Source organism: Cryptomeria japonica, chromosome 9, assembly GCF_030272615.1.
Source record: "Cryptomeria japonica chromosome 9, Sugi_1.0, whole genome shotgun sequence".
NCBI lineage: Eukaryota > Viridiplantae > Streptophyta > Pinopsida > Cupressales > Cupressaceae > Cryptomeria > Cryptomeria japonica.
The window spans coordinates 253,823,922-253,968,100 of record NC_081413.1 but is presented as its reverse complement, the minus strand read 5'-3'; the positions used below and the strand labels follow the sequence as shown (position 1 = coordinate 253,968,100).

The following is a 144,179-nucleotide window of genomic DNA, read 5'->3' as shown; positions in this document are numbered from 1 at the left end:
CACCTAGACTATCAACAGATACTCTGATCAAGTATCTTCGGGTCTCAACAGGTAATCGATCATGGTAATCCTAGACTACATCAGGCATTTATCATAATGACCTAGTCTCAACGGGGCTGCTATGATTCCCCACAACCATCCATCACACGCACATACTATCAATTGATCAACCAATCAAACACAATCCAATGGACAATTACATCAATTGTCTAAGTCTCAACGAGTATTTTGCTTCATATACCTTGACTTCATCGGGCAATTACATCAATTGTCTAAGTCACATCAGGTCACTTTGATTCACTTACTCAGACTTTATCATGTCCAAGCGACCAACTGACATCAACTGTCACGCTTTGACTTGACCAGGGCAATTAAACCGATTGCACCAGATTGTCCAAACAATTTTGATCAATTGTATAGCATCAATCCGAACCCCACACTACATCTGCTATGTATCTCTTGCATGACCTCAGGGTACTCGTTGGCTTGTTGTTTCTTCATATTCACTCCATTTTCTCCCATTCTTTCATCATTAGTTCTAATTTCTTCTATTCTACCTCCCCTCCGCTTTTCATTCTTTTTCGAGAGATCGCCCGATTTTTTCAAAAAAATTCGGCCCATCCCTCGAGGGGGCATACCACCCATTAAATTTACATTTTATGGGGCATTTCTTCACACCTATTTTTCTTTCTTTGAAACGACGCGATAAACCGCACCGTCTCAAAGAGGGGCAAATGTAGTCACATAAATCTGTCCACTTAATTAAATGAATACTTAGTATTTATTTGATTATTTAACCATCAATTAATAATTAATTAAATTAATATTTAATTAATTCATCTTAACCCTATTCTCCTATTAATTAAATAAATTATTCAATTTATTTGATTTAATTCACTTAACCAAATTCAGACCATTAATTAAATAAATAAATCATATTTATTTAATTAAATCTTCTCTCACATTTAAATAAATTAACATTTATTTAAATCACCTTTATCCTCTACCCACTTGCATTTTCCTACAAATGCAAGTTGCACAATTATTTTAAATAAATAATTTATTTAAATCACCTTTATCCTCCACCCACTTGTATTTTCCTACAAAAGCAAGTTGCACAACTATTTTAAATAAATTATTTATTTAAAATCCTATTTATCCTCACCCACTTGAAACCTTTAATGGTTTCCCTTAAAGTATTCAAACTTGATGGCTTTAAAGTCTTCAAACTTGATGGCTTCCTTCTATAATCTTCTTAAGACTTTAATGGTTTTCCTTAAAGTCTTCAAGCCTTTAATGGTTTCCCTCAAAGTCTTCAAGCATTTTAATGCTTTATCTTCATTTTTCTCATTTAAATAAATTAATATTTATTTGAATATTTATCCAAATGCAAATTACACCATTTAATTGAAATAAATGATTTTATTTTAATTGAAAATACCAAAATTTCTCCCACTTGCATTTTCCTACAAAATCCACTTGTATGCCTAAACCCCTTCTAGATTCTTCTAAACCCTTCCTAATTAGCCTAATCCATCCCCTAAATATTGTCACATTCCTAAGCAAATTGGAGTCACTTCTCAAAGACTCCAAAGTCTTTGAAAAGCAATTAATGCTTTGTGTGTTCAACAAATTAACCCTCAAAGTCTTGGATAACCTTTGAAAGCTTTCAACCTTCAACCACTTAATCCCCAAAGTCTCCAATAACCATTAATGGTTAATTCAACCCTCCCACATGGTTAAAACATTTGTTTTGACTCAACCTCTACCCAACCCAAAGGTCTCATCAAGCCTTTAATGCTTTGACCATGATTATCTCTTAAACATTTGCACAAAGGTTTATCCTTGCATTAACTCCTAATCCAGTGGGTAATCCTAATTTAGACTTGACCCTTACCTTCTAGATAACCATGAGGTCTTCTCAGGCCTTTAATGCCTCCAACCTCTTCTCTCAACCCAATCCTATGTTGACACTTGTCACCATTTTATTGGTGCCAATTGTGCACATGGATCCCCAACTTTCAAACTTGGCCCTTGATTAAACCATTCAATCTTAACCCTTCATTTCCCTATTTCTTCTATAAATAGAACCCTTCTCCTCAAGCAAAGGAGAAGCATTTTAGAGTATTGTTGTTATACTGGCATTAGCATAGAGCTTTTTCATAGCATCACTATCTACTCTTGCATAGTATTTGCTTATCATATTCAATCATCTTGAATCTCCATATGGCATCCATGGCTAGTGCTAAAAGCTGAGAGCTACACTCATTTGGGACTTGGAGAGGAGAGGAACAAGGGAGGAGCAACTATGAGCATCTTGATTAGCTATTTCATTCTATGTTTATATGCTTTCTATTTCATGCTTAATATCTCTCTTGATATGCCTGTTTAGGATAATCTTTTGTTGCTAACACTAACGTTTGTTTCTTGTGCTCTTGTGTGTGTTGCCATCAAACAGATTTTCTAATCCTTTTTGCAGAGCATCAGATGCTACTTCATATCACCATCTCAAATGGGAGAAAAATGTAAAGACCTTGACACATTGTCATTTTAGCTAATCACCTAACCATTTCCTCTTTAATTGAATAAAAAGATATCCATTTACTCTATCAATTATCTATTGGCAAATTGGAGGAATTGATTATGTGTTGCATTGATGTTTTTTCATTGATGGCAACACCGATTGTTTTGGTTGTTTACGGATTTCTGGTAGGTTCCGATAGAGCAGTTGGATTATGATATTGATCTGGTATGCTCTGGTATGCTTTGGTTTGTGGAATTGGTTTGTATCTGCCATTCATGTTATTCTAATGTGTATCATGATCAGCTAGTTCAGGATTTGATGTCTCAAAAGCTATCATTTGTTCTAGTAAGCCTTTTGGTCACCGGTAAGGGTTTTATCGGCAGAGCTTTGTTGAATATATTTTGATGCACTTGATAAGTGGTGTCGGTGTGGCTTCTAGATGGATTTTGAGATGTTGTTGGTTATCTTGTTCATGTTCCTATTGATCGGTTGTGTTGCATTTAGGATCAGACCTAATGCTATCTTATTCTACTAGGTTATGGATCACTTTATGTAACGTGTTGGTGGATGATCCCGATGCGTTACCAATTGGATTTATTGATTGGATTATTTTTTTTTGGTCTTTGGGTGACTCGGTTGATCATTGGATTGTGGGTTTATATTATGAATTTATTGTACTAGATTTTAGGAGGCCGACCTAATTGTTTAGGTCTCGAGTTGGTATAAATATGATGTAAGATCTCTTTGTAGATCATGGGTTTATGGTTTTACAGGTTATGCAATTATCTGTGTGCGAATAAGGTTGTAATCATATGCAAAGGTTTTGGTCGATCATAGGTGATCTAACTGGGTGGGTGAAAGAGGTTTAAGACCTCCGATATTGAGCTTAACCGGAACTGTACTCAGGCATAGGAGATGTTATTATTGCAATTCACTCTTCTTTCCAGATTGTAGTTTGGATTTATTTTGTAGTTAGTGAGGCTCCTTTTGTGATGAGCAGTGCACTCTAGGTTGTTGGCATTCCTACATGTGCAGGCCTCTCTTTTTGTAATCACATACTTACTGCAGAAGCATTAACTGACTGTGGGTAGGCTTCCCACCGTGGTTTTTCCCTTTACCGGGTTTTCCACATACAAATCTTGGTGTTATCTTTTGTGGATGGTTGGTAAATGTTATGTGGCTTATATTTGTGCTTAATTGTTATATCTACTATTTTGGTAGTTGGTTTATGTATTTTGGTAATAAGTTTTTAATGCTTAAAGTTATATAATCTGTTGACAACTAATTCACCCCCCTCTTAGTTGTCCATCAGTTGTCTAAGTTGTCTAACAATTGGTATCAGATCCTAGTCCTCTCTACAAAAGCTTAACCGCTTGAGGAAGATCCTATGGCATCTAATAGTTCAATTTCATCAAGTTCATTTGCAGTTGTTTTCTAGAGAGAAATTCTAAGGCTTGATGGAACAAATTACAGAGTATGGAAGATTCAAATGGAGACTCATCTAAGATGTCTTGGTAAGGAGATTCGAGAGATCACTGAGAAAGGATATACACCTCATAATCTGGCATCTAGAAATCCTCCTCCGGAAGGCTTGGATAAGGACATTGAAAATGATTGCAGAGCTAGAGAAGCCCTTTTGTGTGAACTTTTTGATCAACAAGTTATGGGATTAACTGACAAATCAACTGCAAAGGCTATATGGGATAAATTGGAGACTCTGAATGAAGCTGACCCTACTATTAAAATTGCTAAACTTGATGGTTACTAGGTGAGGTATGAGAACCCGAAGATGGAAGAAGATGAAAGGATTACTGATTTTATGGAGAGAGTTAATGAAATTATTTTGGGAATTCAGTGTTGTGGTGGATCTCTAAGTGAAGATGAAATAGTTTTTAAAGTATTGAGAGATTTGCCATCGTCTTACAAGATGAAGGCTACTGCAATTAATGAGTCGAGAACAATGGAAAACACCTTTGTTAATAGGGATACCCTGGTTGGGAAGTTATCTGCTTTTGAGCTTGAGGAATTTGGTCCTTCTGGAGTTACAAAATCTGAACCTGCTTTTCATGCATCTACATCATCTAACGGCAAGAGTAATTGGAAATCCTTATATGCTAAGGAACTAGAGGAAATGAAGAAAGAAGATGAAGAGTTTGAGAAACTTGAAGCCCTATTTGCTAAAAGAGTACCTAAAGGTCCGACAGGAAATAAGTATGAAGGAAAATCACCTTTTAAATGTTTCGCATGTAATAAGATAGGTCATTTTGCATCTAGATGTCCCGAATGGAATTCAATATTTGAGGAAAGAGCTAGAAAATATTTTAGGCCTGACCATGATCATCAAAACAAGCATAAGTACAGGAGGAACAAAGAAAAATCATGCTACTATGCGGATGAGGAAGGTGTGACTAATTCTGATGATGAATCACCACAAGATTTAGCTAGTGGGTCCAAAAATGGAAAGGAAAGGGTATTCTTGGCTATCAAGGAAGATGATCTGGTGCCTAAAGAAAATGCCCTTGCTGCTAAAGTTGAAGGCAAGGATGAATGGGTGATAGACAATGAATGTTCACACATATGACTGGAGATAAAAAGAAGTTTCTATCTTTGCAAGAATTTGATGGCGATCTGGTTAGATTTGGAGATGACAAAGCATGCATGATCAAGGGAAGAGGAACTATATCATTGGATGGTAAGCATAATACTGATAATGTTTATTATGTTGAAGGTTTAAGGCATAATATTTTGAGTGTCAGACAGTTGGCGGATAAGGGATTTCAGTTACAGTTCAAGGATGGAAAATCCAAGATTATCGACAGATCTGGATTGGAGATTGCAACCAGTACTCAAACTAAAGGTAACATCTTTCATTTGAACTCTAGTGAGAAGACATGTCTGATTGCACAAATTGATGAGACTTGGCTATGGCATAAGAGGCTTTGTCATGTGAATTTTGATTGCATTGTAAATATCAGTTCTACTAAGGTAGTTAGAGATATACCTAAGATTGTGTAGCCCTATAATCTTGTATGTAAGGAATGTTAAATGGGAAAGCAAGTCAGGACTTATTTTAAGAGTATACAAGACAAATCTAATTATGTTCTTGATCTTATTCATATTGATTTGTGTGGTCCTACTAGAATCAAACGTTTTGAGGGTGATAGATATTTTATGCTAATCATTTATGACTATTCTAGAATGATGTGGGTTACTTTTCTAAGGGAGAAATCTGAAGCATTTGAAAATTTTAAAATCTTCAAAGCTAAAGTTGAGACAGAGACAGGATTGAAGATTAAATGCTTAAGGTCAGATCAGAGTGGAGAATTCACATCTAGTAAACTTAACAGTTATTGTGAAAAGAATGGGATAAGGAGATAGTTATCTGCACCCTGGACACCTCAGCAAAATGGAGTTGTGGAAAGGAAGATCAAAACTATCTTGGATAAGGATAGAACTATGATGATGGAAGCTAATCTGCCTTATATCTACTGGAGAGAAGCTATGAGCACGAAGGTATATGCATTCAACAGAGTTCATATCAAAGAAGACACCGGTCATACACCTTATGAGTTATGGTTTGGTCATACACCTACAGTTAAGTATTTCAAAATATTTGGTAGTAAATTTTATATCAAAAGAGATGAATCCATTGGAAAGTTTGATCCTAGATGTGATGAAGGGATATTTCTTGGTTATTGTAATGAAAGCAAAGCATACAAATGTTATAACAAAATATTGTAGAGAATTGTGGAGAGCACTAATGTCAAAGAGGATGAGTTGAACAGAAGTCAAATCAGAACTTATGAGAGAGAACCGGCAGTGGAAATGATCATAAATGAACCGATAGCGCCTACATCAGAACAAAATGTTGAACCAGTTACTTTGGCAATATCAAAAAATTCAACAGTAACTGAAGATCGGAGCAAAGGAATATAAAATCAGAAGACTCCTAAGTATAATACGTTAAATCATTCAGAAGATCAAATCATTGGAGACAAGAATAAAGGAGTGATGACAAGAAGAAAGTTGTTTGCTAATGAGGTATGTTTAATTTCTCAAATTGAACCAGCATCAATAATTGAAGCATGTAAAGATGAATGTTGGATGAAAGCTATGGAAGAGGAATTAGATCAGATAGAAAAGAATAATGCATGGACTTTAATTCTCTGGCCTAAAAATAAGAATGTTACTATACACAAGTTCTATGGATGAAGCAAATGTTGAAGGATATAAGGGTGGATTGTAATGAACCGATAGTTATTCACTGTGATAACTCTGCTGCTATTGACATATCAAAGAATCTAGTATTTAATTCTAAGACAAAGCACATATCTATCAAGTACAACTTTTTCAAGGAGAAGGTGGAAGCAAATGAAGTCAAAATGGTTTATGTGAACACTAAAGAGTAGATTGCATATATCTTCACTAAACCTTTGCCTAAGGAATCATTTAAGTACTTCAGAGACATATTGGGGGTTTCTGCCCCTTCGGTAGAGACCTGAGTGATTTTGATTGGCATAAGTCTAGTATGCATTTACAGAGGTACTATTCATTTTGGATTGATGTGTTGGTGCTACTACTTAGGGGGAGTAGTCAGTTATGTGGTTCAGTGGATTTATGAGTTTTCTTTGATGTTTATGTCAGATTTTTGGCATTGATGTCAAAGGGGGAGAGATATATGTGAAAAACGGAGCTTAATAGAATATCAGTCAAAGGGGAGAGATCGGAGCTTAATAGGGATATCATTCACTAGGGGAGTTTGTTAACTTTATTGTAATATCACTTTATGAGAGATTGTTGGTTGTCTTCTTTTGGGGGAGACTTGTTTGGCATTTCTTAGCACTTGGATGTTTTTCACATCTAGTGTTGTCATCAATGCCAAAGGGGGAGATTGTTGGCAAATTGGAGGAATTGATTATGTGTTGCATTGATGTTTTGTTATTGATGGCAACACCGGTTGTTTTGGTTGTTTACCAATTTTCGTTACAGCGGTTGGATTATGATATTGATCTGGTATGCTCCAGTATGCTTTGTTTTGTGGAATTGGTTTGGATTTGTCATTCATGCTATTCAGATGCATATCACGATTAGTTGATTTAGGATTTGATGTCTTAGGAGCTATCATTTGTTCTAGTAAGCCTTTTGGTCACCGGTAAGGGTTTTACGAGTAGAGATTTGTTAAAGATCTTTTGATGCACTTGATTAGTGGTGTTGGTGTGACTTCTAGATGGCTTTCAAGATGTTGCTTGTTATCTTGTTCATGTTCCTATTAATCGGTGGTGTTGCATTTAGGACCGGACCTAATGTTATCTTATTCTGCTAGGTTATGGACTGGTTTATGTAACGTGTTGGTGGACGATCCCGATGAATTACCGGATGGATTTATTGATTGGATTATGTTTTTTCGATCTTTGGACGACTTGGTTGATCATTGGATTGAGAGTTTATGTTATGAATTTATTTTATTATCTTTTAGGAGGCCGACCTAATTGTTTAGGTCCCGGGTTGGTATAAATATGATGTAAGATCTCTTTGTAGATCATGGGTTTATGGTTTTAGGGGTTATGCAATTATTTTTGTGTGAATAAGGTTGTAATCATATGCAGAGGTCTTGGTTGATCATAGGAGATCGAATCGGGTTGGTGAAATAGGTTTAAGACCTCTGGTACTAAGCTTAATAGGAACTGTACTCAAGCAAACAAGATGTTATTCTTGCAGTTCACTCTTCTTTCTGGATTGTACTCTGGATTTATTTTGTAGTCAATGAGGCTCCTTTTGTGATGAGCAGTGTGCTCTAGGTTGTTGTCCTTCCTGCATGTGTAGGCCCTTCTTTTTGAAATCACATACTTACTGCAGAAGTATTATCTGACTATGGGTAGGCTTCCCACCATGGTTTTTCCCTTTACCAGGTTTTCCACATACAAATCTTGGTGTTATCTTTTGTGGATGGTTGGTCAATTTTCTATGGCTTATATTTGTGCTTAATTGTTATAACTATTATTCTGGTATTTGGTTTATGTATTCCGGCAATAAGGTTTTAATGCTTAAATTTCTATAATTTGTTGACAATTGATTCACCCCCCCCTCTCAATTGTCCACTTGTTATCTGAGTTGTCTAACATTATCTACTTTTCATCATATTATTAATTAAATACTAGTTATTATTTTATCAATATAATCATTTTTCATCTTGTTGGATACTAGAGTTGTTGGGATATGTTGTTGACATTGATGTCAACATATTCCTATCTTGCAAAGAACTGGTGTATTGTAGAGATTTATTTTGGTGACTTGTTGCAGATGTGTTGATGCGGTTTATTGGGTTTTGAGATACTTATCTCTAGTTGATTCAATATGAATTTCATGATGCTATAACTTGATTTGGTTGAGTTATGAGGTCTGGTATGTGGACTTTTTTATGGTATTTGATCCATATTGCTCCGAAATGATTATATCTTGTGTTGCGGATTTTGGAGAGTGTTAGGGACGCTCATGTGTGTCCTCTGATTGGGTGGTTCATGATTTGGAACTTTGCAAGCGTATCTTTCAGTTTGTCAGTTAGTGTTCTTGAGCTTTGGTGATGGTGTAAATGATGAATCTTGTTATCTGAGTTGTTGTGGTGACTGCGGTGGAATTCATGTTGCTTGTTGATGTTCTATGATCGTGAGCTATGCATTTTAGTGGTCCACGTTGATCATGGTGCGCGTTAATGAATATTTTATTGGTTTGGTGGTATTCTTCGTGCTATGCAACATAATCGATGGTGTAGCGTGTTGTGGATGATCTTAGTGAATTAATTGATGGTGTAGCATGTTCGATGATTTGGTTTGGGTCCATGTTATGTCCTTGCCAACATTGTATTGGTACAGTTATAGATTTATGTATCGTGTGATGTAATTTTGTAATTAAGTCTTATGTATTGAGCCAACCTTAAGGTTAAGGTTGATGAATTTTATAAATAAGCATTGTAATCATGTTAGTTGTATGTTTGTAATTGTGTTTATGATCTGAGAGTATATTGTAGGTGTGAACAAGCGAATCTATCATTTGAAAGTGTGAAATAGAATAGAAGAGTTGTTGTGTCGACAGTGTGCTTAACCGAAACTGTAATCAGGCATTTGGAGATGTTATTGTTTCAGTTCATGTAATCCGGATTATTGTTCAATCTTTGTAAGGAAGTGAGCCTTCCTCGGGGTTGTAGCCCTTCTTGTTTTTGAGCAGTGAGCTCTAGGCAGTGTGCCTGAATGCATGTGATGTCCCCATTGTAATATTTACACATACTACTGTAGAGTATCATCTTATTGTGGGTAGGTTCCCACCTTGGTTTTTCCCTTAACCGGGTTTTCCACGTCAAAAAAATTTGTGTTATGTGTGTTGTTGATGTGGTGATTATTTATGTTATTGTTATTCTTAATCAGATCTAAAGTTAAGCTTAATTTGGTTGAGTTTGGTGAAAATTGATTCAGCCCCCCCCCCTCTCAGTTTTCCTACATTGTTGTTGCCCTGCTATCAATAATTGGTATCACAGCTAGATCCTCTAGAAGGAGTTTGATCGCTTGGGGAGATCCGCGATGGCAGTTGTTGTTTTCAAGAAGGAGAGTGTGAGATCTTATGGAACTAATTACTCTATATGGAAGCACCAAATGGAAGTTCACTTGAACTTTCTTGGAGAAGACTATTGTAAGATTACAAAGAATGCATACATTGTTCCTGCGAATGGTCCTATTACTGTTGATGAGATCAAGCCTGTTGAACATAACATAAGACCTAAAGAAGCATTGTTGAGTGCCTTGACTAATGCAGGGATGACTAATGTGATGGGATTGTAAACTGTACATGAGATTGGGTGTAGCTTGGAACCCTGTATGAAGGAGATAAACATGTGAAAGTTGTTAAATTGCAAAGCTTGAAAGTAAAATATGAGATATTGAAGATGGGAGAAGATGAGAATATTACATCCTTTATGGCTAAAGTGAATGATCTTGTGTTGAACATCAGATGTGTCGATGGAGTCCCTGAAGAAGATGAGATTGTGGATAAAGTGTTGAGTTCATTGCCTCTTGCTTATAAATATAAATTTGTTGCTATTGATGAGATCCAGACTATGACAACTATGACAAGAGATATGTTGGTTGGTAAGCTTGCTTCTTTTCAATTCAGTGAACTTGGTGAATCACATGGTAAAACTGAGACATCATTTAAAGCTATTGTTTCCGGGGAAGCAAAAGTATGATACGGGAGAAAGTTCAACTACGGTGTCCAGATATGAAAGAGAAAGATAGTTAGAAGAGCTTGAAGCACTTATTGCTAGAAGATTGCCTAAGGGAGCTGGTAAGTATGAAGGGAAGTTACCTTTGAAATTTTTTTCATGCAATAAGATTGGTCATTTTGCTTCTAGATGTCCTAAAAGAGTAGAAAAAGTGTCTAAGTATGATAAGCCTTACAAGCCTAACCAGAAGTATAGATATCTGAAGAAATATTATTATGTTGATGATGAAGGTGTGACTGATGAAGAGTCTAAGAAACGGAATTCTGAAGATGAATTTGTGTTCATTTCTATCAAGGAAGATGATCTAGTATCTGTTGATTCTACAAGCTGTATTGTTGAAGAGAAAGCTTTGGCTACTAAGATTGATGAGAAAGATGAATGGGTAATTGACAGTGGTTGTTCACATCATATGACAAGTGATAAGGTAAATTTGTGAATATGGAGAAGTATGATGGCAGTGTAGTAAGATTTGGAGACAACAAAGCTTGTGTAATCCATGATAAAGGATCTATTTCTCTTGATGGTAAGCATAATACTAATGATGTTTTATATGTTGAAGGTTTGAACTATAATCTTTTGAGTGTTGGACATATGGTTCTGATTGATTGAAAAATAGGTTTTAAGGACCCGAAACCAGTACATCATTGAAAGATAGAAAGCAATGAAAGGAATAAAATTCCACATACAAAACGACTGGCCAAAAGACCAGTGAACAGAAAGAACAGCAAACCAACAAAACACAGCAAAGAGACCAAGGAAACACTACATAGCAATTTTCTTTAGCAGATCCTCTGCCTTTATCACCAGCTCATCATAGGTCGCCCCAACTGCTTTCAGCTCCTCTAGATCCTTATTCACTTTCTTTTCCTTCCTCTTGCCTCTGGTGCAGGTTCTGGGACCTTGGGCTTCCCCTGTTCCTTCAGCGTCTAGGTCAATTTCCTGGATTTCCTTGTCGTCATCAAGCTTGTTGATGAGGGTATGGGTATTGTTGGCCGAGATTTTCAGAATGCTGAGGCTTTGCTCCGCAATATTCTTAAGGCACTCCTCAGTCTTTTCCACGTTGATGACTATGTCCGAGAGCGTTTTTTCACTAGTTTCTGCTAGGGTTTTTCTATCCAGCATCTCCTTTTCAATCTTCTCAAACCTGGGGTTAAAAGCATATCTGATGTCTTCCGCTTTAGAAATAGTGTTTTTCAGATCCTCGATATAATCGGCCATTGTATTCCCCTCACCAATGTTAATGGTCTCCAGAATCAGGACTCTGTTGCAAAGTTTTTTATACTCATCTGCTGCTTTCTTATACCCATCAATAAGCCATTCAATAGTTTTCATAAAACCATTCAAGGCCTCGGGAGGAGGGCCAGAGGAGGGAGTCACTTTTCCAAGGGTTACCTGTTCATTTTTAGGAATATGGAGGGCGGAAATAGTGTCAGCGGCCCTGAGAGTCTCCTCCATTGTCTCTATTTCCAAGTTGTGCTCGGCTTCCAGGGTCCTAGTTTGGTTGTCATCTTCCGGTTCCTCTCCAGTCTCCTCTGTTTTCTTATGCTTTTTCTAGGTCTGGGCTTGGTTTTTATTTTTCTTCTTCAACAACCCCTTAGGGTTCTTCTTCTCTTCAGAGAAATCAGAGTACTCTTCTTTCGAAGAGATACTGATCAAGGGTTTGCTTTGATATTTTTTGCTCTTATAAGAAGAGGGTCTTGATTTCCTCTTCTTACTACTCTCATACTCTGAATCATCAGAGCTATCCTCATTATCAGTCGAGGAATCATTGTCTGATTCCTCCTCCTCTGAAAAATCAGAATCAGACATATCTTCCTCAGAGTCCACAGAGAGCTGCTTTCGGTTGATTTGACTGGCCTTTAAATGGTCATAAATGAGGACCATAAGACCTTGGTGCATTGCGGTATCGCCCCGAGGATTTTCTTTGTAGGATTTTAGGGAGGCATTCATTGAGCAGAGCAAGAAGTAAGGAAAATTTACCTTATCATTATGCCTAAAATGGTTTAACAGAACAAAGTGATACCCATAGACTTTCGTAAACCTACCATTTAGAGTTATATACTGCATTAAAACAAAGAGAATTTATCGCCAGGGTTTTGCAAAAGCCCTAGGCGGGTAATAGGTTTTGCTCAACTTTACCAGTTTTTTTTCTCTTTCTCTGTAACCGGGTACCTTTCGATGGCTTCCCTGCTAACCATCCTGTATCTATAGAAGTTGCAGCCCTCCCTATTGAGGCCCGTAGCTTTAGCTATTAATTCTTCATCAATTTCCACCATTTAGTCACCCATTTTTAGCATGCCCTTCTTCCAATTTTTGTAGAAGAGGCTAGTTACCTTTCCATCACAACCGTGGAGTCTCTCTATGAAGCTCGAAAGACCACCCTTCTGCAAAATTTCCCACACCTCTTCTTTCTGTTTCCACTCCTTGCAACTACTTGGCTCATATCGTCTCCTATTTCCGCCCATGGTGTCGTTTCTCACAGCCAAATTTTGAAGTTTACAGAACTGGTAAAACAGAGAGCTTTTCGAAACTAAAACAAAAACCCAGAAAGCGTGTGTAGCCTTAATGATCTGATAGATTATAAAACATGTTTTGCTGGCTTTGATGTTATAATGAGTGATTTTCTCATTATAGAAGTAACTTGAGGTGCTTACATCAGTACTTTTCATAATTACCCTGTCAATCAAGAGTCTTTGGGGTACTTCGATATCTTTCATCAATTATGATTTGTCTGACATCTTCGGGGAGACCGCTCTCACCCATCCACATGGTAATAGTCTCATTCTTAACCGCCACATTTGCAGCCCAATCAGCAAAACAGTTGGCCTCCCGATAGATATGGGATATATGGCATTTTTTAAAGGTTCTAATGATGTCAATAGCAGAAGTAATTATATTGTGAATCGACCAAGAGGGCTTTGAAGTCCCATTGAGGAACTTTATTATATTATTAGAGTCCCCTTCTATCCAAAGATAGGGGCAGTTCCATTTTTTGGCTAGGATAATACCTTGAAGGGTTGCCATAGCTTCCGCTTTATGATTGGTTTGAGTACCCATAGGGATAGCAATCATACCTTTGCAAATGCCTCTGTAATCTCTGAGAATCGCTCCACGGCCTGAAGGACCTGGGTTTCCTTTGGCTGCACCATCGAAATTGATTTTGAGCCAGCCTTGGGGAGGGGTTTGCCATTTAGCTTCAAGCCTTTTATTGTAGCTGAGATTAGGACCATCAGTAATCTTCATATTCCACGCTCTTAAGATATTTGACTCTAGGGATTTATTTGAGTAACAAGAGACCTCCATGATTCCCATATTTTCCTGGATAGCCCTTTGAATTTTTTGAAAAACAATGTCTTGTTTTAGGGACACATCCCTGAATATTTGGTTGTTTCTTTCTTTCCAAAGACCCCACAAAATGTGAGGGAGAGAGAGTTGCCACATACATCTCAGAAAAGAGTTAGTCCATTGAATTTGCCAGGAGGAGAACAAATCTCTGATGTTACTGGGAAACGCCCAAGCTAAACTAAAGCTCTTGAGGAAACTTTCCCAAACAGAGGCTGAGAAGGAACAGTGGAGGGCAAGATGGTCCACTAACTCTTCCTCTTGAAAGTACAACACACACCTGTTTGGAAGGGCAAAACCTCTGCATTTTAGGTTGTCAACAGTAAGGATCTTATTTTAGAGGATAGTCTAGAAGAAAAAATTGATTTTGGGAGTGAGACCTTTTAACCAAGCTTTAGACCAGAAAGGATTTATAGGAGGGGGGGGGATAGGATACAATACATCGAAGACACAGTTAAAATGCCTTTGGGATCATGTTTCCAAATCAGGGAGTCCTCTTCCTTATTCAACCAAATAGCAGACGGTTGGGTTTTGAGCTAGAAAGGCTAGGGTGAATACTATCAATGTTCTGCCAATTGTTCCCATTCCAGTAATTTGCCACCAAGGAACCAAAAGAGCCAATACAGGAAAGGGCATGGGAGGCCCACTCATGGGAATCCAAAAGGGGTTTATCAAAAAGCCAGGGATCCTCCCAGAATCTAACTTTTCTGCCATTTCCAAGTTTCCATATCACTCCTTTAGCAATCACATCTTTACATTTGGAAACATGGTTCCAAATATGGGATCCATTTATGCTGAAATCCGAATTAAGAAAAGAAGAGAGAGAAGAAGACAGAAGAGAATACTTACTTCTCCAAATTTTGCACCATTCAGAATCAGAGTGAAACCATCTCCAAGCTTGTTTGGACAAGAGAGCTTCATTTAAAGTGTGAATCCTCCTGAGCCCCAGACCACCTTTGCTTTTCAGCCTACAGACCTGATCCCATGCCACCAGGGACATTCTTTGCTTTTCCTCAACCCCAGACCATAGGAATCTTCTTTGAATTTTCTCAATAGCTTCAGCATACTTAACTGGAATTCTGAATAGGTTAAGAGCATAAATAGGGATACTTTGAAGAGTAGCCTTAAGGAGAAGGAGCTTACCAGCTTGACTTAAGAGGGCCCTTTTCCAACCTGCAAGTTTTTTGTAAAATTTATCAACTAGAGAACTCCAAAAGGAGTCAGGAGGGGCAATCCCCATTGGGAGTCCAAGTTAGGTAGCAGGAAGGTCAGCAATCTTACACTCCAGAATTCTGCTAATCCTCTGTTGTCTTCTCTTAGGAATATTAATGAAAAAGACATCACTTTTGGCCCAGTTAATAAGCTGCCCCGTTGCAGATGCAAATTTGCACAAGGTACTCTTCAGTACTTTAACTTCTGAGATGCTTGATTCCCTCATAATTATTGTATCATCAACAAATTGCTAGTGTGAACAAATAAGGTCAGCAGAAGAAGGTTGGAGGCCCTTAAAGGATCCGTGTTGCACCAAATTTTCCGTGGTCTGACCAAAGCATTATGCCATAATAATGAAAAGGATTGGGGAGATAGGATCTCCTTGCCTAAGACCTCTCGATGCTTGGAAAAAAGTTGAAGGAGAACCATTGACAAGGACAGCAAAGGACGCAGATGTGATAAGTTGGGAGAAAAGATCCACAACTCTAGGGGTAAACCCAAAAGAAGTAAGAACTTTCTGAAGAAGAGACCAGTCAACCCTATCATAGGCTTTGTTGAGGTCAAGCTTAAGGATGAGACCCTGCTTCTTCGCTCTCACAAGAGAGTGAATATTCTCGTGAACTGTAATAATGGAATCAAGAATTTGTCTTCCAGGAACAAACCCATTCTACTGGTGTTTAATTAAGGCAGGGAGGATAGACAAAAGTTTGGAAGTTAGGACCTTAGATATGATCTTGTAAAAGGAGTTGCAGAGGCTAATAGGTCTAAACTTGTCCAAAGAGTCAGCACCTTGAATCTTGGGGATGAGGGCAATAAAAGTACCATTGATTTCTTTCAAGAGTTTTCTAGCCCCAAAGAATTCCTTAACCCCATTAGCTACACCAATCCCAATAATGTCCTAAAACTCTTGAAAAAGAGCATAGGGAAACCATCAGGTCCAGGTGCTTTGTTTCCATCAAAGGAGAAAACAGCATTTTTAATTTCTAAGAAAGATGGAATGGAAGAGAGGAAGGCATTATTTTGGGCATTAATGAGACAAGGGATGTTCTAAAGAAAAGAGGACTGAGCTTCAGCATCCAGAATGTGATCCCTCTTTAGGAGGTCTGAGAAATACCTCTTAGCTTCATTCCTTATTTCATCCTCCTTGACCAGCTCCCCACTTTCCACAACTAACTTGTTAATCATGTTGGCTGATTTATGCTTGATAGTCGACATATGGAAGAATCTTGTATTCCTATCCCCTTCCTTGAGCCAAATGCATCTTGATCTCTGCTTACAGAACATTTCCTCTTTAGCAATAATGTCATGGTATTTCTTAAGGATCTCGTTTTCATCAGTAATAGACACAGTACTGAAACCATCCTTTTGGATCTGGTCCTGTATTTCTTTAAGGTTTTCCTGAATTTTACTCTTAGCCTCAAATATATTCCCAAAGTTGTTCTTATTCCAGAGTTGAATGTTGTCCTTCACACTTTTGAGCTTCTTAACAACTTTGAACATTGTCGTTCCCTCAACTTGGATACTCCACCATTTTTGAATATTTTTTTTAATGTCTGGGTGAAGGGTCCACATTTTTTCAAATCTAAAGGGATAGTTTCTCCTTCTATTGATCGAATCAACATTGAAGGTGATTGGAAAGTGATCGGAACCAACCCGAATATGTGCAGACAAAGAACAGAAGTACTGACTATAACAGTCATCAGAAATGAGAGTTCGGTCAAGACACACTTGAATAAGGTCATTACCATTTCTCCTATCTGTCCAAGTGAAATTGCAACCATGTATCTCCAAGTCATTAAGAGCTTGGGAATTAATAAAATCCATGAGGGCCATCCTACTTTCCAGTTGAGAAGGACTGCCTCCAAATTTTTCCTCCTCTTTCAAAGGCGTATTGAAATCCCCCATAACCATCCAACTAAGATTTTTGAAGCTGTCCCTAGCCTGTCTGATCTTTTTCCAAAAAGAGTTTCTAGCCTTTAAGGTATTAGGAGCATAAATGTTTGTGAGAACCCATGAAGAACCATCTTTAAGATGCTTGAATTTGATACAAGAAAAATTACTTTCCTGAATAATGACCTAGCCTTTAACAGTGCTAAGATTCCAGATGGTAGCAATGCCTCCAGAAGCACCCTCAGAACTACCCCCACTAACATTGCCATTTTTGAAGAACTTCAAAGATTCAACTTTTTCTCTACTCATTTTGGTTTGTTGAATAAGAAAAATGTCAGGATTGTTGTCTCTTATCATATTCCTAATAATATCATGTTTATGGGGATTATTTAGTCCCCTTATGTTCCAAGAAATTATCTTCATAGCTACTTACCAATTCCCAACTCCTTGAGAGTTTTTTGAGTTCCATCTGCTATGTTCTTGATGGCCTCCATGTCTGTTACTTTGTGGTTAGAGGGCCGTCTTGGGGAAGAAGAGATGTATCCCACATCAACTTGAGCTATTCTGTTGGATTTCCTTATCAGAGATATCGAGGGAGTTGTTGCTTTCTTGTTCCTATGTTTAGGCTGCTTCCATTCTGTTTCTGTCATAGGAGCCACTTCTGGATTGATGAGGATTTTGGAAATTTCTTCTTCATTACCCCATTTAAGAGCTCTGGAATCAGTTGAAACATTGTTTGTTGTTCTTGAATTATGATTCGAATCCGAAAGATTCATACCCAAAATTACACAATTTTGGGCTTCTTGAATTTCAAAACTAGGTATGGCTACAGAAGAGTCAATCCTTTCAACTTGGGGATCAGGGATCTCTCATTCCTCAGGTTGGTAATCTCTTGCTTCCACTGCCTTGTTTTCGTATGTGTCATCAACCACTTTAGCTATCGCATTTGGAGGATCGCTTTGATCGTTCAATTCCTTTTTTTGAGTTGTTCTTATGGGACTGGCTTTGGTCGTTTCATTTCTCTCTGCTTCCTGAGTAGTGGGACTGAAGATAGAGTTTGAGGCTTCCTTCTGTTCCCCCAAAGGAGAAAAGCGATTGAAATTTTCTTCCTTATTTTCTATATTTTTAACTTGCCACACCATTTCTCTGGCATATTCTGACTTTCAGTCTGAGGTTTGAGCTGCTTGGGCTCCGCCTTTTTCTTTTTTGGGCAGGATTTTGCCCAATGACCAACTTTTTTACAGTGGAAGCACACGAAAGGAATAGTTTCATATTCTATATGTTGCTTCTAGGTTCCCAGTTTTGAAACTAGGTCTATCTGTTCCAGCATATCTACCTCAGGGGCTACTCCAACACAGAACCTTGCATGGGTTAATCTTCTTTTTGAAGCAGTGACTGGGTCTATAGAGAGCAGCTCGCCAAAAGAACTTGCTATTCTAGAGAAGATACTTTCTGCCCAATATTCAAGAGGCAATCCTAGAAGCTTTATCCAAACTGGAACTTGGGCCAGAAGAGAGTCATTCATGTTAAGTTTCGGATGCCATTTTCTTAGAACTAGAATTGTCTTTCCTACCATCCAGGGACTCCCGCACAAGATCTTAACCTTATCTTCTTCACACGAAAAGGAAAAAGACAGAAGACCCTTGGGTAGTGCAGAGACCTCAACGTTTCCTTTAAGAGCCCATTTTCGCTTGACAAAGGCCCTAACAACTTCAATGTTGGGGCGCGAACCCATAAATTTCCCTACCAAGGAGTTCGACATACTATTGATATTATGGTCCAGAACCTGGTCAGGGATGGAGATAGCAAACTTACCACCAAAAGGGTCATAAATGTTCTTAATAGGAGGAAGAGAGGATTTACCAGTTGGTCTAGTTCCAAAAAGGGAAGACCATTTTTTTCCCTCCCTCCCGCTATCCACGGGGTCATCTCGTGGAATGGGCCCCCCATTGGACCCTTCCCCCAAATGCCCAAATGAATCCGTTGTCACTGCAAACAGAGTACCATCAGACTGTGAGTCAGCAACAGCAACTGGGAAGTCTGGGGGCTTGTCCTTATCGCCAATAGGACCAACACCATTGATCTGGCCGATCTCACCATTGGAACCAGGGTTCCCGCCTTGCTGAGAATTTGAAATTTGAGCTCCCACTCCCACTCCCGCCTCTGCCATTATCACCCTGCCCTCTCAGTTGTTTTTCGGTATTTGGACATATGGTTGATAAGGGATATGATTTACAATTTAAGAATGGGAAATGTAAGATCTCGAATAGCTCTAGTATAGAGATTGCATCAAGTACTAAGACTAAAGGTAATATCTTTCATCTAAATGTTGGTGAGAAAATTTCCTTGATTGATCAGATTGATGAAAGTTGGTTGTTGCATAGGAGAATGTGTCATGTTAACTTTGACTACATGATTGAGATTAGTTCTACTCAAGCTGTTAGAAATCTACCTAAGATTGTGAAGCCTACTAATCCGCTATGTAAAGAATGTCAATTGGGAAAGCAAAGAAGAATTTCATATAAGAGAAAACTATATACATCTAACGGGTTCTTAGATCTTGTGCATACTGATTTATGTGGTCCATCTAGAGTGAGAAGCTTGCCGGGAGACAGATATTTTATGTTGTTGATTGATGACTATTCTAGGTTGATGTGGGTTACTTTTCTAAGGGAAAAATCTGAAGCATTGGAGAAGTTTAAAATATTCAAACCTAAAGTGGAGATAGAGACAGGATTGAAGATGAAGTGTCTGAGGTCTGACAGCGGTGGAGAATTCACCTCCAGTGAGTATAATTCCTTTTGTGAAGAGCATGGAATCAAAAGATAGTTATCTGCTCTAAGAACCCCTCAATAGAATGGAGTTGTTGAAAGAAAGAACAAAACAGTTTTGGATGCTGCTAGAACTATGTTGATTGAAGGGAATGTTTTGCATATTTACTAGAGAGAAGTTGTTATCACTACTGTATACACATTCAACAGGGTGCATATAAAAGGAGATTCTGGTAAGACCCCTTATAAGTTATGGTTTGGTCATATTCCTACAGTTAGATATTCCAAAATCTTTGGAAGCAAATATTATATCAAAAGAGATGAGGATATAGGAAAATTTGATGCAAGATGTGATGAAGGAATATTTTTAGGATATTCTACTAAGAGAAAAGTCTACCGGTGTTACAACAAGTGACTGAGAAAGATAGTAGAGAGTGCAAATGTGAAGGTAGATGAGAATCATGAGAAGCAATTCAGAGCATGTGGATATCAGTCTGATGATAAGGATATTACTGCAAAGCAAGCTCAGACTGAGAGCATGAACCAGAGTGATCCGATAGAGATAGAGATAGTGAATGCAGATGTTGTTATCGGTGAAGAAGTTCAAGAGCCTGAGAATCAGAATAATCAAAAGACCCCGAGGTATGTAAGATTAAATCATTCAGAAAATTAGATTATTGGTGATTAAAATAAAGGTGTGATGACTAGAAGAAGGATTGTTGCTAAAGAGACATGTTTTATTTCTAAAATTGAGCCTAAAGATGTTGTTGAAGCATGTAAAGATGAAAATTGGGTAAAAGCTATGGAAGAAAAGTTAGAACAGATTGAAAAGAACAAAACATGGAAACTTGTTCTGAGAACTAAGGACAAGAATGTGATTGGTACTAAATTGGGTGTTCCAAAATAAGTTGAATGAAGATGGACAAGTTGTTAGAAACAAAGCAAGACGGGTATGTAAGGGATATTCACAAATGGAAGGTATTGATTTTGAGGAGACTTTTGCTCTGGTAGCTAGAATTGAAGTTGTTAGACTATTTCTTGCATATGTTGCTCATAAGAAATTAAAGGTATATCAAATGGATGTAAAGTCGGCCTTTTTGAATGGTGAATTGGAAGAGGAAGTCTACATTGAGCAACTAGATGGATTTTCATTGATAGATGAGGAAGACATGGTATGCAGATTGAAGAAAGCATTGCATGGTCTTAAACAAGCCCCTAGAGCCTGGTATGTTAGATTGGACAGGTATTTGATGAAGTTGGGATTTTGTAAAGGTACTGCTGACAGTAATTTGTACTTCAAGATTGATAATGATAATATTTTGGTTGTTGAAGTTTTTTTCGATGACATTACTTTTGCAGGAGATGAGGATTTGAGTAAGAAATGTGTTGATGATATACAAAATGAATTTGAGATGTCTATGATAGGTGAGATGAAGTTCTTTCTAGGATTGCAAATTTCACAGATTGACAAAGGCATTTTCATATCTCAATCTAAGTATGTGAAGGAATTGTTGAAGAAGTTTGGGTTAGATGATTCCAAACCTGTTGGAACTCCTATGTTGACCAAATGTAAGATGACAAAAGATGATGAATCTTTGAAAGCTAACCAGACCTTGTATAGATCTATGATTGGTGGACTACTTTATTTGACTAAGACTAGTCCTAACATTATGAGTGTTGTATGCCTTGTTGCAAGATTTCAAGCTGATCCTAAGGAAATTCATGTTACTGTTGTGAAGAGGATATTCAGATATTTGAAGGGAATAGTTAATTATGGTATGTTGTAGCCAAAGAATGATGATTTCACTTTAAATGCTTATACTGATGTTGATTGGGTAGGTGATGTTGATGATTGGAAGAGCACTACCGGTGGAGCATTCTTTTTGGGAAAGAAGTTGGTTGCTTGGACAAGTAAGAAACAAGATGTTATTTCTTCATCTACTACATAAGTTGAATACACTGTTCTTGCTAGCAACTGGACTCAGGTTGTTTGGATGAAGCAGATGTTGAAGGATATTAGAGTTGTTTATAATGAGCCTATTGTTATCTACTATGATAATTCTAGTTCTATCAATATTTCTAAGAATCGAGTATTGCATTCCAAGACAAAGCATATATCAATTAAGTTTCATTATCTGAGAGAGAAAGTCAGTGATAAGGAAGTCAGATTGGAGTATGTATCTACAAAGAAATAGATTGCAGATATTTTCACTAAGCCTTTGCTTGCAGAGACATTCGTATATCTGGGAGAGAAGTTAGAGGTGATTTCCCCTCCTTCTATGATCTAGATGCATTGAGTTGCATCAATCCAGTGGAATTCATTGTCTTATCCTTTTATCCGGATTGATGAGTTGGTGTTGTTGCTTCGGGGGAGTAGTCAGTGTGTGTTTCAGTTGATTAGATTGGTGAGTTTATCCTAAGGGGGAGAGATTTTCCTTCTTAGAGGGAGAGATGCATGATCTGTATGTGTCTTTTACATTGATTTCAAAGGGGGAGAAGAGCATGTGAAAAAACTTGAAGTATTTCTGAGTTGTTTGTCAAAGGGGGAGTTGATCCTTATGATCTCAAGGGGAGATTGTTGGTTGTTGATTTCTTTCTTTGCATTGATTGTTTTTCACATTCATATATTATCATCAATGCCAAAGGGGGAGATTGTTGGATATTAGAGTTGTTGGGATATGTTGTTGTCATTGATGTCAACATATTCCTGTGTTGCAGAGAACTAGTGTATTGCAAAGAGTTGTTTTGGTGATTTGTTGCAGATGTGCTAATGCGCTTTATTGGGTTTTGAGATACTTATCTCTAGTTGATCCAGTATGAGTTTCATGATGCTATAAGTTGACTTGGTTGAGTTATGAGGTCCAGTATGTCGACTGTTTTTTCAGTATTTTGTGTTGCAGAGTTATGGTATTTGATCTGTTGGAACCTTAATTTCTAACAAGATTTAGTGCTCCTCAAATGATAAGTTAGTTTCCCTGGTTTTGTCATCACCAAGATTTTGTATTTAACTAGAAAAAGAAATTCCCCTCTAGAGTTTTACTCAGTCCTTTTCAAGTTGTCTACAAACATTGGCTTGGGAAGATTGGTTTATTTGATCATTATTGTTACAAGCTCATTAATGAAAGACATGAATGGCAAAAAGTTGGATACATATCAATTATAGAACATGTTTGTTGCATAAAAATGAATGTTATATGTGGGGATAAATGTGGCTCTCATAAGTATTGAGCCCAGCATATGGTTCCAAAAGAAGACAAAATCCATGACCTTATTTCAGAAAGCCCAAGGAAAGCGCATTATGCTTCTCCTTGTGTGAAATGCTCAATATTGACAAAGACACATAATTTTACAACAACAATAATAATAATGTTTCGGAGTAGCTAACAATACCGGCACAACAGATATGACTTTTTTCGAAAGGGATACTTATACTGAAAAGGAAAAAACAAAGTGTCGGCAAACCTTAATGTTATCTTACCGAAAGCTTGTTTTTGGTGTAATTATATCACTCAACAAGAGTTGTAAGCACTACACTAAAGTTACATCCTCCACCGAAACATAAATATCGAAGAAACCATGTAGACATTTTGTCGAAATATTAAGGTTTCGGTGTAATGATTCAGATCTACAGAGCTATGAAGTAGCACACTATGCTTTATCTACATAGGTCTTGCCGAAAAAGATCATTTTTGGTATAACTAAACATATTGGTAAAGGAGTATGAGCACTAAGTCGAAGCTAATATCTACGTCGAAATGTCGAAGAAAAAGAAGGGTGCTACACCAACAATATTATGTAATTCGACAAAGGTAAAGATGACGAAGAAGGAAAAAAGGGATTTGTCGATAAGAACACATACACCGAAAAACCTAAGTGACAGGACAACGAAGCTCATAATTCCTCGACATTAATATGTGCCAAGATGATAGCTTGTAACACAAATTTGAATTTAAAGTGATAAGTGATCGTTTTGCAACTGTATTTTGAAGTGATAATTTGTACAATTAAAGAATGGATTTTGCACTCATCATATCCTTGAGGAGAAATTTGGGAGGCAAAAGCTAGAGTAGTCAAACCAAGGAACTAAGAGAAATCAGTTTTAGTGACTTCATTACAAGTAAGTGCCTGGTCTCATAAAAAAAAATTAGTTTCAATTATCCAGTACTAATTGAAATAGAAGGCACATCCAAGAAACCTAGGGCTAAGAAACAGAAAGAAAAGTCTACCGAGACAGAGAACCCTTTTGAACTGAAACCTAAAAAACAGAGGAAGGAGGGACAACATTTAAACCAAGACTTAATGGACCAATTTCCCGATTCTGGTCCAAAATCTAGGAGATCTTCCCAATTGAAATTATTAGGAGACAAACATGAAGACCTAGGCGATGTCTGGACACCCATGAGAGGTTATAAGTTGTTTTTGTATCATTACCGAAAGAGGAATAGGCCAGCGCCAATATGCAACCCATGGGCATTCAACATAGGGAAATTGGTTGTGCCAAATGTCTTTGAGAGTGTGGATTTGATGATAGCATTGGAAAAGAATTGTAGGCCTAAAGACAAAACAATATATGATGTCGTTGGATAGCCATTATTGCCGATAACTAGGGATTATATGTCGAGAGTGTTTGACCTAGATATAACCCTTGATGAGCATATCGACCAAACCCTCAAGTAGCCAATGAGTACACCAGACTCAAGGAGATATACGAACGATGGATGTTGCCAATACATAGGCCAAAAGATGGAAACAATCTCAAAGTATTCGAAGGAAATGAGGAACCTCCATATGATGTTGATTTATTTCAAGAGTATTTCAAATTCACTTATTATTCAGCATGTCAAACTATGGGAATCGAGGCAGGTGTCTTGATGGAGATAGCACCAATGGTATTGATCGGTGATGTACAAACACATGATGCTCGACTGTTTGATTATGTGACCTTAATGGTGGACCAAATCAACCATGGCTTGGAGAGGGTGAAAAATGATTCCAATGAGATCCATTTCAAACACTATTTTGTGCTAATGCATATGTTGTTGTATGTTGGTCAAATGATGGATATGTGGAGTGACGGTATAAAAGTGAATGAATATGATAGGGAGGGTATGAGGAAACCAGTACAAATGTGGATAGTGATATGGGATCAAAGGTGCCAGGGGTCCTAGTATTTGTGCTTGAAGAACATTTTGTTAAACCTCTGTGTCAACTCCTTGGCTACCCCTGTAGTTACACTTTAACTTCGGAGATACAAAAGTTCCTTAGGCCAAAAGATTATGATGATTGACAATTAGTCAACCATAATTGGGGAGACTGGTATGCTCTGAAGAGCTACACCAAGATCAGAATATATGGGTTCGAGGGGGCTCCCTTGCTACTTCCTAAAACGATACCAAATACAATTGTGTACTTAGAAGTCATGAGGCAGTTGGCGGAAGCAAATAACTTGGATTTGGAGAAGTATGGGAAGTAGTCCCTACTGCCTGGATATTTGTGTTTTGAAAGTTTTACCATTTCTTCTACAAAAGGATATGAGTGCATTAAAGATAAACTGGCCTATTATGGCCTAAGCCAAGATGTACCAAGGGTCAATTTTGATCCTAAAGGTTTTATTAATTCTACAAAACAATCACAGAAACTATGCCCATATGAACATGTGCCGCTTGAGGATGAAGACTTTTGATTTGAAACCTGGATGAAGCACAGGCTACTGAGAAGCTAGAGGCTTATGAGAAAATCATTAGGGTCGAGGAATGGAGAAAGGGCCAAAATTTTCCAACGTCATATGCATATTCAGAAATTCAAGATCCCATTGCCTGTGCAAACGTGAAGATTATTCATTTAAATGAATTGATTGAAGGTGTCCCACTAAGCATTATAAGCAGAGAGACGAGAAGGCCTATAGGAAGAGGCATACAGATTATGATGCCTCTTGCTCATTTGTCCTCCCAACCTACCCCTATGATACTCAGTGATACAGAGGATAACCAAGAATATGACTTGCATCAGGAAGTTTGACTTGATGATAAGGACACAAGGTTACTTGCAAGTGAGAAGTTCATCTTTGATGATGAGTTTATTCATTCACAGGAGTTTAAAGCATTCTTGTACAAATATCGAGGGAAATTGAACAGGCAACAAGCCAGTAATGTGACTTGTGAGAATGAAAACATGTTACTTGAAAAATTGGAAAAGGATATTAACAGTGAAATTGCCATGATGACTCCAGTAAAAGGAAAAAAACTCTTACAAGAAGTCGGTATACTCATTGTACTTGAATGGGATATAAATTATGCTCTCCTTTTTGATATCTTTGTAAAGAATTACACTTCTCAGATGAAGATACCACCACAAGAGATTGATAGAATATACTCAGGCTCTAGATTTGATCCAGACAATAAAGTGTTACTCCAATGGGCTTTTTACCCCAGAAATAAAGTGCCTACTCTAGTTGATACCGACTAAATGTTCGGACATCTTATGGTTCAAAAGGTGGGAGAAATTGATCCCTTGGAGATGGCTGATCTTAATGTTAATGTGGCATAGTTTACAAAAGCACAGATGAGACATGTCGTGAAAGAGAAATACCTACAAGTCAAAGTATGAGACAGGCAAAGAATGATTTCAACAGTTAGAGTAACAATTAAGATCAATGCCTAACAGAGAGGAATTCTCATATGAACATGAATAGCACTCCAGGATACCAATTACTGGAGACATCAGGTTGAGAAATTGAAAAAGAAATTGAAAAAGAAAGAAGAACAGGGGAAGAGAGTTGTTTATGATATGATGGGGAGACTAGTTACCTACAAGTTTGGTGAAATGATGCAACATACCAATAATTATTGGAACACTTATGTAGGAACTTTCAGGGCATTGCATGAGCATACTAGACTGACAGAACGGGTGAAGGAGATAATTGATAAAGTGCAGGACCCTGAATCTTCCAAGCTACCGAAAAATGTTAGAAAAGTATGGTCTAAACAAATGGAATGCAAGGAAGAATTTGAAGATGATATGAGATGGTTAGATACAGAGGACAATGAGAGTCTCCTATCTCTACTAAGTGACCACAATGGAATGCCAATGCCTCGACAATAATGGAAGGAATTATTGTCGCAGGAGCACTGGCAGACATTGTAAGCAATCAACAATGAGGATCATATTCAAGAAAATGTAAAGATCGTCTTGGACAAGCTCTACAAGAAGGAATATGTGATGAAAGACTTCATTTCAAATATTACCATCTACAAGGAGCAGGAATACATAGACCACCTAAGGGATGTCAATTTATTTCTTTTGAATCATTAAGTTCTTGTTTGAATCAGTTACATTATGTAACTAATTGGTGTGTTGTTACAAAAAGACATGTTATTTTATATGTACTAGATCTATCCTTATAAGAGGAAGATCATTTTCAATAAAAAAAGAGAGGTAGAGAGAGATCATAAAAAGACTTTCAGTTTGAAACATTAAGTATTTTACTACTACCTATATATAATTTTGATGCAAGTAATATAAAATCAATTATCTTTTTGCTTATATGATGAATTCAGATTATTGTGGAGTACTTTCAAATCTCTTGCTATTTTGATACTGTGAAGATTGAAGGCTGCATAAAAGTTATTTCTATATATTGTTGTTGTCTTGTTATTTTCATTGTGTGAACAAGAAGGTACACATTCTTGGATAAGTTACTGTGTGAGCTAGATCAAATTCGACATATAGCGCCCGTCATAACAAGATTAATTGGTGTAGGAAGATCAGCAATGGATAGTCAAGTAAAATTGTCTAGTAAGGAGACAAAAAGAAAGGAAGCTTCATAAGACTGTGCCCAATTAAGAGAAAGACATTGGTCCGTATTGCATGTCCAACATTGCATTCTAAAATATAATTTTATTAAAATTTCACAAAGTATAAATTAAGATTTCATTTCAATTCCAATTTTGCAAAGGAGTAGAAGATATAAGGGCAAGTCATTCTTATTTTCATGCCATTTGAGACTGACTCTAGATAAGAATATTGTAATAGAATTTGCCTATGTATTACCAACTAAGTGTAGTACATAGAAGGGAAAGTTCATAATAAGGTACACCCGCCTTGGTTTGGCAGAGCCAAAAGTGAAGGGAAGATGGACCAAATTGATCATTCCACTAGTTGGCCAAGATCAGTTGCTGATCTTGATTATAGGGATTGGCATACCTTTAGGGATCATCAAAACAGTGATTTTGAGCTCCAACATGATCCATATTGCTTCGAAATGATTATATCTTGAGTTGCGGATTTTGGAGAGTGTTTGGGAGAGTGTCCTTTGATTGGGTGGTTCATGATTTTGAACTTCGCAAGCATATCTTTCAGTTTGTCAGTTAGTGTTCTTGAGCTCCGATGATGGTATAAATGATAAATCTTGTTATCTGAGTTGTTCCAGTGATTGCGGTGGAATTCACGTTGCTCGTTGATGTTCTCTAATCGTGAGCTATGTGTTTTGGTGGTTCACATTGATTATGGTGCGCATTAATGAAGATCTTATTGGTCTGGTTGTATTCTTCGTGTTATGAGACATATTCGGTGGTGTAGCGTGTTGCAGATGATCTTGACGAATTATTTGATGGTGTAGCATGTTCAAGGATTTGATTTGGGTCCATGTTATGTCCTTGCCAACATTGTATTGGTCTAGTTATAGATTTATGTATCGAGTGATGTAATTTTGTAATTAAGTCTTATGTGTTGAGTCGACCTTAAGGTTAAGGTTGATGAATTGTATAAATAAGCATTTTAATCATGTTTGTTGTATGTTTGTGATTGCATTTATGATCTGGGAATATATTGTATGTGCAAACAAACGAATCTATCATTTGAAAATGTGAAAGAGCATAGAAGAGTTGTTGTGCAAACAGTGTGCTTAATCGAAACTGTAATCAAGCATTTGGAGACGTTATTCTTTTAGTTCATGTAATCCGGATTGTTGTCCGATCTTTGTAAGGCAATGAGCCTTCCTCAGGGTTGTAGCCCTTGTTTTTCCCTTAACCGGGTTTTCCATGTCAAAAATCCTTGTGTTATGTGTTGTTGATGTAATGATTATTTCTATTATTGTTGATCCTAATCATATCTAAAGTTAAAGTTAATTTGGTTGAGTTTGTTGAAAATTGATTCACCCCCGTTCTATTATTTCTACATGAACTAAAAGAATCATATCTACAACCTTGAGATGTATTCTTTCAGTTCATGTAGTCCGGATTGTTGTCCGATCTTTGTAAGGCAGTGAGCCTTCCTCAAGGTTGTAGCCCTTGTTTTTCCCTTAACCGGGTTTTCCATGTCAAAAATCCTTGTGTTATGTGTTGTTGATGTGATGATTATTTCTATTATTGTTGTTCCTAATCATATCTAAAGTTAAAGTTAATTTGGTTGAGTTTGTTGAAAATTGATTCACAATCCAATATTATGCATTTATTCTACATATGATAATCGGTCGTAGACAACAGCATATCCTAATCATATCCTAATCAGTAATGAGCGGATACAAATCATTTTCATCATGCTACGTGTAAAGAACTCATACCAAACCACAAGTATGTTCGAACTGCTGTACATTTAATTATTAATATTAAACCTGGTCTCTCTGAATCGATGCCTCCTTGGATGGTGAATGTTATTCTTCTTATACCCCTCCATCAGCGTAGAGGGTAATGTCTTTCCCTTACGTGGTAACCGTTGAATGGGTGGTATCCCTTTTCAACCGTTAACTCTTCATGCTTAACCCGCTCTCTTAATGCTTTATTCTTTATTTCTAAACAAATCTTTCATCCTGTTTAGAGGAGATCGCTATTGCGAGATGGAGAGAGAGCCATCATATGTTAAGTTTCATTAACTCTATTCTGTAATATACGCCGATTGCTGTAGCATGTTCGATTTCTGAAACTGTGAAGTCTTACTTCGTAAGACAGTTTCATCTTTGCGATTTACTGTTTCACTTAGTACTGGGTCGAGTCATGACACCCCTCTCCTTATTTTGTTTCTTCAAACCCAAAATTACTCATCGATTTACCTATTTGGCCATTCCTCGACATTTTGTGCAAAACTAACTCACTATAGCCACCCTTATTACCTTTGCTCCCATACTGCCAACATGGAATACATCAACAGTTATTCGCTAATACATAAAACCTTTTGATGGTCCATTAGTAATAAACACAATAATCATATAGTTTCCACTAAATGTAAATTTGACGGTACGCGTACATTTCACATTAATTCAATAGTCTTTCCATAATAAAATCCTGATATTTTATTGGTCAAATTGTTCTCTGAATTGTATATATCTCGATATCCTGTTACTTGCGGAGCTTTTACATTATCATTGTATATTAAGTACTAAAAGATAAGACATACGTGTACTCCATTCTAAAGAATAATTCGATCTCAAACATTTAAGAGCGGAACTACCAACTAAAATACATTGCAAGACTATCACTGATAGAAATTGCGGTATGTGTCACTTACTATGCAAATTGTGGAGGTACAAATTTTAGTAAGAAATATAACTTTCTGTAAGATAAAATAGAAAGCAAATGCAAACTTTACATAATAACAGCATTAATTTTCACCAAGATTACAATGTAAACCTTCATCGCATTGCAGCATTACTCTTAACCAAGATGACATTGTAAAACTGTCATCACCTTAGAATTAACAACCTTAACCAAGATTACGACTAATCACCTAAAGTAGGAGTGGTCCAAGCATAAGAAATATGTCAAGAGAAAATACAAAATATTACAAGTTCAAAAATAAGCTGTGTATTTATTAAATAATTGAATGAAAGAGATGGAAGCCTCACATAAATAAGAATGTTCTCCCTATGATTTTTCAAAGCTGGCAAATGGGGCCAGGTGTCTGAATGAGAAAGGCCAGATCCGGATCTTTCGCACAAATAAGAATGATTTTATTTTTGAGTTTATAGGGCAGGCAAAAGTATCCCGTGGAATCAGAGCCAAAAATCTCCAGCCTGTAGTCTCCAATCCAGGGACCAGTATCACTGACTTACGCACCCATCTAATATTGGCATCAAAAATAGTACGAACGGTATTTAAGCTCATAAGTACCTATAACAGCCAGGCAATATAAGCTGGGATATCAGGAATACTGCAAGCTAGTAATGCAACAAATTCTGATCAAAATATTTTGCAATAAATAGATGTATCAGCATCAAACCGCAAGAGCTTCTCAGGTTTACATTAAGCTACTCCAAGATGACTCACTAATCATTTCTTTTAGACTGCAGGTATCGACTGAGCCCCTTATAACCTGCAGTGTGCCAGGTAAACCTTTTAACATGACCGGCAACACTGCACAACATGCAATCCGGTACCACGCAGAAGTGAATAGTCATATGTTGATAAATTTAAACAGCATAAGAAATTAGTATTAGTCAGAGGTGGGCAAATAATGTGATATAACTCCTGCAATACTGTCTGCTCTTATTTATAACAACCTTTGATTATCGTCTAACAACAACGCTAAAAGAGTTTGAAAGGCCTAGATAACAAAAAATTTCAAACTATTCTAATAAATGAAGTCCGCTAATCTCCACTTGAAACCACCTTGAAGCCATTATTTTAGGGAAATGTATGTTCCTCATCATCCAGTAGAATATTAGATTCTCCAAATATATCTTTATATGCATGAAATGCAAAATCAATGTTACAACATTGTTTACAAGGGAATCAAGATAAGAGCATAAGGCTGCCCAAAGAAGGTTCTCATTCATACTTAACCCCATTCAAGCTCAACTGCTTTATTCACGTTCTAAGCTTTACAGACTACCATGGTATTTTGCTTGACAGTATATATATTTTAACATCATATGCCCTTCAAAATAACATGCAAAACTAATGTTACTGCCTTCGTTAGTGGGATTATGGATGATTTGTAATTCTTATCAGGAACACCAAAGGTGCATTTTACAGAGAAATCAGCCAAGTCAACAACCAACCCCAGAATATGATAAGGTTGTCCGGGCTAAATCCAGTTCACAAGCTTCCTCTATCTGTTCAGAATAATTTATGTTAGGATAATGGAAAATGCGTTAATACCTCCAAATTGTATAACTCACAGCATACTCAACTGCAAACCTAAATCAGGGATTCTGAAACAACCCAAGGCCCAAGGATACAAAGAATAGATACAATTTGCACGAGGAATCCAAAAAAAAAATTATAGACTAAAATTGCCATCAAAATACTTTTTATACAGGTTCTGAAGCATGATACAGGTCCTACTCCAATCTTGTCCTCATCTTCTTCTCAGGAGCTTCAACAACTACATTCACACCATCATCATTATTATCTAATTTTCTCTTATTTCCTGCGGTGGCAACTGTGTCAACTGTGTCATCTATGACTAACTGAATCTTCTTATTTTCTTTTTCACCCATGTTTTCATCAAGAAATGTCACATCATTCAAATTTCTCTTCGATGCTACAGCAGCAGTGAAGCCAGCAGCAACTACTTCAACATCATCTGAAACATCTCCAGCTTCTATGCTTGCACCTGTTCGCTCTTCTCCACATTCTTCAGCATTATGATCATTTCCACTAACCCAGGCAGGAATCTTTCCAGATAGAACCATGCCGTCTGTCTCCTCCTCATTAAATTCATCCCTGCAAAAAGTAATTTGGGTTGGACAGTTGCAATTGAAAATATGCTGGAGAAAACATGTACTTCTTGTAATAAAGTTGAACTTTGAGAAACTGATACAAATGCATCTTCCTTGTAACTGTACTTCAACCTTAAATAACAGGATCCAAAACTTCCAGTCAATATTCATCTTAAATTCTTTACAAAACAGAGAACAAAAACTGGATACTATTACTTATTTATCCAAATTAAACGTTTTAAACTTTTAAGTACTAGATTCTGCCAAACAAAAGAACCATGACACTTGAGGAGAAAAAAGGAAGACTCTAAAACTCCCACCAAAGCTTACATAAATATAAATGGTGACAGAAATCAAGATGGGTTGGTTGTAGGGTTAAACAAGGAAGTGGTTCAACAGATCACAGTCAACTGAGCTGGGAACAATCTGGAGGAGTTGTGAATTCAAGGTAGAGTCTTGCAAATAGGAAGGACGAAATACCTTCCAAGCCCACAAGATTTGGAAGGATGAAAATCCTTTCATGCTCTTACCAAGTTTGGATGAAAACCCAAATCTTGGTCAAGGAGGACAAATGCCTCAAAGATGGGCTAAGAGTTGGAAGGACGAAAACCCTTTCATTCTCTTTGGCAAGCTAAGGTAAAAAACCCTTGATATTGTCACTATTGAGTTAGGGAAGAAAACCTCTAATTCAGCAGATTTGTAGCATTTCCAGAGACGTGATTTGATTAATTTTGAGTATTGTGCTATGATTTATTGATCTCGATATTATCATAAATTCTTTATCTTTGATAAAACCATTATCAATTTTGAGCGAAAATTATTGCTTTAAGGCAAAAATCAGGAATATCCCGAAGAGGAACATTACATTTTTAACTTGTGTTCACCGCCCTAATTCTTGTCAAAACAGTAGTGATATGGTCCCTTGTTTTTGGGGCTATGTTTAGTTCCTTTCTGTTTTGTTTTCAGACATGTAATGAACCTTTGTTGTACCTGCCTTGCCTTTCTGATAATTAGGGCCTGATCTATCCACTGAATGTTGGATTTAGGGCCACAAAAGGAAATTACGGTTTCCTGCAACATTTAGATATTTTATTTTATGTCAGCAGTAATATTAGATCGGTGGCATAATTATTGCAGCACAAACTACATACACGACCCATTCTAGATTTTGAGGATTTTCCAGGTTGGCTGGGTTACCCATCCAAACCCATCCCGTCTCTTAGGGCTAATAGGGCCACCTGAGGATGGGCCCAACATACCCCTGGCTTGCACTCATTATCTTGAATGTACTAACAAACAGAGAATATCAAGAAGATAACAAATTCATACATAAAACATAGATTCATGACTATATTACTTGGTTAACATTTATCCATTATATATAAATTTGTAGGGACTAATTCATTATATTTGTGCCTAGTTGCAAAAACAAGACTATCACTAATTAGTATTCCTTTTCTCTACATATTAGTTGTGTCTGAGAATGAATGAATTATTTTTATTCTTTTGTCTATCACTAAAGTGTATTTTAATGCAGCATTCTAAACCTGATATTGCAGGTTACCTATCTAGCGTGAAGATTAAGTTCATTTTTCCCTTTTGTACATTATAGATGTGCTTAGTTCATTTGGTAAGACATTTTTAGGCATGGAACCGATTTAGCAATTAATCTGGGTCACTAGTTAAATTATATTAATTACTGTTATATGAGGAATGAAAACAGATTTAATACAACTAGCACAAAACATACTTCAACATTTCGACATTTACGCGGATTGGCCTGGGGACGTACCAGCCTACTGGTGATGGGAAGGAATGCTTACTAGGCGCTAGTTCTTCATCACTGGGAAGAACCAGTGACTAGCCCTTTTACATCGTCTGCTGACTGATGCATTCCCCGGGCAATCCTCATGGTTGTCTAGGCATCATAAATTATGAAAACTGAAATAAATATTATTATTGAGTAACGAAGTTACCTGTTGGATGCTTCTCCTTGTCCTTCTCTCCTTGTCACTCCCTCTCTTGTGTTTCCTTGGGGTGCGGTTTTATACCTCTTTGAAACCGCGCAATTCCCTTTGAAACGTGGTGTCTATTCCGGAGGTGGCTTGGGAATGGACGCATCCTTTCATTACTAGTTAAGATAAAATATATTTTAAGTGGTAAAAATAATTTATGTATTGAATATATATATATATTTATGTACATGTATTGTTTAATGTTTCTAATCATTGGCTGCTGTCTACATGGGAATATGACAAGACATAAAAGGTAATGCCACTTGAGTGCCAGTGTAGTCCAACTGTGTTTCGGTGAGGTAAAAAGCTCAATCTTTCTATGGGGTTTGGTCGGTTTGACTAGATTTTCTTGATCAAAATGTAAATGAAATGCAAAGAATCAAAGTAGGGGAAAACAACGGCAGAAGCTATGATAGCAACTTGATTTGAATATTCAAAGGAAGAATCTTGACTCTGGAGGGAAGGCCCCATTCGCAAATCTGAAACAAGATGCAAGATGTCGAGGAAGCCAAACAGTAAAAGGCACCAAATAAAGAAAAAATAGATTTGCTTATTGATGATCGAATTCAAATGTTTTTAATGCTTTGAATAGTTAGCTGTAGTTTCAGATGACACGAAGGTATTTTGTAAACAGAAATTCAAGATCTGATTGAAAATAAGTTTTTAAGGCTCTGTCAAAAACAAAAAAAAAAGAAGCTGATTACAGGGGAATAATGACACAAACAAGACCAAATATGTAAGATGGGTATCAGACCATGCAATTGGAACTGGATATCAACAGGTAGAAGATCAAGACAGGCAAAAAAGCTCAAGACTGGGGTTGACAACATGATGGTTTTAGACTTTGGATGCCATATATTATCTGCAGATTGTTCTCATAAAAGAAAAAACTGTTCAAAGGTAAAGGTCTGTACTAGGAGATTTCTTATATTTCTCTGGACAGAGAAACAGAGAATATGGAGGATTGCTTCCAATTTTGTAAGGAAGCTGATAGCTATAGGAAGCATCTTGCTCACATACCTACTTTATACACATCTGGGTTTTGAAACTATTGTACTGCTATTATTTTGTTGAAGGAAAATAATATAAATAAACTATAAAATGACTCATAACTCCATGTAGGATATAAAATCTATTGATAATTAATCATTAACCAGCAACTAGAATTAAAAAATTTAGAAGGTTGACTAAAACTTACAAATGGCATAAAAGAATTTATATATTTCTGATAATTCAAAATTTGCCCTTCAACTGTTGTCATTTGTTCTGGAAATACACACTTGACCTGTTTTAATTTTTTAACTATAAGCATCTTCTCAAATATTGCTTCCTCTAATTCAGGTCTATGTCCTTTCATGTGCCTCTTATGCTGAAATAATGCCACTCAAGGCAATTTCTCGTGGATGGATATGAATTATCTCCAGCACGCTCACAGACATCTAACACCTCAGGCTTTGCTGATGTCTTTCTTTTTGCTAAGGTCAACTATTTTGGTAGTTTGGAAATACCTGTCAGATTGCCTTCTTTTGAATGCCAAACTACTGAATGGATTCTCTTTAGCTTATGAATGTCTCTTATCTTCGTAAGCTAATAGTGCTAATCTTTCTCAAAATATGACTAGTTTGACTGAGTAAATTTATCCAGTGTTGTCAATGATGTGCAAATCTGCTGAAATTTAAATAGAAACATATCTTCAAGTTGCTTAACTAATAGACCATGACCTGACTCCTTTGCTGATGCATACAATTTGCGCACCTCATTTTATGGCCAACATATTTGCTGTTTAAATGACATGTTATACATACTTTCAACAGTAATGCACACCATAGATGTTTAGAGTTGATTTCCAGAAACTTTTTCTCAATTTATCAATTATCACAAATTGTGGATGCTCACATTTGAGGACATTTGACAATCTCTTGTAGTTTGGGTTTTTGGCCAACAGAAAGTACCAAGTAATAAGTGCGCAGAATATCATACAACTCACCTGATGTATTATATCATGTTATGCAGTAACCAACATGTCACATGCATGACCCTTTGTTAGATATACAGGTTTAATGGGTAGCTTGGGTAGCCAATATATCAATCAAACATTGGATTAAGGGTTCATCCTATGATTCTTTGCAAAAGGAAAAATTCAAGGGCACTCCAGAACACTTTTTAGTAAAAATTGTAAGCATATAAATATAAACAAGAATATCGCTAGCATCAACAAACATCTTCAAATGTACTGTAGACTATTGTTAAAAATGACATGAGATATGTACTACTACCAAAACTGAATTGAACCCTACAATCAGTAGAAATAATAAGTGGGTAGCATGCAAAACTACTATTGCATTTTCTTCAATTTTAGTACTTTCTTGTTTAACTATACAAAACAGCAGAGAAAAATCATACCGTGTATAATGAAAATAGCAACTTTTGCAATAAAAAAAATGGAAAGATCAACTTAAGTGCAAAGTAAGACCTGTGCTTAATGTGGATAATGCATGAGAACTCTTGCTGGAGATCCTCAATTGTAATAATAGACCCGTTTGTGATTGGAATTGGGAATTCTGCCAATGTCTGAAAACAATAATTGAAGTTCAGTGTAAATCATTTGCAACTTCTAGAAAATGAAATAAACAATTGAAGTATGCATAGTATTCACAAAAAATAAACACACATATAAGCCTATCCACAAAATTAGTTTTGAGATATCTCTCAAGGTTCAAGGAATTAAAATTTTAACTTGTGATATGTTCTCCCAGTTTAACACATTAAGTTTTTTATAGCACACATCCAGCAAGGGAAAGAAAGATTTTGTGCATACCTTCTCTAAGTTTTTCTCATAATGTTTAGCAATATCTTCCTCGAGGTCATCACCAGTCTCATACAAAAGTGTTGGGCCATGCATTATCAATGGCAAGTTGACACCAAGTTTGTTCTTAACAACTTTTTCTATCATATCTTTCAGTCTTGTCTTCTGTGTATTCACCTCTAGTGACATAGGTGTCTATTTGATCAGATTAATCAAATCATCAAATTAGAAGATAATAAATAACCGTGTACTTGATAAAAAAATATCATCAAACCAAAAAAATTCAACCGACCAAAGAAAGATCCTCAACAATGATAAACCTTACCTTTGAGCATACAAAACAAGATTTGTTTGGTTCAAATGGTTCTACAGGCATCAGAAGCATCTTCCTCGATGGATGTTCTAAGCAGTATGTCATCCTGCAAATACATGCACATTACTCATCCAAGTTTTTCAAATTTCTACTGTACCATTCTTAACAACTTTCAAGATTTAAAAAACAGATAAAGCTACAGATTAATGGTCCTATACACTTCCACATAACTCACCTTACTTTCCCAGAGCATCTTTTAAAAGTAAAACATCTTTTTAAGTCCTAAAAGAGGCATTCTAGACTACAGGGTGCTCATGCGTAAGCCCAAAGAATGAGATAACAGAGACTATAGAAATTAAATCAACATTAATAGGTGACCAAAATAAGTCCAGAGACACAAGGGAATGAATCTCTTTTTGGATTAATGAATGTTCCAAGGCCTTGATGCCAGAGATATAAATTATCATATGCAATATACTTTTTAAGGTCAAGAAATGCACCTCACATTATTATTGAACGAAAATAATTATGAGTCCAACAGCTAAATGGTCTTTTGGATTATTATTTAAGAGAATGTAGAGGGAGGACTGTTTCTTAACCATATGAATTCATTTTTTGCTGATAAAAGAAATGCGGGGAAGGTGGAGGTTCTCTCAATGCAACAGCAAATCTCTGCAACAATGACTGCCCAGTTCGCTGGGTAGAGTGATTTTAGGTAACCCAAAATTAGACCTAGTGTTACACTGTTTTCTGCTTTCCCTGTATATGCTCAATGTAGTTAAAACCATAGTTTGAAAGCTCATACTCGGCAGACCTAAAATTTGACTCAGAAAACAGACTTGGGAAGAATTTTGCTATAATTCCAAACATAAGTGACCAAAGAAGTCAAACGATGTGGGGGAATGCTTAAAGAATGCCAAACATAGTTCAACAACAGCCACATCATATCATGAAATGTAAGATCTAAATAATCTCTTGCTTGATTAATGAATGTTTCAAGACCTTGATGCAAGACATATAAATTATCATCATATGCAACATAATTTATTGTCAAGAGTTATACCTCACATTATGATTGAAAGAAAATAATTACGAGTCCAACTGCCAAGAGGCCTTTTGGATTGTTATTTAAGAGGGAGAAGAAAGAGGACTGTTTCTAAAACATATGAATTCATTTTTGGCTGCTAAAAGAAATGTGTTAAAAGGTGGAAGTACTCCCAATGCAACAGCAACAGCTGGCCACTTTGCTGGGTAGAGTGGTTTTAGGTAACCCAAAATTAGACCTAGTGTTAACACTGTTTTCTGCTTTCCCTGTATATGTTCAATGTAATTACAACCATTGTTTGAAAACTCAGACTCAGCGGGCCTAAAATTTGACTCAGACTCCAGACTTGGGAAGAACCCAGCAAAAATTGTGGACATTAAAAAACACATAAAATTGTATAATCCTTAAAAACATGAATAAAACTGATTTTACAGAAGCAGTTTTTCCTTCATTTATAGATCAAAAAACAAATTCAATGTACATCATATTGGCGTGTGATTATAAATTTCAAATCCATATTTATCTTTTATAAATTTCATCCACAAGAAAAAATTGGCCCAAAACAATTTTTATTTTTTGCATTTAAAACCAAAGCAGGGCAGCCTCCAGTGAGGTCGAGACCACACAGAGCTTCATGATGCATGCCAGTTTTCATGGTTTTACTACTTTTAAGTACTAACCATTGATAGATTGATACAATATTGTAAAAAAAACAAATGCATAAATGAGAATGAAAATTTTTAAAGAGGATCTTGAATATTTTCTTCCTGTTCCCTGTTTTTTTTCCACTGGAGAGCAAGTTTCTCCACAAACTCACCACCAAGTTTTGACTTGTGAGCTGGCAGGTAATTTGCCAAGTTTTTGATCTATGGTAACTATCTCACTCATCAGATCATTAGATATTGTATTTGCTCTTTCACCGTGGTTTGATGACAGAGAGATCAGTAAACTTGAGGCTATGATGATCAATTCAACCCTACCCATGCTCCCAGTTACCACTGTAATCAACACAAATGCCCTCCCTCACCGTACCAGTTCCAGATATGCCCCCGATACGCTCACCCAGAAACATTTTGGAAGCGCCATTTACATTTCCAGGCAGCGCCCAGCATTTCTAGTTCATACTGGGCAAACCCAGGCTGTAGCATGCTAAAAGCCTGTTCAACTTAAAGATAAAATAAGGAAATTTTAGACAGGAGAGGCATCAAAGAGCTAGTGGAAGTGGCACTGCTACTAGTCCATCTGCATCTAGTTCTAAAGAACCAATTGATGATTCAGATGCTCTTGGAATGATTTCTCTATGTACTTCATGAGTTTGACTATGACCATTCACATTTACATATTTTACTGTTATGAAGAAATAATATAAACCTCCGTGACATCATCTTATATTTTGAATTATCAATTATCAAGGTATTTTCTAAATGCATTGTTTATTTTATGCAAGAATACTGTTACTATGGTTACTTCATAATATTTTTATCCTTTCTTTGGGTACAGACATATCCAACACTTACCGAATCTGGGGTCCCAAAAACATAGAGAAAATCCCACAACCAAACCTGTTTAAACAAGTAACTTGGAACGCTTCATGTCAACCTTGATTTGATCATATTATAAATTATAGATAATGTAGGAATTAAACCCCAAGCCTTGAAATCAAAAGTGGAAGAAAAATCACAAAGGCAACAGTATCTTTAATACTTAGATAAGATAATAGAACAAACCATCTTAGCATTGCTAGATTTTAACAGTGTTTCAAGTAGACTATGATGCAAGCGGGAAAGCTATTGGAGGAGTCTTGTTCAAGAATTTTATACCATTATACAAGCACTTTAGAATTGGAGGTCCTATTTGCTGCCAAAAGAATTTGTCCTATTCAGGGATCATATATTATTGTTGTACATAGACAACCAAGGTAAACTCGATCAAAAAGACATAAAATGAGTTGAATTCCTTCAATTTTTTTCATTTGTTTTGAAGCATAGAAGTGGTAGATGAAACCAGGTATCTAATGCATTAAATAGAAGACGTTCATTGTTAGCTTTGACCATATGAAGTTGTATTAAAATGATTCAGATTTCAAGGAGGCATGGGCTGTATGCAAGAGCCCAATTAAAAAAATGGGGCACCATAATTAAATTACTTCATTCAATAAAAATTGTTGTTCAAAGGAAAGTGTTTGTGTATACCTCAAACATCTATAAGAGAAAATCTAATAAGGGAGAAACACTTTGGAATGGACAAAATCATTGACCTAAGTGAGTTATTACTGGCTAAAGATAGGAACAGATGTAAAGAACATGGTGCAGAACTACAAATTCTGTCACTATGTAAAGGATATGAGCCAAAATACCAAAATATATCAGCCATTAAATGTTCCAAAGAGTCCATGGAAGTATGTGAGTATTGATTTCATTCTTGAGTTGCCAAGGACCCAAAAAGTAATGATTCTATTTTTTTTTTTAAATGTGGCAGTAGATAGATTTTTTTAAATGACACATTTAATACCATATTACAAGACAAATGATCTCACATATGTTGCCGCATTATTCTTTAAGGACATAATGAAACTTCATGGATTACCAAAAAGTATAGTCTTGAATAAAGAAATGAGGTTTTGGGAGCACAATAAGCTTCAAAATTGTGTTTTGAAGCTCGTGGCTTTAGAACTCGCATTTTGAAGCTTGTCGTGTCTCCAAACACCCATTTTTATGCTTCAAAACTGGGGTTTTGGAAGTACAAGCACTTTTGACACAATTTGTGGAAGAAATTAGACACCAAGTTGAATTTCAACTCACCCTATCAACTACAACCCAATAGGCAACAAGAAGTTGTCAATATGAGTCTCAATAACCTGTTGAGAACCTTGAGATGTTTGGTTGGAAAGATGCCCTCTCAATGGGATTTGACCTTGGCACAAATAGAATTTGCTTATAATAACTTAGTTAATAGGAGCACAACCAAAAGCTTTTTCCATATCATGTATGGGTGTAGCCCAAGAAGAGTAAATGACTTGAGAATTACCGCTAATTTGGGTAGGAAAAGTGTCATAGTCTAGTTAAGAAGAATTTGAAGAAAAATACAATGAAATAAAAGTAGCATGCACATCTCGAGAGGAGGGAACATGAATTTCAAGTTGGAGACTTGGCATTGTTGGTGTTGGAAATAAGCCACACCCGGACCGACGATGGACTGGTCCAAGAGACGATGGACTAGTCCAAGAGGGGCCAGTAGCTCAGTGGTAAAGCACTCCAGCAACGTATGGAAGGTCCTAGGTTCGAGTCCTAGCTGGTCCATTTCTCAACATGGTATCAGAGCCAGGTCCAGGCTAGGAGCCCCAAGCACACGAGAGGTGTGGCTTAAGGGGGGGTGTTGGTGTTGGAAATAAGCCACACCCGGACCGACGATGGACTGGTCCAAGAGGGGCCAGTAGCTCAGTGGTAGAGCACTCCAGTAGCATATGGAAGGTCCTAGGTTCGAGTCCTAGCTGGTCCATGTCTCAACAGGCATTAGCTCATTTGCAAGAAGAAAAATTTCCCTCAAAGACCTATAATAAGCTTAAAGGGAAGAAGATTGTACCATGTAGGAACTTAAAAAAATTTACATCCAACACGTGAGATAGAGTTTCCTAAAGAATATAGAGATTTTCACCTCTTTTCAATGTTCATATTTGTACCACTATTTTGAAGAGAAGTGTAATAAAGAGGGAGTAAATCTAAATTGTCAAAACAACGAATGGGTACAACGATTGCCTAAAAACTAAGTTACCGGTACCTCCAACTTTTCCCGCGAATCCGGGTACGGTATGTGTCTGATTCGGATTCGACTTGGAATCCCCATGGAATCAAACAGGGTTCCTCTTTTTTGCTCTTGAAACGCATCCCCATTTTGACCCACGAATCCAAACGCATCTGAGGTCGACGTGGTGATTCCATGGAGTTTTTGGATGAATCCGCGTCACGCACAATTATCAGGGGGGTTTTCATTAAATTTGCGGAATGAAATCAGGTCGTTTAAAGCTTAAACCCTTAAACAAAAAGATAAAACGCAATTCGCTTGTCTTCGGCAGAGAAAAGGGCACAACGCACAGAGGAAAAGGCAGAGAAAACCAGTGACAGCACAAAGGTAGACGAGCACAGAGGTAAACGACAGAGAAAACCAGCAAGGGCACGACGGCATATGGCACACGGCACACAACACACAACACACGGCACAAAGGTAGACCAGCGACGACCAGCAGCGACGAAACTAAAATCAAAATTTTTTAATTTGTTTCTATCTTGTTTGTATTTTAATCTTCATCGATTTATTTTGTTTATGTTTATTTTCTATAGTTTTGTTTATGTAGTCTTTGTATTTTTATTTGTATTTTGTATTTTAGACAAAATAAATCGAGTCTTGATATAAATTTATTAATTACTGATTTATATATTAAATTTTACAAATAATAAATATTAAATATTTAAATTTTATTTAATGTGAAAATAAAATATTAATTACATATTTAATTTTGATTTGTACTATTATTATTTTTAATGTGAATTTTTTAACTATTTTGTGATTAATATTTTATTTTCACATTAAATAAAATTTAAATATTTAATTATAGGTTACTTTCATAATTATATTTAATTATAGGTTACTTTCATAATTAGAAGTTTGTAAATATTTAAATATTGTTATAGGTTACTTTCATAATCATAATAATTTCACTTTCACTTTAAATTAAATTTAAATATTTAATATCTATAATTTATTGTTTAATATTAAATGTTAATAATTATTTTTTAATTTGTTGTAGATAGCATAATGGCAACGACTACTAGCTCTATTCCTCAACGGACTTTCAAAACCGATCCAAATTCACCCATATATGTATATATTTATGAATTTTATATCGTTTTGTACGGACGTACCCAAACCCCCCAAAAAAAATTGTCGTACCAGCGTACCGTACCCATGTGCCCATACCCGTACCGGCAACTTAGCCTAAAAAGGACTGAAAGGCAGTTAAGATAGTAGTAGATTCCCAAGTAGTCAAGAAAACAAGGCAGAAGGAATCCAAGGATACTTGATGAAATGGAAGAACAAGAAAGCAAATAAAGAAACCTAGATGAATGCATCTGAGGTTATCAAGCATGCAGTTTTGGTTCCAAACTTCACAAATTGTTTCTGGGCCATAAGCTCTTCCAATATTTTTCACTTACCTGACATGTCTACTATAAGAGAATCTAGGTCCACAAGGAATCTGCATCACCAATAAAATAGTAACCATTCAATTTTTGTTTTTTTTTGCTTTAACTCTGTGTGTGTTTTCAAGTTGTTACTCGTCTTTTTGAGAATGTTACTTCAGTTGGCATTGCCCATCATTCTTCCAATTCACGTGGCAGCTAGTTATTCATTTCTAGATTCAAGCTTATTGATTTTCATAATTTCCTTGATGTGGCCCATATGTTGACTTGGCCATTTGAATTCATATGTGGGTTCAATCTTCACAATTGCATTTGTTTGCATTGTTTATGCCTAGGACCCACATCCTTCTTTAAAGCAACTGTCTTTTGTTCTGAACATTGTTGTCTTGCCTCGGGTCCACCTCTACGGATGTGGCATTTTCTTTGGCACTTCCTAACATATCCCTGAGGCTTATGTGATGCATCTTTTGCTCCCTCCAAGTGAGAACTATGTCTATCTCATCCATCCATGTGGCAAAATTCAAACATTTCTGAATTATTAGCTGGGGCCTGCATGCCTAACATTTCTTCTTTCCATGCTAGATGATTTCAAGTAGATTCATGGATATCATTAACTGCAATTTCTGATGAGCAGTTACCAATGTGAGACATTTCCTTCATTCACCATCCCTCGAAGGATTGTGTGCAGAGCCTCTTGTAGATAGTACTGGTTTACCTTTTTCTGGGAAGATATCACCAATTAAAAACAAATATATGAAGATCAAGGGAAAACATTTTTGTTGGCCTTCATGGTACTGTGAAGACAAGGCAAAGACTTGGAGAGACTAAAGAGTTATTTGCAAATTCTTTAGCTGGCCTGTGTGTTTATAAGCAAGTTGTAATCTAAACTTTGATAAATTGCTTATTAGTTATTTACTATTTCCATAATGCATTTGTGAACCGGAACTATGTGAATCTGCTAGGATTATCTACCTTCCACTAGGCTGCTGATCCTTGTGTACATCATCGCTCCAACACACTTTCTTTTTATAACATCAAAACCAAAAACATAAAAGATCTGATGAAGTAAAACTATTCAAACCGATGATACTTACCATGCAATAATTAGATTCAGTCCTTGGAAGGAAGCATAGAAGCAAATATCTTCAATTTATCATAATACATCATTTATCACCCAGGCCACCAAGAAATTCATCAAAATATTAAGATATCCTGAAAATACTGGTCAACAATAAATTGAACAAGAAACTTCCGATCTTGGTAGTACTTTTTATTTTGCTATATATGCCTTCTAAGTTCTACCCTTTAATGTTTTACTGATTTTGATTTTTTTGTTTTTGAACCTGCAAGAAACAGTGTCACAATAATAGCATAAGATTCACAATTCTTGCTTCTTTTTGAGTCTGCCTTGGTTCCTAATCATTTATTAAGCTATGATAATTTAAAACTAATTGTGAATTCTTAGTTTGCTTATTTGGATACGCATCTTCAATTTCATTATATTTTAGCTTAGCGCCTTCAACTAGTTGGTTGCAATCCCCTCCCTACAAGCATATGCTTAGACAAGTTCTTTGTGTATTATAACCTTTTTAATTTATTTAACTTCTATATATATATATATATATATATATATATATTAAAAAATGAGTTTCTTTTTAAGCACAGATGATTAAAATCTCTGATTCTAAAGTAATATGCCCGTATTTATTCATTCCTAACATATTAGATTGCTTGTTTTACACTGTATATTGACATTCTATGTAATTTTATGTCAATCAGAAAAGAAAATTTATTCGTCAAATTGAGGAATAGTAATCAGGAAACAATGTCTTGTGAGATGGACTTTTCATTTCAGCTACAACTTCTATCACTATTAAGATGACTGTCATTCTCGTGTACAACACCTCTTTTTTCATTTCAGCTACAACTTCTATCACTATTAAGATGACTGTCATTCTCGTGTACAACACCTCTTTGCTCATGCAAGCTTCATTGTTCAAACCTAAGTCACCGCGTTCGAATTTGAAATCAAGTTCGGCAACCATAAAATTCGGATGAAGTTCGGTAAGGGTAAAAAATTCGACATCAAATTCACCTTATATAAAAAAATTATTTAAACATAAGTAATATATCTCATAAACTATTGAAATAGTTTAAGATTGCAAAATAGATTTGAAATCATTATAAATAGATTAAAAATAAATTAAAATAATTCAATTAAATATTAAGTCACCAGGTTCGAGTTTGGATGAAATGCCAGAGGAGACAAAAAATAGAAAAAAAATCCATTATTAAATTCGCTTTATATAACTTCGCTTTTTTAGAAAATATAAATAATATATCTACAAAATTATCAGAATTAATTATATTAAATTTGTGTAATTTAATTTAAATATTTAATTTAAATTTATTAAATTTTATAAGTTAATAATTAAAAAATTTAAAATTAAATATTCTAAAATATTAAATTTTGAATATATTAAATTTTCAATATATTAAAAATATTAAAATAAAATTATATTTGTACTAAATATATAATGTATTTATTAATGTCCTCTTGCTAAGTTTGAAGAGTTTATTTGAGGGCAACGAATAAAATTTGTTTTCCACGAGTAAAGGCTACTACAATTTATTTTTCGAAAAGCAGCAGCAGCAGCCTTTCCCGACGCGGCTGTCCACAAACCCTACCGGCGGCAGCCTTTCCAGCATCCGGCAGAAGCCATTCCAGCATCATGTTTGCCTGCAGCCCCAAAGACTTCAGCGGCAGCCCTCATAACTCCAGACGGCACCTGTCAAGAGGTCATTCATCAATGAAAAAAAACCTTTGCCCATTCTCCTCCGAATTTAAGGCGAGAAATTCAACGAATTTCATACGCTTTTTAAAAGTTCGACGTATTTCGAATCTCAAGCCGAAAATTTGGCGAATGCGGTCACATAGGTTCAAACCACAGTACAAAACTCACAAGTTGAAAGTTTGAAACTGCTCGTGACTTACTTGTTCATGACCACATTACTCAAAATAACTCACTGCCAAGTAACTCAGAAGAACTCACCATTGACTCACCACTTGCTTGTCGATTACTTGGCAGAACATGTAACTATTGAAGAAATACTCACCTGAAATTTCACGATTTTGTCTGCCCAAGAAAAAGTTCCCATCCAGCTTATTTCAATTGTGTTTACTTGTGTTTTTTTACTTCTAGGTTCATCTAGATTTTGTAGGAGGGCAGCTAGTTAAAAAGCGGATTTTCAGCAATTGTAGCCTGTTGGATTTTTTTCTGTTTTACTTTATTGTTTAATTTTCAAGACATTTTCAGGTTATTTTGTTTTATTTTTAATTCATTATTAGGACTTTTTTTTTAATATGTTAATTGTATATTGAGGATCCACTCCCTTAAATTTAAAATAAAAAATATTAATAGCAGTCTCTAAGCATCAACCGTTGAACAAGAGTGCTTTGAAAATTACAACTTCAACCAAAAACCATCACTGTCAAAATCTGTACAAATTGCTTCTACATATCAGGAACTTCAGATATGATTGTAACTCACTTGTTGCACAACAAATGAAACTAGTAGCTCATTGCAACTAACTTGTTGTGCAGAAGCAGAAAACTTGTTACACAGCAATTGAGGGCTGTACTTGAGTAATTAGTTTACCGTTAAGTTTTTCTTAGCAATTTATTTATCGATCCACTGTTATGTTTCATTGAAACTATAATCTGTATTTTCTTTTCATATTAAAGATAACTTGAAGTTGATATGTATTGAGCTTGGTTTTTGGTCTATGATGTACACTGAACTCTAATTTTGATCTATATATATAAAGGAAATTAACACTATGTTCCCTGAATTCAGTAGTGTTGTGCCCTGCACACATGCCCCATTCAAAACAGATTTGGTTAAGTCCTCTCCAAGATTAAATAAAGTTTTTGAAAATCCAGTAGAAAAGGCTAATAATCAAGAAATTGTGCTAAAGTTAGGAGAATCTAAAAGTTAGGGTGAAAATCCTAAGTTTCCAAAAGTTAGGAAAATCCATGAACTCATAGAATTCCCTAACAAGGTGAGAATCCTGAAGTTTTCAAAAGTTAATGAAATCCATGGACTCGTGGAATTCCCAAAATCCAAAAGTTAGGGAACCATGGAATTCCCGAAATTCCTTGACAAGGTGAAAATCCCTAAGTTTCCAAATGGAAATCCATGGACTCATGGAATTCCAGAAATTCCTTCACAAGGTCAAAATCCCTAATCTTCCAAACGAGCCCAAATTCCCTAAATTCCATGAGTTGCCCAAATTCCCTAAACTCCTTGACAAGGTGAAATTTCCCAAAACATGTCGAAATTCTGAAAATCAAAAGATTTCAATCTTTTTAAAATGTGTGACAAAGCTTATTAGATTTAAGCAAATTGAGGGGGATTTTAAACATGTGATTTAATGATAATTTGCTCATGATGTGGACATAAATTTTGCAATTCTTTTAGAATTTTGAAATTAAAATTCTTTATATTGTGAATTCTAGAAGGATTTGTTCATCTTTTCCACTATTTTCTTTAGAAGTAATTTGGATTATTTCTTCTTTTCAGATCAGATGTAGCTTTTCAAGACTGGAAATTTATCAAGGATTGGTAAGATCAAATATGATTTTAAGGGATTTCTTCCTTCATCAAGGATTTTATCATATTGGAAAAAGCATTGAAGACACTAATCTTGAACAGAATTTTTAAGAAATCTACAGTTGAGTTGGTGCTTGATTAAGCGCCAGATTGATGACACCAAAGGAGATATTTGGCTATTACAGGAAACTAAATGGAGCAAAGCTGAGATTGAGGCCAAAATGAGAATTTGGAAACAGTGGAATGGGTTTTTTAGGCAATCGGATGGAGCTTCCGGTGGCTTGGGAATTATTTGGAACCCCTTGAATGTTAAGATCTCACTTGTGGGAGAAGATAAGTATTGGCAACATTGCTTGGTCACTATTCTTGGACGAAATGAGAACTTCAATCTCTTCAATGTGTACGGACCTTCTTCTGCTGGTGATAAGCGGGCTCTCTGGGTTCTCCTATCCTTTAAGCTAAACAATATTACCGATGGTAGTTGTGTGGTAGCTGGGGATTTTAAAGCGATCCTTTCTGACACTGATAAAAGTGGGGGTATTCAGAGGACTGGTATGTCCCAAAAAGACTTCTTGGACTTTGTTGAGAAGAATCACCTCTTAGACATTGTTCCGAAAAATGGAATTTTCACATGGACGAACCGGAGATTGGGCTTCTCTAATATTGTTGAACGGCTTGACTGGTTCTTTGTTTCTGGCGATTGGCTAGGCCAAAATCTAGCCTTAGAATCTTCGATTCTATCACTCACCGAATCAGATCACTACCCGATCTGTCTGGAGGTCGCCTTGGCTCAAGCGAAGGGAGGTACTCCGTTCCGGTTTGAGAAAATGTGGCTCAGAGTGGCTGAACTACATGATCTAATAGCGGCTTGGTGGAATGAGCCAGTATTTAGGAATCATTCAAGACTTCTCATTCTCAATAAAAAACTCAAGTATATTAAGGTTAAGATAAAGGAATGGAATAATAACCACTTCAAGAATATTCATATGGAGAAATTAAGAACTATGGCAGAACTGGCAGATTTAACCAACTCTGTTACGTCTTCAAGAATGACTGAGGAGCTATTCATCAAAGAAAATTCTCTCAAATCTGACTTAAATGAAATCCTTAGATGTGAAGAAATCCACTGGCGGCAAAAATCAAGGGAGTTATGGTTAAAGGAAGGAGATTAAAACACCAAATTCTTCCACCGATTGGCCATTGCCAATCGTAATAGAAACAGAATATCGGAGATTATGAGATCGAATGGTGTCACTGTCAGGAATTACGAGGACATTGCGCAGGAAGCTGTAAGTTTCTTTGACTCTCTGTTGAATGGTGACCGTCAGGTCGATCATGAAGCAAGAGCCAGAATTCTGAACTCAATCCCATCCATCATTTATGCTAATCAAAATACAACTCTCTGTACGCCCATTTCTATTGATGAAGTAAGGAAAACCACCTTCCAATTGAAACCGGATAAGACTCCTGGCCCGAATGGCTTCCCTGTCGCGTTCTTCCATCATTACTGGGATATCATTGCTCAAGATTTGCACCTTGTTGTAGAAGAATCAAGAAAGATGACTATGTTAGGGGCCATCAATCACACCTTTTTGACTCTAATCCCGAAGAAGCAGAACCCACAACAGATGAGTGACTTCAGGCCTATCGCTCTATGCAATATTGTATATAAGATTGTAACAAAGATCATAGCTAATAGATTGAAGCCCCTCCTGACGCACATCATATCAGAGGAACAAAGCGGGTTTGCCCCTAGAAGATCCATTGTAGAAGGTATCATTGTTGCTCATGAAACACTCCACATAGCCAGGAAAACCAAGAACTCATGTATGATTTTAAAACTGGACATCTCGAAAGCTTATGACATGGTGGACAGGGATTTCTTATTTGATGTTCTCAATAAATTTGGTTTCTGCAAGGAATGGCTCACTTGGGTCACGAGTTGTCTCTCTTCCCCCAAATTCTCAATTCTGGTCAATGGTTCATCCCACGGTTTCTTCTCTTTGACAAGAGGTATTAGACAAGGTGATCCATTATCACCCTTTCTGTTTATCATGATGGCTGAAGCCTTAGGTCGATCCATAAGAGCCCTCCAGCAAAATGGTCGTTGGGTAGGAGTTAATGTGGCAACAGGGGTTGAAAAAACGACTCATCTTCAGTTTGCTGATGACACCATTCTATTTGGATCAGCCTGTAGGCGGGAAGCCAGATCAATCAAAACTTGCCTTGATGACTATTGTTTGGCTTTTGGACAGAAAATCAACTAGCACAAATCTGAAGTGTTTTTCGTCAACACTCCGCTCAACTTGCAAACGGTATTATCAAGGATTCTCAATCTCAGAGTTGCTAATTTCCCTGGGAAATTTCTTGGTACCCCACTCTTCATTGGTAGTAACAGAGCTCACTATTGGAAGCACCTCATTGATAAGTGCAAATCCAAGCTTGCAACTTGGAAAGGCAAGTGGTTATCTTCTGCTGGGAAACTCACTATGATAAAGTCGGTCCTCAACGCTACCGGCTTTTTCTATGGCTTGCCTACAATTACCGGTGGCAGTTGAAGAAGAATTGATTTCTCTAATGAGAAATTTCCTTTGGAATGGGTCGGATGATAAAGGTAAATTTCCCCTGATAGCTTGGAAAAAGATCTGTCAACCAAAAATGGCAGGTGGTGCCGGTATTCGCCAAATATCAATTATGAATTTAGCAATGGGTGCTAAACTGGTTTGGGAAATCTGTAGCGGCAAGAAGCAAAAATGGGCAAGGCTCCTGAAACATAAATATCTGGACTCCCTAGAACCTAAGCGGATTTTGACTATCAACAACCCTCCTAGGGGCTCGGCTATCTGGAATTTCATTTTGGATAGCAGGGATATCATAAGCGATCAAGTTACCTGGGAGGTCAGGAATGGCAGGGATGCTTCCTTTTGGTTTGATTCTTGGTCGGGTGAAGCTGCTCTATGTCACATCCCCTCTCTACATCCTGTTATGGACGTAACCTGTCGCCTCTGGGGGCATAATATCTGTGATTATGGTTATCCAATCCTAGAAAATGGTATTTCTAAATGGAAATGGAACTCCTTGGACGAGCTGGACTTGGATCAGTTTCAAAAGGACTTATTTACTGACATTCTCAACAAAAGGACTATTTTCCCTTCCCCTGATAAGGATATTATTAGGTGGTGCGGCTCCTCTGATGGAAAATACAAGGTATGCTTTGGCTACAAGCTAAAAGAAGCAGCTATAGACAAAAAAAGACTGGCCTGTTAATCTATTTTGGCATCAACACCTCCTCCCCAAAGTGGGTTCCTTTGCCTGGTTGGCCTACCAGAGGAAAATCTTAACCCAAGAAAGGCTCCATTCAATGGGTATCAATGGACCCAGTAGATGCCCGTTATGTCTAGATTAGGAAGAGACTATTGATCATCTTCTTCTCCATTGCAAATTCTCCAGTCATTGTTGGTGGTATTTCATGGAAAAACTGAGATTATTCGGCCCCTTCCCAACAGGGGTGGACAATTGGTTTTTGCAATGGCCTAAACCGATAGGAAAGGCGGTTTTTTCTGATTTTCTCTTCATCCTCCCATCACTTCTGATTTGGGAAGGGCAAAGATATGGGCCCTCAGTCTCTTTGCGCGAAAATTGAGAACCACCTGACTGAGCTCCTAAATGTGGCAGCCCAATCCAAAACACTTAAGAAAAATTTGTTCACGGATTGGGATTGTAAGATTAAGATGGCTCTTCCAAATCTAATCATCCCTCCGATTTTCAATCTGGGCTCTCCGGTGGATCAGACCAATCCAAGAGCGGGGCTGATTTGGGATGCACCAGCGGTCGGGTGGAGCAAGGTAACCTTTGATGGTGCTTCTGCAGGCAATCCGGGCCAAAGTGGTATTGGTTACATTCTGAGGGACTCTGATGGTCTCTGTATTAAAGAAATCTCTGAAAAGATTGGAGTGGCTACTAATAATGAAGCGGTATTCAAAGCGGCATTTAGAGGTCTTCAGCTAGGGAAGGAGCTTGGGGTGCAGAAAATTCATTTGGAGGGTGACTCATTAAATGTCATTAACGCGATCCGCTACACTAGCACCCCTTGTTGGCACCTTAACCAGTGGCTTCAACCGATCCTGGTGCTGTTGGCTTCCTTTGATGAGTTTCGGGTTAGCCATATCTACAGAGAAGGTAAGGGTGAAGCCGATAGACTTTCTAAAGCGGCTATAACCGTCAGTGACCCCCCCTGAAGATCCACCGATGTTGTTTTCTAATGGGCCGATTGACATGCTCTCCTCACTCAGGTTGGGTCCTATGAAATATGGCACGTACCTATGGGTCCCTGATAAGTGTGCGCTCTCTGTTTCTATCTGCCCCCTCCGGCTGTGGAGCAAACCGGTGCTCTGTTTCCCGGTAAGCCGCAACTCCCACTCTCCACCTTTTGGTCTTGGTTTCGATGGAAAGATCGACCGGTTGCCTTGTTAATCGGTTATGGTCTCCTCTTATCATCGTGATGTGACGCATTGCCGACACTATTGATTAGTGCCAGCTTTTGGCTCGTGGCTATTTAATACAAGTGTACTTGAGTATCCAGTTACGACTGTATCCTTCAAGATTTGCTTATGATCACTTGATGCTTAAAGTCGGTCGACATCAAGTTGAGGAGGTTTGGAGTAGATGTTTAGTCGGATACCGACTGCTCACGCGTGTGGGCATTTATTGGAGACACAGATGTAGGATGTCGTATTCTCTGGTTCGTCTCCTTTCTATTTAATAAAGGAATACCCCTTCTTTCCACCATAATTTGCTTTCCTCTTGGCATCTCAATATGGAGACTCCAATCCTCCTCGAAGCTACTTGTCGATAGATGGCTTTCCTAGGCGAAATCACAGACAGGCGTCTTCAAGAGGTCCTTTTCTCTCGACATCCTCTCATTCTCCACAGCTTAAAGAGGATCCTGGGAAAGGAATTTCTTATGGCTTACCAGAGGTACAGAGCCAGTGCTGATATTCAAGCCTTTTTTCTTGCAATATTAATCTACATGGGGACTAGTAAGCAGCAAGCAAAACTGCTAACCCAGATGATGTTCAAGCACCGCCTGTTGGGAGAAATAGATGTTGTACTGGACAATATTGATGCCAATCTCAAAATTCCACTTCCCCAAAACTACTACATGTCACTTAGCAACGTAGCGGAGGTAAAGAAGCTCATGATTGTTAGTTCTCTGGATTTTGCATCCTTCCAAGCAACTTGGCCCATCATCTCCAGGAACATTGAGTTCCTTCTGAAAGCGGCTGGTATACAAAGTGGTTTCATGTCGAATTGGAGGGCAATTTTTCTCTGTGGTGAAGATTTAGCGGTGACTGATGACCTCGGGATCCTTGAGAATGGTGATCTGGTGGATAGAAATGACTGGGGGTTTGGGCTGGGTGAAGAGTGGTATCCAAACGACTACCGACTCCCTAAAGAGAAGGCAAGATCGGCAGCTCATTTGAATTGTGGCCCTGAATATTCCATTGTCTTAGATGCGGCCAATGCGCTCATGGAAGATGCTTCCGATGACTCTCTGTGACTCCGGTTGACTCTAAGCCCTCCAGTCTCTCTGCCTTTTGAGATTGTTTGTTTTTGTCTTATAACCTCTGCGTCTTTAAGAGGTCTTTAAGATGACAGCATATTGTTGCCCTCATCTAGTCCTATGTCGATTTCTCTTTTTCATGGATTAGGGCTATGGTAGGGGGTTTTCTTCCTGATTCTTTCCCCCTACCGCTCTTATTGAATCAGGCCTTGTATTCTCCTTCCTTTTTAATACAAGGGTGCTGCCCCTCTGCAGCTATTTACTTATTAATAAAAAAATTCTAAATGCAATGTCTATAAAAGGCAGTCTTCTCCCAATTGTAAAGGGTTGTTGAACAGGGATTGTTGTGACCCAAAATTTGAAGTCAATGAATAAAGCATTAAGTATGGTGTATTATTAGTTGTCTTCCCTTGTATGCATGGTTCATTTCTTCAATATTAGATAAAGTTCATTGATTTTTATGGTAAAATGTGACAATATTTGATGGATTTCTGGTTCATACCATTTGTATCTTGCTGATTGTAAGCTTACTTTGCATGGTTAGTCTAAACCTGATTTGATGTTGGTTCAATTGTGAATGTTTGTTTAAGTTGCGCCAAAATTGGGTATTTAGATGAATGTTTACAATCTGAAAATCTGCATTTCCTTTGAAGAATGCACTATCTCTATGGCATTGTGAATTATCTCTATTCAAGAAGGAATCAATTTTATAAGAAATCTGTCTATTTGTAGCATGAGCCATTATTATCATTGTTCATAGGTTTAGTCCATTTCCTCTTACCCTATACTTTTTGACTTTTATTTGAAGATTCTAGTTAGTTTAGGAAGAAAAGCATCATTTGGATTGTCATATCAGATGTTGAGCTTAATTTTCAGGTTTCAAATCTGAAAACTCAGTCAGGGTTTCATCATAATTTTCATTTTGTATACTTTCAAACCCTTATTGTTCAAGTTCCAGCTTTGTTAAGGTTAGTCTCTTTGTGAATACCAGCTGTTTCACATCCAATCACTGAGTTATCCAAGTATTGTCAAGACCTGAATTTCCAGAATCTTGAGGTTAACATGTTTGATCAATTCAATAGCAAATGAGATTACCTTCCAAGAGAAAATAGGATTGTAGTGTCATAAATTGAATCCTTAAACAATTTCATACTCACTTAGGCCTCACTTAGGTCTTTTTGCCTTCTATGCCCTGATTATGCCTGATTTTGCTCACACCAATGCCAAATATGTGATCCTCATTCTCTCCTTGGTTTCCCAGACCTTTCTTCAAACCAAATGGACTGGACAAGGGCACTAGGGTGTGTAGTGCTTTTGTCCAAACCAAAAGGGCCAATTTTTAATCCTCTAAATTTCAAAAGGCAGCCTTCTTCGTGATTTTATACTCGTTTGATGAGGATACGTATAAAAGCAGGTCTTATCCCCTCATTTGAGACATCTCTCCACAAGTTTCCAATTCAATTCCTCAAGAGCCAAGTTCAAATTCAAGTGACCAAGCAGTCAAGCATCATTAGAGCATTGAAGGAGAGGTCAAGTATTCAGATTTCAAGATGGCATCAATGATCAAGTTCTTATGAAGACATCCATAAATTTCTAGATGACAAAATCAACCTTTTCATGAAAACTTGAAAACAAAGTAGATTCATGAAGGTATATCATTTCAATAAAGCATTTCAATTGCGTCAAAAGTTAGGGTGAAAATCCAGAAGTTTCCAAAAGTTAGGCAAATCCATGGACGCATGGAACTCCCAAAATCCAAAAGTTAGGGAAATCCATGGACTTGTGGAATTCCCAAATTTCCTTGACAGGGTGAAAATCCCTAAGTTTCCAAAAGTTAGGGAAATCCATGGACTCGTGAAATTCTAGAAATTCCTTGATAGGGTGAAAATCTCTTAGTTCCCAAAAGTTAAGGAAATCCATGGATTCATGGAATTCCTTAGAATTCCATGATCCAAATCTTTCTAAAATTCCATGAGCCCAAATTCCCTAAAATTCCATGAGCCCAAGTTCCCTGAATTCCATTAAGAGCCCAAATTCCCTAAATTTCTTGACAAGATGAATTTCCAAAAACATGTCGAATTTTCAAAAATCAAAAGATTTCAAATTTTCAAAAATACTTGACAAAGCTCATATTTAAGCAATTTGAGGGATTTTAAACATGTGATTTAATGATAATTCTGCTTAATGATGTGAACATAAAAATTTTGCAATTCTTTTAGAATTTTGAAATTAAAATTCTTCATATTGTGAATTCTAAAAGGATTTGTTCGTCTTTTCCACTATTATCTTTAGAAGTAACTTGGGTTATTTCTTGTTTTTGGATCAGATGTAACTTTTCAAAGCTAGAAATTTATAGAGGATTGATAAGATCAAAAATGATTTTAAGGGATTCCTTCCTTCATCAATGATTTTATCGTACTAAAAGAGCAATCAGGATACTAATCTGGGACAGAATTTTTAAGAAATCTACAGCTGAGTTGGCATCCATATGCTATAAGGTGAAGGTTACACTCATGCTACCCAAGAAGGATCTCAATGGTGTTACTCCAAGATTCATGGAATATGTGACAGCAGAGCGAGCAGCTGGAAGAAACAAGTGGAAAGATCGTTTGATTTGGAAAAGAAATATTTTATTGTAAAAAAAATAATAATATTTTGGCTAAAGAAGTTACTTATCCAGCAAGTTATTTCTTCTTTTTCGATTGTAATTACGTGACTATTTTGTCTTTTTGTGAAGTTGGTGAAAATTATTAAATGCAAGGTGTCTTAGGTTTTCTAGAAGCTAAATCTGGACCCTTGATTGGATTTAATCCTTGCCATTGATTTTAATTGTAATATCTATAAAAGGCAGTCTTCTCCCAGTTGTTAAGGGTTGTTGAACACGGATTGTTGTAGCCCAAAATTTGAAATCAATGAGAAAAGCATTGAAGTATGGTGTCTTATTAGTTGTCTTCTCTTGTATGCATGGTTCCTTTTTTTTTATATTAAATAAAGTTCAGTGATTTTGATGGTGAAATGTGAAGATATTTGATGGATTTCTGGTCCATGCCATTTGTAACTTTCTGATTGTAAGCTACTTCGTATGGTTAGTTTGACTCCATTTGATGTTAGTTGAATTGTGAATGTTTGTTTAAGTTGCACCGGAATCGGGTTTTTAGATGAATGTTTACAATCTGAAAATTTGATGTTAGTTGAATTGTGAATGTTTGTTCAAGTTGCACCGGAATCGGGTTTTTAGATGAATGTTTACAATCTGAAAATTTGATGTTAGTTGAATTGTGAATGTTTGTTCAAGTTGCACCGGAATCGGGTTTTTAGATGAATGTTTACAATCTGAAAATTTTCATTTCCTTTGAAGATTGCACTATTTCTATAGCATTGTAAGTTATCTCTAGATAAGCAGGAATCAGTTTTATGAGAGATCCGTCTATTTGCAGCATCAGCCATTATTATCATCATTCATAGGTTTAGTCTAGTTTCTCTTTCCCTATCCTTTTTTGACTTTTATTTGAAGATTCCAGTTAGTTTAGGAAGAAAAGCATCATTTAGATTGTAATATCAGATGTTGAGCTTAGTTTTCAGGTTTCAAACCTGAAAACTCAGCCAGGGTTTCATCATAATTTCGTATCCTTTCAAACCCTTATTGTTCAAGTTCCAGGTTTGTTAAGGTGTAAGTCCCTTTGTGATTACCAGCAGTATCACATCAAATCACTGAGTTATCCAAGTATGGTAAAGACCTGGCTTTCCAAAACCTTGAGGTTATCATGTTTGATCAGTTCAGTAGCAAATTAGATTACCTTCCAAGACAGAAAAGGATATATTCAGTGTATTTTATTTTGTGTCGGTGAAGTGCAAACCTCCTCATCAACAAGTAGCATACACTGTACTAGTTTCTTTGCACTAAATTCATGTTTATACCTAAGTTAAGTTGTCATGCGGAATTGTTATATAACCAATTACCTAAACTCATGGTAGTCATCAATGGTCCAAACCTCAAAAGAATATAATACCTTTAGAGTTTTGTTAGATTCTTCAATTACTACTACTATGTTATAGCACCAAGCTATTCAAGATGCAAAGCGATAGGAAAGATGCTTCCTTGCCTTGCACTCCTGCATATTAGGCTTGAGTTAAGACTTACTTGATAAACACTTACTACAATAACATATTCTACTGGTAGTGATCATTTGTGCAGCTTACCTTGTATTCAACAGAGGTGTGGTTTGAAAAAAAAACAGATTGTTTGCAGCCTGTAGGTTTTCAATCCATCTCACCTTTGATTTGATTTTTTAACCAATCTTGAGACACATTTAAATTAATCATAACACCTAAATTTTGTAGAAAATCATTGTTCTTGCCACAGTTTAGGATATGGTCCAAGACCAGGGAAAGGATGAAAAGGCTCCCTACAATATGTGCTAGCAGACCTCTACAGACCATAATATCTGGGATAAACACACATCAACCAGAAAAGTTTGGATTAAACATTTAAATTATCTAAATCAGCAATCAGAGAGTTATATCATATGTGCAAACAAGTTGTCGGTAAGGCCTTTAGCATTCTTGTAACTGACTTTTTTAGAATCTGGCTCATTTCAATTTTGACATTTGAATTACGTCTCAACTTTAGAATCTATGTGGAAGTCACGAACCCTCTATAACCTCAACTCAAATGCAAGGCAACAAACAAAATAGCAATAATTGATTAATAAGATATCTAGACCTACATGTTCAAGAAGAGAACCAAACAAATTTGAGAGTTTCCTAAGGATGCAATTATTAAAATAATATTATATCTATTCTATAATGATCATCTTAGTTGTCGACTCATTTAGCTTTTTGCTTTTTAGTTCGTAAAGTGAAACTATTGCTTCTTTTATAAGAACACATAGTTTGCTTTTTAGATTTTAGCTTTTAGCTTTTAGCTTTATTTAGCACTTTAAGCGTTTTAGCTTCATGTTGAAGCTTTAAATTTACGGTTCATTGCTTTTAGAACACCATCTTGTAATTCCTTTATATACGCTTGTATATTTGTTATTAATTAATTCAATATCATTCGATTATTGATTCAATTATTTTTTATGGTATCAAAGCAGGTCAATGAGATTTTTTAGAGTTTGGCGAAAAATTCGAGCCTCCTACCTGGAACTTTTTAATAATTTTTTTTATGAAATAAATTGCAAAAATTTTCGAAGGGTTTTGCAAAACCGTGTCTTCGTTTTTTGCTAGCATTGTGTAGGTTTTCCGGCGCGATTTTTTTCTGGCTGGAATTTCCTTCTGCATCAGGACTTCACTGTACACGATTTTTCACGTTTTGGCGGGCGCGTTTTTTTTCCGGTGGTGGTTATTTTATTTTCTGCAGGTCACGTTTCTTTTCTCACGAGCATCTGGTCATGGTTTTCAGCGCGGATTTTTGGTGCTCGTGACTGTGTTTACTAGTGATTTTCACAGGCTTAGCCTGCACGGGAAGACGACTGTGTTTACCAGCAATTTTCACGGGCTTTGTCTGCACAGATAGACAAGTAATCACAGTGGTTTTCTCATTAAAAAAACGCGACTGTATTCTTCTGCGATTTTATAGCGCTTTTTACTGGTTGGGTTTCTCTATTTTCCGCAATTGTAAACCCGATTTTCGCGACGGCAGTGATATTTTTCTTTGCGTTTTTCCTTCTCCGCAATTTTTCTGGGGCTCACGATTTTTGGTGGGATTTTCTTCCACGCCCGAGGGCATTTTTCCTGCGGTTTTTTTTCTGATTTTCGTGATTTTCTCAGCACCTCCGCCAACTAGCTTTTCTGAATTTTTTTTGAAAAATCAGATAATTTTTTTTCTACAGATTTTTTTTTTCAAATTACAGGTTTTGGATTTGCAGAAAGATTTTCTGGTTTTTCCAGAATTACGTGCCTTGGGTTCCATGCCAATATTTTGCCTCTAGGGTTTGTAGGAAAATTTCTGAGTTTTCAGCAATTCATGCATTGTGATTCGTGCCTTGAATTCCGTTCTAGGCCTTCAAATCCTTTTGTGCAGTTGTTTCTATTCTAATTTTTAATCAGATTTTTGTCTCGTTTCTCGAACCTTCACAAGGTTCACCTCATTCAACCTCAGTTTCCGTGATCGCATCTTTGACCAATAGCGTGTTGGAACACAGTCAAAAGTTCAACAGCCGCAACTACAACACTTGGAAACAGCGCATGATGACAATATTTGAATATCGTTGCCTTGATCAAATTGTTTTGGGCAAGGCCTCTCATCCCAGGGTTTTCACGATTTTTTCCAAAAAAATTGACCATTGGGTTTTCTGATTTTTCTCCACAAAATCATGGGAGGGTTTTGTTGATTATTTTGTAACTAGGAAGCAAAATAAAAGGTGAATTCTAATTGCCAAAGGCAACATTAGAATTCATTATAAATAGGGTTGGGCCCTATTCCAATATTATGTGAATCTTTATAGGGTTGGACCCTATCCTTATTGTATTATGTCCAAAACTAAAGGCCACACCTAGTCAAACGTATGGACCCAAAGTCATATCATTTAGCATGTAACTTAGGCACCAAAGATAGGACCCATATGTGGCGTGTAAACTAAAATATTGTTTGGCGCCAAAAGTTATTGAGCCGACCCAAAGGATGGGTCTCACATCTTGCATATATATACAAGCAACAATTGCAAGTCATTCACACTATTTATCAAGGTGAAATACCTCTCTGCTCTATGCGAACTTCTTTAGTCATATGTGCGAATTATCTCAGCTAGTAGGTGCAAAGTTATCCAGAAAAGGTGCGAAATTATCCTTCTAAGGGTGCGAACTGTGTGTGCACTTGGAGCACAAATCTCATCTTCCAAAGGTGCGAACTGTGTATGCACTTGGAGCAGCCCAGGTGTGAAGAAGTGCAGATGGATGTGCACTTGATGCACACCTTGGTGCGGGCTGGTGCAATGCAAATCAGTGCACAGAGAGTACAGTGCAGGCAAGTGCAGATGCAAGGATGAAGGGCAGATCGGTGCGCAACTTGGTGCAGACTTAAGGTGCAACTAAAGTGCAGATTTGGTGCAGACCTAAAGTGCACCAAAAGTGTAGATCTGGTGCGGATAAAAGTGCAAATCTAAGACTATCTTGTGTGCAGACCTAGCCATCAAAGTAGCATAAAACAGATTGCTGTTTGATCATCTTCATCAGCCCTAAGAGATAAGTGTTGTACTCAGAATGTTGCATCTAATTTATAATCAGATCTGAGGATCACTTCATGCTGGGTTTTTCCTCCAAGAGGGAGGTTTCCCAGGATAAATTGTGTTATGTGCCTATGTTGTTTCATGCATTCAACTTCTACTATGTTTGTTTAAATGTTCATTATTAATCATTTAACCTACAGGTTAATATAAGCTGGAAATTAACATTATCAAAGATACAATTCTGATTTTTGTTCTTCCTATTAATCTGAGATTTTAAAATCAACATGGTATCAGAGCTAAGGTTATACTAACATTCAGATTTCAGTAAGCTTTTACTTTTGGTTGCTGTTCGTTTTTCAGATTAAGATAATGGCAGGGTTGAAAATAGAGGATAGACTTGATGGGGCACTCAATTTTGCCTCCTGGAAAGTTTGTACCCTTTGAGGGGAATGAGTTACTAAATGTTTGGAATCAGATTGAAGAATAAGGGCATTGACGGGTCCACATCAAAGGTATGAAAGATTCAATCAAATAAGTGTCTTCATTCCCTTGCTCTCAAGAAGGGTTCACTTCCCTTGAGCATTTGCATCGGTGTGCCTTGCTGTTATAACCCTAGTTGGGGTCTTATCTAAAAGGTAAGGATGTTCTAACTTATTTTCTATCACATCAAGAGTATTATCGAGGGTTTGCATATTTTCTAAGTTTTGTAATTATTTAAATTTCTTTGTGTCAAGTATTTTGGTCTAAACCCTAGATTGATATATATTTCATGATTCTTAACCCTTGATGTGATCTGATCCAATATTAATGATGATTGAAGTTTTTTTATTGAATGGTAAATTTATTGTGCTACTAGACATGCAACACTCTATTATTGGACCTAGGTGTTGTTGCTAGGCATGAAATGCCAATCTTCCCTTGTCCCATTGTTGTTGTTTTGTGTTACTTGATGGCACAAAAAGGACCTCTTCCGATTGGCTGTGATCATTCCATCACCCTGGCAAGGTATGTCTCTTATTACTGGATGATTGGATCTATGTCTTCATAGGGCTTCTCTAGACAATGATATATCAATGCGTTTATACACTTATAAGAACAACATATCATTGTTAATTGGTTATGATGATGCTTTGATGCTCTGTCCTACATAGTAGAGGTTAGTATGTGTTGTAGTAAATAGCATATGTAGGAAGAGTGAAAGATGAATGATTCAATAAGACAGTGGCTTCCTCCTGTGATTAGCATTGAGGTTACAACAGGTTGAGGTAAGCATTTCACTTGTTAGTTTATTCTACTTCCATCAAAGCTGAATATAATTAGGATCTTGTTCAGCTAAGTATGAAGATTCCGTTCCATTTGATATTTATCAATCATATGTATGTGGTCAACTATATATTGTGATTGAGTTACTAAGGGTTATCAATTTCATTTGTTCAGATAACTTGGTTATGTACATCGCTTGCCTGAAACTGACATTTGTTCTTCTGATCAGTATATAAGGTTCCTTTCAGGCATGGCTATTCAGATGTTGACTAGTTTGTACATCAGCCTCTCATTTAACTCTCAGGGTCAAAGGTGAAGGGTAAGGTTGGCCTCTCAGCCTTCAGAGATTCTTGGGCCAGAATAGCTTAAGGATGCTGGAGGATTACCAGCCAATGAAAGAGATAAGCTTTCTTTTATGATTAATCATATTTGATTTTAATTTTGATTGTTCTCTTCAAGTTAATATTTGATTCAAGTTTCAGAGGGAGCTTGAAATAGGTATGAAATCCTATACAAACCTTCAGCTCATCTCCTTACTGAAAAGATGACTAAAGGTACGTCATAGGGACCTTTCACAGAAAGTGAAAATAAAGGAAATGAAAATTTAGTATCTTCAGATTTATATGATGAGTGCTTTCTTTATTGATTCTTAAATTTGATTGTCAAATGTTAAGGATTAAGAGGGAGTCCTATAATGATTACTTGGTATGAAAGAATTGACAATCATTTGACAAGCCTAGGGTTTTGTAAAGTTCTAACATTTTTCTCTAAAGTAGTTGAAATGATAATTCTGATTTCATATATGGATGAGTGTACTCTAACTGATGTCAACAGTCTAAACATTGGATATAAGTTAGAATTATGTCAAGGATCCAACGAAATTATTCTAAGTCAATTATACTCTTGATATCTTGAGACTTAGAATGATAGATTGTAAACTTATATGGAAACTAACTTGAAGAAGTTGAGGATGTCTGTAGCTAAATCTGATTTTGCAGATTCATCTGAAGACAGGCAGTTGATTGGCGAGTGCTTCATGAACAAGGCTAAGCATGATTGTTGCTAAGCATACCCCGAAATACTTTTCAAAGCACAGATGATTGTGAGTTGAAGCTGTAATCACCTTAGAAGATTATCTCAGGTTTTGATTGAACAAGAAATGCTACAGATAAGGAAGACAGTTCAAGCATTTCCTTCAACTTGGATACTCTATGATCCATTGGGCCTACAGTGAACAGTCCTCAGTTGCATTGAGTACTGCTGAAGGTAATTCACTGTTGCAAGTGTTGCCTCAAGAGAAGCAGTGTGGCTTCTCAAGATTCTTGTTAAAGTTGTTTTGATTTATTATCAAAATTGTATATAAATATCTGACAATTCAATGTTTTATGGCAGGACAATCCTGTGTTGCAAATGTTCTCACCAAGTCTCTTGACGCTTGAGATAGACTTGGAGCTGTGGAGAACACCACCTTGGTTGAGAGAGAGTCTCAACCTCAGTGATACATTGTGTTGTATCAAACCACCCTCTGCGGGCAATGTAAGGTGGTATTGTAATCTTCTCAGAGAGAAAAGTAATTGTTAACCATCCTCTGCGGGCAACGTAAGATGGTATTGTAATCTTCTCAGGGAGAAGAGTAATTGTTAACCATCCTCTGCGGGCAATGTAAGATGGTAGAAAAGATCCTCTCCACCCTCTGCGGGCAACGTAAGGTGGATCCAGTCTATGCTTGTGTGTGAGCTGGAAGATTATATTATGTAGTTCCATTGTATGCATGTGTGCAAGATTGAAGACTGCAATATTTTGATTATGTCTATTCCATTTCTTGCTTGTGTGCAAGATGGAGGATTATGTTTATTCCATTCTTTGCTTGTGTGCAAGATGGAGATTATGTTTATTCCATTCTTTGCTTGTGTGCAAGATGGAAGATTATGTTTATTATGGATCCATTCTATACATGTGTGCAAGATGGAAGATTATGATGTTACATTCTTCTCTGGGAGAAGATTGAGGTAAAGGTATTGCACTCTTCTCTGGGAGAAGATTGAGGAGGATACTTATATGCAAAATGGAAATAAAGATGGTGTTGCAATCTTCTCTGAGAGAAGATTAAAATTGAAAGTTCTCCTTCATCCTTAGCAGGCAATGAATGATGGATATCATGGAAAGAGTCCACAATGTGCACGAATATACTTATATATGAATTCATGACTTGCAGGCGTGCATGTTAAAGTTTGGAATCATCCTCTACAGGGAATGCAAGATGGATACTATGGGCTATTATTATGTGATGTTATTACAAGCTACTTATTGTGATCCTCTCTAAGGAGTATTGAAGTTGATAGCTAAGTTCGGATTACAAATTGAACATTGAATGTATTACTTAAGGTTGGGCACTAATCACGTAACTTGGTTGTAAGATTATTTTTCTCCCTAGTTAAGAGGGAGTGTTGATTCTTTTGTAACTAGGAAGCAAAATAAAAGGTGAATTCTAATTGCCAAAGGCAACATTAGAATTCATTATAAATAGGGCTGGGCCCTATTCCAATATTATGTGAATCTTTATAGGGTTGGACCCTATCCTTATTGTATTATGTCCAAAACTAAAGGCCACACCTAGTCAAACGTATGGACCCAAAGTCATATCATTTAGCATGTAACTTAGGTGCCAAAGATAGGACCCATATGTGGCGTGTAAACTAAAATATTGTTTGGCGCCAAAAGTTATTGAGCCGACCCAAAAGATGGGTCACACATCTTGCATATATATACAAGCAACAATTGCAAGTCATTCACACTATTTATCAAGGTGAAATACCTCTCTGCTCTATGCGAACTTCTTCAGTCATATGTGCGAATTATCTCAGCTAGTAGGTGCAAAGTTATCCAGAAAAGGTGTGAGATTATCCTTCTAAGGGTGTGAACTGTATGTGCACTTGGAGCACAAATCTCATCTTCCAAAGGTGCGAACTGTGTATGCACTTGGAGCAGCCCAGGTGTGAAGAAGTGCAGATGGATGTGCACTTGATGCACACCTTGGTGCAGGCTGGTGCAATGCAAATCAGTGCACAGAGAGTGCAGTGCAGGCAAGTGCAGATGCAAGGATGAAGGGCAGATCGGTGCGCAACTTGGTGCAGACTTAAGGTGCGACTAAAGTGCAGATTTGGTGCAGACCTAAAGTGCACCAAAAGTGCAGATCTGGTGCAGATAAAAGAGCAAATCTAAGACTATCTTGTGTGCAGACCTAGCCATCAAAGGAGCATAAAACAGATTGTTGTTTGATCATATTCATCAGCCCTAAGAGATAAGTGTTGTACTCAGAATGTTACATCTAATTTATAATCAGATCTGAGGATAACTTCATGCTGGGTTTTTCCTCCAAGAGGGAGGTTTCCCAGGGTAACTTGCGTTATGTGTCTATGTTGTTCCATGCATTCGACTTCTACTATGTTTGTTTAAATGTTCATTATTAATCATTTAACCTACAGGTTAATATAAGCTGGAAATTAACATCATCAAAGATACAATCTGATTTTTGTTCTTATGATTGATTTTTTTCCTCAAAAATCAAAATTTTGCCACGTGATGTCTGGTGTTTTGCTGCACGACATTTTAAGGTGTTTTGTTGAAATTATAGCTAGCTCAAATTATGCTTCAAATTTAAATGTTGCATAAATGCAATTCAAATTTGGTGTATAACTTGTGCGATTAAATTACTAGGACTGGGCCCAAAATCACACCATGTAAATTGTGATTAAGTTAAATGTAAGGGAGACTCATAATGTAACTTGTAATTGAGTCCAGCCCCAAATGAAACGTGTGATATGCAATTATTTATATAACTTGTAATCAAATTATTGGGTTGGACCCAATTGGAAAATGTAACTTGATTTGGGCGCCAAACTTGTCAAAAGGAAAATAATATGAAGAAGTCGGCCTAATAGCTAAGCCGACCTATGTAAGAGGACAAGACTCAATCATGGCAATCAGATATATACATTCAATCAATCATTCCTAGCAATAAAATATTATGCCCTAGCGAATATCCTCTCTGCTCTTCTTCAGCAAATTGGTCTTCACAAAATCAACGAATTGCTTCATAACAGCTGGGCGAATTTGTATGCCAGACCAGGCTGTAGATCTCCTTCACATATGTGCTAAATATTGTGTATGTCAAGCTCCATTCCAGTTCGGATTTGTGCATCTTCAAGTGGCAGACTTATTGGCAGATTTGTTGGGTGATATCAAGCTATAACAATCATCTACCTTACAGCCGAAACCCTGCCTGTGCATCTTCAGATTAGGGTCTGCACATAAAGGAGTTCATATTGACAAAAGCACTGTCCTAGATTGGGAGTCTTATCAGATAAGTGATCTGATCCTTATTGTAATTGTAATTTGCTCATACTAAAGGGTTTTGATCTGGATCTTTGATGTTGGGTTTTTCCTCCAAGAGGGAGGTTTTCCCAAGGTATATTGTGTTTTGTGTCTCTTGTGTGTTTACATTTAAGTTAATTTCTGAGTTTACTTAAATCTAATCAGTAAAACTAACATGGTATCAGAGCCAGGTTCCTTCTATAAGGCCTAATAGCTTGAAGGAAGAACATGTACTTCTTCTTTTGTAGATTAGGGCTGAAAAAGTCTACGGTGAATCAGAAAGTTCAACAGAAAAGTCTGCTTGACAAATTGAAGGCATCGATGGGACGATAGCAAGAATAAGATTTCGGGTGTTCTCATTCCTCTATTCTCAATTGTAGGGTCCACTTGGTTTGGAGATTTGCATCTGATTGCCTTATTGTTATTGGTGTCTTAACTAGTACACAAGGTCCTCTTGCTTGTTAACTACTTCATCTGAGGGTGCTTTCATATGTCGATTTGTGCTCTTGTTTTCAGATCTTAGTATTCCTTTTATTCCTTTAAGGGTTGCATAACTATCTTCCTAGGGTTTATAACAATCACCCTACTTCGAGCTTTGTTCTTGTGTTAAGAATTTGTTCTAATCCAGTTCGAATTATTGAAGTTAGTATTTGGTTATGCCCTACTCTCTATTTTGAGTATGTTTATCTCTCAACCTATTTGATGTGGTTTGCTATGAATATGTGATTATCCGAATTGATGCATTGATCTAAATACATCCTTGGCACTTAAGATTTCAGCATGTGTATTCAGATATAAAACTAGGAGTATTATGATGGATATAACAGCAAGCACAAATAGGAAGATTGAAAGATGAATAAATTTATAGGAGATTCAGAAATATGGAACTTTAGTTGAAAACATATAGTGTCCTCTAATCATTGGTGTAGTAGGCATGTAAAGGTAAGATGCCTTAGTCATCCTATTTAGTATCTATGCCCAATGATGACCTTACTATCTTCTTCTGATGATACTTGTTGCATAGTTTTGATGCATCATATTCTATCTAAATCTTGAAATGTTTAATAGTCTTGCTGCTCTGGCATTACCTACTATCTTGGTGTGTCTCCTAACATCATACGGATTGTATTCTCTGTTCTATAATAAGGTTGGCATGTAGGACTGGGACTGTGTAACACTTGGTTCTCTTCAGCTCTTCATAAAAGCTCTCATGTTCTTTGTTATACATTTATAATAACCTTGCTTTGTTCCTCTTGTGTAGAGGATTGCCTTTAGCTCTAACGCATTTCTTGTCATGGCTTTCACTATCCTCACATAATATTCATTGTGATATTATCTCTTCAATTTGAGCATACTACCTATTAAATTTTTTGAAGTAAGTATTCTCTTGATGATGAAACCTAAGATGAATGAGGTATCTAACTTATTGAAGTTGCCTTTTGATCATACGCTTGTGCTCAACTACAATGTGTATCCTTTTGAGTGGTTGATACTCATATCTGATTTTACGCATTGGCTAAAAAGACAATTTGGCTAATATACCTTGCTTATGGATTTTGTAAAATTTTAGATTGTCACGGTTTTCTAAAGCCATACACTTGCCTTAGTTTTCTGATATGATCAAGCACAGCTAACTCTCTGTTATTCAACTATGGAAAACAATTTTACATTTAAAGAATGTTGTGTAGCTTTACACTATGATTGAAGTTGATCGTAGACTAGCAATATCCTTTTGAGCAATCTTGGCATATGTTGTCAATGGTGGAAGTCTAGTGAATAAAGAGATAAGTTATTTTACATGTTAATTCATTCTATTGGGATATTTAATTAGGTTGATGCTTCTCTTCAAGATATTCTTGAATTACCATGCCTTCAAGCTTAAGAGGGAGCTTGGTTTCTTCACTTAAAGGTATGCCATGATCATAATGATTGTGCTATGGGACCATTTCGTAAAAGTGAAGTAAGAAAAAGATTGGCATTTCTCATCTTTGATTTATGGTAACTTATGTTGGTTGTCTTCCTTGATTGATTCTTATATTATGCAATCTTCATGAGACTTGGTTACCACAATTTTATATTAAGAATCAAGAGGGAGTTCCATATGGAAGTTTTTGAGAAAATATGAAGCTAGATGTGTAGCTCATAGTTATAAGGAAACATTTGCTCTTACTGCTAGATATACTAATATTAGAAACATTATAGCTAATGTTGCAGGTTGGAAGTTGGGTATAAAGACTGTTTTCTTAATGTTGTCTATATTGAATAACTAGAAGGTTATGAGATTCAAGATAGAGAATCTCATGTGTGCAGATTAAAGAAAAGCTCTTTATGGCCTCAAGCAAGCTTCTTGAGCTTGGTATGAGAAGATTGACAAATATTTGATTAGTTTAGGATCTTGCAAGAATGATGTTGATTCTAACCTTTACTTTAAAAGTATTTTTTGGTGAAATGCTATTTCTGGATGAGTTATTTCTAACTGGTGAAAATAGTCTCATCTCTACATAAAGAAAGAATTAGCTTCAAAGTTTGAAATGAAAGACTTAGGCTTAATGCATTACTTTCCAGGGTTAGAAGTATGGCAAGATCTAATGAAATTATTCTAAGTCAAGGAAGTATACTGAATAGATTTGGAATGATGGATTGCGAACCTATGTCTACTCCTATGGAAACTAACTTGAAGAAATTCAATTCAATTTTGCAGATCCATCAGAGTACAGACAGATGATTGGATACTTGATGCATTTGTTATCAGCCAGTTTATGAACAAACCAAAGCATGTTCATCTTGCTGCAGCCAAGCATATTCTGAGATATTTGCCAAGAACAGTTGGCTACAGGCTGAAGTATCCAATCAACACTATCATCACCCTAGAACGCTACTTAGATTCTGATTGGGCAGGAAGGGTTAGAACACTTCAGGAATTTGCTTCAACTTGAGTTCTGCTCTAATCTCTTGGGCCAGCAGGAATCGGTCCTCAGTTGCATTGAGCACTGCTGAAGCTGAGTACATTGTGAAGCAGTGTGGCTTCACAAAGCTTCTTGCTAGGTTGTTTGGGCAACCTTGGGAACCCTCAGACATTAATTGTAACAATCAGAATTGTATTGAGATGTTTGTTAATCTTGTGTTTCATAACAGGCCAAAACATGTGAAAACTCATTATCACTATGTTCATGATATGGTACAGAAAGGTGCCATTCAACTGAATATGTCAGCATTGATGAGCAGATTGCAGCTATTCTCGCCAAGCCTCGTGTTCGAGTGAAGTTTGTGTGCTTCAGAAAGAGACTTGGAATTGTGGAGAACACAACCTTGGCTGAGAGGGAGTCTCAGTCCTAGTGATGCATTAAGTTACATTTCCACCCTCTGCGGGCAATGCAAGGTGGAGTCACCCTCTGTGGGCAATGCAAGGTGACATTGGATCCTTCTCTGGGAGAAGGTTGAGGTAAAAGACCTCCTCCACCCTCTACGGGCAATGCAAGGTGGAACCACCCTCTGAGAAAAGCAAGGTGGCAGGTTATTCTTCTCAATATAGAAGTTTTGAGGTGTACGACCTCCTCTCACCCTCTGCAGGCAATGCAAGGTAGATCCATCCTCTGCGGGCAATGCAAGATGGATATCATGAACAAAGTTCATGATGTATAATTGTATATCCTTCTTGCAGGTGTGCACTCATCCTCTGCAGGCAATGTAAGATGAATTTCATGGAAAAGTCCATGATGCCTGACTACACTACGACTTGGATAGTTGGTTGAATCCTCCCTAGCTAAGAGGGAGTGTTGAAATTATAGCTAGCTCAGATTATGTTTCAAATTTAAATGTTGCATAAATGCAATTCAAATTTGGTGTATAACTTGTGCGATTAAATTAATATTGGGTTGGGCCCAAAATCACACCATGTAACTTGTGATTAAGTTAAATGTAAGGGAGACTAATAATGTAACTTGTAATTGAGTCCAGCCCCAAATGAAACGTGTGATATGCAATTATTTATATAACTTGTAATCAAATTATTGGGTTGGGCCCAATTGGAAAATGTAACATGATTTGGGAGCCAAACTTGTCAAAAGGAAAATAATATAAAGAAGTTGGCCTAATGAGGCCAGGTCAACCTATGTAAGAGGATAACAAGACTCAATCATGGCAATCAGATATATACATTCAATCAATCATTCCTAGCAATAAAATATTTTGCCTTAGCGAATATCCTCTCTGCTCTTTTTCAGCAAATTGGTCTTCACAAAATCAACGAATTGCTTCATAACAGTTGGGTGAATTTGTATGCCAGACCAGGCTGTACATCTCCTTCACATATGTGCTAAATATTGTGCATGTCAAGCTACATTCCAATTCAAATCTATGCATCTTCAGGTAGCAGACTTATTGGCAGATTTGTTGGGTGATATCAAGCTACGACAATCATCTACCTTACAGCCGAAACCTTGCCTGTGCATGTTCTGATTAGGGTCTACACATAAAGGAATTCATATTGACAAAGCACTGCCCTAGATTGGGAGTCTTATCAGATAAGTGATCTGATCCTTATTGTAATTGTAATTTGCTCATACTAAAGGGTTTTGATTTTGGATCTTTAATGCTGGTTTTTCCTCCAGGAGGGAGGTTTTCCCAGGGTATATTGTGTTTTGTGTCTCGTGTGTTTACATTTAAGTTAATTTCTGAGTTTACTTAAATCTAATCACTAAAAACTAACAATCTGGTGTTTTGTTGCACGACATTTTAGGGTTTTCACAATTTTTTTGTCAAAAATTGATTGCAAGGTTTTCACAATTTTTTCCTCAAAAATTGTTCATTGGGTTTTCACAATTTTTTTCCTCAAAAATTGTTCATAGGGTTTATAATTTTTCTTTAAAATTATCTGTAATCTGCAAAGTTTGCGTGGGATTTTGGTTTTCACGATTTTTTCCTCAAAATATTTTTGTTGGGTTTTCATGATTTTTTCCTCAAAAATTGTTCCTAGAGTTTATAATTTTTCCTTAAAAATTATCATCTGTAATTTGTGATCTTCGCATGGGATTTTGGTTATCTAGGTTTTTACCGTTTTTTCCGAAAAAATGATGATATGTAAAATCCAGTTTTCAAGGTTTGACGGTTTTTTCCTCAAAAATCGTGCTTTGTTGCAGTCAAGTTTTGGGTCACACCTGGAGTTGTTGGGGCAAACATCTACAAACGTGGTATCTTGCAATCTATTTTGGAGTTGCTAGAGCAAACAATGCTCAGTACTCTTCTACAAAAGTTTTTGCAAGTTTGTTAAATTGTGTTTGTTGCTCATTAGAGGGTTTGCCGATTTTTCCTCAAAATCGTGGTTTCAGGCTTCTGAGGATTACATCAGGTTGGACGGCTTCTGGTACTCTTGGTCATTAACATTTTGTAGATCTGGGAGGGCCTTTGTACAAGCTGAGTATTCTTTGCAGCATGTTCTTTGCATTTATGATCAATAGACCTACAATGTGTTCTGTAGGGTATTGAGTACGATGGTCATTAGGGAGAGTATTAAAATAAAATTATATCTATTCTATAATGGTCATCTTAGTTGTCGACTCATTTAGCTTTTTGCTTTTTAGTTCGTTAAGTGAAACTATTGCTTCTTTTATAAGAATGCATAGTTGCTTTTTAGATTTTAGCTTTTAGCTTTATTTAGCGCTTTAAGCGTTTTAAATTCATGTTGAAGCTTTAGATTCACAGTTCGTTTTTTTAGAACACCAGCTTGTCATTCCTTTATATACGCTTGTAAATTCGTTACTAAATTAATTCAATATCATTCGACTATTGATTCAATTATTTTTCATACATGTTTCAGATATTTAACTTCCCAGCTTGGCTATCAACGAGAATTTAAAATTCCAAATAAAAGAAATTAGGATTTCTTAACTACATTTTCAAAGAACTATAAGAATGTACAAAGAGATGGAAGTTTAATTGGCAATAGTGATCTTATTGGCATGAAGTCTATCAGATGAAATGAATTTGACAGAAAGGTAAGCTGGCTATTTTTGTATAAAATAACACTATTGAGAGCATTCATCCAGTTTGGTCTTTTGAATGCAATCAGCTGGTTGCACTTGTATATAAAACTAAAACTTGTAATTCTGATGCTTCCTATTATTTCCTCTTGAAACTGTTCACTAGCCAAAGTTTTTAGCTGTCAATATCTCATCATTTGCATTTAAGTCTCACTTATTTTCAACAAAGCTATGACTCCAATAGTTCTAGTTCCATGCTCTGTGGGGATCTGTGTGCCCCCATCATAACTTCTTTATTTCATTCCTTTCCCTAGACTATGTGATCAATGTGCTTTACATTTGCGTGCTCTTGCCCTTGATCTACACTCTAAGTTTTCCATTCAATAAACTGTAGTTCTTTTGTTAACAGTGTCCATATCTACACTATATGTTTTCCATTCAATAAACTATGGTTCTGTTGTTAACAATGTCCATATCTACACTATAAGTTTTCCATTAAATAAACTGTAGTTCTATTGTTAACAGTGTCCGTACATAATACCAGAGTTGCTTGGACTGGCACACCCCACAATATTTTGGTAGCACATGGTATACACCTATACTCAATAAATGCACCTAGATGCACCCAATCATACAAAGGATGCATTTAGTATGCACGTTGAATATGGGACACATTTCCCACAAATAAGGTGCGCTTATCTCACGCACCCTCTACAAAATTTGAAAAGGGAAACACTTAACAATGTAAAATAATTATGTAACATCAAATGAAGCTTTTTAAAAGCAGTGTCTTGGTAGTGGTACAGACTCAGCAAGTCTCGTTGAGGGCTCACAGATACAAGTCCCAGTCAAGCTCAGCCAATCTGCTCCCTGAACTCACAGACTTGACCACATCTGACAGCCAAGACTCACTAATCTACTGGAAACTTACAAATTTTGGCAGCTACGTTGACAGACAAGAATGAGACTGCAAAACATATAATCAAATTTATACTTTCAAAAAAAAAACACTAAAAAATTGCGTAGCTTTGACCAAGTTTTTGCCGAGTCCAATTTCTCAACACTAGTTTAAAAGATAAGAATATGTATTGTATCTTACACATAACTCTGTTCCAAAGGTGAAATGAATACCTGTTGTTTTGAATTGCCTTAAATGTTAAAAGACTAAACAAGTAACACATGAATGGTATTCCAAATTCATTCCAAGATGAGTAAGACCAAAAACTTGAAATATAAAGAACAGAAGCTAAAATTCATTTTTGTGGATATCTAACACAATTATGATTAAGGTATACCATTCCAATCAACCCAATTATGATTAAGGTATACCATTCCAAGTAACACATGAATGGTATTCGAAATTCATTCCAAGATGAGTAAGACCAAAAACTTGAAATATAAAGAACAGAAGCTAAAATTCATATCGACATTACATAGCAACCCACACTCAATTGTACTTCTATTGTTTTCCAGCACCATAATACTGAAAGATGACAGTTTTAAGTCAATGCCTTCAGGCCCTCATCCTGACAAATAAACTGACCGTCTGACAAGCAACTTCTCATATGAAATTGAGAACAAATGGAAGTTGAACAAATGCATAAAGAACTCTATGCCATTTATAGGAATGAAATAATGAAAGCACTTACCTATAATTTTTTGAATCATTTCTCAGTAACTTAATTGTTTCAAGGACAATTAGACCAGCGATAATTGCATTTGTTGTTGCAATTGCATGGACAATATTGCCTGCAATACCTTTTGCTTCAAAGAGACTCTGCATTGGGATGCCAAAAGAAGAAGCTCGAAGATTTGCAGCTGCAGTCACAAACTCAACAGCTAACTGGTCATCTTTGTCGAAAGTCAAATTCCCAATGTCCTGAGATATAATAGAAAATATTGATTAACAGCTACCCTTTGATGAATCTGAGGCATTTCCACCTACAGAACATATTTACAGAGCAATAAGCAATCTCAAGGAAGGTCTAAGCATGGGTAACTAAAATTGAAGAAAGATGGAATAGATGCAGACTAACATTTTTTCTTCCTTCAAGAAAAAGTTGCAAAGCCTTCAAGAAAATTCTTGCATTATCACTACAAGTCCAAATGTCCTGTGAATTTTTTAGTTCCAAGGCAGCCATTGCAGATAGAGAATGATCTCTTTCCTTGCCAAATGAATTATGAGAATTTCCATTCGGTTCTTCATCCCTTGTAGGAAGAATATCCTTAATATATATAGGAACCGGTGCTCTCCTTTTCTTCCAAGTTTCTGAATTTTGTAAAGCAATCTCAATGTTATATCCAAAAACATGATCAAAGATTCGTTTTCCATAGTCTTCATGGCTTTCACCCTCACGGAAATCAAATGCATCTCTGTCATCCTTCGCTGAACCTGTTGCAGTGTCATTAGACTGCGCATTAAGATCACTTGCTTGGCTCCTATCACCAAACAACTTGGCAAAAAGCAGCTCTTTTGCCCAAACGATGCAATGTACAAACTGCAAAATTTAATTGTTAAAGATCAATATCCAGGAATAACATGTCTGCATCAACTAATCATTTCCTATTTTCCATAAGTAGCAGAAAAGACAAGCAGTCCCATATACCAAAAAATACAATAAAATCTCATAATGCAAGCCATTATCTATTGATGAGTATATAGTGTATAAAAGAATGCCATCTTTGAAGATTGCAAAAAATTTTAGTTACTCACACAAATAAGCAAATGAACAGGTGCAGAAAATTGATTTTCTTATCCAGACAAATGCTGGTTCTTAAAAACATGAATCTAGAAATGCAATTTAAAAGGAAATTTCAAGAGAATGCAAAAGCAAAATTATTTAATAAATCTTTACTAAATCTGTTGACAAACCATGAAGATGACAAGTAATAAAGTTTTTAGAAAATGCCAAATCAGCCCTTGATGATATTTCAAACCAAAAATACAACTTAAGCATGAAAATTTTTAATTGTGCCATTATGGCTCAGGAAATACTGCATACTTTGAATCGAACTAGACAGCCCAGTTTATATATTAGGTTGGACATATCAGAAGCATCCAAGCACAATATCAGGAATTTCAAACACATTAGGAGGAAATACCAGTTCGTGAGTAGGGCCAAAACCCATGAATTGCAAATCAGCCAATTAATATATTGGTAGAGCACCTAGAGAAATAATCATGAGGTGCTAGGTCAGGTACTAGCCAGTCTATGTTAGCTATAGTAACTAAACACAACAATCTAGATCCACACTTATAAATGCATTTAGTCTGACAAGCTTATGAATTAAAAATGTTAACCTTACAAATGGCTTGACTTGACATCTCATGGCAGAGCACACAAAGTAGCATTTTTAAAGGCCATGTGTTCAACTCCTAGCCAATTCATTTTAGCTAGATACTAAGCACAACCATCCAGAGACATGCATTTAAATGTTTTGGTGTGTGAGGCTTGCAGATCCAAAGTTTGATGTCTTGATTAACAGGGCCCAGGATCCTCTGTTCAATGCAACTTGTAATCTTCATCGTGCACAACTCTATATCTCTATTTGTTTATCTTCAGAGCACAAATATTAAGATGTGTTATCTGCAACTTTACGGCCTTTGCAAATCTATTGGTTGTGAGACATCTTAGTGCAGCCTCATATGCTCATTTGTAGTTTTTTTATGACACTCTTCTGTTATCAAAGTCATGGACAGTTATACAAAGAACATCTATGAATTTCGGGTGGTATCAGTGTTCTCTATTTGTAAAAGGTGTTTCCAAATTAGCTATTTATTAGCTTATAAATCAGCCCCACGTGCTCCCAAAGATTGGACATTGAGATTTTCATTACAGACCATTATGCCATCAGAAGGGTTTTACACACAGAACTGCAGGAAGAATGTATATAAGATGGTGTCTACACGAGCAAACCTCTTTTAGTTCAATTATGGAATCAAATATTGAGGGTATAAAACATCATGAACAACCTCTCCTGTTACCAGTCTTAAGCAGTTTGAAGCCTCTAACATAACCAATTATCGTCAGATTTAAATTGTGGCTTGACTATGACAATACTTATATCTTACACAATATAGGCTATAATAATATACAGTTAGGGTAGCCATGCATCCCATCACCTTTTGAAAGATTTAACAAGAGTAGTTGCATTAGAAGGGGCTGGAGAGATTTCATGCATCATCAGACCTGAGCAGTGCCACTATTTAATTTATTTACTAACACAGATAAAAGGGAAAAAGAACTTCTAGCAAGAGGATTTAACAGAACTAATTTGAGTTCCAAGGTTCAACTAGTTACTGGGTTCTCCAGGAACACAGGCTGAACCCAAACCCAAACCAGTCTAGAGCAGGTTCTGATCCTGATCCAGGTCCTGCCTAGGTCCACCCAAGGTTCTGCCCCCTGTTCCAAGTGATCCCTGCTAGAGTTATGAAAGAACAAAATGTAAGGTTGCTTTAACCTTCATGTCCATGGGGTGCTTAGAGCTCCCATTGTTATGTTAGATTGGAGCCCAATGAGGGCTTAAGCCTCTATTTTTCAGCAACAGGAGGTCCCCTGAAGAAAAAAAAAATTGCTACAAGATTATTTGGAATCTTTTCCTGGAAAATAGGAGCTCCTACTTTTTAGGCTTACATATTTGAGCAAGTGGATATGGGGTGGAGCTAGAAATTGCCCCACCAGCTTAGGAATGTTATCTGTCACTTGTCAATCATCTAAGTTCAGATTTCTGTTAAAAAAAAAAATTAGAGGGAAAATGACTTTTTTTACTTGTTTTTATCACTGCACAGAAGACCAACAACAGACAAAGTACTGTAATCATGAGACCACCAGCTTCCTTAAATTTTGGAGCTTAAACTTTTAAGCTGAACTGCACTACAAAATTCATGAGACCAGCAGCTTTGAATTATTCCTAAAACCCTCAACAGCTCCAGCTCTATTTTTTAGGAAGCCCCCCTCCATGGGACCCCAGCCTTAGTCTAGGAAAACATAGGCTATCTGCTGCCCTATTTAGTTGTTTTGCTTCTGAAACCCATTCAACTCTCAAGCTTAAGAGAGAGGACCAGTATGTTTAAATCATCAATCTAAATAATGGTGAAATTTGGTTTACAGTAACCCAGTACTAAACTTTTTGGTATGGTATCTGTCAATCCAATCTCAAAATGTGCTTGTTGTTTTCTTTGACAAATGTCATTTTTGCTCCAATCCTGAAGGGGTTAGTCATTTCTACTGACAGGGTATAATACACAATCCATCTTTGAATCATGAATCAAATGCAGATGCACTAATATAATGTTAAGAATAAATAAATATTTTATGTAACATTAGTGTAATTAAATTAATTTTTAGGTGGTTGGTGGGTTCTATTTCCTAACTGAATTATCTCTAGTATTCATCCACCTTTCATGAATAATACTTCGCTAAATGTTTGTCTGAAACCATTATGGTATCATAGCCAAGCCTAGGAGTCCAAAGCACCCACAGTGTGGCTCAATAGAAGATGTTGGAAAAATGAACCACACCCAAACCATAAAAGGACAGGTCACAAAGTGGGTTATAGCTCAGTGGTAGAGCACCCCAGCAGCAAATGGGAGGTCCTGGGTTTTAGTTCTAGCTGATCCAAGAAAAGATTAATCTATATATTATTTTGATTTATATTTAACATTTGACAATCGACATTAAATTATAAATTATCAGCTGTGCTGCGTATTTAATTTTGTATATTTTACACAAAAAATGTATATTTCAATATATTTCTATATATTTTTTTATATCTCGGTTACTAGATTGCTCAAAAACTAAGCCAATTCTGAGCACAAAATGTCTGAGAATTGAGAGTCAATGGAATCAGCGTTGAAACAGGCAAGGTTCAGAATTTTAGTACTTGAATTGTTTACAAATTTTGCTGACTTCTTGACCTCTGAAAAATGCTAAACAATGTTCTTTATTTCCAAAAATTAAAAATCCTAGATGTAATTCTTATTCAAACCGAAACACTTCAAACTGCATTACCCCATTTTGTTTCAAACCTAAACTAAAAATCAAAAAATAATAAGAACCAAATTTTGTTTCAGACGAAAATCATGAATCGAAAAAAATAATCTCGTTTTATTTCAGATGAAAACTATGAATCAAAAAATATTAGTTTAACTGTCTCATAACATTTTGTGGATAGAATTGTTACACTATAGCACTACCCTGTAGGGAGAAAAGTAGGGCTTGGGACCATCACTGATGAGTGTGCCTCAATCACAAGATGAGATAAAAACTCCTAAAAGCCTTACATTTTGTTGATGGAGTAGTGAATTATCACGAAGAGCATCCACTTCATCAATTAACAATCTCAAAGTTGTTTTCTTTGGTGGCACCTGCCCGGATGGGAATTTGAATAAACGACGCTGGAATAAGTATGATTGAATACATTCTATCATTTTAGAAAAAGTTGTACTACTAATTGTTACACATTATATAATATACATTATAATTTAATTTATATTTATTATTTATTATTATAATATTAAATTCTAAATGAAATCAGAAATAATTTTTCAAATTTATAGTTTAAATAATATAATAATTAATATTACAAAAATAATTTTAAATTTTATAACTAAACTAGTATATACAAATTGTTTATTAAAGTATATACTAATAATTATATAATAAATTATAAATTAATAATAATAATAGATTTTAAAATAACATATAATTAATATATTTAATTTTTCATTAATATATATATATGGTTTTTATATGTTTTTTGTACAGATGTACCCAAATGTACCCAGCCCCCAAAAAAATTTGACATACCGGCATACCACACCCACAGACCCATACCCATACCTGATTCCAATTCAGCAACTTAATTTTTTATATAATGTATATTGCATAGCCAAATTCCACTGTACTGAACTTGGGGAAAATTCACGAACAGTTGAACCCAAACTCAAACTGGAAACATAAAATTCAACACTTTAGTACTTCTCCATTTCAGTCTTTCAGCCCAATATCCCTTTGCATATTTCAGAACCTAAAACAAATTCCTAGATATCCAACCCCTATTATTGCACCAAAGGCACATCTGTTAACATTGAAGGAACACAGCCTTTAAATTCTCGGCCCAGTCCCACCTAATTTTTCAATGCCCACTTCATCGTGGACTGTTGAGACTGTTTACATATGCCATCAGAAGTTTATTGCTACATATGGAGTGCCATGAGTTGCATTTTACAGAGATGCATACTAAAACATTATGCATATTCTCGTTGTGTTTCTCAATCCTGTTAGAGTTGCATACAAGTTCATGACATCTTTATTTATGTACTGAACTTGGGGAAAATTCACGAGCAGTTGAACCCAAACTCAAACTGGAAACATAAAATTCAACACTTTAGTACTTCAATTCAGTCTTTCAGCCCAATATCCCTTTGCATATTTCAAAACCTAAAGCAAATTGCTAAATATCCAACCCCTATTATTGCACCAAAGGTACATCTGTTAACATTTGAAGGAACAACAGCCTTTAAATTCTTGGCCCAGACCCAGCTAAATTTTCAATGCCCACTTCAGCCTGGACTGTTGAGACTGTTTACATATGCCATCAGAAGTTTATTGCTAAATATGGAGTGCCATGAATTGCATTTTACAGAGATGCATACTAAAACATTATGTATATTCTCGTTGTGTTTCTCAATCCTGTTAGAGTTGCATACAAGTTCATGACATCTTTATTTGTGTTCAGTTCAATCAATTGACATTTCTCAGCAAGATGCTCTCCAGCCTCCTGCATTATGTTACACATTTTACTGCATCCAAATATTGAACAGATGATCTGACATCAGGTCACTCTGCTGCCACATGGCAGTTGTGTAGTGCTTTCAAATAAGAAATTTATCAGGAACTACTGATTTGTTATAGCTCCTAGTTACCCTTACTGTAAAATTTTGCACATTAGTCTAATTTGTATGATAGCAGTGTCATTCAAGATTGCTAATAACTCTGGGCTCTCGCAGACATGGTATGGTCTGCAATTTGTATTAATTTCCATCAGTATCTATATAGTATTGAAATATTTGCTAAAATGAATATAGCTAATGATTTTCAGACACAAACTTGTCTAATGGTGTGAATCAGGACTTGAAGCCAATCCTAAAACATGCTGAAACAATTGGAAATCCTTGACAGTGACCAATGTGATATCTAGAGAAGTTTATCGCACATAAAACATCTGCTTCAGAATAATTTACAATTAATTTCAAAACATTACTAACTTTTTACCTAAAGATTTAATTCCCAGTGTTAGCAAATACTATGTTATTATAGCACAGCTCTGTCATCAATAGAGCTTTCACTAACTCGTCCTTTTATTAGCCTCCAGTTTCTAGCATATTAAACTGGTAAACTAGGCAGGATGCAACATAGCATAAAACATTTCAAGGATGTTCGAGAGGACCTCAAATCTCAAGGAACTGATAAAAATTGGTTACCTCAAATTTCACGATATGTTTTTAGAAGGAAAGAAATTATACTGTGAGACTGCCATCCCCAGAAAATGCCCAGACTACAATTCTTGAAATGCATTCTGCCATCTGTCCATGGAATATAGGAATTATATCAACAAAGAATAACCAACATAAATAAATGGACATCAAAAGTACAAGAAGTTACAGTGACCAATCAAGTGTTCCTTAAAGGATTTCAATAACTTCAAGCAACTTGAAATCTTTAAGACACATGCTTCTTCAAGATAGTCTCTGTTCTGAGAAATAATTAAGGCTTCCATAATATATTTTGACCTTTAAAAGTCAAAACAATTTGATATGGCAATAATTGCATAACTGCATTAAAAATCACCAACATCATGTTGTTTGAACCAAGTTTTTTTCAATTTTTCATCAGCTTTCAAACTTAAGATGATGACCTTCTTGCATTAATACTACTTTAATGTCTTGCACAAAGACATCATACAATAATGAATGTCCCATTAAAATCAGGGGCAGCCCAAACTGGAGTGAAAGTGAGAGTCCCTAGTTACTTAAAAGCTTAAGTTGCAACATCAAAACCATGCAAAGAAGCTTTTCAGCAATGCATAGTTTCAGACAAAATGCCAGACCTGACAGACCAATCAATCCTCCAAGGCCCTTCATATCTTTTGCCAAGAGCCACTCAACTACTGTCTTTATCTCTTGTGGTATCACCTTAGCTCCTTCATTGGCTCACAAGTAATTCAAATACTGAAAAAGCACACTTCAAGTTTCAGTATCATGTTCATTATCTTCAACTATTTAGAATTCTGGAGCAACATGTCAAGGATTTTTTCCCACATTTTGTTGCAACTACACATCATCAAAGTAAAATTACACAAATTTTCAAAGAAAAGCCTTTAAAACAGATTCTTGAAACTGGAGAATGTAGAAATAGCTAAGATACCGGTTTTGTGGCTTAGGCTCTGGGTGCAGGGCCGGGTTTGATGGGGGTTCGGATGCAATCCTGCTCCGGTTCTAGGTATGCTCTGGATTCAGCCCTGCTGGCTCATGTGAATATTCAATCCATTCTCTGTCCTTTTTGATCCCTCTGTTCTGCAATCCATTCTTTGCCATTTTTGATACCTCCATTCTCTGCTCTCCGATATGTGCTCTCCCTGTGTTTTGTTCTCGCGGCTTCCATAGTATTTTTGACCCACGGGCCGATATGTGCTCTCCCTGTGTTTCGTTCTCGCTGCTTCCATAGTATTTTTAACCCACAGGGCTTCCATATTATTATTTTTTAAACACCATAAAGTTTATCTAGATTTATTTTTATATATTTAATAAAGTTTATTAAAATATGCTTTTTAATTTATTTATTAATTTTAAATTTTTTTTAACTCATCACTAAAAGGTAACAGAAACTTATCTTTGTGCGTGATTTGGTTGAGACCTCTATAATACACACAATCTCAAGGATCCATATTTCTTTCTGACCATGATCACTAGGGGAGAAAGGAAAATCTAGTAGGGTTTAATATGTTGGTGTCTACTACCTACCATGTGCCAAACTGGTGTCTACTACCTACCGTGGTTAACGGTAAAGTTTAGTATTGGGAGGTTGAATACACAAAATTAGCTCTCAACAGCATGGTAAAGCTACCTAATTATTTGAAAACCAATAGGAGTTCTATATGTCCATGCCACTGAACGACAGCTTACAACTACTATGGATATGGTAAGAGTTTCTGGCAAACCACTGAGTACAGCTATGAAAATATTCCATCAAGCCCATTTTTTAGTGGTTTTACAAGTTGATAAAAACTAATCACCTAAATTGGAAGGTTTTTAAATTATAAGCAATAAACCTTTTCTTTTTTATCGAAGCCAATGAACATGTTTCCAAGATTCACAAAAAGATGCATACTTTTCAAGGCCATTAACTACCAGAACAACATTTATGCCCCCTAAATTAATAGAACACTGAAGGGAATCAATGAGATAATACCAGTATTCCGTCTTATGTTATCACTTACCTTCAGATTGAAGAGAATTATTTTTGACAATCAAAACTCAAATACAAATATCTAATGGCCAACGTTATTGGTTTGATCTACTGATCCAACAGATCTTGACATAATTTTAGATTACTCAAATGCGTTTTCAATGTTTTTATAAACTTGTGCAAGAAATGATAATGCTTGCCTAACACAAAATTGACAAATTGATAAAAATAAAATTTTAATTTTAAAAAGGAAGCCCAAAAAAGGCCAGAACACACAACCAATTTGACACAAATGTTTTTAAGGTGAAACATGCTAGGTATAAAAGACTGAGAAAATGAAAAATGGCCAGCACAGGCCCCATGTCTTGTCACGAGAGTTGCAGGAAACAGAAATGGTATTGGATACAGAAACGGTATCAGATATGTATACAGTATCAGATAAAAGTATGCTTATTTCAACCATTGATACATCAAAGGGTCTAATCTGTCAAACGTCTTTTACCAAGTTTTGCAAGAATCATGGCCAAATACAGACTGGTCCAGACCAAGCACTGATACTATTAATGAAAAAAGTGTTACAAAATAGTTTTAAAAACCCTCACAAACAGCTTTTTTTAGTCTTGATTGAGGATGCAGACCACAAGATTGCCACAACAAAACTCACATAGTGCAGCTAGTGGGAGTATTAATAGCACTGTTTATAGTTCCAATGGACCAGCTAATGACTTAGATGCTCTCAATGAAGAGCGATATGATGATTTGCATTAATTTTCCATATGCACTGGCACTAGTATAAACCTTTTTGATTTATCTGTAACATCTGACAATTAGTGGTTATCTTGCTCTCAATGAAGAGCGATATGATGATTTGCATTAATTTTCCATATGCACTGGCACTAGTATAAACCTTTTTGATTTATCTGTAACATCTGACAATTAGTGGTTATCTTTTGTATATAATTTTGTGTATTTTGTGCAAATACACGACATACTGAACCCAGTAAAAAGAAACAGCAAACAGCTGAAACAAAACCTGCAACATAGTATAGAACATAACTTTGAAAATTGTTATATATATATATATATATATTCATTTTCTTTCAATATGTTTGTGTCTTTAGTGATTTGAATATATATGTGTGTGGACAACTTTTTTAAGTTCTTTGTTGCAACTTTTTGAATGCATTTTCATAAACCCTAAACCAAAATAGCACAATACAACATGATTCCAAATCCAGAAATCTCAAATATGGACCAAGTATGGGCTTGTATTTGGATATGTATGGATACGATAGCCATGCCATATCCAGGAATATTGTATTCACATCTAGTATCTGTTACAAGGATCATGTATGTACACAAGAGAGGAGATGTATATGGGAACTTTGCTCATCACTTTTCCTACTCAAAAACAAAATTATGATACTCTACCAACACCAGTCTCTCTCTGTTGGCTGTTCCCAAAATGGTTTCAAAATGCACCTTAATGTGTTGGTTACAATTTCAGTGTATCAGTTGTAATTCCAAGGCAGTTAATCTTTCAAATACTCTTCTATGTCAGTTATATTGATCAAATGATTGGTCTCCTAATCACTCTTGTACACCAATTACCTACTTAAGTGCTTAGTCTTCCTACTAATCTTCTAACATGTCAAGTAGGACCCAAGAATCTTCATCTATAATCTTCTGACATCTGTAGACCCCTAAATTTCTGAAATGCATCCTTGCATCAACAGTTTGACATCTTGTCTACCACTGAACCATCGTTTAGGCCACAAACTATTATAGGAATAGCTATAATAAGTACAACCTTAAAAAAAGACAGCCATACCTAGAAGACTTGTGTTGACAATACTTGAAACTACACTTAAATGGAACCCAGAAGACAATGGCCACATGAGGATAATCAATATTAGAGGCACAATTTCTAATAACTGCAGTCATATATTTAGCAAGATATACTGATAGGAAACAAAACTACTCTCTGAAGGATGAAAATATAAACCATGGGAATTGTCTTTATCAACAACATCTAACAGGTAAAATCGGTGTTGCATTACATTTACACAGAAAACTGAAAGTGTAAATGGAATTCAATTATACAGGTTAAAAATGGGGAATTTTACCGTAAACCTAAAAAAGAAGGCAGTTAATCTTTCAACTACTCTTCTATGTCAGTTACATTAATCAAATGATTGGTCTCCTAACCACTCTTGTACACCAATTACCTAATTAAGTGCTTAGTCTTCCTCCTAATCTTCTAACATGTCAAGTAGGACCCAAGAATCTTCATCTAGCATCTTCTGACATCTGTAGACCACTAAATTTCTGAAATGCATCCTTGCATCAACAGTTTGACATCTGTCTACAACTAAACCATCGTTTAGGCCACAAACTATTATAGGAATAGCTATAATAAGTACAACCTTACAAAAAGACAGCCATACCTAGAGGACTTGTGTTGACAATACTTGAAACTACACTCAAACGGAACCCACAAGACAATGGCCACATGAGGATAATCAATATCAGAGGCACAATTTCTAATAACTGCAGTCATATACTTAGCAAGATTGATAGGGAACAAAACTACTCTCTGAAGGATGAAAACATAAACTATGGAAATTGTCTTTATCAACAACATCTAACAGATTCAATCGTTGTTGCATTACATTTACACAGCAAACTGAAAGTGTAATTGGAATTCAATTATACAGGTTAAAAATGGGAAATTGATGAGAAATTTTACTGTAAACCTAAAAAAGAGCAGTCTTTAACTTCTAAAAGCATGAAAATGCAGTTTATTCAACAAGCCGCAATTCTTTTCCAAAAACACCCAGGCACAGCCCAGCTCCAGGTGCTGATTAACATGGTTAATAACATAATTGTGCTTCATTCCCAACTTTTGCTTCTATAGGTAAAATACAATCAAAAAGGATTCCAGAGAGCCAATTCATTATGAATGAATCAAAGCATCTTCATCCAAATTGCATGCCATAAAACATATGACAACCTTAATATTCTTGACAAGATAGAAAATAATATACAATTTCAATTTGAAGGTAACATCAAAGACATTTTTATTTTTTAAGCAGATAAACACAAAAGGTATATATTAATAACTCTCAAATGTCATGTAAAATGATCTTTTTACGATGTCTTCATCTAATTCATAATTCCAATTTCCATAGAATATAGGTGCTAACAAAATAAAAAACATTATGTCTCATGTAAACGAAATCATGACCTTCACATTGTCACTAAATAGGAAAAATAGATGTCAAAATAAAAGAATTACTATTCACCATAAATATGTGTTTGAATCAATCTTCATCTTAACCTAAAAAATGCTGTACAAAAGATCACAGACAAAATAAGGCTGTATTAGAAAAGAAGTAAAATTAGAAGGAAAGCTTCCAGAACTTTCCGTACCTTTGATGGAGTACTTGTAATGGTACAAACTGGGTATGTTTTTGGGGCCGGTTTAGTTTGGCACTCATAACATTCTGTCTGGCCTTTAACATGCACAGTAACCTGTATACAGAAAATCAAGATTGCACAATGGATGAATTTTATACCATCATTTGTGGCCTCTAAATAGAAAATGTACATTGAACAACAAATTAGAAGCAGAGACCAAACTAAGAATAATGGGTGAAACAGAAATTTATACATTAAAAGATTTGAAAACTCAGGGACAATGGAACATAAATGTATATTAAAAGATTTGAAACTCAAAGACAATGACATATAAAAACAGATACCATCCATTGAAGGAAACAAGGGGAGAATTAGTATTTCACATCAATCAACATTAAAAAAGGCAGCATTCACAACAGCTATGCATGTAGATTATGTTAGCAATCAAAAATGCAGAAGGATGAATAAATGTATAAATACTTCATTAACAGTCCCAACAGATGTCTGATTTAACAAATTGAAATTCAAGACACCAATCATTAAAAACAATGAATTTGTAAAAATGTTATTCAAGATATAACCAAAGCAATTTTCCCACTATAATTTTTTTTTCAACCCTAAGGTCTTAAAAACTACTTCTGTGACTTAGTTTTTCATCCCACAACTGGCAGCACCATTCACCAACTTTGTAGTCTTTTATTTGCTCATTTCATTCATCCCTTCTAGATATGCTTGTTTAACTCCACCTTCAAGCATCTTGATTCTCAAAATAGGTTTCTTCTGCCAAGAAGATTTTCCTTTTCAACATAATGCTTCTTCCCTCAAAGAAGGACCATCGCAAGAGCATTTAAAAGTCATGTTATAGGACTGTCAAAACTTAGTCATTCAAATTGAATCCTTATAATGCAAATGTCATTGATCATATTTGTTTTCACAGAACCAAGGACTGCAGCAGATTTTCAACCAAATTTCAATCAGCACTCCACTTTTTCATAAAAAATATCTACTTTATGGCTATACTTTTGTGGATGCATTTCGAGGGATTTTTCCAATTAACAAATGAATGTATTGGTGTTCCTGCAGTCCAAATATCCCTCTCCAAAACCGTTTTACATCAAAATGCCATTCTTGATAAAAAATAAAACAAGAGCTATTATAATGCCTAAAGTCCTCAAAGATGCTCCTCAAGTGCTGCTTGTTCAATATTTATTTTTGAAGCAGCATCTTTAAATTTACTTATGCTTTATATTAGATTCCATTCTAACACATTAAAGCTTATGTTTGTTGACTGGTTCCTATTATAAAGTTTTAGGTATGTGTTCTTACTATGTCCATATAGAATGGAAAGAGAATCAGTTTCCTAACAGCTGCATAAAATAAATTTATTTGGAAAGGAAGTTATTGGACTTTTTCTATTTGAAGGCATAAATGTATTCAATGCTTTGGTGGGCACATATTGAGGCTTCTATCCATTTAAAATGGGAAAGTCCCTATCTCCCTCCCCTCTAGAGTTGCTCCACATGAAAATGTGACACTTTGTACTGAACTCATTTTTTCTACTTTCAACCCATTCCACACTACATAAATTAAGACCTTAAACTAACATTTGCATCTCCTTTGTGCCCACAAAGTGAAGAGCCCAATATACTCAGCTCCAATTGAACACATTAAACAATATTATTAGGTATAGTACTCACTTATCCTTTCATATAAACTAGAAAGATATTAAGAACAAATACATAATATAACAGATTAAACAATTATCCAATTGCATGTCGATAAACAAAGAGATAAACGTGCTAAAGATGAGATTCAAAAACAAATATTTGGTAACTTCAAAAACGCCACTCTATATATAAAAATTGAACAGACAGCACCTAAGGAGCATCTTTGGAACTTGATGAACAGACCTTGCTTACTATATTATGGGCTTTAAGCCGCCATAGGATTTCTACATCACTGAGTTGTAAGAATTGACAAAGAGAGCAGCATCAATTGTATACTTGAAACACAAAGATTTTACAGTGCTTTTTCAGGCTAATATTTTACAAGGTGGGCTCTGGAATTTAAATCAGGCTGGTTTATTTATGAAAACCTCGAATACTGGTTTTGACCCTAGAGAATACTCACGATGGGCTGCTGCAGATATCTTCCCTTTATAAATTCTACTTTGATTTTGAACTATCTTTGGATTCCATTGGGGACATGCTCAAGAATATGTGAGAAGTTCCAATCTTAAAACTCCCAAAAGGACTATAGTGATTTGCAGAAACCTCTGCCTAATAAAAAGATGTGTGAATTTCAAATTATGTTTGAACCAATCGCTGATTACAAGTGCATACTTTTTGAGTGCCAATTCCATTCTGAGAGTGACCAACTTGCATGATCTTCTCTGAATGCTGCCCACACCCAATATCTTTTAAAGGTAGCTAAGGAAGATACCTTTCAATGTATCTCTTCCAAAATCATTCTCTCTCTAAACAATTTCAGTGCAGGAAACAATAACAAGATGCCTTTGAAAAAGGTTTCTCATTCAGAATCCAAAGTGTCATTTGCATTAATTTGAGATAAACTAGCTTGTAACTTCAGCAATTTGGCGCAAATGCCGCAAGACAAACCACTTAATATACAAATTTCATTCTATATTTGACCAAATATATGATCACTGGCTCTACACTTTAGGAGAACCAAGCAATTAAAACTGATCGTCATGTGTATTTATCAGTAAGTCATGCTGTTATCCTTCTGCTTGAATATCCACATTCAAAGAACCAGATCTATAAGATGGCAAATTTCTCCAAGAGCAATCCTTCTAAAATAAAAAGTAATCAGCATGCATTGCAGTCTTCCACCTTGCGTCTGTCTTGCCTGGATGTTAGGAGAGCTACTAGGACGATTACCCTACTTCCTGTAGAATTGTACAGATTGACATGCTTCTAACTTCAACACGGACTATATCCTTGTTCTATCCACAAGTTGTCAATTCCAAGCCCAGTAAAACCAGGCCTCAACATTTCACTTATCCTATCAAAACCTATTAGTTTATTCGAGAGTACACACCCCAGAAGAAGGTGTAGTTGTTTGTAATTTCATCATATCTAGATTTGCAACTTTTTATTCAAGATAGGACTCAAGAGAGGATTTCAAGTTAAGGAGAGTCTGTCAAAAAGAGCCATCAGGCATACAGTCTGATGACTACCATCACTCCTAACATCCACCATATCGGCTGCTGGAATTAACTGTTCTTGTTGCACACTGGTTGGTGAATAAAGAACTTGCGGAATTGGCTCAGGGTCTCATCTTTGCAACTCAAATCCACATACCGTTTTGTTCCCAAAACTGTCATCAGTAACCATCATCATCATATTTGATGTCACCATCAAGGCTGCTTGAGTCAACTTTTCTTGTTGCAAATCAAGTGGTGAATAAAGAACTTACAGAAATGGGGCAGAGTCCCTTCTTTGCAACTCAAATTCACATACCATATGGTTCCTAATACTGTCATCAGTGACTATAACACCACCATCTCAAATGCTTTCCTCACTGCTACCATTGCATCATCACTAATGTGATCCACCAGAAGCCCCATCTGCAACACATCAACCATGAAATTCTCTTCCTTCCCTTCAGGACCCTCCAATATTTCAACATCCGTGCTATGCATTTGATCTAGCCTAACCATTAGAGGGGGTTATCTACACCCATTTTTAATCCACATTCCCTTCCTGTACCTGTATTTACAAATAAGCTTATTTATCAGTCAATCCATAACTGCCCTTTAGATTCTCAATCAATTTCCTATGCATTCCATGGTTATCACTTTTTGGAGGGTCTACCAGGTCAAGATGTAATGATTCTTTCCACAATCCAAACTAAAATAAAAATATTTACAACACATGCATTTCAAGAATATTATTATTCATCTGGATCATATAACTTCGCAAAGTAGAAAAGGAAAAACTTGAAAGGAAATATCTCTGTTGTAGACTTACAGGAACAGCTCAAGCTCTGAGATCAGTCACTACCAACTGGTGAAGACAGCCAATCTTCCAGATAAACTGCTACAGCATTCTGAATATCTGATTTTCATCCGACTGAAATTATTATTTTCAACCCTTTACAAAGAAAGAGGGCTGAAGAGAGAATAGAAGTCTGCTTGCAGTTATCTTCTCTAATTATTCAATCGCCTTCAGTTGCAATATGCTTAGTTGAAATTCTAACTGCCAGTTAACTATTTGCTACTTCAACAAAGTTCTCAACTAGACTGCTACATTTCAGCTTCCACTCAAGTCTCTTGTCTGAGATAGACTTATTATCCTGCTGACCAATTTCTTTCTAAAACTATCTATTTATATCCTAGGATGGAACCCTAATTACTTTATTTATTTATTTTTCTAGTTTACTCCCCTAGATGGGCTTATTTTATAGGATGAAACCAATTGCCCACAAAATAACTAACCAAACTGTAACTTCACCAATGAAGTCAGTAGGTATTCTTCTCTCCCCTTGGAAGACACCCAAATTCCACTTTTTATTCCACAGTAGCCACAGTACTTCTGTTTATAAGCCACAATTTATGTACATTTTGGTTAACGGTACCTAATATACCAGTCCATATGTCTTCACAAACCAACCTTATCGCTCTCTTCCAATACTATTTACCCAATATACAGTCAATGAAAAGACGGTGGATAAATTTAGAACACTCACATACAGGAGTCTTGCACATTCATTCTTCATTTCCTTAATATTTCCCAAACAGCTCATCTCTACCAGAGCAACAGCCACCTGATGCAATATATTTTTGCTTCAAGGCAAGAAGCTAAAATTACCATAAACCATAGGGACCATGTGGTTGGAGGACCATAAACATTCCATTTTGTATTCAACCTGTTGCTAAAATCAGAATAGGAGGCCAACTTGTTATACAGTTCTCTTAAAGATATAAAAAATCTGGAGGACTTGTAACCACTCAAATTTTTCCAGATTGTATTATCAAATAAAGACATTAAAGGACCAGATTACAATTGCTCTTTTTTACCCAGCTAAGGTTTTTGAAAAAAGCTTCAAGCTTCCATTTTTAACCATCATGTTGCAGATTCAGCAATACACAATAATGCAGGAGCACCTTGGGAAATTGAGCAATCGGTATCAATCAAAAAACATATTTGTTTCTATTTAATTTGTTGGCTCTAAATAAATTGGGAAATTCAAATTCAAATCACTTTCCCTCTCAAATTGGTGCCAAAAAATGTGGAAGACTCCATTTGCCACCTAAGGTTTTGTTGTCACATGGGACCCTCAACCCTTCCCGACACCCTAACCTCTCCAATGGTGCTCTCACTAACAGTTCAGGCTTGTGGTGCAGTGACAGCCAGTCTATGTTAACAAAATTGGCGACTCTGCTGGGGAGGGTTCGACTCCCACGGGTGACAGCTAACTCGCCTCATGGTCAACTGTGTCCAGTACGGACCTCTCAGCTCGGGGGGCTAGACTATTGTAATGTGTTTCCCTCAACCCTTCCCAACACCCGAACCTCTCCGGTGGTGCTCTCACTAAGAGTTTGAGCTTTTGGTGCAGTGGCAGACGGTCTGTGTTAACAAGTTATGACTTGCAATCAAAACACTGGTTTGCATAGTTGTTTCAAATCAGAATAGAAGGCCAACTTGTTATACAGTTCTCTTAAAAAAATAAAAAATCTGGAGGACTTGTAACCACTCAAATTTCTCCAGATTGTATTATCAAATAAAGACATTAAAGGACCACATTGCAATTGCTCTTTTTTCCCCAGCTAAGGTTTTTGAGAAAAGCTTTAAGCTTCCATTTTGAACCATCATGTTGCAGATTCAGCAATACCCAATAATGCAGGAGCACCTTGGGAAATTGAGCAATCAGTATCAATCAAAAAACATATTTGTTTCTATTTAATTTGTTGGCTCTAAATAAATTGGGAAATTCAAATTCAAATCACTTTCCCTCTCATACTGGTGCCAAAAAATGTGGAAGACTCCATTTGCCACCTAAGGTTTTGTTGTCGCATGGGACCCTCAACCCTTCCCGACACCCTAACCTCTCTGATGGTGCTCTCACTAACAGTTCAAGCTTTTGGTGCAGTGACAGCCAGTCTATGTTAACAAAATTGGTGACTCTGCTGGGGAGGGTTCAACTCCCATGGGTGACAGCTAACTCGCCTCGTGGTCAACTGTGTCCAGTACGGACCTCTCAGCTCGGGGGGGCTAGACTATTGTCATGTGTTTCCCTCAACCCTTCCCAACACCCTAACCTCTCCGGTGGTGCTCTCACTAAGAGTTTGAGCTTTTGGTGCAGTGGCAGACGGTCTGTGTTAACAAGTTATGACTTGCAATCAAAACACTGGTTTGCATAGTTGACATTAGAGTGAGTTGCAATTTGCATGTGCAACGTTTTGTTTCCATGCTTAGATTCCCAAACGTTGCATGCAGATGCAGGAGTTGAAACAAAGAGAAATCTTTGCATGTCAATTGAGTTTTGCATTCCAACAATTTATTGCTAGATTGTGGGAACCTTGTTTGAGTCTCACATGTCAAATTTGACTATTCTTGACAATGGCGCCACTCGAGTCTTAGTTTTGGAGTTCCACTCCTAATTAATCCCTCAACTTTGGTATCAAGCACCACATTGACGGAGGAGCTCTTTCTTTCTCTCTTTATCTTTCTTCAAAACTACTTCTTGGAAATCTTCTCACTTTGGAGCTACATTGAAGAAATTGATAAAAGGAGAAGTGGAGAACAAGTTTGAGATAGCTTCCCATATGTTTTCTCACAGGTTGAAAGTGGGAGATGCTAATTTTAGATCAGACTGTTAAATATAGATAGCAATAACAGAAAACCAATACAAGGAACACAAAAGACACCAGAATACCTTGGGAAAACCTCCCTCTTGGAGGTGAAAAACCCAGCAATTAATATCAGATCTTATTATGCAATAATCAGTAAGTATCTTTACAAGTCTGCTTCAACACTTGAAGCACTTAGAACAGCAGTATATGCACAGTAGAGTGATGATTTCCAAACTAGGGCACAGCAGTGCAATTGACTTATCTGCTATAAGCACTGTTCGCTGATAATGAAGTGGATTAGCTGCCTCTGAATGAATTCACTGTGCTTGAAGATGATCGCTGCTCCTAAAGGTAGTTAGCTGTCCTTGGAAGTTGATTCGCTGTCCTTAGAAGTATTCGCTGACCTTGGGTGATAGTTCGCTGATCACTGCTGAAGGAGATTGCTGAATGAAGAATGTATCCGCTGATTGTGTTCGATACAATGATTTAGACTTTGTATATATATGTGTCTTAGCCTTCCAATTCACCCTAGGTCGGCTGACAAGAAGAGCAATTTAATTACAATATATTGATTTAGGTTTCAACACGTTTCAATACAAGTTATGATTATTGCATATAAATCGTGACTAAGGCCAATAGGCCAATTAGTCACATACACGTGCTAGGTCGGCCCTAGAAGGCATCCGACCTAGCTATAACATCACAGGTTGGAAGCTGAAGGGTGGAGTTTTGGCTCATCTAAGAGGAGCAACATTGGGCTACAGAGTCCAACATCATTCATAGTTGTATATTTTCCCATAATGTTGGTTTTATGTCTTGTGTCACTTGGGAAGGTTGTAGATCTATTTTAGATCAGTCTTGTAAGGGGAGATGTTGCTCAGATTCTCCCATGAAAATTTGTGTATTCATGTTCCATCTTTGAAATAAAATCAGCATATTTCCTCATGTATGAAGTTCATAGTTGATCTACAAAATCAGTGAGTTTCAAAACCTTTGAAATCTGATCGGTTGCTATTTTAAATCAACAAATAAAAGTCTTGAAGAGATGGCTGTGGTGTAATAATTCAGTAGAATATATTCTTGAATATCCCTCTAAGTCATATCCATACAAGAGCTTGATTACCTTAAGTATGAATAGCTAGTTTTCCAAATTTTCCTGCTCAATGTTGATCTCTTGATCTTGTTTTGAAAATCATTTTGTAATCATGCCTTAACCCCTTATAAGTGTCCTGATGAAGTTTTGTGAGATGTTGCAGCAAGAGAGAGTTCGTCATTCAGTTGATTTCTTACTCTTGACTGAACCATCCAATAAGCAAGCAGGACAAAACACTAATAAAATACAGAAAAACTATGTCATTTTGCCAGGGGCACAACTCCATCGTGGATCTTAATTCAAAACCATTTGATGCATCAAATAGATTAGAATGTGAACAACATGATGAAAGGGTTTAGAAATCTATCAGCATGGTTTGAGCAACAAAAACAATTCAAATATAGAAAAAGGCCTGCAAATCACAAAATACAAAAGAAAAAACTAGAAATTTACGAAAAACTAAAAATTTGTATTTTGATGAGTTTCATCACATAAAGTCCCTCTCAACTTCCTGCGGGTAACATGGTTCTTGTGTCTTTTCTGATTCCAGGGAAAATTGCTTTATTTTCTATTTTTAAACCATCCACTACTATTCAAAATAGTTATGAAATAATTTCCATATATATGTAAAAATCGGTGCTATAGCTTCAATATTCATAAATGTGTAAATTACTCTTATTTGCATTAAAGCCTCTACTTCTACCTTCCATGACCATTATCTTTGTTGGGGCAAACCCTGATCATCGAAGTTACACAAGTCATCAAAAAAATTCTATGAAGGATTTAATCACTAGTGCAAGCAAACGACATTCCAATAATTTTAAACCTAAATTCCTCACTATTAATTTCAATTTCCATTGACATTGAATTCCTCTCTACCAATTTCAATTTCCATTGGCAGATTATGACATATTTCTAAGATAAGACTGACCTCTTCATTTAACGTGTTCAATCCTCTATTCTCAAGCATAACCCCCAAATTGTAGAGCTCTGCCCACCGTTTTGCATCTCCAAACAATTGCCCCTACATATCCCTCTTTCTGATGTGCTTTAAAACCACTTCTATAGGTTTATTAACTGAATGACTTTCTTTAGTGTTCTCCCTATTTTTTCCATCTCTTTTCTCCTCGTCAAAATGACTACCCTAACCATTACCTCTTATCAGTATAATCCAATGCTTTTCCCTTATTAAAGTTGATAAATTGATTTTTGAGGTTAAACAAGCTAAGATAAGTTTATTCCTCCTCCCATTAAAGAGAGTTTATGTGATTTAAAGCTAAATACATGTTTTCCTACCATTAAAGAACAAACACACAACAAAGCCTAGAACTACTTTACCGGCTTAAACCAATGACAGGATTTAACTTAGCACAAAATTTAAGACCATGATACCATGCAATGTGACCCAAGCAACCTGCAGGTAGCATCAAAATACTCATCAGTAATACTCAAGCTCTTTGGATTGCATGCATCACTAAAGGAGAAGCTTAAAGCAGCTCTAATAGCAGAAGACCCTTGACCTTCCACATGTTGGGAAAGATCCCAATGTAACTGATAACTAATCATCGAAAACCTTAAGACTATGTGCTCCAACTGACAATTATGTTGATATTAAAAATCAATTAGAAAATATTATGAAAGAACATTAGATCTTACACAAATTGCATACACATGAGACAAGGATTTGTATGAGAAACCCTTTCAGGAAAAAACCCAGCAGCAGAGGAGAATTAACAATTGTATTAATATAGAAAATCAGAATCCAAAAACAATTAGTCGCCTTAGACAAGGATTTGTATGAGAAACCCTTTCAGGAAAAAACCCAGCAGCAGAGGAGAATTAACAATTGTATTAATATAGCAAATCAGAATCCAAAAACAATTAGTCGCCTTACAGCCTTCCTCAATCTACAAACTTCAATGTACAACCTCAAACACATTTACAAAACATCATCACACCATCAAATCATCAAGGGTCAACCTATTCCATCTATGCCATGAACCAGATGTAACCCTAAATTGTTAGCTTGGAAGCCCAAAGGACTCAACACTCTCAACCATTTGTGGAATACCATCACATAACCATACCATGACATAAACATGCCACATGTCAATCCGACAAGACTTTCTAGATAGCAAACCGATTCATCTATATAGATAACTCTGAAATGACTTAGTCATTAGTTGATCAAACATCCATAATAGTCAATACGCCTTCTTGTAGTACCACTAAGACCACACCATGGCTTGCAATAACAAAGACAACACTTTTGACAATCTATTGAACACCTACCTATACTCTAATATTGCCTCAGTCACAAGGTTTGACTTCGAATTAGAGTTTGGCAACAATAAAATTCGGATGAAGTTCGGCAAGGATAAAAAATTTGGAAAAAAATTGCTTTATATAAATTTGAATTTTTTTAAATATTAAAGAGTAAATTTATTAAATTATCAAAATAATTTAACATTGCTAAATAGCATTGAAATAATATTATAAAATATAATAAATTGAATAAAATGATCAAATTTATTATTTCTTAAAATAAAATACTATTATATTAAATTGAAAATTAGTATAGATAGTTATATTTATAGATTAAAATAATTAAAAATAAAACAATGTTTAATTAAATTTTTGATACATTATAATAAATTTAAAAACCATTATAATATAATTGTGTTTAAAATTTTAAGTTATTAATATATAAATAATAAACATGTTAAATATTATATATTAAATAATAAATATATTATAAGCTCGGAAACTCCATCACGACCTTATAATATATTTATATTATTTAACATTTATACACAGCGCTAGGGTTCATAAAATTTCCTCAGCGGGCTGGGCTTTGACAACTACATAATCTAGTATCGCTTCTGAATGCATTATTTGTGACGGTTTTCATCGGCTTGATGGATAGGCTCAAGGCGCCTTATATGATAATCCAGGGGGCTCCATAATGTGGATGGATTGTTAGGGAAAGTATATTAAATCCCACATGCACATTATGTAATCTACAATGATGATTAAGATAACTAGTAGGAAAGATCAATTTTATATCTAACATGATTGAGGAGTCTCAATCAGGATCTAATTGGTATATGATATCTCTATTTCATTTCTTACTTTACTTGGGATTGTGATTTTAGGGCAAAAACTAGAGCATTAACAAAAGGGGACATTACAACCCACCGTCATCAAATTTTTGGTGTCCCTAAAAACCTCTCCCCCCATCCCAAAAACTTGAAGAAACACTACTTTTCTAGTCTATGATCAAACTTGTTAATAAGAACTAGCAAGACCCAAACTTTCTCAATCAAAAACTTTATGTAGGTGAATAGCAATCCAAAGTTTCAACACCACAACCAATGAAAGAGATCCAAGCTTATTCATTCAAATTCAAAAAATCACTAATTTTCAATGACAAAATCCCTAATTCATTTGTATATCTTTCTTCATCTAAAGAGCTCACACATATCACAAAGAGAACTTTTTAACACTAATAAATTCCAACAATGAATAAATTCATTTTTCAATCTACTCAATAAGTTCATAAGACATACTTAACAAATTCCATTCACAAAGCCAATAATTATGAAAACAGAATATTCATAATAGCTTTTGCATTTTGTAATGTGACGCTACAGAAAGGAGTTTTCAATTCTCTTTCAAGCATAGATAGCCTCCACCAACACTGCAACCCCAAGTCTCTCAAAACCAATTAATTACACATTTGGAAAAATCTTCCCTAAAGATATAATTATCCATCATCTACAATGAAAAGGTTAAATGTTGCATATAAATAAGAAGAGTTCTAATACCGCAAAACCGAAAAAAACACTTAAAAGAGAAATGCAATAAGAAGGAATTACTACCAAATAGCATAATTGCCCTTGCAAAATAAATGATATGATATTAAATTGTTTATATTGTACGACATTGAATACCTGTCCCAAATACCCAGTCGTGCCACTTTCTACCAATGGAACTTCTGTAGCCAAACAAAGCCTATTGACATGTCTCCGTGCATCCAGGTTATCCAGCCCATTTAACACCACATTGAACTGCTTGAAAAAATCCACATTGAATTCAGGATCCTTCACATTTGCATGATATGCAACTATGTTCATGTCTGGCTTGAATTTCAGTATTGCTTCCCTTGCAACCTGGCACATAATGTCCAATGAAAATGATCGGTACCAGAAAAATGACACAAGCCAAAAAACTATCAAGATAGCAGAACCATTAAACATTGAGCTTCTTTGACTCGGAGAAGCTAAATAAAGCAACATTGAACCCTTGCCTTGGCTTTGGATTGCCCCACATGCACTTTCCGGAACAAGAATTGCCTGTTCAAGTTACTAACTTCAATTGTGTCCATGTCAATCTGCAAGAACGAAATAAGAAATAAGAAAAAAAGACCCTGTCAATGTCTTTGAAAGATTGTAAGTGACATATATTCATAACTACCAAAGAAAGTTGCAATTCTATGTGAACAAATGAGAACTTATGATGGCCCGTCCTCCATGTCATACAAAAATAAAACCTAAGGAACATCTTATCAGAAATATTACTGTCTGCAACAGCAGATTGCTACAGTATTGTAAGTTTAGTTAAAGTGAATTATAAGTAGAATAGGAGATGAACAATGGATACCTCTATCCTTGTCCATGAGGTAGATAGAAGACACTTTTTACAAAACATACTTTCTAAGTTTACCCGTATGTAGCATCTGAGCCAGAAATCTTAAGAACCAAGGATCTGGATTCAAAATGGACAGGATGAAGTCAAAATTTATGTGAACCATTATGCCATGAATGATGACAGAATGTAAGCTAACTGATTTGAGTATGGGTAGACACTACAGCTTTGAAGCCCTGGGATATGATACTCCGATATCCTAGGCATATCTTGTTTTGACAAAAATTCTGGTGTGCCATCTTCATATCTAAATATGCCAGATGAATTAGACAAGGGTACCTTGAGGCATCCAGGCACTTAGACTGGGAGAATAGATGGACATAAATGCTTTCTCTTGAAAGGCCCTTGTGTCTTGATTTTAAGATAAGCTTTTGCTAAATTATTGAGCATCTCTTTGGCAGACAAAAAAATATGATTTTGCCTAAACTTTAAAGCAAACTGATGGTGATAGCAACGTGAATAAAAAGTGATTTCATAACAATTAACAATTAACAGGAACATGCAAAGATATAACTGTTTGAATATATGAAAAAAACATTTTTTAGGTGTCTATATTAAAAATCAACATTTCAAAATTTGCTATAAACAGGTTATTTAAACTTAATGGTCGCCACTCCATCTACACCAATGATTACCATACACCAGCAATCACCTGATATCAAACAAATTTCAGGGGAACCAGGACACCAAAAATTAGTCCTGTGATGCAATTATGAAAGAGAGAGATTAGAGAGAAAATATTGTAAAATAGTTATGATGCATTCATCTCCCATCTCCTACTAGATTTGGATGAAAGAGCACGGAAATTAAAAAAAAATTGTGCTCCTTTTCAAGATTTTTTTTATTGATTTTAAACCAGGAATCATATGAACTAGAATGCTCCATTAAAAAGATTCCAGATTTGACCAACCTATGCCAGGTTTGGCCAAACATTATAAGTATGCTAGCATACAGTCTCTTGTTCACAGATATTGCTTGACTCAAGATAAGGCCTCCTTTTCCATTTTGATAAGCCCCAGGATGAACACAATTAAAGCCTATTAATACTGTTTTTTCAACTGTTGCAAGTTGGTTCCTTTACATATCTAAGGATGTTTTCAATGAACTTGAATTCAACAGTGGTAACCCAGCCACCACATTTGGAGTCTTTTGTTAGCCATGCCATCTTTTCAATATAAGATAGAATTATCCTTTCATGTAAAGTGTCTGGCCTAATTTATAAGGAGACTAAATATCTTAAGGAAAAACCTGCTAATACCATCATGTGCCTTTGGTTTTTGCAAATATAATCCTTTTTCTTGGACCGTCCGGATACCAACCTGAATTTTCAGCTTCTCAGTGGAATAAAAGTGGGAGCCTAATCACCTTAGATCCCATCAAGGTTAGCTAACAGGGACAAGCATGCCACTCTACTCCCTTATTGGTGTTTGGAAGCTGTTTAAGACTCCTTCAACTGAAGATTGACATCATTTTCCATTCCTTTTAAGTTCAGCCTCCTAGCATCCTTATAGACCTATATCTATTAGATGGCTAGCAGATCCACCGCCCCTCGGCAGATAAGTGTATGTGTATCTAGACAGGTATAAATAAAATACAGCAGGGAAAGTGAAACAGAAAAAATAGATACAGCAAGGTAAGTGCAAAGAGGGATACCGGATAAGCAACTACATCCATTTATCAACAATGAAAGTAAAGAAACAAGTGGAGATCAAAATATACTGTCCAAGCAAGAGAAAGGAACAAAAAGAAGGGGGTAGAAGAACTAAAAAGGGAGAACAATATGACAATGAGCAAAGCATGCAGGAAAAAGAAAGTCATTTAAATTAAAGTTTGCTTTGGAGCATTGTTTGAAGATAAGGAGGATGAGGATATTCAAATTGCGTCTCCTCCTCAGGTGCAACTCACTCATTTAGAAGAAAGCAAACAAAAAACCAATCACGATGAACAGTTCATTACCTACCTCAATAAATGACCCAGATTCTAATAGCAAAAACACTGATGGGGCATATGGTGGGAATTGAAAGTTTCCAACTGGCAGTCAAAGCAACCCCATTCAAAAAGTATAGAAACTTATGACATGTAAAACATGAATGTGTGTCCAATCCTTGAACAAGTTTTTGGCCCCCAAAACCACTCAGGAAGGCACAAAAAAGCAAAATAAAAAACTGAATAATTGTTCCTCCCAAATTCTTGAAGGAATGTTTGTCATGACTTTTCATATTACAAGAATCACTTAGTTTTATATTTTTACGCTCTTCAATTATTGTTTGAAACAGATGAAAAGAAATTGTCATCCACATATAAAACTCAAAGGGGAGAAGAGACACTATAGATCTCTTCTCAACGATTGTTGGCTCTTACTGTCATTGTTAATAAAATTTTCATTTACATTGCACCACGAATTGTGTTTACTGGATTCATTTCCTCTGTTTCACTTAATCCCTTTCATATCACATTAGTTTCTGCAATTTAGTGGTTTGTCGACCAAATTGAAAACCAAATTCAAGTCTCTAGTATCAGTACCATTTGTTCCATGTTTATAAGTCTCATTCATTGAGGTCGGACTACAAGAAACATGTCAATTCAGATGATTTCGTATGCCAGACAGAGAGAATTCTAAAAGTTGGTGCATGTGACAATCTAAAAAACAGTCAGCAACTTGCAGTTATAAATCCAAAAAGAGATGGAATAATTGAAGTTTAAGACACAGAGAGAAGCTTATTAATATACGGTCAAGAAAAAATAAAAGTTTAAAGGTAAAGGCAAGAAACCACTCCCAATAACAATGGCATAAAGTCTAACCATATACTACAATACCAACACTTTCAGAAAAAGCCTCCTCCAAAGAAGACTTCCTCTCATAAGAGTGCACAAAAAGACACAAAAAAGTAGTGCCACATCCAAAAGAGCGAACAACACCCAAACTAATAATGTTGCACTGGGTAAGACTATTGACTGCTGACATACATACCCAACGCTGACTCCTACACAATCCTCCAGAGCAACACCATTGTCCATGTGGGATAAGGGGAAAGCAAATTATTGAGGCCAGCCCCTACACCATTGTCACCAGAACATAAGTATTTCCCTCAAATCCAAATGACATTAATTGTTACTTCCACTCACCTTTATGGATGATGGAAACTATCTGCAATTCATTGTGAGCAGTGGCAATTTGATGAAACTGACCTCAGAAGATGTTGTCAAGAGCTCAAAATATCAATGAAGACTCACACTCAACCACATACAATTGGTCAGATGAATCAAAGTAGAGATATACATGTCACACAATAGTGCTCCCTACCATACAAAATAAAATCGCTTCAGAATAGAGCACTTTGCAAATTGGCACCCCTAACAGTGTGATTTTCTGTTTTATTAACCTTTTATGTGAAAACAACATGATGGCTATCAATCCAGTGTCTTGTTTTCATCATCACCCATCAGTACTTCAAAAAACCAGAGATAGTTACAAAAAATATTGGTACTTTTTGATCAACATCAAGATGCAAATATGATCTGTACCCTAAAAAATAGGCACCAGTTTCTACTAGTAGGGAAAAAATAATAGGGGATATGAACCAACAGTAGAAGAAAAACCTTACTCTTGTGGGAGAGAAAATAATTGAAATGCAAAAGAACCTTTCCAAATTGAAAACCCCTACCATCAAATGACTGTCTATGCAGAAGCTCTATGAAAAATTTGCTGCTAAGGAAGAAATGTCAACTGATCTACAGATAGAACATACAGAGCTACAGACAAATCGCATTTCAATAAAAATTAAAATGCCCAGGTGAAAAAAATTCGACAATGTTATCACAAAGTCTCAAAAAACAAGTCACCTTGTCATAACCATTGTTGGCATTCTCCCCGAGTACTCGTATACCTGGTAAGTACTCATATACTCAGCAAGTATTCACAGGTCTTTTTTTAAAATGAGCTACTCAAATTTCAAGCTTGCCGATCTTGAGTCCGAACGAGTATGCAAACTTGCATAAGTATTTGGCAAGTCCAACACATAGGCTTCAAATCATGGGATGGATGCAAACAGTCACAGCCAAACACTGAAAAAAATGAGCACCAGTTACTCCTAGAAGTAAAACAGCATATAGGGGATACAGACCAACAATATAAGAAAAACCTTACTAATTTGGCAGATTAATTTACTGATGCCATTAACAGGCTGGCTAACAAATTCTAGTAGGCTGATTCATTATTCACTGTAGGCTGATTAACAAGGAGGGCCCCTAAAATTCGGCTGGTAGTCAGTAGATTAGTTGTTGTGAGGGGTTATGTTTGGCGACATTCCTACCCCCACTGAAAGGGGGGGGTGTGAATTTTAATTGAGAACAGCAGATTCCATTTGTGAAGGCTAAAGTTGCCTGCAGAATAATGGTGCATGCATGCACAGTGAACCTTACTCTTGTGGGGAAGAAAACTATTGAAATGTTAAAGAATCTTTCCAAATTCAAAACCCCTACCACCAACTGACCATGTCAAGTAGGAATGACGCAACTGAGCTATGCAGAAGTGTTGACGTATTATCGGCTAATGTGTTTAGCGGCGGGAGACATCTCAAAGATAGTAATACGTTATGTTTTATATTTGCTATGTGGGCCGATCACCATCCAAGTTGTATTTATTATGGGGCCGACATAACTAAGGGACATATCTCTTCGCCTTGGATAGTCGCCACCTTATCAAGACTTATCCCTCTTGTGAAGAGGGCCGACTCATGAGAAAGGACAATCAGGTATATAATGAGGTCGAAGTCCTCATCTTTGGTATCGATTCTTTCATCAATACATTCGCCTTATACTTCATGCATTCATAGTTTCATATAGCAGATCGATATCTACTTCAAGGAGGACGACACATCCATTATATTGATGTTATTATTGTTGTGCAGATCGGCCTTGTAATTGGCCTCTTTATTGGCTTTGTGTTGGCCACATTGTAATTGAATTGATTAAATAAATAATAAGAGATACTTGTTGCTGGGTTTTCCTCCCTCGTGTTGGAGGGTTTTCCCAGGGTATATGCTGTGCAAATTTGATTGAATTGTCCTATATCTGCTTACCCAAAAATCTGATCATAGATTCAACAAAAAACTCTATAAAAAATTTCCTGCTAAGGAAGAAATGACAATTGATCTACAGACAAGAATGTAAAGAGCTGCAGACAAATTGCATTTCAACAAAAATTAAAATGCCTAGGTGAAAAATCTGAGACAATGTTATTACAATGTCTAAAAACAAGCAAGTCACCTTGTCAAAACCATAGTTTGCAAATTCACCAATCACTCACATACTCAGCAAGTATTCACAGGTTTTTTAAAAGCGAGTTACTCAAATATTAACTCACAGCTTGCCAATCTTAGAGTCCAGATGAGTATGCAAAGGCAAGTCCAACATTCAGGCTTGCCAAAACGGGATGGATGCATTGTAATATCCCCACTTTGAAATAGAATTAAAAGGTAAATAATAATAATAAGATTAGAATTAAAATATAAAAGAATATATTAAATATAATTAAATTTTAATTAAGTTAATGAATGGTCAAAAGACATGAAATGAAAAGTTGGGACTCCCTCAAAAATGAGCTATAAAAGGGAGAAGAGAACCTCATTTGAGGGGGATGATTTGGGGAATCAGATGTGCAGATCTGATTTAAATAAAAGTACAGATCTGATTGTATAGAGTTGTGTCCCTTTCAAAGGGCAGAAATAATTAAGAGTTGCATTCTTTCAAAGGGTGTGTCTTTTGCCAAATTGCATACATGATGAAGAGAGGTGGCACCTCCCTCTGGTTGAGAGATATAAAGGAAAGGAATCAAAGCATCCAGTGAAAACACCATCAATCAGATCGGATCAGAACTGTTATGAAGTTATAGACCATCTCCATACTAACACCATCAATCAGATCGGATCAAAACTGTTATGAAGTTATAGACCATCTCCATACTAATACAGATGCAAAAGCATATGGATTTCAAAGAATCGATGTTGTTCAATTAATCAAGGAGACAAAGCTCCTTTAAATAGAGTTACAAAGATGATGTTTTTAAAAGAAACAATCATTAACTAGAGGCGAAATAAGAAACAACTTAAATGACCATTAATAACACAAATGGCAGAAATAATTAAGAGTTGCATTCTTTCAAAGGGTGTGTCTTTTGCCAAATTGCATACATGATGAAGAGAGGTGGCACCTCCCTCTGATTGAGAGATATAAAGGAAAGGAATCAAAGCATCCAGTGAGAACACCATCAATCAGATCGGATCAGAACTGTTATGATGTTATAGACCGAGAGGTGGCACCTCCCTCTGATTGAGAGATATAAAGGAAAGGAATCAAAGCATCCAGTGAGAACACCATCAATCAGATCGGATCAGAACTGTTATGAAGTTATAGACCATCTCCATACTAATACAGATGCAAAAGCATTTGGATTTCAAAGAATCGATGTTGTTCAATTAAACAAGGAGACAAAGCTCCTTTAAATAGAGTTACAAAGATGATTAAATGACCATTAATAACACAAAGAGAAAGATATTATTCTAATACCCTCTCTTAATGGTCATCGTTCTAACTACCAAGAGAAATAACAGAGAAGGTTGCCCCCTTCTTCTCAGAACACGCTGCAACAGAAGACAAGAGCCTGCCACTAACTCTGCCACTTGAGATGAGCTTGCCACCAACCCTCCCAGAAACTGCAGAACTTTTGGAGATACCCAAAACAACACCAACCGTCCAACCTGATGTTGGAGAACTGTTCCTCCCTGTACCTAGAGACACACCAAGAACAGTTGTCACGATTTTGAGGAAAAAATCGGCAAACCCTCCAAACTATTGCAGATAAGCAAGATGCCCAAAAATACACTGCAAACAAGAGACTAGTGCAGATGTCCGCACAACAACTCTAGGTGCGACTAAAAACAGACTGCAACAAAGTACAATTTTTGAGGAAAAAATCATAAACCCTCCCATGATTATTTTTTTACAGGGGCAAAAAATATTTAAAAACCCAAAGACTTTTTTAAGGGAAAAAAATATTAAAACCCATCAGAATTTTTTTCAAGTAAAATAATATTAAAAACCGAAACAAACATCGATGCCCATAAGCCATCTTCACGCTTTTCGAGGCACGAAAACCGAGGCACTGAGAAGATGCTAAGTGCACAAAACCTGAGGTATGAGGTTCAATGCACTGAGACAAGCCCAGGCACAAATTCCAATGCAAAAAATAGAGGCAGATACAAGTATAGACTTCAAAAAACAGATGAAGTACGACTGGCACAAATTTCGAGAAAATTTTACGGCTGACCCAAAAAAATCCGAAGACAACCCAAAAATCCTTGCGAAAAACCCAAAAAGAATCTGAAATCAAAATTGAAATCCATTGGCACAAAATTTGAGGCACGGAAAACGATGCACAAAATTTTGAAAACAGCCCAGTTGAGCTCTCGAAAAACCCACCAAGAATCTACAATCGGAAAAAAAATTCGACTTGATCTAAAGGGTCAAAACCCTAATTGAAAATGCAGATTTCCGTCCAAAAATGGCAGAAAAAAATTTACAAGTGGAAAAAATCGCGTCACACGCAAAGGATTAATGGCATCGCGGGACGAAGGTCTGGTTAAAAAGAAATCCACCACAAAAAACACGAAGAACAGTAGAAAAAACCGCCTGAAAGAAAACCCTTGAGAAAAAAAAAAATTGAAATTCGAATTCTGAAAAAATCACAGGCCCTAGATTTGTTTTTTCAGTGATGAAAAATTTCATTCAAAAATTTTTAGAAAAAACAAAAATTTTCTTTCTGCTCTGATACCATAATACAAATGCAAAAGCATATGGATTTCAAAGAATCGATGTTGTTCAATTAATCAAGGAGACAAAGCTCCTTTAAATAGAGTTACAAAGATGATGTTTCTAAAAGAAACAATCATTAACTAGAGGCGAAATTAGAAACAACTTAAATGACCATTAATAACACAAAGAGAAAGATATTATTCTAATACATACTCAAACAAAGGCATATATAAGGCTGATGCATAGGATGATCTAAAAACAATGAGCACTATACAAAAAGGCACATTTAATTATTGCAGAGCAGCAATACCAATCCAGGCAGAGATCTTATTATACGTCAATGTAGCATTAGCATGTTAGTAAATGAATTAATGAAATGATAAGAATTGTGTTTACATTAACAAGTATTATTAATAAACCTTGATCAAGTGTGATAATCAGCAGTAGATTAATTAGTTAAGGCAAAAGACATGATATGAGGAGTCACCACCTTTGCAAGGATAGTGACTATTTGGAAAGACATGACTTTCCATACAAATCGAGGGTTTATATACAGCATAACAACCACTCAAAGGAAAGGCATCGAACAATGCTGGAAGAGGTGAACATAATAAAGAGATTGAATCTGCAACTATTGTTAAGATAAGACTATATTCTGGTATGAAGTTCTGTGCATATTTCTGATAATATTCTCTGCATACTATTATTGATAGCAGATCGTTGTTATGATCATTCACTGCATGTATTCTACAATCTGCTCATTTTTTACTCATACAGTGTGATCTATTATGATCAATATGATGGTATAATAATCTTAAACTAAGGAAACTTGTAACCCCTACAAGACTTATAAATTGCAAACTCATTGCTTAATGTATGTGGGAGCCTCTCTTAGGTACACCACTCCATAGTGGATGCCTAACCCCTGCCACATGGAGCCAAGAGGGATGAAGCATCTGCTCGTGGGCTTAAGAGAGGAGGTGGTTGTGATGAGGGGGAACAGCGATAGGACACCTCACTGGGTATGCCACTCCATGATGGATGCTCAACACCTCACTGGGTATGCCACTCCATGATGGATGCTTAACACCCACCACATGGAGCCAAGAGGGATGTAGCATCTGCTCTTGGGCCTAGGGTGGAAGGTCTCTTGGACACCCTATCCAGCTAGCCTACCCTAGTGCACTAAGAATTGGATAATAAAGAATGGCAACTAACCTACAATCTGATTTTATTTAAAAAATATAATACTAATGGTAATTAATACATTAAAGAATTGTATCACTCAATCTAATTCATTTGTATATGTTTCAATTTATAAGTATTAATTCATATGTGTTCTCTACTTTTGTGTTGCAGGAACAGCATACAAAAGTAAGATTTGAGCAAATTTAGGTTAATTTAAACTTGACGTATAACTAATTAGGGGCCATTACATGCAAACAGTCACAAACAAACACTGAAAAAATTCACCTTAGAGGATTGTAAATTGCAATTGTTTGCATATGAAGAAAACAGTAGCAATATGGTAATCTTCTAATTTTTTAACTAAGTTGTCAAATCAGCCAATTTCCCTGCCAGCTCTGGGTACAGTACATTGCAAAATCAGGTACAGCATAGAATACCTGCAGAGTCGAACAGGGTTTGCCAATTTTGAGGTCGAAATATTTTGGAACTCGCTGGTTGAATCTGGATGAACCCAATGTTGACATGGCAATTCCAAGCAAATTTTGACACAATTCAAAAGTTGGGCACAATTTTTGTGGTTTTTTTTTTTTTACGTTTTCAAATGGATAAAAGTGAAATCCATAGCCAATACTTTTTTTTAAAGCATACTGTTTTCGTTTTAGCGTTTCACTGCTCCTCCACACCTGATAACAGAACGAAAAAGTTATAAGTAAACACTGAATGCTGAAAAAGGAAACTGAAAAATTGGAAACCCAAAGCAGGCACAATTTTGAAGCAATACTTGCCCTCAGCCAGCATTCAATTTTCATTATGTTAAAAAAAATTATTAAACTGTAAAATGTATATTTTTTTTTTTTGATCGGTAATTGGCTTTGAACCAGTGGGGACACAGTAGGGGGCCCCATCCCCATTACATATCTTTGAATTATTATTATTATTATGTTTGATTAGATTGACCCCAAGACCTTCCCCATCCTATGGAAGGCCAAGAGTCCCAACTTAGAATTCCACTTCAGATGTCCCTATTGGGAATTGAACTTGGGTCTCCACAGTGAGAACCCAGTGTTTTAACCAGTTAAGCTCAACCCTTGGACGACTGTAAAATGTATATTTATTATTGTATTATTAAACTGTAAATTTATAATTTAAAAGTTTTAACTTTCAATATCGTATAACATAAAAATATATACAGTTTAATTTATATTTATTAAATATAAACATTTATAATAAATATGAAGATTGATAGTTTAATTCATAAACAAGAAATATAAATGTTTGATAATAATAGTTTTAATACTGTATTGTTATATAATAGTTTTAATAGTTTAATATATATTTACTATTTATTATTAGAATAAACTGTATATGAAATCAGAAATAGTTTTAAAATTTTAAAATAGTTTAAAAATTTAAAATATGAGATAGTTTTAAAAAATTGAACTTGTACACATACATATTTATATAATATAAATTATAAATTAAAAACTTGTATGGGCTGTACACTTGCAACCAATATTAAAAATTAATATATTTATTTATTTTATTTATATAAATAGAACTTAAAATGAGAAGTCTTAAACTAAAACTAAAAATAAATAATATTATAATTATAGTTTTTTAATAATAAATTAAATATTAAATATTAATTTTAAATTCTACAAATAGGATATAAATTTAAAAATTTGACCTGTTGGTGAATAATTGTTTTCTGAACTTGTTGTAGCAAATATAATTCCTGCCAATACTAGCTCCACTAATCAACCCACCTTCAAAACCGACACAAATTCACCTTTATGGAGGCATGTGCAAATCCTAAAGAAAATTTGAGGCAATGGGTCATTTGTTTGGATAATGCAATGTCTGTCATCGAAAGCATACTAGCTCATACAGCCCAGTGAAAGCCGATTTCTGAGTCATCTCCAACATGGGAATCAACACGTCCAAAACAAAAATGGTAAAAATATGCCACCTCATCAAATAGCAAAATGTACTAGAGAGAAAAAGGAAGCAGATGCATGAGTTGCCTAAAGAGCATCCTTTAAGAGAGGATGGGGATCATGGAGACTTCCCACTTCTCCATCTCATAGTGTCTTCCCTGATGTTATAGTACAGATCTAGCCATTTTTTAGTAGAAATAAAGAAAAACCTAGTAATGTGAAAAGAATGAGAAGGACATTAGAGAGGGCATTTCAATATGACATTAGAGAAATTGCAAATCAAAGTTGACCAAAGATGAAAAACTCTTAATCGGCAATAAATCTTTTGGCACAAAAAAATTTTTAAATCGAGACTTGGCAAAAAATCAGGAAAAAATCAGCAATAAATCAGCAAATTTATCGAACATTTGAAAATATATAATTTCTTAAAATATTTTTTTAAACACATACATATACACTAAATTTATAGAACAATGTCTAGAAATACTAAATCTGATAAAGTCCTCGCAAGAATGAACTATATAACCAACAAAATGAAATCAAGTAATGCCTTGGGAGCACTAAAACATATAATTGAATCTACAAATAGGGAAAGAGCAACAGTTGCAGAGAGGTTGAGGAGGAATTGAATGGAATACAATTTATTACTGGTTACCAAACAATGTAATACTAAATATTTAATATATATTATTTTTAAGATTAATAACTTTCAATAGTTTGAATTATAGACTTGTGATTTTCGTGATTGAAAGTTGAAACTGTTTATACAGTATGTATTCAATTCTGTCATTTGAAGAACAAGAAAGAATGCTTAGGTTTTAACAACAGAGACCTGCAACATAATAGATTAAGACTGGAACAAGGTCGAATGTTGTTGATTATCGTTGGGCGTCAGCCATCAGGGGGGAGGGAAGCCGCAATCGCACATTTTGACCAAGCTGAAATCGCTATTTTCATTTCCGCGCGACCTTTTTTTTTATCTTTTTAGGGTTGCGACATCTGTTTGTTCATCGTGTTTTGAAACTACAATATTCTACATTTTAGTCCCGATTTTATCGCGATTTTTTGTGTCTAAGAATGGTGATTTTTTAAGAAAAAATCGTATGTGATTTAAATGACAATTAAATCGTCTGCCTGAATGACTCGCGAAATTCACGATTTTTCCATCACTGAATCAAACCAGTGCAATATGTCTATGCAAATTCTTTTTTATTCAATGTTGTTCAATCACCATATTGACAAGATATGTTGAGAAAAGTAAATGAAGCTCCACAAAGGTACACAAGACTAGGTTATGAGAAGTTGTACAGCACCATACTAGCAGCAGAGGTAAAAAATACAAAAATTTCATTGGCTCCCATTGAGAATTGATGGAAAAAAATCGGGTATCCATTGTTTCCGACGAATGGAAGGATGTAGGAAATTGGTCGTTAATCAATTTGATTGCAGTGTCCCCTACAAGGGCAATGTTTTTGAAAGTCATGGACTATAAGGGCTAAGTGAAGGATGCAAAATTTATTGTTGACGTCCTTATATAGCACATTTAGGAAGTGGGTCCTCAAAATGTTGTCCAATTTGTAACAAACAACACAAAGAATAGATTAAGTGGCCAATATGTTGGTTAAGACACGATTTTCACATATATTTTGGACACCTGGTGTTGCTCGCTCACTCAACCTCATGCTACAAATTTGGACAAAATAAATAAATTGGACCAAACAAATCTATGTTGAGGCTGCTGGGATCCAAATCTTCATCAAAAACCACATATCATATGCCACTTTTAGATCATTCTCACAATCAAAGTTGCTGAAAGTAATTGAAACATTACAATTTTTAATGTTATATTTCATTTTAGTAATTACTAAATTAGTAGTTTTTTTTTTCAAGTATGCTTTTGTCTTTGTTTAAAAAAAAATATTTTTCATTTTTTAGTAAGTTGTTGAGACCCTATATGCATCCAACACAATCAAATTGAGATTTGTGAAGTTGTGGGCACCACTTTCTAGCATGATCATTAGCCAAGCTTAGTGCCTATGGAGGAAATCTAACAGTGGGAGAGCAACAAATGTAAAGCAAGTAATCCTATATGACACCTGGTGGGACTGATTCGAATAACTTCTTAGTTCACTAAATCCATCAAGAGCTATGTTACCCCGAGTTTCCGGGACGGGGACAGCAGGGGACGGGGGTACGCGTTTCCAAGACTCTGATTTATTTTGCCAATTTTGGGGACAGCTACGGGACGGCTTTATAAAAATAGGAAAAATTAAAATATATGGGAAAATTTAAAATATTCATATGAAAACATGGATGAAGTATGCGCATATACATTATATATCCTTAAAATATAAGAACTAGCAGACTTCTTATGCCAAATTTGTGTTAAATTGAGAGTCAAAGTCAAATTGCTTATAGAATTCATTGTCAAAATTCACTGTCAATATGCAGCATTTATGGGGACGTCCCCTAGGAGTCCCCTATCACCAAGAGTCAGGGACATCCCCAGGACGGGGACGCCTGAAAAAAATACCGGGGATGGGTCCCCAGGTAACATAGATCAAGATTGTAATCCATTTTACTAACATGGATAAGCCATGTTTGGGAAATATATACAATAGCATTGAATCAATGATTGAGAAGATTAAGTCCATCATAAATGAAAATGAGCAACATCCTCAAAAAAACTTTCTTCAAAGAGGTGCAACCCTCTTTTAAATAAATAGCTACTATTTAATTCCTTTTAATTCTAGTTGGCCCCACTCAACATTCCATTGCTACTGCCCAAGTTTATTATTAATAGAGGCTGCAATCTGTTTTTATTAAGGGCTGCTAACACTCGTTTGACGGGGGCATGACAGTTTGCCCTTCCCAAGATTGTTTGTCCTCAAGCAATGAGCATGGAGAGGATTATCAAGATGATTCCCAATATGAAATGGCTAAGACTTGCCACTTTTAACTTTTCTTTTTGTTAAGTTATGGAGATCAGATTTTAATTTGAATCTGCCTTACAGATGAACTGACAGACACAGATTAATCACAGCACAAGAGAGGGAATTCAATATGATTGATTACTGTATAAGGCAGACTGAAAGATGATGCAATTTAATCTGAATGATGATGGTGCAAAACGATGACAGAAAATCAGAACTGCTAATGATGCTGGACAATTCGAATATATAGATGTGGAACTATAAAGTTATACTTCTATCTTCTATGTTTCTTGTTTTTCTTGAATGGAAAGAGAGAGAGAGAGAGAGAGAGAGAGAGAGAGAGAGAGAGATCGGACTAATAAAAGAGCACGATGTCTAAACCAATCAACACGATCCTCTTAATCATCACGTCTCCCAACCATCATGTCTCTCTCCATAAAATCGTTTAGACATAACACGTCTAAAGCAAGAAGATAATACGGTTTTGATCATTGAATCGTTTCATGTAATCACACCTCATAGATTAGTTAGTTAACATGGATTAACAAGAAACTAATTCATACTTAGACATTACATAGAATCGATTAACATATGAATCGATTCATATGTAATATGCCTTAACATAGAATCAATTAATATATTAATCGATATATGTTGATTATCTCAGAGAAACGAATTATATAATAGTTGATTCAAATACAATGAATATTCATTAGTAAATTAATTTGTTAAATGACTCAGTCCGATCAGATTACTGACTGACGCTATTCTTCAACACTTTTTATGAAGATCTATCTCACAGTTCAACTTCTGCATTGCTACTCTAATATTATCTCAAGTTGCAAATTTGAACCAGGATATGTCTTTGCCTTTACTTCAAAAGTGAGGTATCCCAATAATAATTTAAGATAAGTTTCCTCTCATCCATAGAGATGAATGACAAAAATTCACCAACCTGAAAATCAATATCTCTTTGGGCATCACTTGAATTTGCAAAATACTGCTTTGGTTAACCCAACATTTGCAAAATGCCGTGGATATCTTTGACCTTATAGAATAGTTTTATATCCTTTTAGTACACTTTCAAAATTCTTTTTTCCTTTCCTTGGGTATTTGTTATATTCTCCTTCCTTTAGGACGAGACAACCCTTGGACATCCATTTAATAGAACTTGTGGAATTACTTCCTTGCCACTAGGTTGGAAACATAGTTTCATCTTTTGAAAATATTGATAGCATCTACCTAACAATGTAACCATTGAATGCCTAAAACCAATTCTATATCACCCATGTTTACCACATAGAAATCTTCAATTATTGGGTGTCTCCCCAAAAAAATGTTTAGTTATTGAATTCTTTGTGTGCAAGGGGTGGTGAATCCATCAACCATAACTACCTTGAATCCTTCAAAGTTTTCAGCCTTCAATTTCATCCTTATTACTAGACCTTCATCGATGAAGTTGTGTATAGCACCACTATCAATTAAGGCAGTCCCTTTTTGAACTTATAGAAGACTACAAATTCTAAGAGGATGATACTTGGATGCCCTTGAAAGTGTGGCCAACGTACCACTTGCAACTCTACATCATCTTGTTATCTCTTCTTCCTTTTGAGTTTAAATTCTCTCTCCTCAAATTCATCGTTTGCTATTGCTTCTACATGGTGGACGTGTCCCTTCTTGGAACATCGATGACTCAGCTTCCATGGTTCTCCACAATAGAAACATAAAATCTTCTTAGTTGTTGAATTGAGGTCGTCATGTTTTTGGTTGCAAATTATCCTCGTCAAAGGGTCGCTTATGTGACCCAAATGGTTCATTCTTGGAATAGGTCTTGTTTCTAGGTGTGGAGTCTACCAAATTTAGAGCCCTTCGCATAGCATCTTGTAGAGATGATGGTTCAAATGCTTGAACCAATCCCCTAAGAGATTTGAGAGTCCTTCAATAAATAAAAACTTGAGTCTATTTTTAGTAACATCTACCACCATGACAAAGATTCTTTGAAATTTAGTTACATATTATTCCATGGTACAGCATTGTCTTAGGTGTGTTAACTCCTTAAGATGCCTCACCAAGTTCTTCCTATCAAACCTTTCTAAAGTCTTTGGGTAAAGTTATCGCGTATTATAATGAAATGATGCCCTTGTGCGATTAGTCCATGATGCCACCATTCATGTGCTATTCCCTTTAAGTGAAGAATGGCAAATTTAATAGATTTGTCTTCCATCATGGGATTAAGAGAAATATAGGTATCTAGTTTTTGAATCCATGCTCGAGCAATGACCTTCCCCGACCCATCAAAAGTGGGAAGAGTCATCTTACTTACTCTTTGTCATAAATCTTTGTTGGGCTGCCTTCCTTCAGCCTCTTGGGGTATTTATTGATCTTCCATTACAATATTCTCTAAATGGAATGTCTTATAAGGTCGAGATAAATTCTTGAACATGCTTCCACACATTCCTCAATGTCATTTGCTGCCATGGGTTCTTCTTCTCGTGATTGCTCCTCTCTTGATAAGAATGTAGGCCTTGTTATTCTAGGTGAAGATCTTAATGGAGTCCTATTTTTATATTATCGAAATGGTTTGAATTAACATCTTGTCCATTGGTTTGGTTAGATGTAAGAGTACTGACTATATTATTCATGTTTTAAATTGCTTGGAGAAGCAACTGTGTCGTTTGTTCTTGTTTCTCCATAAAAGCTTTCAATTCATTTATTTGATTTCCCTCTTGATTACCCATTTGATTACCTTGAATTGGGTTGCTACTTGCTTCTAGTTTCCCATTTTCTCTTTACAAAGCTCTTTGAGCTCATTGGCATTATTGCATAAACTTATTTTCTTGATTCTCACGCTAGCAAGATCGAGGCTTTGATACAAATTGTAATGTCCTCTTTTGGAATATTACTGATTTGTGCCTTAAAACAATAATATTCACTCAAAATATGACAATAGATTTATCAAAAATTACCAATTTAGGATATATATCTAGGTCAATAGATCATAGCACAATAGGCAAATTTGATCAAGTCGTGAAGTCCCCATAAATGCCTTGCAAATCTGCTGAGTTTAAAGTTGTCATCATGTTGTGACAGTTTCACACATCACCTCACTGCAAATGGGGACCCCCACTTTTTTCGCTTTTTATGGTAGAAGCTTTGCTTAGGTTGTCTTAGTTTAGCAATAATTTCCTAATGTTTGCCTTTGCTTATGACAGGGTGTCATGTCAAAATGTAAAAGGATGTTAAAATTGTTAAAATGATCCGAAGTGTCAAGTTGCCTTAGAGTTTTAATTTATTATGGCTAAGTGTTTAATTTCAATTTCTCCTTAAAATGTGAGCAAAAAAGTTAAAAATGTTGCAAATTGGTGTGATTTTTGTGTGCAGGTGCTTAAACTCCCTATAGGAGTCATTTTTCTTTCCACTCCTAGGAGGTAAAGTAAGTCAAAAATGCACAAAGTCCCGCTGGACTTCTATTTTCCAACATTCAAACCTTGATAAAATGTTAAAAATCTCGATGGAAATAGAATTTCTACTGCATAAAATGATGAATTTGGGTAAGTTTGGACTTTTGGAGTGTGCAAATCAACTTAGTCCCGACGGAAAACGTTTTTGCACCAAGCAATTAAGGCATAAAATCAAAAGTCCCGATGGGAGGCATTTTTCCACTAGTTAAAGTCTCGATGGAGCATGATTTTCCACTCCATTTTGAGCATGAAAGTGTTAATTTAATGTTAAGGATTGTAAAAAAACCTGATGGAGGTCATTTTTCCACTCCAGGACTGAGTTTGCAAGTAATTTTGTGGAAAGTCCCGATGACTCAGGAATTTCCACTCAAGACAAAATAAAGGACAATGAAGTGTCCCAATGACCCATGTTTTTCCACCAAGCTGGTATTTTATCATATTTATCCTAAATTCATTGTGGAGTGGAACTAAGTGGGATGAAAGTGAATAAGGCTGCAAGTGGGTGAATGAGCAAAGGTAATACAAATCCATTAGTCCCAATGACTAGAGGATTTCCACTCAAAAGGAAATATGCAAGCAAAGTCATTTTATGGTGAAAAATAAAGTCCCAATGGCTATCGATTTTCCCCTTTGCAAGGATGAATGAGTTTTTTTTAATGCAAAATGAATACGATTTGAAGGAAAATCAGTCCCTATGAAGAGCGATTTTCCACCATTCCATTTGGTGGCCGAAATGAAAAGAGAAATAAAGCTAAGTTTAATTGTCCCAATGCATATCGATTTTCCACCTTGCTAAAGGTAGCATTTATTATCGCACATTCGCTGTGTGGTGAATGTAAAAGGCAAAATGACACACTTCCAGCAAGCATTATTATATTATTATGTGATTGATTGAACTCCAATTGAGCTGGGAGAAGAAAGATTGAGGATCGTCATAGCTGGGAGAGGTGTGATTTTGTCTAAGGCTCTAGTGGCGCCATCATTGGGAGACATTTTGAGCATCAAGGGAGGTGCCATTGCTGGCTGAAGATGCCATTATCAGACCTGAGCCAACATTTCCAGCCACTGTTCAAGCTTGAAAAAGTGTAGTTTTCAGCCAAGCAAACACAGATCACTTCAAACATATCAAGTGCACCATGAAAGAGATGATTTACAGCCATTGAAACCATATTAGCAAAAATTATTTGGGGAAAAAATTGGCAAACCAAAAGCATAAGATTTTTTGAAAAAATCGGCAAAAAATCGGAAAAAAATCGGATTTAAAAAAAACATAAAGAATTGTAGAAAAAGAGACAAAAACTATTTTTTAAATAACTTAAGGGCATTTCCATAGCGTAGAGATATAAAGAGCAAAAAAAATAGAGTTTAAGCCATGAATTGTAGAAAATAATTTTTTGATGTTGATATTCATCTTACTGATTACATAGGCAAATAATCAGTTAACTTTTTAAGGGGGCAGTCACCAAATACACCAAATAGTTGTCTAAGTCAGATCAAATATTAACTAAGTCTATGAAGTAACAGAGATCAAAAGTTAACAGACATATAGTAAAAGTGAAAGTCATTTTGAAGTGATCCAAGAATTTCATTGTGATTGAGGCAAGGAGTTTTGTAGGGTTAATTCAATATTTTAGAAAGCTTATCAAATCATATTCCACTGTTGCAATGCTTTATATCATAGTAACAAAAATTATTTGGGGAAATAATCGGCAAACCAAAAGTATAAGATTTTTTGAAAAAAAGGGTAAGAAATTGGATTTTAAAAAATCATAAACATTTGTAGAAAAATAGACACAAACTACTTTTTTTTTTAAATTTAAGGGTGTTTCCATAGCATAAGAGATATAGAGAGTAAATAAAATAGAGTTTAACCCATGAATTATAGAAAACAGATTTTGTTGTTTATATTCATATTGCTGATTACATAGGCATATATTCATTTAACTTTTTAAAAGGGTAGTCACCAAATACACCAAATAGTTGTCTAAGATTGAGGCAAGGAGTTTTCTAGAGGTATTAGCTAAGTCTATGAAGTAGCTGAGATCAAAATTTATCAGACAGAGATCCAACTATAGTTAGGAATTGAGTAAAATTGGAAGCCATTTTGAAGTGATCCAAGACTTTCATTGTGATTGAGACAAGGAGTTTAACCCATGAATTGTAGAAAAGATTTTTGTTGTTTATATTCATATTGCTGATTACATAGGCAAATATTCATTTAACTTTTTAAAAGGGCAATCACCAAATACACCAAATAGTTGTCTAAGTCTGAGATCAAAGATTAGCTAAGTCTATGAAGTAGCTGAGATCAAAATTTATTAGACAGAGATCCAACAATCGTTAGGAATTAAGTAAAAGTGGAAGCCATTTTGAAGTGATCCAAGACTTTCATTGTGATTGAGGCGAGGAGTTTTCTAGGGGTAGTTCAATATTTGAGAAAGCTTATCAAATCATATTCCATAGTTGCAATGCTTTATATTCCCTGATGGCAATTGGTAAGTCTTTTATATGGGGTAGAATTCAACACAAAAGGCATTTGTTTAGCTGAAGTAAAAGATTAGCAAGCCACTAGTTTTGGCAATACCTAGCTTGCAACTACTGTTTTGGCAATACCTAGCTTGCAACTACTATTTTAGGTAGAGACAAATTTTAATGATTGTGCGTTCGAGGCTCTTTTATTACAACTATGTAAGCTTGTTTGTTGCCATTCAGATTTATTTCGTGGAGCACTTTAGATATATTGCCCACATAATGAATTGTATGTCTTTGTTTGAGCAAAAATTAACTATATCAATTATAAATTAAAAAATCACATATCTATATCTACATATATTAAATATGTCTTTGAATGTTTAGTGTTGTCGTAGAAAAACTCCATTGGTGAGGTAGCCACTAAGGTTCAAACCCCTACTGGGCCATTGAGCTCGTGGGCTTTCTACCTTTGTTGGGTCCTGTTGTGACGTACTCACACATCGCCCCATTGCAAATGGGGACCCCTGCTTTTTTGCTTTCTAGGGTTTGTTTTTAGGTTTTTTAGGGTTTTTGTCAGTTAGCCTTTGCATTTTGAGTGTCGCCAAGGGGATCACCTGGATAGCAGGTCCTGCTTGAGTGATGTCCTGATCCTAAAATTTGGCTAAGTCTAAAAGTCCTGATCCTGAAATTTGGCTAAGTCTGAAAGTCCTGATCCTGAAATTTGGCTAAGTCTGGAAACTGAAAAACCTCCAAAAACTAGATTTTACAATATAACTCCTGGAGGTCTGAAACCAATCTCAAACATCCTGAACTTATACTTAAATGTTATATTCCATAAAATTATCCTGACAGAGAGTTCAAAAAGTCAAATTTCGCTCCTGACCCTTGCTGGAGGTCCAAAGCGAATCTCGCTCCTGACCCTTGCTGAGGGTCCAGAGCGAAAAACACCAAAAACACACCTTTTCCCTAAAATTTGACAGAGCTAAGTTTGCAAGTCAGTGAGGGGGCCTAGTTCAAATGTCTTGAAGAGATTTTGGAGGTTGAAAAATGCTAAATTTGAGCAAAACATGAAAAATCGCTCCTGACCCTCAGAGAGGGTCCAGGGCAAGATTTTGATTTACTTCATTTTGCAATGGAAAAGGACTAAGTTTTGAGCATGAAAGGGAAATGAATGACTTTCTCCACCCACCTGAAGAAGTTTTGGCTAGAAATGATGAAGGACCTTGTTGAAAACAGAAAAATCGCTCCTGACCCTCAGAGAGGGCCCACAGCGAGAAATCTTATAAGGGTCATTGCTAGCCTTATTTGGTCGACTTAAGATGTCAAAGGCATGATGAAGGATAGAATGAACATAATGAGGTATCTAGACTTGATCAAAGATGATAAATTGAAGGAGTTTTGCCCAGGAAAGGTAAAATCGCTCCTGACCCTCAGAGAGGGTCCAGAGCGATTTTCTTTGTGCGCACATTTTTGGACCTTTCTTGGACATGAATTTTTATTCATAGCAAAGAACAAGATGACATCTTCCTTGGCAAAGTGATTTTTAGATGAAAAGTGAAACATTTTGGTCTAGGTAGCAAAAATCGCTCCTGACCCTCAGAGAGGGTCCACAGCGAGATTTTCAAATATGCATTATTCTTACAAGATCAAAGTGATTTTATGATTGGAAGGGATGAAGGAAAGCACGTTCTATCCGTTGATTATAATTTGGAGGATCAACACAAGAAGAAATCAACCCAAAATGAAAAAATCGCTCCTGACCCTCACTAAAGGCTCACAGCGAAAAATCGCTCCGGACCCTCAAAGAGGGCCCATAGCGAGAAACCTAAAATGGGAATTTTTCATCCAAGTTTGAGGAAGGCTAAGGCTAGGCATGGGTTTGAAACGATGTTTGAAAAGCCTTGAAGTGAAAAGAAATCGTTGAGAATCAAAATTTTTAAGGCAATTACAAAAATCGCTACGAACCCTTAGAGAGGGCCCATAGCGATTTTCCAGTTTTCTCTCCTTTGTTTGAAGAATTGAGACAAAATCTTGCCTGGACAGGAGGAGAACGTGATGTGTTATGCCTTGGAGGTGATTTGAAGATTAAACGATAAAGGAATTTGCCTAAAACCAAAAAGTCGCTCCTGACCCTCACTGAAGGTCCACAGCGAGATTTTCAAAAAATGCATGTTTTCTTCAAAATGGTGCTAAGGCAAGGTTAGGATAAGGCAAAGAGACCTCCAACAACATGATGAATATTATTTTACCTTTGAAACTTGATGATTTTGGTCAGAAAATGAAAAATCGCTCCTGACCCTCAGTGAAGGCCCACAGCGAAAAATCGCTCCTGACGCTCAGAGAGGGCCCAGAGCGAAATTATTGAAAATCCTCGTTTTACCTTGCAACAACAAAGCGAATTTGGATGGAGTAAATAAAGGAAGGATGTTGCTTAATGACGAATGAAGTTTCAATGAAAAATGATGAAGAATCAAGCCTAAAATCAAAAAGTCGCTCCTGACCCTCAGAGAGGGCCCATAGCGATTTTTCAAGATCCTCTCCTTTGTTTGAGGAATTGAGACCAAATCTTGTGTGGATAGGAAGAAGAGATGATATTTTATGTCTTGGAAGCAATTTGGAATCCAAAAGATGAAGGATTAAGAGCAAGATTGAAAAATCGCTCTTGAACTTCACTGAAGGTCCAGGGCGAAATTGGTGATATCCTTCATTTTTACATTATTGAGCGTTGATGTTCCTTAAAATTCACCAAGTTGCTAACTTTGAGGCCTTTGGAAAGGCTAAATCAAATTCGCATTAAATTAAAGGCATTTTAATTTAATAAATTAATTTTTAGGCCTTGAAATAATCAAAAATCCACCTTGGAGGCATTAAAATTAATTTTCAAATTTTAAATGAAGGTGAGCGCTCAAATACATTTATTTGCTTTTACAAGCAAGTCGGCCTTCTTTTAAAGGGGGATTTTATTTCATTTTCATTTCCCTTTTGGCAAGTCGGCCTTGGGGAGAATCAAGGTGAGCGCTCTATATATGGGTGATGCTTTGTTCAAGTTTAATCATTCATTCATCCTTTCCTAAGTGCGAAATTGGAGAGCTATTTGAGGAGCGAAATCTAGCTAGAGTGGAGCGAATTTCTACTAAGCGTTGAAGATCAAAGAGGGTGGAGTCTATTCTTTTGAAGTTAGAGGAGGCACAATTCATCCAAGGGAGAATTTTGATTTAAATTTTGCCTAGCAAAATCCATTTTTTGCATCATTTCTTAGAGTTTAATACTCAAGAGGAGGTATGGCAAAATCATCTTGACACCCTTGTTTAAGGTTTGATTTTTGGACATTTGTTTTGGAAAATCTAAGTATTGCATGGTTAATTAGGAAATGATAACTCAAGATTTATCATGAAGTTTCCTAATTAAAATCTTAAATCTTCCTTTTAAGTTTAATTTCTACACTTCAAGATATATTACTAATTGTGAAATGTTGTGTAGGTATCAAGATGGCAATTCCAAAGCCCGAAGGATCTACAAGTCAGTAGGTTCTCATCAAGGACGATCAAGCAAGGATAAGAGCGACCTCCTCCAGTCTAGCATTGACAAAGATGGCCTTCTTCGAACTAACATCATCAGGAATGACTTCTTCCAATCCAGCATTCCAAGGCAAGGTACATCATCATCCTGCACATCAAAGACAAAAGAAGTTAGAGCAAGGGTTCGTTGAAGAAGCATATAGTTTCAGAAGAGTTAATTAAAGCTAGCTTCTCAGCAACATCAAGTTGGCATCAACCAAGTGTCAGACGAGGTGGCATCCCAGTCATCACTTCTCTAGTTGGATTGGTCCACCTCAGCATGTCCAGATTCAATGTACCTAACTCATGGGAGGTGGCACAAACTTCTATGTACCTACCCCAGCTATCTATTGGTCAAATTTTCCGGAGAAGACGTGTCCTAAAAATGTAATTTTATCATTGGTCAGGCATTAAATGCTATGTAATGGTTGTAACAAACCCTAATTAGGGTTTTCATTATTGAATCTTGGCCATTGATCTCAAATTGATCTTAGCCATTGAATTGTATCATGGGCACTATATAAGCCCCAGCTCTTCATTTTGTAGAGGCATATAGGGAGGAGAATAGAGATAGATAGAGAGTAGTTAGAAGGTGAATAGTCAGTTGATAGAATAGCAATTAGAGTAGAATAGGAGGACAAGGCAAGAAATTGTTGCCATTGATTGTAAATAAACTCCATTTTCATTGAAGTAATGGTGAAGTGTGTTGTTTCTTGCAATATGCATGGTTTCTTGTTGAATCTTCAATTCTAGATGGTAGATGATTAGATCGAATGAAGGAAATTGTTGAATGCACCTGTGTGGAATCCCCCTAATCCAAACCACTAGCCTCTTGTTGATGGTAAGTGCGCCTTGCGTGGTCAACTGGAATGAAATGAGTTTAATCTTAAGTCGTTACACGTCCATTGTTCATGCATTATCTTGAATGGTGATCATTGTCAGATGGTGTACGATTTAAACATATTGGAAGCATCCCTTAGAAGATCGCATTGAGTTGGTGTCGAATTGATCAAGCTTGATGGTGAGACCCAGCCCAGTAGGAATCCACCTAGTCATTCATCCATCTTCTCGCATTCTAGGTGGTAGAGTAGACTTCCTGAACCTTGCATCTTTTGCCATTTGTTTGTCTTCCAGTTAGTTAGTAAAATCCTATGTTCCAGCAATATTCAAAGCAAATCAAACGTTCAGTCATCAAGTGTAAGTCCCCTTGTGATTCCAACAAATCACATCATACCACAGAGAGCTTATCCACATGTAGAGATCCTACAGAAAAGAACCTTGAAGTCAACCCGATTGATCCTTTTCGCGACATCTTCAGCATTCGGAGACTTTACTCAAGAGAGGATAAGGTACCCTTGGGTATTTTATTCTGTGTTTGCATGTGCATAAAAAACACATCAACAGGTCCTTGAGCTCGTGGGCTTTCTACCTTTGTTGGGTCCTTGAGCTCGTGGGTTTGAACAAGTGTGGGGAATGATGAACCCCCGAAAATGGACAAAATAACAAACTTTTTCAATGTTGATTCCACATTGAGTCTGTTTTTGTCTTAGACCAACCCTATTTCTAAGCAATTTGGTAATTTCACAAATTTTTCTAGGGTTTTGCAAGTTTTTACAATGATTTTTTTCACTTTTTTGTCATTTTGGGGGTTTTTAACATGATTTTAATGTGATCTAAATGCAAAAAATCTTTGAAAATTGGGTCAACGCTTAATCAAAGATTTTTTCATGAATCGGGATTTTTTCAGGGAATAAATCAGCTAGCTCCAAGATTCAGGATTAATTGGGTATAATCACGATTTTTTGCAGACAATGCTTCATTGATTGAAACACAATTTTCAGAGAAATATTCAGACCCTTGCACTCAGAAATCAGACCTGAAACAGCAAAATATCATCCATTTTTTTGAGTTTTGAAGGGCATTTTCAGACTTACATATTGAAATTAGACCTATCCTAAGTCTGAGAATCAGGTTTATTCAAGGCAAATTTTCCAGATTTGATCCAAACACTTGTATTTTCCAGAATTATGTTTCATAACTTCGAATTTCTGATTTTAGAAAGCTGTCGGAAAATCATTTGAAATCAAAACCTAAGTTAATTCTGGAAAATTAATTCTTCAAATTACCTATCACAAGTTGGGACAAAGTTGGGAGCAAAAGTCCCTATGAAGTTCGATTTTCCACTCAGGAATAACAATCAACTTACCCATCGGGAATGAGGACAAAGTACGGAACATTGAAGTGCCCTGATGGGGTTCAAATTTCCACTCCATCAAATGGTGATCAAATCAACACAAAATTTTAAAGGTAGTCCCGATGAGGGTTGGATTTCCACTTGAGAGCAGATTTACAAAGGAAGAGCATAAGTCATGAGGAATGAGGAGTCCCTATGCAAATCGAATCTCTACTCCAAGAGTAAGGCATCAAAATGAAGTGAAATTTGCTAAGACAAGGAGTCCCTATGACATTCGAATTTCCATCATGAGAAAATGATCATGAAGACAATGATAAATTTCAAGGACTCGATTAGTCCCTACAAGGATTGATTTCCCACCAAGGTTGAAACAAGGTTTATCCCATAGGTGTTTGATTCATATTTGTTTCTTTTGCAGGTCTGCTACAAGGAAAGGAAGCATGATGATCAAGGATTGAAGTGAAAGAGGATGCAGCTTGCAGGGATACCAAGGGCTCAACACTTCAAAGAAACAAGTGATGAAGGATCAGCTCCAAGAGGACAAGCAAGTGAAATGCAAGAATGAAGAAACTTCAACAATGCTATGAGGAGGAATCAAGGTTCAAATTCAAGAGAAGTTAAAGGTATGATTTGGAGAAAAGACTCTACGAGCATATTGCAAGGACAACATCACAAGTGCAAATGAAAAAGATCAACATTTCAAGGATGGGAAGAGGATTTCAGGACAAGGATTTCAAAAAAAAGCAAAGATGAGTACTAGCTCAAACATGACGAAAACTTCACTATGATGGTGAACAAATGAGGGAAAGACATATCCAAGACATGATCACAAGGAATTCCGAACATCATGAAGAATGTTTAAGGCAAATTGATTAAGTCTACAAGGCAAATTGAGGTGGCATTTAAGTCACCATTCGTTCAATCAAAGGGTACCAAGTCAGCATTCATTCAAGGATGGAACAAGTGACATGTGGCGCTACATCAAATATTATTCATCTTACCTAGCCTCATCTCTCAATGGCCAATGTAATGGTGGTTGTAAAAAACCCTAATTAGGGTTTGTATCTTTCGATCTTGGCCATTGATTGTGAATCAATCTGAGCCATTCATTGTAATGAGACCTCTATATAAAGCTCAGTGCTCTAATTTGTAAAGGTTAATGTTAGAAGAGTAGAAGAATAGTTGCTAAGAAAATAAGGAATTAGAAGTTAGAGTAGAGCACAGTAGGAGAAGAAGAAATTGTTGCTATGACTTGTAAATGAATATACTCTTTTCATTGAAGATATGGTGAAATGTGTTGTTTCAACAAGTTACATGGTTTCTACTTCTCATTTGCTTTAATGTTGATTAATTGAATGAAAGATCTTGTGGATGATTAATGGTGAAATTTGCATATCCATACTACTAGCAGTTTGTTGATTGTAAACTTGCCTTGCATGGTCAACTGGTATCCGTATTCAAGCCTAACTTCAATTGCTATTCACACATTGATATGCATTGCCTTGACGGTGTCTATGTTGTTGGTGGTAATTTGAACATCATATATTTACCTTAGAAGATTGCACTAGCTTTGTAGAGTTGATCATTGATGTCAAAGCAAAGTCTATTAGAGTTTCACCAAGTCATTCACTACTTCTTATATTCCTAGGAGTAAATTAGTCTTCTGAAACCCTTCCTCCTTTTGTCCTTTTTTTCAATTCAAGTTAGTTTAGGAAAGAAAGCATCACAAGATTGCAATATCCAGTAACGTTCAAACATTCATGCATTCAACGTAAGTCCCCTTGTGATTCCAGCAATATCACATCAAACCATTGAGCTTATCCACACATCAAGACCTGACATTTCAAAAGCTTGGAGTTGTCTCATTTGATCATGAAACATAGCATTTGAGAGACTTTGTTCAAGAGAGGATAAGACACCTTGGTATTTTATTTTGTGTTTGAGGTGCATAAAAAACACATCAACACGTCCCTAACTCAATAGTGATGAAACCAAGAACCCTATCCCTAATTTGTCGAAGGTAGGAAAAGACCCCATCCCTCTAGAACTTATCTCACCTTGTGAGCCCAAACACTATCCGGTTTGCAAGTACTAACTAGAGTTCAAAACTAAAAAACTTCATATTTCCTAGACTAATGCTGATTTATATTTCTTGATGGATTGACAATTCAATCCTCAAATAATTCTTGAATGCTTTTTTATGAATAATCCTTGAATGAATTTATGAAATATTATATTTTCCTGACTGTAATTCTGAATTTATATCCTGGATTGTTTTACTGATCTTATATTGATTGTTCCTTCATACCTTCTCAAATGAATTGTTCTCTCTTGTATATCTTCTAGTGAGGAGGCACACCCCTTCACTTTACAAGGGATGCATACTTTCACTTTCAAGCGCTGCCTTGAAACTTTGTTTAATTTTGATTATAATCTATTTGCTAATTTCAGTCGGCCCTCTTGTAACATAAAATAAGCAGAACACCTTTTGACATGCTTATAAACTAAGGAAAAACATTATTTTGAATGCTTTGCTAAAAGCCTTTGTCATATGGCTAGTAGATGGTTGGGGATTAAATAAATGTGACAAATTAGATGATTATATGTTGAGCATGGGTATTAAATAAATGTTTCATTCTTCAATACGTAGTTGAATAATACACTCCCCACATTAATCACAACTTCATTTCAAAACTTGACTTCAAAAAAGTAAACAACTGTCTGTGTAAGCAAGACCCCTACATGAGGTTTATGGCTTTGGGTGTCGATCTCCTAAGCAGCAAGCTTGTTAAGCTCCCATGCGTGAACAATGCCAAGCACCTCGCACCTTTCTTGTCGAGTTGTTTATGACAAAGCTCCTGCAATGCCAAGCACCTCTCACCTTTGCAAATGCTAAAGGAACCATTGTGCAACGATATTTAATCTTGTCGCACCAAACTACTAGAAGTTGTCGAAGAAGCATCGGTCAACTTAGAAGTAGCAATAGTTGATGAAGTGTCCTCAATTGGTAAGATGAAGTGCCTTCAACTGTGGATACAACAATGTGTAGAGGAGCACTATATGTCAACTGATCATTCCCTGAGGATGTGTCCGCACAAGTTGTGATAGTAGGTGTCTCAGTAGTAGCCAAGGGAACATGAGGATTAGACAAAGATTCAAGATCTCCAAACAACTACTCGATGATGGTCCAAGCAATTAATGGGCACTCAATGTGCTCTATGTAATGAAGATATCCCTCATATACTATAATGCCTATTAGTCCATAAACCTTGTCATTTTTGTTAAACCACTTGTTCTTCTATTATTCGTCATGTGGCTCAAAAGCAAGTCCAAGAATATAGGGTATGACCGGCCACTCACAACAGTGATTCTTTATCCCTTGTTTCCAAGACAAATAGTTCTCTGAATTAAGCTTGACAACAAAAGGATTAAATTATGGTTTTGACATGATGGACCGATCTCCCATATTACCTCAACTAGTCTCACCTGAAGATAATAGAAGGAAGTGTGGAAGTATACAAGACACAACATAGATTACACCCTCCCTTACAATAGGCACTTTATAAGCGTAGTGCATAGGCATGACCAATTGGAGCTCAAAATGGCACTTTATAATGAGAGTGTGGAATTGTCTCCATTGGATCAGGAATATAGAAAAACACTTCTGAAAAAAACAGCACTCAAATTTGAGCTACAGAACAAAAGTTATGCTAATTTTGATTTTTCACCTCTATGCCCAATGCAGCATTACAAAAAATTTAAATGTCTTCTACAATTAGAAATAAAATGTTTTTGCAAATTTGAGAGGAGAATGAGAAAAAAAGTGAGGAGAAAGGGAAAAAGTTAAGCCCACTTGGATGGGAAAAAACCAAGGGCTAAACTACCATGCGACCAAGGGCTAAAGGCAATTAGAGGTCATGCCAAGGCTGCCAAATCAAACACCAATGGAGGTCCAATGAGCAGAACAAAACACACGCCAAGTCCACTACTTAAATGCTAAGATGAACTCTCCAAAATCAACGCCAGCCAAGCAAAAGCAAATTGGCACCCAATAACAAGTCAACAAATCAATTTCACCAAAAAAGCAATGAATCAAGGCACAGCTATATCGCACCTTTGATTTTCAGGTTGAAGGCTTTACATGCTGAGCAAATACAGGTCGCCACACCAAATACAGCTCACAGCCAGCAAATACAAGTCGCCAAAGTGAAGGATGACTTGTTTCACATTATTGTTGCCAATCAACAAAGCAATTGGATGCCCAAAGTAAAGTTACAGGCAAATTTTCAAGCCATGCATCGAAAGGTTTTGACAAATTTAAATGCAAATCTGAACAAACACTGAAGAAAATGAAAATCGGATAAATTTCAGATTGAAGTCAGCCCCAACACAAGCAAAAGTCCAAGTCAAAGATAAATTTTCACTAGTTTTTGCCACCCCAAACATAGCCTTATGAGAGGTCGATTTGCAACATTAATGTCAAGTCGATTTTCAGCCAAAAAAATTTTGCTCAGAAATTGACGCCAAAGTACAACATAAAATTTTCTTGAAGTCAAGTGCAAGAAGTCTATGGTAGATTTTAAGGTGCAGGTCGATTTGTAGTGCAAAGCCCGAAATGCTAAGATATTTATAGGTCTTTCCACAAATAGCAAAATAAAATGGAAAAACGCCTTTACAACTTCTTGCAAAGATCCAAAACACCTCTACCAGAAACACACAAGCCAATTCTATCAGGAAATAGATGAAAATTTCACGAATTTGGATGCAAATTTCACTGAATTTCTCTTGCCTTCTCACAGATATGGATGAATTGGAAAAATTTGGAAGCACCATACACACAGCTAATTTGCAGTGAATAATGCAAATGCAAATACAGAGCACCTAATAATTGTGAAATTGCAGCTTGATTGCCAAAGGAATACTTGAATTTAAGGTAGATTTGTCAAAATATAACATGAAATTGCAGATTCAAGTGCAAAGTAACACCAAAATGCTGCAAACAATTTCTGCAACTAGCCTTTCCACAAAATAGAACAAACTTAGAAAGTATTGTATAAATTATTACATAAATGCAAATCTGAAAGCAAAATTTCCAACAGAAGTGCAAATTTCTCTATATTTCAACAAAATCTTTAGAATACTTTTAGAAAGCATAAGAGAATTTATATATTTTGAACACATTTCACCACAAATTGAACTAATTTCATCAAAACTTGCCGATCTATGCTGAATTTGCATGAACCAAGATAAAATTGCAACCTTCAAATCTCCATTTCAAATTACAATTTACAAATAATCAGAATGCATTTCATTTGCAACAAGTGTGGCTCTGATACCATGTAAGATTTGCCAAAGAAACTTGAGCAAATAGAAATAACAAACAAATGTAAATGTTGGCAAATGAAGAGATTGGATTGGAAGGCATGAAATTACATTAGGAGTGAAGGTGTATATAAAAAAGAAATATCCTGCCTACCACCCTATCTAACTTGCCACATAGGCACAACTACCCACCAAGTTGGTGATTAATCTACACCAACCCACACACACACATGATTTTTATATTTTTTTATACAGATACACCCAAATGTACCCAGCCCCTAAAAAAATTATGACATGCCAGCCAGCATACTATACCCACGTACCCATACCCAATTTCGATTGGGCAAATTAGCTTTTTAAGTAAACCCTTGTGAATGCAGATCAGAAATGGCACTTAAACCCTTAAAAATGCATAGAAATGTCATGATTCTAAAGCAATGTCACAATTTTAAAGCAATGTTGTGATGAAAAAATTTAACGAATAGAAATCTATCACAATTTATAGCATATAACGGCAACTCTACATATAATGCAAGTCGAGAATGGCACTTATACAATGATTTACAAACTTATTTATAGAATATTTGAAGGAAGATTTTATGTTTTTTGAAGAAATTTAAGTATTTTTCAATGTTCTATGAGGACACTTCCCCCCTCCCCCAAAAAAACCCTGCAATTCCAGGATGGAGACATTTCCAAGATGTGGAGACTTGGGAGAAACATCCCCCTACCATCACCTTCGCCACCTTGAAGATGCCATAAGATGCCGGGGACTCCAAGATGTTTCCAAAACATTTGAGGGAAGCCCAAGAATCTCACAAAAGACTTGGGGACACCCAAGAATCTCCCAAAGTCTCGAAAACGCCCAAGAATCTCCCAAAGTTTGAGGATGCACAGGAGTCCCCCAAGGCTGAACAGAAATAAAGGCAAATTTTATAAAGAAGACTCAAAAACAGTTGATCCTTCGGCCCAAAGCAACCCTAATGGCCTATGGGCCCCACCTAAACCCCACAAACCCTATTAAACACCTCAAATCCTCTTTTCAACTCACAAAAACAAATCAACAAGTTGATAGTGTTAGTGTGAGAGTGAGAGATGCAAGTGCAAGGTGAAAGAGTGAGAGTGAACTGCAAGAGGGTTGAGGAGCAAGACGAGGAGTGACCATGTAGAGTCTAGAAGTTCTAGTGATGAGGAGTTTGTAGATAATTAGAAGCCTCACTTCACTCTTATTTTGAACATTTGTAATCATCACCATACTCATTGTAATCATCATTATGAAATCTTAAATATGATATAAATTTTGAAATTGGCATTCCATTGTTCAATGTTAAATTGTTAATGTTCACTTCAAAGTTTAATACTAATAGTTTCTAAGTTTTATTAGTTTGTCAAAGTTTCATTTGTAATGCTTCTACATCTTTTTATAACTACTTTTTCTAGTACTATATCATATATGTATTTCAGCACCACCACCACACCATCGCATCCCCACAATCCCCCAACTTAGGCCCTTGCCCCCCCCCCATCCCCAAAACATATACGTTCATCCCCATGGCCCCCCATCAAGAAACTCTGAACTATGGTATTTTTTTAAGTTTCTGAGTCAAAGAAATTTCACATTTGTTCTACTAAGTCCAAGTCAAGTGCAAGTATGTGAACGATGGTCAGAACCATAACTGTGACCATAGCCAAAAAAAAAACTGTTCAAAAAATGTCATAACTATTTCCTGCCATCTCCTAAAATGGGGACACATTTTTGAGACGTTTCCAAAATTTTCTTGTGGGGGTGAGTGGGGAGCCAAGGTACGTCCCCTGCTGTCCCCAAACCATCTAAGGGGGCAGGGCCAAGGATTTGAGGGGTGGGGACACATTGCCGTGTAACACAGCATCCAAGTACCAAGATTACTCCCACAGTCAAAAACTCGGCGACCAAAAAGTCAGTCATAGAAAAATTCTGCTTCTGCATTGGAAATTCAAGTATAATGTTGAAAAACAAAGCAATAGGGTGTCCCAGCTCTTCTGGCCAAGTGACGCTCATGAGATATAGCTATTATGAGTACACTTGATCTGCACTTAAATTTGCAAATCTTAAGATTGCAGTTTAGGCTTAATTTAAAACAAGATTTAGAAAAACCTTTGAATAAACTACAAAAAAATCGTGCATTCACTTTTTCGTTGAATCCACAACGCTAACTTTATTGTTCAATTCCTGAGTTAAATATAACACCTTCAACTCTACTGTTCAATAATTAACAAATTTATAACAAGTGTTCAATAATCGGGTGAAATACAACATGTGGTTAGCCCGGTTCAATTCTCACCGTCTAAATTCTAATTTTGCCACCAAAATGATACAGACTATACTAATTCTGAAATTAAAAAGTGTTGCACTGAGCTTTTTAGCTATATGCAAAATGTTGCCCTGAAAAGAAAAAATCTGTTCTTCAAAGCTTTTTAAAAAACAAAGTGAATTCTTCACTCACGACATGCACGTCTTTGAAGCCCGTCAACGCAAGGGTTTTGAGCAGCTCACAACCAATGCCGCCCGCGCCAACCATTAATACTTTCGCTCCCTGCCATGATTATACCAACTCTTAGTCAAATTAAAAACCTAATGCTCACTTCTGGAGCTACCAATCAAACTTTCCTACAAACAATAATAATAATAAAACAGATACACTTATTATTACTTTAATGGCTTCCGTTTCTTCCGCAGAAGCCATTGAAATTGCTAAGAAAGAAACTTCTAACGAGAGTAGGAAAGTGGGCAGTCACAGCGTGTAGTTGTGCACAGAGAGCGCTGCAGGGAGAGTTAAAATGGTGATAGAAATCACGACAATGGGATTAATAGCTTATAGGGTAGCTCAGCGCGTGGAACCCCCGCTAGAAAATGATAGGGAACTTTCATGGGAACGTGCGAGGGTTTTGAGTTTAATAGATTCTCTCTTCCTACCCTGCATTAAAAAACAAATTAAATACAGGATAAACGTAAAGCAAACCCCGTCAGAACTAGTTCAAACTTAATCGGGAACCTCTCCATACAAATATTACGCGAGGGCCGTCACAGGTTTAAGGGTGAAACTTTTTGTCCTACATTATTTTGTTTTGTGTGGGACTTTTATGTATATTGTTTTATTATAGGATTTTAATTGATTCGGTATATTTTTTATTTTATTTTTTAAATTAATATTTAATAATTATATTTTATTTTTAAAAATATTTTTAAATTTTAAATTTTAATTTTATTTAAATTATATATTATTTTTAAAATATTTTAAATTTAAATTATAATTTTTTTATACATTTAAATTAAAAGTAAATGAAGAAGATAATAATTGTCGTTTGAATTTTTTAAAATTTTGAAATAAAAGAATGAAAAACAAGCTAAGTCTATTTTCTTTTTTAGCTTTCATAATTTTTCATTTTTTAATTTTTAAATTTAAAAATCTCTATTTAATAATAAAATAATTTATCTTCATTCTTTTGCAAACACCTGTCAACAAAATTAAATCAACTTCACTATTAATTTCTCAATCTTGATGAAAATATCACATTAGATATACAAGAAATCTTTTAAAATTTAGAAAGCATTTAAATTGTGGTATTTCATGATACATACGGAATCTGAAATCACTCCCAACTTGAATCTAGGTCAAAACTAGTTAGCTAGATTACATATCATACTGAGGTAGAGTATGACTAGGTATGACAAAAGGGGACAATCTAGTGTGACATATCTCGTATAACCACAGTTGGAAAAATAAATCAAACATGTGTAGCTCTCTCTCTCTCTCTCTCTCTCTCTCTCTCTCTCTCTCTCTCTCTCTCTCTCTCTCTCTCTCTCTCTCTCTCTCTCTCTCTGTGTGTGTGTGTGTGTACATACATACATACATGTATATATGTATACATATACATACATACATACATGTGTATGTGTATGTAGTGTCATAAATTGTACACCTTTAATTAGGGTGTCCAATTCTATGCTCCCCTAACACTCATTTTAGTATTGTCCATTCATCTATGTATTATAGGACCTTTATGAATTTAAATTAATAGTATGAGCCTTATTTCATTTTATTACATCAACACTTTATTAATTAGACCCTTATTTTAAGTGTGTCATTTATCTTATCTCATTCATGCTTGTATGGGTCCTATGGCACTTCAAGTTCAATGAACCTTTTCCCACATCTAAACATTATAAATTTTTATATAAATCTATTTCTGGTATCAAGACCCTATTATCTCACATCCCTAAAAAGTCAAGCTTAAATGTTAGGATAAGGTCATTCAAGGTAGCATTGTTTGACGCTTTTTGGCTAAAATTTTAGGAGGATAATATGTCGATCTTACCATTCCCAAAACTATCCCAATGCAAAAATATAATAATTTTAAGTTAGCCTAGAGGTGATTTTACTTTGAGATCACTATATAAGGAATCCCTACTAATTCATTTCATCATTTGTCATTATCATATCATTATTATCATTTCAATTCAAGAGCATATCTAAGACTAAGGAGCAACAAGCTACATCAAGGCATCTTCAATTGTGTTTCAATTATGATTTCATGATGGATTTTATGTGATTTATAATGTCATTGCATCAACACATGGATGACTTATCCTAAGAACATTGCATCACCAATTGAAGGTATAATCAATTCAATCAAGCATTTCAATCAAGCATTTATCAAACAATTCCATTTCAATTTCAAGTCAATTATAGGGATAATTCCAAACCTAGGGTTTGACCTAGGCAAACCCCTATCAACCCAACATCTCCTCTTGTGTGCAAATTTAGGTTCAGCTACAAGTGTTATCATAGATAGAAGACAAAAAAGTTCTTAGGACTTGGAGATAGAAGACCCTTCAAAAGATCATCAAAAAACACCATGAAAAGGGCATTCTCAATGCCATTGTCCTGGACAAAGGCATATTGGGTGACATTGTCCTCCAAAATTAGGTTCAAGCTAAAATCTGATAGGGTGCCAATGTAGTGTCTTAGAGGCCCAAATCTAAAGTTGTGTGTAGAAATTCATCAAAAGACAAGAGCGTTTTAGCACAACCTTGTTCACCCAGTTTTGGCTCAGTTTTCAGGCATAGGTGCACTACTAACTTCCATTCTCATTTTTGTACATTTTTTAAATTTTTATTGTCGGTATCAGATAATATAATTAGTTCAAGTTGTTAATTCATACATGCACCTTATTACCCTAGATTTTGTAGTCACTTTACATTTTAAAAGGTCATTTTCAACTCAATCAAAAGGAGTGGAATCCAATCTGCATTCAACCCTTTTCCTAATAGAATTAAGGTTGAATCTATTGAATTCATTATCCTTTTAATGCAATTATTGTGAAATAGATCTTGTTACTAGTTTACATGCATACTAATGAACCCTATTTTCATTCATTTCACTGTATATATACCCTCAATTTTAAATAAAATTGAGATTGCAGTTTGTGAACACATCAATGCAAAGTTGGCTGAAATAAATATTTAGATGTTTACCTCATGGGATGACAGAACATCAAAAGTGTGGCCACATTTGATTCCCCTGTGGAAAGACGCAGTTGTGAATCATGATAATCGAAGAGAGGCTAGATGATGTCTTCCCCTAAGTGCTTGTCTAAAGTTAAACTTTGACAGTGTTGCGCGAGGCAATCTGATCTTGTTCGGAGTTGGGTTCATCATAAAGAATGACATGGGAACATTGGTATAGGGTGGGTCTATCAAACTTGCACATGGCACCAAACACAATGCAGAGTATGTGGCCCTAATGGAGGGACTTAAATTCTGCAAAGAGAAAGGGTTGAAAGATATTGACATTGAGGGTGACTCCCTAAATATCATATGTGTCATAACCACTGCGAAGGCACCAAGCTAGAAATCAATGATGTGGCTTAAAAGCATCCATAAGTTATTGACTGATATGGGAGAGTACACTCTAAGGCACATCTATAGAGAGGTCAATACAGTTGCAGATTTTCTATCCAAACACGCTATTGACTAGGAGATAGAGTCTATCATATCCAACAATCCAAAGGTGTGGAGAGCAATGAGCAAGATAGACAGACAATTTGAATAAACACCCAAGCATATTTTTCTAACATCTTCGAGCACAAGGAAAGAATGGAAGATTAACGCAATCTACATCAATTGTGAGTCGGGATAGGATAAGACTCATTAACAGTGATATGGTGAGGCATGAGGTAATAAAATGCTAGCGACAGAATAAAGTATGCCAATTATTTTTGTAGAATCATGGCAAGCTCTTCCTCAGACGGGATGGACGAGAATGAAATGATCATTGTGTTGACTTGAATTTCATCCTCAGAATGTTACCTGCAATAAGTTAGTTTCACAAAATACAAATGGAAATACTACAAGAAATCCAAACTCAACCAATGAAACTATATACAGTACATATAAAAATAAAATACTAGTATTACCTTCATGGCTTATGTCTCATTGTGTCCTAACTCCACTGTTCATGGTTGCAGATGGTGTGCTCTCAAACAATGCATTGATGGCTTCCAAGATGGCATATGAAGAATGGACTGATAACTTGTAGTTAACTGATACTATGATATGCAATACTACATGATTATGCTAAAATGATTATGCTATATGATGATATATGATAATTGTTATTGCTATTTGCTTCAAAAACTCACAAATGCATATGATTAACTTGCAAAATGCACTTGAAGTCTCTTGAAGTCTAACTCTCTCTCAAATGAAGCTCTTGATTTTATAGATTTTGAGAGGATGATATGATGTAGCTTAGATCAACGGTCATGATCAGATCTGCAGATTTGAATGGTTGTGAGCAAAGGTGAAGGTTGAGAGAAAGGGGGAAGGAGAAGACAAGTGTCACAAGATGTAGGGGGTGTTGGTAGTTGAAGATAAATGATAAATTAATATTTAAGAAATATTAATTTCCTTAGCCACATGTTTGATGAGTTGGCAAAGGGAAGATGAAGTGGAGATGGAGGGTGAGTTGGAAAAGGGATTAAATAATTTTGAGAATTATTTAATATTTGAGACTATAGGATGGGAGAATAACCATTAAATATTGGATATTTAATTGATTTGAGGAGATAATTAAATATTAGATATTTAATTAACTTGGTTAAAAGAATAATTAAATATTAGATATTTAATTAATTAGAAGAATAGGATAGATGAATTAATTAATAAAATATTAATTAATAGAAAGACATGAAAATGAATTAACTAAATTAATCTTTTCAAATTAACTATTTAATAGAAGAATAATTACTAAATAAATATAAAATATTTATTTAATTGCTCATAACCAATTTTTATGTGTATACAATCATAATACACGACTGTGAGTGTAGTTGTGAATAGGAGTCAAGCGCAATATATAACTAGAGGTCTTTTGCAATAAACACAAATGTTGAGGAGGGGGTGGTGTGCAGGATCATCAAGGATAGAGTGTTGAAAGGAGAACATAAGCATAACGTTGCTCTACTGGAGCGTTTCGTCTACAATGTTGCATGCACCATCAGTGACCATGAAGTTACAGAGAGGATAGTGTATATATCTATGTGTGTGTGTATATATGTATATGTATATGTTTATGTGTGTGTGTGTGTATATCTATGTGTGTATATATATGTATATGTATATGTATATGTATATATGCATAACGTTGCTCTACTGGAGCGTCTACAATGATGCATGAACCATCGGTGACCATGAAGTTACAGAGAGGGTAGTGAATACACACACACACATAAATATATACATATATACACATATATACACACACATAGATATATATGTGTGTATATCTATGTGTGTGTATATATGTATATGTGTATGTGTATGTGTATGTGTATGTGTATGTGTATGTGTATGTGTATGTGTATGTGTATGTGTATGTGTATGTGCATGTGCATGTGTACGTGTATGTGCATGTACATGTGTATGTGTATATGTGCATATGTATATGTATATGTACATATGTATGTGTATATGTGCATATGTGTATGTGTATGTGTATGTGTATATACATATACATATGTATATGTGTATGTGTGTGTATATGTATATGTATATGTGTATGTATATGTATATACATATACATGTGCATATGCATATATATATATATGTATATGTATATGTATATGTGTATGTATATGTATATACATATACATGTGCATATGCATATATATATATATGTGTGTGTGTGTGTGTGTGTGTGTGTGTGTGTGTGTGCATACATACACATACACATGCATGCATACATACATACATACATGTGTATATGCATGTATGTATATTGTAGACACCTAAAAATGTCTCATCAATAGCATATTAATTATTCATCTTATTAATTAAATATTTTTTAATTATTTAATTAAACTAATTCTTATTCTTCTGAATTAATTCTAATCATCATGTTTCTCCAAAATTACTAATTATTCTATTTCTATCTCTTTTAATCAATTCATCACTTAACCACTTCTTTAAATTAATTAAATATTTATTATTTAATTAAACAATCTTAATCATTTAATTAAAATTCAATTTCTAAATAATTAAAAAAAATCTATAAATTATTTAATTAACTAACTCATTCTTTTCAAATATTCAAAATTCAATATTTCAAATTCTCTCGAAATTTCAATTTCACCAAATTTCAATTACTTACATGTGCAATTCACTTTTCGAAAATCCAAATTCAAATTGAAATAAAAATGAAATGTGAATTTCATCTCAAAAATCCTACAACACATGTTGAAATTCTAAGTCCCACTAACTTTCAGTCTGACTGGGCAATAAATTCAGTCAACTGAGAAATCTATTAAGGCATCTCCCCAGTTAACTTAGTTAACTCCCCAATCACCTTTTTCAACTCTCAATCACGTTTTTGGAACAAAGCAATCAATTCAGTTAACAAATCACTTAACTTAGTTCACTAACTAATCAATTCAGTCATCTGATCGATCAACCTAGTTGGCTCATCAATCAAATGAGTTAAACTCTCAATCAATTTTGTTGCAAGAAATCTCAACCATTGATCAATTATGTTCTAGATTGAATCTCAACCATCCATTCTCATCCTTTAGAATCTATAAATCCAGCTCAATTTCTCCAAATTTCCTTAACCACTATTTTCATAATTATTGTGTCTAACTTATGCAGGTACTCTAGCGCAGATACTGAGAGCCACGCCAACACGATGATGAAGAAGAGCAATGGAAGCCTATTGAATTGATAAAAGGATTTTTTTTTTAAGTTACACTTTATTGTTTTGTCAATTTGATTAATTTTCATTATGCTTATGGAATTGCTTAATTAGATTAGCGTATTAGTGGTTTACTCTCTTAAATCTGATTATACATGAGCGATTTTTTCATAGAAACACACACACACACACACACATATCTTTGTGTGTGTATCTATACATATATGTATATATACATATATATAGATATACATACATATATATACGTATACATACATACATACATATACATATATATACATATGTACATGTCTATATATATATATATATATATATATATATATATGTGGTGTAACCATGGTCTGGTGGGTCTTCAAAGAGAACTGACCAGATCATGTAGAAAGAGTAACACAATGAAATCAACAACTACACAGATAAAATGCAAAATCAGATATATGTATCATCAAATTATCATCATAGAACATATGATAATCATCCGGTTACATGTAGGCTAACATGCCTTGTTATAGACTATATGCCAGATTACGATCCATCCGGACCTCCAAGAGGCATCCAGATTACAATTCCAGAAACTAGATCCTCCTATTCTTCACACTGCCTCCTAAAGATCACATATAACAATATATATACCCTTCGGAACACATCCAGGTCGACCACAATAGATTAGATTTACCAAGAAAGGAAAATAAAATGTGCAAATAGGTTGGCCCCAAGAATGAAAGGAAAATCCTCTAGAAAAGAACAACTAAGAAGCCCAGATCTAACAGAAGGTCAAGCAAGCACAAAGGAACATCGAGCAAGGCACCAAATAGATTTGCAAGCCAAGAAATCACCATCTAGTCGTTAAACTCAAAAACTGCTCCAGGAACCAAGAATAGCCAAACCGGAAGCAACAACTCTCCAGAAAAGAATCCAAATGGACTGAAAATCTGGAATGATGATCAAGAACAGGCCTAGAAATCAAAAATCTGATCCGCAACGAAAAATAAATAGCCACCATAATGCATTGAAAGAACACATAAACAACAATGTTGAACTGAACAAGAACAAAACTGAAAGGAAATAATTTTGGTTGATGCAAGATTTCTCATAGACTGGAGATGCTCCTGCATCAGACACCCCAGGTAGAAAGAGATGTTCCATGAGAGGCAACTCATGAACATAGAAAAGAATTCAGAATATAGACTTCATCCTCATTTATGATCCAAACATCTTCTTGATCTACAAACCTCATCCTTACCTCCTCTGGAACCTCAACCGGATACTCTAAGTCATGTTTCTCTTTATTTCTCTTTCCTTGCTTCAAACCTGTACACTGTCTTCAACCAGTGCTCTCTTTCTTCTGCAACTCTGATTTATTTCTGCCACAATATTTTATCCGGTCTTCCATCTAGATCCTTCTTACTATCAAACTCATCTACCTAATCCTTCTGTAAATTCATGCCACCATCTGGTGTACCCTCTGCAACCTATTTCTCAACACTGCAACTTCTCTCAAGACTCAAATTCCTCACTTCCTTCTCTTTCTTTCTCAAAGAAGTCAATGTGAACTTTTGTCCATCCTTCTCAATAGTGATTAGGTTTCTTCTACAATCATAAATATCTCCTCTATCATACTACCAAGGTCTTCCCAAGAAAACATGACAAGCACTCATAGACAAAACATCACATAAGACATAATCCCTAAAAGGTCCAATATTAAAATTCACCAAACACTGCTATTTTACTTCTAACTTTTGATCATATTGCAACCAACTTACCTTGTAAGGACAAAGGTGCTTAGGCCTCTTCTATCCAAGCTTCCCTACCATCTCCTCATAAAACAATTTGTCACTAATTCCACTATCAACAATAACCTTGCAACACTTACCACTTGATTTACACACAATCCTGAAAAGATCCTTCTTTTGATTATGTCTGGTATCTTCACTTCTCTGCTCCATCAAGACTCTTCTGAACATAAGGGGTTCTCCTGCTCTAGTTCCAACACATTCTCACCGATAAGTCTAACTTCCTAATCCTCATTTTTCACACAATTTTTTGACATCTCTTTCTTGCACTCAAAAGATCTATGTCTGGTTTCTCCACACTTAAAACATCTACCCAAAACTTCTCTACTGCTAGTGTCACTCCCTTTTCTCTGTGTTTTTTGATCCGGTTCTTTAGTCCACTTAGGTTTTGATTCTTCTTTAACATTCCGTTTCTCTGTACTGCCACTCACCTGCCCCTTATATCTCTCCTTTCCTCTAAGGTTATTTTGTTGTCTTCTTTTCACTTTCTCCTTAGCCTTCAAAGAATATTGGTAAGCCTCCTCAACTGTGAAAATGTTCAACATACTCATCTCATCCTGAATGTTAAATGCAAGTCCATTTATGTACCTAGCCACCTTCTCTCTATCCATCTCTCTATGTCTAGATCTGATCATTACCTTGTAGAATTCCTCGGTATACTCTTTCACACTCATGTTTCTCTACTTCAAGTTCTACAACTTCTTGAACAACTCCAACTCATAGTCTCCCAGAATGAATTTAGCCTTCAATATCACTACCATCTGCCTCCACCGGGTGATTTTCATCTCACCATTCTCCACTCTATCTCTTTGCAACTCTTTCCACCATAAGACAACATGCCCTTTCAACTTAGTCTATGCCAACCAGACTCTCTACAAGTCCTTAATATCCTCAAACTCAAAGTAGTCCTCCAACACTCTGATCCAATCAATCAGATCTTCCGGATTCAGAGTCCTGAAAAAGTTTGAAACCTCCACTTTATGAACTTTGCTCACTTGTGCAACCTCTCTCAGAAATATTTCTTCTCTTTCATCTTCCGGTCCTTTAGCCTCCTCGACCTCCAATTCCTCTCCAGCCTCTTCATACTCATCTTCAGATTCTGGATTCCTCCACAAACTAGCTAGTACATTTTGTATCTCATTCCTCATCTCATTCTTGAAATCCTCCATCATCTTCTCTACCCTCTAGGGGTTCATCCTTCTTGGCGGAATCTCATCCTTTGCTTCAGTGCAACTGCCTCAGCTCGGTGATCTGACTACCGTTTTCAATTGCCTCACACTTGGCGATCTATCGAACACACTCACAGACTATCTCAACTCGGCGATCTGTTCACCCAAAGGAAAGCCTCAAGGTCCACAACCAACTCTGATACCACTTGGTGCAACCATGGTCTGGTGAGTCCTCAAAGAAAGAGAACTGACCAGATCATGCAATAAGAGTAACACAATGGAAGAAACAACTACACATAGATTAAATGGAAAATCAGATATCCACATCATCATATTATCATCATAGAACATCCGATAATCATCCGCTTACATGCAAGCTGACATGCCCTATTATTGACTATATGCCAGATTACGATCCATTCGAACCTCCAAGAGGCATCCAAATTACAATTATAGAAACTAGATCCTCATATTCTTTGCACTGCCTCCTAAAGATCACATATAACAATAAATATACCCTCTAGAACACATCCGGGTCGGCCACAATAGATTACATTTACCAAGAAAGGAAAATGAAACGTGCAAATAGGTCGGCCCCAAGAATGAAAGGAAAATCCTTCAGAAAAGAACAACCAAGAAGCCTGGATTGAATAGAAGGTCGGCCAAGCACAAAGGAACATCGAGCAAGGCATCAAATGCATTCGCAAGCCAATAAATTGCTTCGAATGAGAAGAAATCACCAACTAGTCGTTAAACTCAAAAACTACTCTAGGAACCAATAACAGCCAAATTGAAAGCAACAACTCTCCAGAAAAGAACCCAAATGGACTGAAAATCTGGAATGATGATCAAGAACAAGCCTGGAAACCAAAAATCAGATCCACAACAAAAAATAAATAGCCACCAAAATGCATTGAAAGAACACAAAAACTGCAACACTGAATTGAACAATAACAAAACTGAAAGGAAATATTTTTGGTTGATGCAAGATTGCTCATAGACTGGGGATGCTCCTGCATAAATATGTATATATACATTTATATATATGTATGTATATAGATGTACACACACACACACACACACACACACACACACACACACACACACACACACACACACACACACACACACACACACACACACACACACACACACACACACACACACACACACAGTATGAATAAAATTATATATAAATAAATATGTGTGTGTGTGTGTGTGTGTGTGCGTGCATGTATATGTATATGTGTACACACACACACACACACACACACACACACACACACACACACATAATATCCACATATATATATATATATAATACCCCTCTGATTTTCTCTTTTGTATTCTTTCTTCTTGATGTGGATTTGACTATGTGCGTTTGGTTGAGTCATTTAGATTTTAGGTGTAAACCTTTCCGTGATGCTTTGGTCATATTTCGATGCTTCATTGGTTGCAATGTACGAGCTTGACTACTCGTCACATGCCTTGTTTAATAGGTGCTATGTGATTGTTTTGGGCCCATGATGTGTTGGATTGCATTACATATGGTGATATATGGTTATTCAATTGCACTAAGATGCATGATGATCT

At 36.0% G+C, this 144,179-nt stretch overlaps 1 protein-coding gene, 1 long non-coding RNA gene and 1 other non-coding gene across 4 annotated transcripts; 1 reads left to right on the top strand and 2 right to left on the bottom strand.

The window, feature by feature from the left end:
* Positions 1 to 31,648: 31,648 nt before the first annotated feature.
* Positions 31,649 to 133,411, bottom strand: LOC131034485 (SUMO-activating enzyme subunit 2). 2 transcript variants are annotated; one of them, XM_059211347.1, is made up of 12 exons: positions 133,070 to 133,411; positions 132,863 to 132,952; positions 108,941 to 109,186; positions 99,106 to 99,189; positions 98,750 to 98,968; positions 86,899 to 87,000; positions 75,034 to 75,495; positions 74,647 to 74,876; positions 37,810 to 37,903; positions 37,497 to 37,679; positions 37,152 to 37,249; positions 31,649 to 32,667 (listed from the first exon to the last, which is right to left on the bottom strand). In XM_059211347.1, exons 1-12 carry the CDS (start codon positions 133,100 to 133,102, stop codon positions 32,283 to 32,285), a joined length of 2,226 nt encoding a protein of 741 aa, XP_059067330.1. In that variant the 5' UTR covers positions 133,103 to 133,411; the 3' UTR covers positions 31,649 to 32,282. The 2 variants fall into 2 exon arrangements, with proteins under 2 accessions (XP_059067330.1, XP_057821975.1); XM_057965992.2 differs by lacking the exon at positions 108,941 to 109,186 and having other exon boundaries at positions 133,070 to 133,406.
* On the top strand, positions 42,269 to 42,340 carry TRNAA-AGC (transfer RNA alanine (anticodon AGC)). The gene has a single exon. It is a non-coding gene; the product is annotated as a tRNA-Ala (tRNA).
* Positions 81,477 to 86,889, bottom strand: LOC131034486 (uncharacterized). The gene is made up of 3 exons (XR_009103803.2): positions 82,426 to 86,889; positions 82,109 to 82,229; positions 81,477 to 81,584 (listed from the first exon to the last, which is right to left on the bottom strand). It is a non-coding gene; the product is annotated as an uncharacterized LOC131034486 (long non-coding RNA).
* Positions 133,412 to 144,179: the final 10,768 nt, after the last annotated feature.

Bases quoted from the DNA above. Each gene is read 5' to 3' on its own strand.
- LOC131034485 (XM_059211347.1), bottom strand. From the start codon at position 133,102: ATGGCTTCTGCGGAAGAAACGGAAGCCATTAAA. The intron at 37,904-74,646 runs GTAAGTGCTTTC...ATGTATTTGCAG, and splicing joins AATGATTCAAAAAATTATAG to GATGACATACTGCTTAGAAC. The intron at 37,680-37,809 runs GTAAGGTTTATC...CTGATCAAATAG, and splicing joins CTTGTTTTGTATGCTCAAAG to ACACCTATGTCACTAGAGGT.